General features: G+C 44.1%; 1 protein-coding gene across 1 annotated transcript; it reads left to right on the forward strand.

Moving 5' to 3' along the window:
* The first annotated feature begins 205 nt into the window (after positions 1 to 205).
* On the forward strand, positions 206 to 106,959 carry TTC39C (tetratricopeptide repeat domain 39C). The gene is made up of 14 exons (XM_055129620.1): positions 206 to 603; positions 43,303 to 43,351; positions 45,551 to 45,679; positions 49,197 to 49,311; positions 59,732 to 60,086; positions 61,720 to 61,888; positions 87,172 to 87,265; positions 90,486 to 90,593; positions 96,257 to 96,366; positions 97,382 to 97,505; positions 101,921 to 102,018; positions 104,142 to 104,246; positions 105,247 to 105,285; positions 106,800 to 106,959. The coding sequence occupies exons 1-14, from the start codon at positions 446 to 448 to the stop codon at positions 106,887 to 106,889; spliced, it is 1,743 nt and encodes a 580-aa protein (XP_054985595.1). The 5' UTR covers positions 206 to 445; the 3' UTR covers positions 106,890 to 106,959.
* Positions 106,960 to 108,800: the final 1,841 nt, after the last annotated feature.

A 108,800-nucleotide genomic window follows, 5' to 3' on the forward strand; every position in this document is an offset into this window, starting at 1 on the left:
TGGGGGGTCGCGGGCACCCGGCGTGCTCTCGCCACGGCCTCGTTCCTGCCTGCGCCCCGCGGCGCCCCCTGCACCCGGCGGCGGGCGCGCGGCTGGCCGGGCCCGGAGGGTCCGGGGGCGGCTGGAGGGCGCGGCGGGCGCTGCCCGGAGGGTCCGGAGGAGGCGGGAGGCGGGAGGGCGCGGCGGGCGCGGCCCGGAGGGTCGGGGGGGCGGTGGGAGGCGGGGCGGCGCGGGCTGTGCGCGCCGAGGGACCCCCCGGAGCGGACAGGGCCTGGGAGCGGCGCGGGCGGGCGGGCGGCTGCTGAGTAATCCCCGCGCCGCAGCCGGCCGGGCTCCTCCTCCCGGCCCGCCCCGGCCCGCCCGCCGCCGCCGCCGCGCTCGGGCAGGTAGCGCCGGGCCCCGCAGCCGCGTCCCCGCCCGGCCCCGCGCACAGCTCGGCGCGCCCATGGCCGGCTCGGAGCAGCAGCGGCCGCGGCGGCGGGACGACGGAGACTCGGCCGCGGCCGCGGCGCCGCTGCAGGACGCCGAGCTGGCCCTGGCCGGCATCAACATGCTGCTCAACAACGGCTTCAGGGAGTCGGACCAGCTTTTCAAACAATACAGGTGACGGAGGCGCCCTGCGCCCGGGCCGCGCGCTCCCCGGGGCTGCTGAGCCCACCCCTGCACCCGCGCCCCTCGGCAGCAGCCCCCCCCCCCCTTCCCGGCTTCCCACCCGCGTCGGCCCTCGCCGCCGAGCTGCAGCCAGCCTCCTGCACCTTGCCCCCGGTCACCCCCAGCCGGCCCCTCGCAGTCCTGCGCGTTCCCCGGAACGCGCCGCGTTCGGTCTTTGCTCCTGCTGCCTCGCCCTCCTGGAGAGGGACCCCGGGTCCGTCTGCTGCCCTCCTGGGGGTCGCCTTCCCGGGTCACGCCGGGCGCCCAGACCGTTGGCGCCGGGACGGGGCATCGGGAGGCGATTTGACGCTCGCAGAGAGCCCGGGACTTGGCAAGGCTGTGACACGGACTCGCGTGCTTACCCGCCCGAGCAGCCTTTGTGACCCGGAGCTCACGGCTGCATCGTGCCCCGTCCTGCTGCCTCGCATTACTTTGCATCACCGTGCATTCCAAACGCTCACGTTGTTACTTTGCAACGTCGTGCGTTCCCGATGCTCTTATTGTTTGAAAACTGATATGGACGATTGCTTTGCCGGAATTAATAACGCCCGCCCCCCCTCCCCCCCAAATCAGCCTAACTCTGCAGGTTTATCTCTGCCTGTCTCGCAAAACTCAGCCCTCCAAAGGAGAACGCTTCAGTATTAGTAATGTCTTTTTTTTTTAACTTGCAAAAGAAGAAAATGGAGGGATTTGAAATATGTAAGCGTGAAAGGACAAACAAGCATGTTCAATTAATATTTTTTATTGGTCTTTTAAAAATATGAAAACAAATACCCAGGAACCTGGTAGCTGTTTTGTGGGTGTGTGGGAGGAGCCTTCAGTTTCGTTGGGGACTAGCAACCTCTGCTTTCTGGTTTCAAAGCAAGTTTGGGATTTGCCCACTGAGTGTTGCCAAGGCTCAGGGGTGCTGAGGAGCGGCCTGGCTGGAGGGTGTGAGGCCCTGAGCTGCAGCTTGTTAGACGCGGTGGTTTGGGAAGTAATTGAGGGTTGCTGCCTGTTAGAAAATGAGATGGCTCGAAGCTCTCACATTTTTAATGGCAAAGCAAATATCTCTCTCCACAGCAAACTTTTCACTAAAGATATTTTGAAACTCGTGTTCCAGATCTGAAAAGGAAACCGCTTTACTTTGAACATTTTACTTATAAAAGCATCTACCTCTGACTGCAAGACAGATCTTGAACACAGAGCTGTTGACTGGGAAGAAGGGGATTTATGGTTCCCTCCTCCCTTAAGTGGCAGTTTAGCCTTTTACCAATGCACTTTGTGAAGAAGATAAAAATGTTTTATTTAGGACACTACATACAAGCTTTTTCAAACCGCCAGTTTGTGTTGGAGAGAGGGATGCAGATAAAAGGCTTCTGTCAGGTTTTGCCACTTTAGGTACTCAGGGAGGTGTGATGTGAGCATGTTTGGGGGCTCTTGGGGGGAACTAGCCTGTGTCACTTATTATTATTATTGTTATTTTTTTTTTGCTTTTTGGGTCACACCTGGCTCTGCACTCAGGAATTACCCCTGGTGGTGCTCAGGGGACCATATGGGATCCTGGGAATCGAACCCAGCAAGGCAGACGCCCTACCCGCTGTGCTATTGCTCCAGCCCCATGTGTCACTTATTTTTAATCTTTTCGCCTTCTTAGCTGCTTAGTGTACTGAAATACTACCTCACGCTTCCTAGATATAGAACACATGAAATAACAGTATTTTTGCTGATCCAGAAAGTTATGCGCTGTTACCAGAGGGTAGCTTATCAGTAATTGTGAAACTTGTTTTCTTGTCTGCAGTAGCGACCAAGAGAGATGTGCCTTGAAATGAGTTTCTCAGTAATTGAGTGTATTGAGAGGGAAGGAGGGGGAAGATGTCTGGGGAGGGTCAGTATTGTCTAGATAAGGAGCTCTTTTATTGTCTTGTATTTTGAAATGTGAACTGAATATAAAGAAAAACAGTAAATTATTTTTCCTAAGCACATTGCCAGGCATATTCCTGATAGTCTCATTATTCTGGTGGTAATAAAAGAGGAGTTGGATTTTATAGTGACAGTTTTATGAGATTAATTTGTACAGAGCTTCCGTACTTAATGTGGATCAGGGTACAGAACACCTTTTTATGATATTATGCCTAATGAGTGATAGCACAGCGGGTAGGGTGTTTGCCTTGCACGTGGCCGACCCGGGTTCGATTCCTCCGTCCCTCTCGGAGAGCCCGGCAAGCTACTGAGAGATTCCTGCCCGTATGGCAGAGCCTGGCAAGCTCCCCATGGCGTATTCAATATGCCAAAAAACAGTAACAAGTCTCACAATAGAGACATTACTGGTGCCCACTTGAGTGAAATGATGAACAACGGGATGACAGTGCTACAGTGCCATATTTAAAAATTTGCTCTTTTGACCTTGTTTTCTAGTGAAATTTCAAATCTTTATGAGGTTGAATGGCAGTAGCATTATCAGACCTGCTTCCACTTGCCCCATCTGATTTATTTGTAGTCCAGGCAGGCATTGCATTCTTTCTGCCTTCCAAACTGTGCCTCTGATTCACGTATTTTTGGAGAGCACAATTGCTTAGTGTGTGGGCCTGGACGAGAATCCTCAGTCTTCCCTTTGCTACTTTTATAACTGATTTAGGGAGTAGCACCCATCAGCGGATGATAATTAGAATGAAAAGAAATAATTCATGAAAGGTAGCACAATGTAAGCATTCATGAGGACTAGCTAGATTTTATATTTGATGCCTTGCCCTTATATTGTGCCTCTTTTTTGATATATATAACTGGGGTGGGGGTGGAAATCCAGCATGTGTGAGTAGCTTTTATATTTAAGGCTATTCACACATATACCGCAAAAGATGCACAGGGAAACATCTTTTTCTGTTTCAAGGTGTAGTGACTTACCAGAAAACTTAGTAGGATTTGAGGCCCGCCTCTACCTCAACGAAACTACTGAGAAAAATGCCAGAGGAGCTCTGGTGCTTTGCATATCGTTATTGGGATAGTCCCCTATTAATGAGCCTTTTAGAATCTTTAATACAGTGTAACAGTAGAAACATTTTATATTGTAATAGTGACATTTGGTAGCTAGGTTTCTACTTTCAGAACGCTTCCTAACAAAAGATGCTTGCTTCCTACAAACAGATGATGATCATGAAGGTGATTCCGGATTGGTGGGAAGTCTGGGCCTTATAATTCAGAGATCATGCCTTTGCGAGTGATCAACATATATGGCTGTACACACTTCCTAGAGATAAAAGATTTCTACTTCAAAATGTACTTAGCTTACTATTGCAACTATTGTAACTATACTATTCTACAAGACAACTAAGGTGAACTTGTAGTGGCTGTATAATTACTTGTGTTGTGGAAATGAGTGCCTAGCATTCAGGTTAGTACTGCTTGGTACTGCAAAGCAACTGGTCAGTACTGCTTTGGGACCTTTCTATCATGAGCCCATGGTTAAAGGCATAATTTCATAATATTGACCAAAGGAAAGAAGATTCTTCTCTTGGCTCCGGGCCTCAGTCCTCCCTACTCTCACTACTTTCTTAGCTGACTGGCCAGTGCGACACATGCTCAGACCTTTGGGTCTTTGAGTATTGGGGCATGTGCACAGGACAGGCACTATATTGGGGAACAGGGGGTGGAGACTGGGAGACTTGTGAGTGGAGAGGCTTCTTGTCCCACTGGTGGGTCGACTGTGGCGGGAATGACACGCCATCATTGTCAACGTGATGGACTTGGAGATCTTGCCTGGAGAAGGGGTTGGGAAGAGCAGAGATGGGGAGGCGGAGAAGGAAAATGTGAGAGCGGTGGAGTGGAACTGGAGACCTCGGCGGGGATGCCCGAGGAGAAAGTGCCATGAGTCACAGCTGCTCAGTATTACTAGGTCATCACCCTTCGGGACTCACTCTGCGCTGGTTATTTATTCCTTACAGATGTCCTGGCAGGTCTAGCTTCCTGTGAATCAATGCTGCTTTGCAGGGTCCCTTTGCTGCTAAATGTCTCTTTGCCTGTTTTTTTTGTTGTTGTTTACTAAGACAGCTCCTTTCTTTCCATCCATTTTCTTTTTTTTTTTCTTTTTCTTTTTTTGCTTTTTGGGTCACACCTGGTGATGCACAGGGGTTACTCCTAGCGGTGCTCAGGGGACCATATGGGATGCTGGGATTCGAACCCGGGTCGGCCGTGTACAAGGCAAATGCCCTACCCAATGTGCTATCACTCTAGCCCTCCATCCATTTTCTTAACTCTTGATGTGGGCTCAGCCTCCCCAGGTCACCATCTTTTTCATTGGCTTTGATGTGCCACTTTAGGTCCGGGGGCTAGCAGGAGAGGCAGTGACGGGAGATGCTCAGAGCTCCAGGCCTCCCAGAACTGAGCAGCTCTCGTTTCCACAGGCCTGCCATGGGTCCCCTCTTCGGCCTGTCCCATCTCCAGCCTTAGCTGCTGGCATTTTTTCTGACCTTCACTCAGCTCAGTCCTTGCCAGCACGATTAGGGATTTCTGGCTGTTGATGTTAGAAAGCTGTATTTAGTGCTGTAAGAAGCAGTGGTTATAAGGAATGTTCGTTGTTACAAAGCTGTAAGCAGAAACCAAGATTTGCTATGTAATTGCTAAGATGGCCAAAATGTATTAAAACCTCAAAGAAAGGAAAAGTCATGCTAAGGAAGGCATGTGTGTGGATGAGTAAAATGAACATGTGGAGCTGAAAGTCAGTTTATGGCACGTGGTACAGCTTGTGGTACAACTGGCCTGGTTGCGAGGCTATTGATAGGATATGGAGCCCCATTGCCATGGAGATGGCTCAGAATAGTTCAGGAGTTGTGGACAGTGGCCTGTCATGTGTTTTTGCAAATAAAGCTTTATTAGGACACAGCCACGCTAGTTTGATTATGTACTTTCTGTGGCTGCTTGTGGAGTGAAGGTGGAGAAAGAACAGCTGTGGCAGAGACCCAGTGGTCGGCAAAGCCTAAAATATTCTGGTCCCTTCACCAGAACTTTGTTGCCTCCTGCCACCAACCATGGTGCTCCCTGGAGAAACTCAGAAGACGGCATGTCTGAAACTTGGGCTGGAGGAGTTTGAGCCTCGGCCATGTCCCCAGACTCAGCATGTGCTCAGCATCTTGTCGGGCCATGCCAGCTGCCTCTGCTTGGTGTGATTTGGGGTTTCCCAGATAGTCCGAATCTGTGTCTTGCTGCCGGAGTGTGTGCAGGGGCCTGACTGCAGACAGACGGAGAGCAGAAATGGTAGAGGGGAACCATGAGGGAAGACAGGACACTCCTCCTTGGCTTTCTCCATCCCCTGTAACTTCAGGGTTTGTAAGGATCTCTTCAGAATTTCTAAAATTTATCTTTATGGTGCTTTAAGTAATGTTGGCTGCAAGAATACTAGTATTTGTGGCTTTGAAATGCAAAGTTCTGCACCTTTACCAACACCAAGGTAAGTGCTCATGATACCATTGTCTTTTTATTTTTTTTAAAAAAAGAAAAACTTGATTCCTAAGACACCATGCCCACCACCAGAGTTTATGACACCCATCCACACTGGCACCCTCAGGCCCCCGTTCTGTTGATTAGACCACAGTCTCCCCTCCCGAGGCACTTCCCGCAGCAGAGAGAGCAATGTACAGGAAGCCAGGACAAGGGAGAGTAGGAAGGAAGTGCAGGCAGCTGGTGTCTGGAGCAAAGATGAATTTCTGTTATTTCAAAATCCTGCCTGGTGTCAGCTCTTGTCTGCAGCTGAGGTGTCCACGAGGTTGATTGGGAGAGAACTTACCGCTTTTGTGCCTTTTCTCTCACTTATTCTTTCCAATACACCACCTGGTATGCTGCTTGCTCTGTAGCAAGGGTTCAAATAGGGATGGAGTAGACTTTTGTGAGCTAACAGGGGTGGAGGGATGAGGTAGGAGCCAGTTTCCACTTAACACTTTTTAATTAGGGGGTCGAAATGCATTCTATGTTCTTAGGTGACTTTGCATATTTTTACATCAAAACATGTAAGAAGTCATAGTTTCCTGAAGCCTGACATAAAGGTAAGACCAGGGACTCTGCTTGTGTAACTGTCTGGGGTTTTGTGGGCTCTCTCCTGTTCTGCATATTAAGCGGCATTCTCCCCTTCTTGGGCAAGACTTTCTCTTCATTTTTTGGTGCCACACCTAGTGGTGTTCAGGGCCTATTCCTGACTCTGTGCTCCAGAATGACCACTGGATGAGCTTGGGAAGAGGGCGTCAGTCCCCCAATTCTTTGTATGCGCCTGACCTAGCTTCAATTCCCATAAGTCACTAATTATTTGCTAACGATCCACCTATTATTTACTAATAGGAAAGAGATAAATAGCGGATCTACTTGAGGGTCAGCCACATTCAAGGCAACTCCCTGTAGTTCTCTCCCTTAGCTCCAGAGAAGAATTTCCAAATACAAAAAGTATATGTATACACAAAGGAGAGAAGGAAATCTTCACCAGTATCCCTGACATCTACCTCACAGTGTTACTCGTATGTTTAGTCTTGTCCCCCCACAGCCATGATTGTTTTGGAGTTTTGGGGCCATACCGGGCAGTGCTCAGAGCTTACTCCTGGCTGTGCACTCACCGGGAAGCACTCAAGGAACCATTGGTGTTGCTGGAGATTGAACTCAGGTCACTGCATGTGAGTCAGGTGCAAGCGCCTTGCCCACTGTGCTCTCTCTCCAGCGCCCCAGGATATCTCTGAAATTGCTGGCTTGCGTGGTGCATTTTTCCTAATACACATCCTTATCAATGCTCTTTCTTCCAGGCCACATGCAGCCCCTTCTGTCAGCCCTCGCTTCGTCCCACCTCCTCTCTGCTCTGTGAGGGTGACACCTGCCGTGCCGGTCATGAGAACAGCAGTGGTGCCCAGTAGTGGTGTTCTGTGAGGTCTGAGGGGTCACGGTATCAGTGGGGACCATGTTGAACCCAAGTAATGGTCTCCAGCTCCTGTGTTTAACTCTGCTCCCTCCCTCTTGCCCCTTTGACAGTGTGACACTTCCTGTGTGCTGCGGCTGTCATTTGAGGACACCCAGGGAGAGGCCTGCCTCAGAGGATGGCCCTCACAGGAGCTCCCGGACCTGGTGTGGAGCCGCGCGCCCCCCACTAGGCCTGGCGGCCCCTTCTTCCTCCTGCCTCTCCCTCGGCCCTTCCCAACCCTGTGCTGTCACAGGGTCTCACTCGTTGCTACCTGTCACTGCTCAGGACTGTTTAACAGGGTGGTACCTTGCGCCCCCTGAACATCCCTCCAGGCCTCTGTGCAGCATTGGGGATGCTGGATGTTCACACATCTGTCTGCGAGGGCCCCTAGAAACAGGTGATAACTGCACTTCCTCTCCAGATGTGGGGTTTCAGAGGCTTTCCAGCGGTGGAGGAGGCTCCACCTGGGGCCCTTTGGATGTTTATAAAACCGTTTGTAGAATACAGGCTGACGCGCTGGGGCAGCCCGCGAGAGGCGGCCGTGTCCGTCCTGGCGTGGTCCAGGGCTGCACCATGAGATTTCTCGGGCCTTACGTGGACATTCCACATGTCTGATGTAACAGGCATGCCCCCTCCCCCTTGGCTGCCAGGCCACACGTGCAGCTCGGGTGCAGTGTGCTCCACAGACCTGGAGTCCTCCCTCGGCCCTTCCCTCGCCCCAGGTGGAGGTGCTCTGGAGAACCCGTAAATGGTTTCTTCTCATAAGCACCGACTGAACCCCTGACCGGCCTTCAGCTCTTTCCTCTCTGCGCACTGTGCTGCTCCATGCTTGCGGGGGCTGCAGGGGGCAGAGCTTGATGAGCAGCTCTGGTCTCAGGGTCCTCGGGAAGGCAGAGCTGTGTTGGCATGGGTGGGGGGGATGGCAGAGCTCTGCTCTGGGGCAGGGGGGATGGCAGAGCTGCGCTGGGCGGTGTGGGCGGCTAGAGCCGTGCTCAGGAGGGCTCCTGCTGGCCTGGCCTCGGCACCTGCAGTGCCAGGGCCTGGCCATTGGCACTGTGCCCAGTGTTCTGCCTGCCCAGACAGGCCTTGCTTCACGCACTCCTTTCACTTCTCAGCTACCTGAAGGGCTTGGGGCTGCCCCCAGTGGCGGCAGCAGGTCTTGCTAAGGGCGCATTGCCCCTCCGGCCTGAGAAATCCAGGTCTAGGTCCTCAGCCACAAGATTCTCATCCTCAGTTCCAGGACAAACTGGTGTCTGGAAGGACCTGCTAACTAATTGAAGGGCTTATTAAAAAAAAAGTCCAAAGAAATCACAGGTACACTAAACTACAGTTCCAACATGGAGACGCGTATCACACCTTCATTGGAAGAAAGATGAAGATGTTAGATACCTGCACCTGTGCTTAATGCTTAAATTGAAGTTAAGTGCAGATCATTTAATAGAATTAGAGAATCAAAGCACTTTTCCTGAAAGACATAGATCACTCCGTGTGTGTGTGTGTGCGCGCGCGCGCACGCACGTGTGTAAGAGAATGCAGAAATCACCTCCACTGAATTGGGTCAGGTGTCAAGGCAAAAGACTGCCTGCTGAAGTGGAGGGAATGAGGAACCTGCAGTGGGCAAGGATGGCTGTATCAGAGCGATGTCAGGAAGTGGATTCCCTGGTTAGGATGAGGGCGTGAACTTACACTGTCGTAGGAAACAGACCCCTCATCTTTAAGTTCCTTCATGCACCAAGTGTTTGAGACTAAATCCTTTAGTAGTGTCAGGATTAGCAGACTAGTCGAGAAAGCGATGTTTGTAAGGGTCGGCTTGGGAAGGTGCAGGCAGACAACCCTCGAGGGCAGTGGCAGAGAAAGGGAGAACGTAGGAATTCATGCTCACATTTGTGTGTAGGGGGGAGGGGTGTGGTGGAACCTGGCACTGCCAGGTGGAAGGGGTGATAGTGCAGTACTGGGGGTTGGGCCTATGGTTCCAGTCCATTGATCCAAGACTCCATCCCCAAATTTCTATGTGCAGTATTTGTGACAGATTACATTTTGCTACTAATTCTCTCCTCTCTCCTCCTCTGTCCTCTCTCCTCTCTCTATCCTCTCTCTATCCTCTCTCTCTCCTCTCTCTCTCCTCTCTCTCTCTCCTCTCTCTCTCCTTTCTCTCTCTCCTCTCTCTCTCCTCTCTCCTCTCTCTCTCCTCTCTCTCTCCTCTCTCTCCTCTCTCCTCTTTTCCCCCTCTCTCTCTCTTCCCTTATGCAAGGCAAGTGCCCCACCCACTGTACTATCACTCTTGCCCCATGCTACAAATTCTACAGAATTTTGGATAGCAAACAGGAGACAAATGTGTTAATGGAGACTTCTGACAATCAGTGTTTTATGGACCTTTAATCACTTAATTGGCTTTTAAGTACATGAAATATTTAAAAATTTTTCTTAAATATTTTTAAATATTTAAAAATTTTTAAGTTTCCAGCCTCACTGACAAATGCTGGCCCGTGAGTGCTCCGAACACAGGCTAGTGGCAGCTCCCAGGCCGTAGCACCACGGTTGCTGATGGCACTTTCTGAATCTGTGATTCTCTCTGGGCAGACGGTCTGAACAGTGCAGGATGGTCCGGAGCGTCTCTCTATTGAGGGCGACACGTTTTGGAATGAAGTCTCTGTAAACGGGTTTCAGCCGGTGTCCTGCAGGGCTTTCCCATCTCACCAGCGGTCTTGTGGCCCCCCAGCCCCACCTTCTCCAGAGCACGTCCTTGGAGAGTTGCTAGACTGGGGCCATGACATGAAGCTGTGGATAAAATTGACCCTTTCACCTGAAATCCCGGGGCCTGGGGAACAGCCCAGGGGGCTCCTGTGGCTCGGCTTCGGCCCAGGCTTGGGGGAGCATGAAGTGAAGGCACCTCCATGGCCCCTGTGCCCCGTGTTAAGCTGGAGACTCGAGTCCTTCAGTGGAGGCTCCAGACACCAGCCTTCTCTGCTGCTGCCATCCTTCTCCCGCTCCTTGCACAGATACCTGTAGGATCGCTCTCCACTCCTGCCCCCATATTTTCTCTTTATCCCCCTTCCTTCTCCTCTTGGCTCTGCCATGCAAGACTGTTTCTCTCTAGCTTCACGGGTAATCTGTTTCGCATGGTGGTTCCCCTGCTCTGTGTCTTCACCTAGGTCTTCCTAAGTTGGTATCTTAGACTGCAGACTGATCCCCAAGAAGGGAGCAGACTCTTCGCTAAGTGGCGGGGAGGGGGAGAAGAGGGAGGGGGGAAGGGAGAGGGGGAGAGAGGGAGATTGGAAGATTGGAATTGGTCTGGCAGTACCACAGCCAAGTAGACCACAGGCAGCAGAGTGTGTCAGCATTCTCTTCTGTTCTGTTGCACTGAGATCTGTCTCTAACCGCACATACAAGCGCATATCTGTAGGTGCCTCAGATACACAGATACGTGAAGGAGCCGCTGCTGCCTCACCCTCTGTGCTAGCAGCTGCATCATCTTGAGCCCACCTGTCCCTGCCCGTGGGTCACTGCCCCTTATTCCCTTTCTGGACAGGGCCTTGCTGGGGAAGTGAGTCTCTCTCTGAGGCCCTGAGTTAAGGAGATTGGCTTCTGCTCTTCCCCGTTTGGCATTATTTCGGTAAATGCCCTTTGTGCTGGATTGCATGAATTACCCTTTCTTGCCTCATCTCCGCTGTCGTCCACCAGCTTTTATTCAGGTAAATCATTCATCCTTAACATAACCGACACCGGATACAGAGATTTTTTTTTTTAATGTTTCTGGAATTTTCTCTCACCAGTAAAATGTTGGGTACTGTTGTAACGGGATGAAAAATGACTGAGTTGAATTTCCTAAATGACAGATTCAGGTTTTGAGAAGCAATTGCATGAAACTGAAGTGCATGTTGCCTGGCAGCTTTTGATTGCTCCCGGCTTAATGAGTCACTGTCACGGCTTTCAGACTCCTCATTTTGGACAGTGAGTTACAAAACCTGCAGCTACATATTGTTAGCTAATCTTTGGAATGCGAAGAAGAATTTGATAGCTCTGTGTCTCGTAAATCATTCTCACATTTCTTTAGGTCTAAAATAATGCTGAATTCATCAGCTGCATACTTGTCTGGTGGTGTCACTTTTGAGATCTCTAAGGTAAATAATGGGCTGCTCTTCTAGCCTGCTGGAGTAATTGATTGGCCTTGCACATTATTGCCATGTTTGCATCAATTTAGTTGCTTAGGCAAGAATTTTGTTTGTATGTTTCAGCTAACAACCATGTGGACAATTTTTTAAAATTTCTGTAGTAATTGCTGACACATTCATTACTTTGAATTACCCAAATTACAGAGTGAGTTGAAAATTATTCCAGTTGAAGCAGGGCAGATTAAAAACAAAAGCGGGGGTGGGGGGGGCTGTGTGGGTAGCCAGGAGTGCAGCATTTTAGCTAAAAGTTGAGAACCACAATAGGATTCTTAGAGATTCTTGTTTGGAGAAATTGCCAAATTTCTTTATTAATGATGAAGTAAAGAAGAATAATTTTTTTTTTCACCTGTCCTTCACTAAAAGCAAAAGGAACATGCAGCATCCTTGGTGAGAGACACATTTCCCTGAATGAAGTTCAGTGTTATTTACCAAGAACTAGGTTACTAAGATTTATGAGGACTATGTCAGTAATTTGAAATCTCTTAACTGAATAATGAGAAAAACCTAAAAATTCTGAATGGTTATACATATATCTTTTCAAATGATAATTTTTTTTAAACATGTTTATCCTTTATTTGCCTCCCATCTTCTCACTCCTTTTTTTTTTTTCTTTTTAACACCTGGCAATGCACAGGGGTTACTCCTGCTCTGCACTCAGGAATTATCCCTGGCAATGCTCAGGGGACCATATGGGATGCTGGGAATCGAACCTGGGTTGGCCGCATGCAAGGCAAATACCCTACCCGCTGTGCTATTGCTCCAGACACTCAAATGATAATTTAAAAAATTGTTTATTTTTATAAGGTCTTAAAATTTTTTGTTGTTGTTAATTGGACTGGAGCCCGGCAAACTACCGAGATATTCCGCCCGCATGGCAGATCCTGGCAAGCTACCGGTGGTGTATTTGACATGCCGAAAACAGTAACAAGTCTCACAATGGAGACATTACTGGTGCCCGCTCGAGCAAATTGCTGAACAATGGGACAACAGTGCTACAGTGCTATCTAAAATAGTCTAACCTGCTGCACGTATTTAATCCTTAGGAATTCTGAGGTTGGTGCATTATCCGCACACACAATAAGGGGAGGTAAATATAACATAAAGGTGAGGAAATAATGGAAACCTGTTGATCCATTTTGGTACATAAGAAGAACCCTTGTGGTAGGATTGGGTAGACAGGCTCTCCCGCGAGTTGGTCAAGTGGGGGTTTGCACAATCTCTTTGTAGGCTGTTCATTAGTGCTGTCTCCACCTGCTCTCTGCACGAGGTGGAGATTCTGGAATTGCTTTCTCTTTGTTTGACTTTATACAGAGAAGGAACAAATACTGACTCAGGAAGAAATGTAATGTTCTTGACACTTGATCCAGTCACGAAAATTGTAAAATATAGTTACTTTGAGAATATGTCTGTATCTAAGAGAGCATCAGGCCTCAGCAATAAGTGAATGTAAGTTAGCAGAGCTAGAGAGGAATCAGCCAACTAGACATCTTCCAGTCTGGTAATCATGCAACAGTCTTTTGGTCTTTGCTTTCCGTCACAGAGAGTGGCAGTGAGCAGCGGTACTTCTGACTGTAACAAGCGGCAGCTCCTGTATCTCTCAGCCTCAGTCCAATTTCTCAACTGCCTTGAGGCTAAGTATTGTTTGACTCAGGTTGCATGTGACAAAGGGCTTAGTGAGCCCAAGTTCTACAGTTTGTGAGTGGTAGCTCTGACCCTCCCCCTAGAGGAGTGTAAGCCCTTGCCCCGCGTCCTCAGAAAGCATCCTGTTAGAGCACTATGTTGCCCGCCAGCAGTATTGCAGGACAGATATTTAGCTGTCTTCTGAACATCTGGTCTCCCAACGTTCCTACAGTGACTAGATCGCCACCTTGAAATGAGGTTATGTGAAAAGGAAGTCCAGAAGCTCCCTCTCACTCTCTGTATCTGTCAGTTTGCTCTCGTGAACAGATCTGGATTTAGCTCTGTTTACTTCTCTTCACCATCACCGTAGTCTGAGCAACCTCTTACTTGGAAGGTGCAGAAACCCAGCTGACTTCCTCACATCCTCTCTGCCCCTCCTCCACCGCAGGTGACTAGAATTTTACTGCTTCTCTGCTATAAAGTATCTCATGACCTCTGTGGTTGGCTGCAAAATGGTACTTCAAAACATACCCATTTCTCATTTACTTTAACCTCTGAGCTTTGAAGATGTGATCAAGTTAAAGATTTGAAATGCAAAGATTGTCATGGACGATTTGGATGGATAGCCAATCCACATGGCTCGAGTAAATGCAGTCACATATACCGTCTAGGAAAGAAGCAGAGGGAGATTTTTATGTGCAGGAGAAGAGTGCATAAAAGTGGAAATGAGAGGGGTTTGTGGGTGTTGGCCGTGAGAACTGGAGCAGTGGTGAGTGCAGGTTCTGGAACCAGGCAGCCACTGGAAGCTGGACTGATCCAGGATGCCATTTCCCCCCAAAACCCCAGAGATTGTGGCGTTACCAGTTCCTTGATTTCAGCTCAGCAAAATCGACTGCAAACTTCTGGCCTCTGGTATAGAATAAAAAAATGTTAAACTACCATCTTTGGTGGAAATTCATCGCAGCAGCCACAGGAAACTCTGCAGGTTCTTTCTGATCTCAGAATTGAGGCCAGAGCTTTTGATAGGGTTGCTGTGATGTGACGTGGCCTTGCATGGTTTGCCCTTGACCCTCTATTTGTTATCTTTTTCCTTTGTATTTTAAAATCCTACTGCTCCTTCTGGGCAGTAGCTTTAAAGAGCTACTGTTTTAAAATCATGTTTTAAAATATGCTTATCAGTCTTCTTTTCATATGGTGGCCCGCATAAAAATAGAAAAGTGAAATAGCTTTAAACACGCAGTGGTTTTGGTTTTAATGAACTTTAGAATGCTTGTTACCTGTCACTTCATCTGTCAGCACCTTGGCCTGTCCTGTTCCTTGGTAGCCTTGCACTGCTCGTTCTTCCCTGCCTCTCCGCCTCTAGCCTCCCGTGGGCTTGAAGATCCTTTAAGACCCACATTTTTTCCCCTCTGAATTTCTACTTGTTTGTAATTATACAGATTTCACGTGATTTGCTTGGCTTTAATACCACAGATTTCAGTGACCAGAGGTTAAATAACACCCTTCCTACTCCCACAAGCAGTTTGAGCTTCATTGATACATGTTTATGAATTGTAACTATACAAGCTAGAACTCAGTAGCCCACAAATCACAGGAGATGTAACAGGTGTATGCTATTCTCAGGGACCAATCACATCCCTTCTTTCTGAGTCTTTTTGTGATCCTCCTACACTGGTGGCTAAGTATTGCCTCCTTGTCTTCAGGTAGCTGATCCCCATGACGTGTGCTCTGTTTTAATTTGGTGCTGAATATTGAACCCAGGACCTCATGCATATGAATCCATATTCTTGGCAACCATGCAACATTTTACACAGTTTGATAATTGAAAGGGAGTTGGCCAACAAAGCTAAAAGTGCACAAAGGTGTTGGTGCTGGAAGTGAAATTTGAATATAGCATAGATGTAATTCTAGATGGAATTGTTGGCCTGGGAGCCAGGGCCCAGCCCCATCTGAGAGACTGCCGGTGCCAAAGCGTGCCTGGTGACTGGGAGCGCTACAGGAGCTGGTGAACAAGAGAGAGATGGGCTGAAACTGGCAGAATGGATGCTGTTAGAGAAACTCTGGGAGGCATTTCAGAGCCACGCAGCGCAAGACTGAAATATTGGAAGCTATTCTAAGCTTAGCAAAGAACAGAACAATTCACCAAGGAATAGAAAAAAAATCTTATGTTGCCTCATAAGTTAGGATAAGAAGAAAGCCAGCTTTACACAGCAGGTTTTTAACAGGCAAAGCATTTTGTTGTCTATGTGTCTTGAATTATAGCCTACTGAGTAATTTTTACTGCTTTTACTTACCTAAACATTTATAACTGACAACTTTTAATGTTTTTTATGTAGACAAAAGAAATTTATTCAAAGACATAGGAGCTCACAAAAATTTTTAAATGTTATTTTACCATTTTGTATTGAATCACAGTGAGATAGACCTTTGCAAAGCTATGCATGATCAGGTTTCAGGCATATATTGTTCCAGCTCCCTCTCCCAGTGCACATTTCCCAGCACCAGTGTCCCCAGGTTCCTTCCTACCTCCCCCCATGCCCCAACCTGCCTCTATGCCGGGCGCTTTTCTTTCTCCCTGTCTCTCTCTCTGTCCCGATCCTTCTTTCTCACACTCTCCTTTTGGGCATTGTGGTTTGCAGTATTGATACTAAAAGGTTATCAGGGATATCCCTTTAACTGCTTAATTTTAACTCTCAGTTCTTGTCCAGTGTGATCATTCCCAGCTATCATTGTCACACTGCTCTCTTCTCTAACTACTTTTTAATGGCTTAAAAAGTATGTTAGTCTTGCAAAATATACATAAGAAAATTTCATCATTTTAATTATTCAGTTCAGTGGTGTTACAGTTACGATTGTTTAATCACCACACCGTCCATTTTGCCAGTTCTTTTTCTTGTTGTTAACTGAAACTTGCACCCCTTATATACTTTTCATAGTTCACTCCCTTGGTAACCTCCATCCTGCTACCTTTCTCCCTAAATGGGGCTATTCTAGATACCTCGTTATAAGCATAGTCATACAGTATTTGTCCTTTGTGACTGACTAATTTCACATAGTATCATGTCTTGTTGTAGAATGGTTCATCCTTGTAGAATGTGCCAGAATTTACTTCCTTTGACTGTTAAATAATATTCTGTTAAATGTATATGTCATGTTATGTAGTCCATACATTGGCCAGTAGACACTGGGTTGGTTTCACCTGTGAGTAATGCTTCTAGAATACGGTGTTTACATAGCTCCTTTGAATTCATGATTCAGACTTCAGTGTATATGCCCAGAAGTGGAATTCTGAGTTGTGTGATCATTCTGAATCTAGTCATTTGTTTGAGGAACTGCCTTATGTTTCGTAGCTTTGGGATCGTTTATCATTCCCACTACCAAGCACACCAGCTCCATTTTCTCCACATTCTTGTGAGCTTATCTCCTCCTTCCTTTTTTTTTAATACTAAACTTCTTCATGGGACCAACCTGTTCTTTCATGATTTTGATTTGAATTTTTCTTTTTGATTAATACTGAACATCTTTTCATGGCCTTGTTTGCTGTTTAACTTTGGAGAAATATTTAATCCTTTATCCATTTTAAATCTGGTGGGCTTTGTTAAGTTGCTGGACCACTTTGAATAGTTTGGATATTATCAAATATTTTGACTTAATTTATTTTTGGGACTGGAACGATAGCACAGTGGGTAGGATGTTTTCCTTGCATGCGACCAACCCCGGTTTGATTCCTCTGCCCCTCTTGGAGAACCTGGCAAGCTACCAAGAGTATCCCGCCCACACTGCAGAGCCTGGCAAGCTACCCGTGGCGTATTGGATATGCTAAAAACAGTAACAAGTCTCACAATAGGGACGTTACTGGTGCCCACCTGCGCAAATAAATGAACAACTGGATGACTACTACAGTGACAGGGCGACAAATTATTTTCTCATTCCATTGGTTATCATTTCACTCTGCTGATTTTGTCCTTTGATGCAGTTTAAATTTTGTCAAAGCTTGATTCAACTGCTTTTGTTGTTTGTGCTTTTGGCATTCTAAGAAATCATCACCAAAGCTAGTGATTGCAAAGATTTTCCCTGATGTTTCTTTCTGTGAGTTTTATAGTTTTACCTCTTTTTTAAGTACAAAAGTGTTTGATTCATTTGTAGTTTTTTTTTCTGTGACTGGTATTAGGTAAGGATCCCATTTTACACTTCAGCCTGTAAATCTTTTGTTCAGCACTGTTGAAATGACCATCCTTCAAGGTGAATTGTCTTGGCATTCTTGTCGAAATCACTCGACTCATATATTCAGAAGTTTACTTGTGTATTCTGGCCCATGACATTGTTCTTTGCCTGTCTTCATGCCATTTCTGCACCATGTTGTTGGTTGTAGTTTTATAGGAAGTTTTGAAACCAGGACATGTGAGACCATTAAACTTTGTTCTTTTAAAGTTCAGGGTCCACCAAGTCTGTAAGGACTGTTTCTTTGGAAATGTTAATTGTATTTTTGTAGGGATTGGATTAAATCTGTATTAGTTTTGAAAATATGGATGTCTTAACAATGTTAACTCTTCTAATCCATGAACAGGGGTTGCCTTTTAAATTTGTTGGTGTGTTTAATTTATTTTAGCACTATGTTGCTGCTTTCAGTATAAAGTAGGTCCTTTGTTAAATTTTGTTCAAAATTTATTTTTGATAACTTTCTCATGTTATTGTAAATAAAATTGTTTTCTTAATTTTTGTTTTGCATTGTTAGTTGTTGGTACAGGGAAATGAGAATGCTTTTGTATTCTGTAACTGTAATTTAGTAGTCTTAACAGTTTTCCTGTGACATTTTTAGGATTTTCTCCATCTAAATTTGATGGCATCTGTGAATAGAGATAATTTTACTACCTTCCTATCTTGGATGTCTTGCATTAGTATGTTGAATGGAAGTGGTTCTGAGTTGCTGTCCAACTTTTGTTCCCAACCTTAGAACTTTCAGCCTTTGCCCATTGAGTGTCCTGTTTGTTGTGGGCTTCATGCTTCTGATAACAATTTTTAAAGGTCATTGGACAAAGGTAATTTCCTCCTTTTATTATTAAGATCGCTTTGCTTAGTTTTTGCTCGAATGGCTCTTTTTAGGAGCCTGCACTGCCGTATAAAATAAGCACTCTTTACATCTCTTATATCCTACTTCTCTCCACCAGACAGCGCTCCTGGGGATGAAAGAACATTGGTTTGCTCCCTGCTGTGTCCCCCAAACCTAGACTAATACTCGGTACATAGTAGATGCTCAATCAATAAATGATAACTGAAGGAACTTTTCCATAAAGCATGTATTTTCTTCAAACATGCAGTTCCCTTTTGATAGGTTTGCCTGGCATATTAGTAAGTGGTGTAGCAAGGTCTCTGATAGTCTCATTCACAGCATTCAGTAAGCCTATGGTACCTCTTCCTGCTCCCGCCACCCCCTCACCCCTGCTTTCCTTTCTTTGTAGTTGCTGTGTTTCCACACTTTAATTTTTTTCACTTGCAGCATGCACTGGGGGCTGGGGCGGGGGCACACACTTGGCTGTGATGCTCATACAGTTATTTCCCATGTGCAGACAGCTTGCATTTGCTGTGATGCTGGGAATCACAGTGGCAGTGCCAGGGGTCCAACTCAGCCTTGTGCTGCAAGGCAGATGTCTTCCCCCGAGACCCTTGCCTGGGCCCTTATCATAAGACTCACACATGTTAGACACTCTGTGTAGTGTGGTTGGATACTGGAACACCTGCATGGCCCTGTTGCTCTGAGACTTGCTAGGAATTCCTTTGAAATGCAGAATCCAGCATCAGTGTCTGATGGCAATAGAGTTAGAGGCAGGGCTGCTACTGCGAACCCAGTGCTTCAAGGAGACCCCAGTGAGACTGAGGCTTTTTGCTTTGACGTGTGGCGATGTCAAATAGCAGGTGCCACAGGTAAGGTCAAGGAAAAAGACGTTTCCTTTTTCATTTTTAAGGCTGCATGTGGAGATTTCTCTGCAGGTGGGACCTTAGCCGGGAGTCAGTGAAAACACAGCAGAAGTGATGCTTGCTCGGCCACCTGTGTTCTCTGAAGAGTCCAGTGACGGACACTTACTATTTCCAGCACCAGGATGGGTTGAGTGATATTTGCGTACCATTGAATCCTCCTTGTTCTGATTTGTGAGCTCTGCACTGACCACCTGCTGGCCAGTACTCCCGATGCTCCAATCGCCATAGTGTATTTTCAGGAGATGAAAACAAAGACCTGCTCCCTGCCCTCGATGTGGAGTCAGGGTGGTGAGGAGGCTTTCCCCACGATTTAATCTCAGCGGGGCCACATCTTGAGAAATAGAAGCAAGCAAGGGACAGTTCGCTCGGGCTGCCCTCATGAAGGATCACAGACAGGCTGCTCCAGCCACAGGACGTTTTGATTGCCCAGTCCTGGGGCTGAAAGTCTGAGATGAAAGCGCCTGTGGTCAGGGCCTGGTGGTGCTTCCTGGCCTGGGGCCCTGCCCCCCTTGGTAGCCCACACAGCCTGTGCCCTGGGCACTCTAAGAAGGCCCTCACCTGGCCTCTTCTTACAGGGCCACTATTCTCCTGACCTCACAGTCCCTTCACTCTCAAGCCCCAAAAAGCCCAGCTCCAAGTACAGTCCCACTTGGTGAGGGCTTTATGAATGGGAGGAGAGGGTACAGTTGCGGCCACCGCCTGGCATGGATGTCAAGCCTTATTGAGGATCACTGTGTGCCAAGCACTGGCTCTGTGTTCTTCTTCCGCCCCCAGGCCTGTGAGGTGGGTCATACCATATTCTCCGACTTACAGATGAAGAAGCCAAGACTTGACCGAATGGTCATTCAGGCCCACTGACTTGGCAGAGACTCCGCACCCTTACACTCGGGGCTCTGGGAATTGGGGAGTGTTAGAAGAGGTCCCTGGGAGTAGTGCGGGGAGGTGTAGCATTCTGGGGCATGCTGCTTCTCGTTGTGTTTAAAAGCCAAGACAGAATGGGGGAGAGATTGCTCAAATAGTGCTTTGCATGCACGAGGTCTTGAGTTCAGTTTCTGGCACTGCTCGGCTCTCTGGGCATCGTTTCACCAACTGGAAGGCGTCATCACGCTCAGCCTGCACTGCTGGGCAGGGGCCCCAAGCCTCCTTGCACCATTCAGGAGCCCCCTTATGGGCTGATCGAACAACAGGATCTCTTGTTGGCTAATAAAACAACAGAGTAGCTTGTTGGTGGATTTTCTCCTGATACTCAGGCTTGAGCTTCCCCATCCCCAAAGTGAAAGCAAGGATGGGGACTTGATGCTGGTCCCCTACGTGTGTCCACTTGGAGAGTATCCAGCTAAGTGAAATGAGCCAGAAAGAGAGGGACAGACATAGAAGGATCGCACTCATTTGTGGAATATCAAGTAACATAATATGAGACTAATACCCAAGGACAGTAGCGATAAGGGCCAGGAAGATTGATCCACAGTTGGAAGCCTGCCTCATGAGTTGGAGAAGGCAGCTGGGATAGAGAAGGGATCACTTGGTCAATGATGGCTAGAGGGATCGCTCGGAATGGGAGATGTGTGCTGAAAGTAAAGGATCAAACATGATAGCCTCTCAGTAGCAGTATTGCAAACCATAATGCCCCAAAGTAGAGAGAGAGTAAGAGGGAATTGTCTGCCATAGAGTCAGGGAGAGGGGTGGGATGGGGAGGAACACTAGGGATATTGGTGTTGGAAATTATACACTGGTGGAGGGATGAGTGTTTGATCATTGTATGACTGAAACTAAATCAGGAAAGCTTTGTAACTATCTCATGGTGATTCAATTTAAGAAAAAATGTGTCCACACAGAAACATAGACTTTTCCAGTGCCTTGTGGGCAGTTGTCAGCATTTGAGAAGAGAAATGACGTAAGGCTTTTAGGAGCTAATTCTGGGGCTTTCATATGCGTTGTAACTCTGGGGGCAGAAAACAGGTAGTTGCTGTCCTGAGGTGGTAACTGTCAGGCTCGTACGAGGCTTTTGGCAAGTAGACTGAGCGGGGCAGTTCGGGCCTGGTTTGTGCTCTGTCATTGCGGGAGGACGTGAGGAGGCTGTGGGTCACTGGCTCCAGAGGGAAGGAAGACACGAAGATAAATACACTGAAGAGAAATGGTTTCTCTGCGGAGTTGCCAGCAATCAGGAAAGAGGACCATGGATTTGAATTCTCCGGGGAAAGCTGCCTGGGCTTGTGTGAATAATGAAAAAGAATTGTGAGGAGCTATCGGGCATATTGGAGGCCTCCTGTCACTGTGCTCAGACCCCCGCTGATTATTTAACTTGGGGTATCAAAAGGAAAGAACAGCTCAGAAGCCCATGTTCTGACTCGGTGTGGAGACAGTGCCTTTCCTTTGTGAGTTTGCCGATGGATTTTTGGTTGGCTTTCTTGCCCGAACCACACCTAGAATACATGTTGTGATTTTCAGTACCAGGAGCCTTGAAGGCAGAACCCAAGAATGAAGTTCCTGGCCAAGCAGTCTTGGGGCAAGCTCGTTGGCTTTCCCATTCAGTAACCCTCCCTCAACTCCTCAGACTTTACAAATCTTTGTGGGGCATCAAACTCATTTACATCATTGTTCTCTTATCCTAATTGTATTTGTAGAATAAATGATGAACTACATAATCATACTCTTGGAGTCACCTGGCACAAACATGTTTGGCAACAAGGTCAGGGACTCCAGTACACACAGGAGAATGTCTGTGGCGGAGTGTCCCATGGGCGGAGAGCACATATCTTCCTCCCTCTGGTGCAGGTTAGCCCGCAGACTTGGAAAAGTGCATATTAGTTGAGTTTCTACCTTGGATATTGTGTATGTATATGCGTATAAAACAAGGACAATTTTCGCCGTAGGTTGGAGATGGTGGTACCCTTTTTTTCTGGGCTGCTTCGTTTCTGATTATGTTTTGCATAGTTGTACCAAGAAAATGTGATTTTAAGAAGCATTGTGGGCTGGAGTGATAGTACAGTGGGAAGGGTGTTTGTCTTGCACGCGGTCGACCCAGGTTCAATTCCTCCGCCCCTCTCAGAGAGCCCCCAGCAAGCTACCGAGAGTATCTCGCCTGCACAGCAGAGCGTGGCAAGCTACCTGTGGCATATTCGATATGCCAAAAACAGTAACAACAAGTCTTACAATGGAGATGTTACTGGTGCCTGCTTGAGCAAATCAATGAGCAATGGGATGACAGTGACAGTGATACAGTGAAGAAGCATTGTGAGGTATCTAACACGAGGTACTAGTAGACTTTCTCCTTATTATGGAATGAAACAGATGGATGCAAGGTGGGAGAGTGAGGGCAGTTAAAGGAATAGTATTATTGGCATGCTCGAGAGAGATAGGAAGTATTTGCTTTCATAGAGACTTATTTATGTCATTTCTTAATTTATGACTTCTTAGATTCCTAATGCCAAGTGTTAAAATGATCATTGCTTCAAAAATGAGCCACCTACTTTGTAGAAATGTTAAGAACAGGCTAATTGTAGCTTCTAAAACAGCCTGCAAGTATAGTGCTTCGGAGCAGAAAGTCAGTTCTTTTCCCTTGACAGCGGGATTTGCATTGATTAGCTGGTGCAGGAAGAGAATATTATTGGGTTTTGAGAATACCCAGCTTCCCCTTGCTAAGTGTGTGTGTGATGGAGTGTTCAAGGGTATCTGGGTAGGAAAGAAAGGACCATCCACTGCTCTGTGAACAGTGCAGAAAGTCAAGGGGTGCTGTTTGCCAGCTTAAACAAAACTAAAAACGTGTAAGATGCAGCAAATTCTGGTCCAAGGTTTTTCCTTTTATGTGGACACAGAATTATTTCTTCACCCCATTTTTAAAATCTTAAATTTTCCTCTTATGTTGGCATATATAAACAAATCTGTTGTAATTATTTGAACCGTTTCATTATAGTGAATCCTATACATGTGTATGATATACACCAATGACATCATTTCATGAACATTTTTTCTTCACAATTAAAAAATTGAGTACATAGATACAAAGCTTCATGAACATGTCTTACACATATGTGCAAAATGTCAGCTGTGTGTCTATTCGCACATGGAATTATTGGGTCACTGGATCAGTATTTACTCTGTGTTCCTCGCTTGCAGGAGATAGCTCCCTCTTACTAGGGCTTACGGATTTCTTATTTTATTCTTTCTTATGCTATTATAAAAGATTGAGTTTTAAGATATAAGATGGGGCTGAAGAGAGCGTACAGGTATTGATTAAAATGCTTGCTTTGCATGTGGCTGATGCTAGTTCAATGTACAGCCTCACATGGTCCCTGAAGCATTGCCAGAAGTAGCCATGAAGGCCTTTGAGCTTCAGGGGTGTCCTGAGCAACACCCTGCATAGCAGAGTCCCAGCAGCACTCTGTCCATAAGGCCCTTGCAATGAATCTGGCGTGGTTTGCCCGAGAATTGCCATGGCCACCTAACCATCCTGGGCAGCACGGGAAGACCTTCCCAGAAAAGACGATGCCCTAAAGTAGAAGTAATTCCACACTGCATTCCTACTAGAGTATCAACAAGGAGCATTTGGGGGTCTCAGGATTTCTTGGTTCTCCAGTCTCTGTCAGACACCATGCAGCCTCTGAGACATGGTGGGCACCTCTGGGAGCAGTATGTGGTCAGGGACCATGCATGCAGCGCTTCATAGCTCCTGTGTGATCAGATTAGTAAAATGAGACCTAGCAGCGCCAGGTGCAGGCTCTGTTCACAAGAAGCTCGGAGTCTGGCTGCTCCTACAGACTGGCCTGTGAAAGCAACGTGTATGAGGCAAACTATCACTGGAGCACTGTCATTCCGTTGCTCATCGATTTGCTCGAGTGGGCACCAGTAACGTCTCCATTGTGAGACTTGTTACAGTTTTTGGCATATCAGATACATCATGGGTAGCTTTCCAGGCTCTCCCATGCAGGCGGGATACTCTCAGTAGCTTGCTGGACTCTGTGAGAGGGGCAGAGGAATCGAACCCGGTCGGCCATGTGCAAGGCAAACGTCCTATCCTCTGTGCTATAGCTTCAACCCAGAGGCAAACTAAGTAGTAGAAGATACAGTTTGCAGAAGTCACTTACAATAAAAATGGTTTGTTGGGGGAAAAAATGAAATGAAGAATGACTCTGCGGTGCCATTCTTTTAAAACTTCTTTTCCCATCTTAGACTGTAACACCGGAGAAGCAGATTACAAGAACACTTACAGAGCACATGGCAAAATCAGGGCAGAGAGAAACCAGAAGCTCTGGGTTGGGCAGGAGAGGTCACGGCCCGCTCCCTGCGGGGCCTCTGTGTTCCACACAAAGCCACACACAGGAGCTTCTCCTGTGCCAGACTCAGCGTCTCCACGCACAGTCCATGCCGCCCATGTGTTGAGCCTCGAACACTGGAACGTGGTCCCGTAGCTGTATGCGTGGACAAGTGCAGCTGTGAGCCTGGGCACACCTCAGCGGGGAGACACATCTGAATTGTGAGACATTCAGAGTGATCACAGCAGACTCGGGAGGAAAAAGTGGTTTCACAGCCACAAAGTGTTTGAAGGAGTCCTCCAGGCTCCCAGTTACCTCAACGTTTGGCACCTCATGAGTCAGGACGGTGTGTGAACATCTTGCTGGCAGTCTCTTTACCGCCCGCCAGCTGTTGGATTTTGTACATATGGGAGTGAAACTTAGGTTCTATACTGGAAATTAACAGAATAGTGTGTGTGTTTGAAACTTGCATTTTTAAAATGGAGATTAACAATCTTGTGTGTGTGTAACTTCACTTTTAAATGGAGGTTGACAGAATGGTGGTGTGTGTATGTGTACACACCACTTGCATTCTGTAATAGAAGTTGACAGAATGGTGCGTGTGTTTAATGAAATATGCATTTTTAAATAGAGGTTGACAGAATAGTGTTGTGTGTATGAAACATGCATTCAGTAATAATAGTTGACAGGATGGTGTTTGTGTGCATGCGCGCGTGTTTGTGTGTTTATGAGACTTGCATTTTTTATGAAGATTGACAGAATGGTGTGTGTATGAAATTTGCATTCTGTAACAGAAGTTGACAGAGTGGTGTATGCGTGCTCGCATGGACACGACATCACAAAGGCGCATTATGGGAAAAGTTGGCTCAGTTTCAGGATTTGACAGATTGTGGAAGGGAAGGGGAGACTGGGAAAGCTGACCGGAAAGATGGGGGTGCGGGGTGGTTGGGCGCGGTTGAACTTGCGGAGTTGAAGCAGAGCACCTGCTTGGGAAGGAGCCATAAAGCTGGAGGGGCCTTTGGGTGACTTTCACTGGCTTGGTTCCTGCTTCTTTGACACTTGGCTTCGGGCCCTACAGTGCTGGCTCTGGTTGGTTTTGGAGCACCCAGGGGAGAGGCGGCTGGCCCTGGACACGGGCACTCTGGAAAGGGTGTCCAAGGAACACTGCCTTTCCGTGATGAGCATCCACAGGGGTTGGCCAGTCAGAAGAAATGAGGCCTTAGCTGGAGACTGTTGTGAAGAGGGCAGAGAAGGGCAAAGAAAGGATGTCGGCTTCCAAAAACCTCGGAATGTGATGAGAAGACGGAAGACTTTGGTGTGTAGGATTTTATTCTTGAGTCTGCAAGACCAGCATCACGAGATATAATTATTTTAGGTAGGAAAAATTAGCGGAGTCTTGGCTTGGTTTCTCTTTCGCTGGCATTTCCGTAAACAGTGCTCAGTACTGCTCTCTGGGAAGTGGGACCCCTGTGAGGATCCGGCAGCTGCAGTAGGAGCCTTGGTGCAATTGTAGATTGGTGCAACAGTAAATTTTGGGGCAAGGTGGGCAGTGTTATTCTTTTTCTGAAAGGGGCCGGTAGATCAAATAAGTTTTGGAACCTCTGCACAGAGAGTAACAAAACTGCTGGCCAGTATATCTAGCTTCTTTAAAGAACCATCCTAAACTGCCTCTAAGATTTGCTACTCAGCATGTGGTTTGGGGCTCAGCTGTGAGCAGTCATTCAGATCTTCCTGCAGACCACCCACATGTCAGTCTGCATTTTAGCCAGCAGGGAGAAGGGTGCAGAGGAGAAAGACTTGAGAGGTGCTGCCTCAGCACCCCATCTTCTTGTAGCCACAAAATAAATTTCACAGTTTGAGAAAGGAGTGGGTTTTTTGGTTTTGCTATTTTTTTTTTAATGATATGTGCAGTAGTGTAAGAAATGCCAGGAGTGCAACTTCACAGTGCTTACAGGATCAGTTCTAGAACTTGCGGTGCAGTGAGAAATCTGCGCTTGCTCACTACTGTCAGTCTTCCAGGCTAGACCTGAGGTTCTGCAAGATGCTGCTTTTTGTTGCCTGCAGCTGTGGGTGGCGCTGACAGATGCTCCAGAGCTTGTGCAATTTGGTTCAATGAATGAAAATTGAGTTTTATTTTTTTGTGTGCAAGTTATTTATTTGGGCTTGGGTCCACATTCCAAAGTGCTCAGGGGCTATTCCTGGCTCTGGACTCAGGAGTCACCCCTGGTCCTATTCCAGAGACTGCATGAGGTGCTAGGAATTCCAAGTGGGATTGGTGAGATGCAAAGCTGGTGCCTTAGCCTCAGGACTGTTGTAAATTGATTCCTTATGTTGATTAAGTTTATAGAAATGCTGTGAAGAAAATATAGAAGATAAATGCTTACCTATAGAAAAGAAGATAAATGCTTATCTATTGAAAACAGAAGAATTGGAAGAGACAATGACCTTTAATCCCTCTCCTCCTTGTAAATAACCCTTTAGGCTATCTCCCTCTCTTGTTTTTCCATAATTGACCACTTTGCTCTCTTTAGTCTTTGCTCGTGCAGGTCAGCCACGTGCAAGGTAAACACCCTACCCCGTGCTATCACTCTGGCCCCATCCAGAAGCGGTCTTAAGAATTTATCCATAACAGGAACCAGTTGGAATGGTAGATAATGGACCAAACATGATGACCTCTCAGTGTCTGAGTTGCAAGCTATAATGCCCAAAAGTAGAGAGAGAGAGTTTGGGGAGTATTGTCTGCTTTAGAGGTAGGGGGAGGGTGGGAAAGGGGGGTATACCCAGGATATTGGTGGTGGGGAATGTGCACTGGTGGAGGGATGGGTGTTTGATCATTGTGAGATTGTAACCCAAACATGAAAGCTTGTAACTATCTCACGGTGATTCAATAAAATTTAGAAAATTTTTTAAAAAAATTTTTCCATAAGTTGTAAACTTTTGTGATTATACAACTTGAATGTGTATTTAATATCATTTATTCAAAACGCAATGGCATGTGTCATTTTAGAGTATGACATAATCCTTCTTTTCCTTTCCTTTTCCCCCTTCCATTGTTCCTCTCTTCTCCTTTCTTCTCCTCCCTTCTTTTGTTTAAAAATATTTTAATTGTAGTTTAGTAACATGTTTATTATTATAGTGTTACCATTTATGATTTTGATGTACAAAGTACCCTCCCCTTCTCCACCAGCAAAGTGTCTAAGACCCTCTCGACTGCCCTTCTGTAGCTTCTCGGCCACCTTGTCCTGGCACCTTCCCTCTGTCTTCTTCCTTTTGTGACAGGAAGGCAGATGGCTTACCAGGAAGGAATGCTTGTGTGTTTTAATAGCAGTAGCAGCAACAAGCAAACAAAACCTTACTTATATGTTGCTTTATTTAATACTTTTAACAAAACTATTACAGAAGAAAGTGTCTCCTGCTGTTAATATTTGGAATCATAACAGATCTTTATAAAGCATAACAGCTCTGTTTTGGAACTAAGACCAGCAGAGAAAGATAAAGAAATAATATGAGAGTAGAACATATTTAGAGGGACCATATTTATTTGCTACATTGTCAATGCATTTTTGTTTATCTTGGGACCACAATGGCAATGCTCAGGGCGTTCTCTTTGCTCTGTGCTCAGGGATCACTCCTGGTAGGGCTCAGGAGACCATATGTGGTACCAAGTTGGCTATTGCAAACCCACTGTGCTATCTCTCTGGCAAAAGTCTTTTCATTCTGTTATTAAACAGAATTTCTTGCAGTTAGGTTTTATCTATTATGTGTGTGATTTTTTTTTTTTTTTTTTTTTTTTTTTTTTTTTTTGCTTTTTGGATCACACCCAGTGATGCTCAGGGGTTACTCCTGGCTTTGCACTCAGGAATTACTCCTGGCGGTGCTTGGGGGACCATATGGGATGCCGGGGATCGAACCCGGGTCAGCCGTGTGCAAGGCAAATGCCCTACCTGCTTTGCTATCACTCCGGCCCCTGTGATTTTTTTTTTTGGTGGTTTGATCACTCCTCTTTCTAGAACAGAAAATTTTAAATGTAACATCCATAATTGAATAATTTGCATAAGAATAATAAACCAGTGATGTTGAAAAACAATTGCCTACATGTAGTTTCCAGCATTGCAAAGTCTTGGAGTGTCAGAATTCTTGGTAATCATTCAGTACAACACCAGAGTAAGTTGACTTTGTTAAATTTAGTACCCCATTGCTGACTTCCTTCATAAATGAAGTGTTTTACTTGCTGCCCTTCTCTTTAAAATTTTTTAAAAAGTTAAATTAGTTAAGGAACTGTGATTTACAAAGTTATTGAGTTTTAGGCAAACAATATTTCAACACCCAGCAGCTTCCCTCCGTCAGTGTTGCATGCTCCTCTCCCTGCCCACACCTTCACAGGCACTTTCCGAACTTCGTGATTGCCCGAGACCTCAGTTTCTTGCTGCCCTTCCTCCCTGGCTAAGCAGTGTGCACCAGAAGCTGGGCCAGGGTAAATAGGGACTTAAAGACTCTCACATTTTCTGCTATGAATTACTTAGTATTTTAAAAAGAATGAAATGCTAAGGATTAGAAATAAACAACATTTTAGTTAAAATTATAACTTTTCTACCTCTGCTCTTGAATAGGAATTGGTCTCAATGTGACTTTTGAAGAGATTGTGCCCCCTGCCACCCCACAGACCACCATCACAAATCCTGTTACATCTTAACACTCTCCTGCTCTGTGTATGTGGGGAGAGGGGCTTCTTCCAGAGATCTTGGCTTGTTTGTGCAGCCTGATGGGTCAGTGCTGGGGTGGGGCATCGGTGTCTGGGTCAGACTTGGGCCCTTTGGTTGCTCTCCCTGGCTCCTGATGAAACATGGAGGATGTTTCATGAGTTCCATGAGTACTCTCAGAAATTGCTTTTTGAGTCCCTCCCTCCCTCCCTCCCTCCCTCCCTCCCTCCCTCCCTCCCTCCCTCCCTCCCCCCCTCCCTCCCTTCCTTCCTCCCTTCCTCCCTTCCTCCCTTCCTCCCTTCCTCCCTTCCTCCCTTCCTCCCTTCCTCCCTTCCTCCCTTCCTCCTTCCCTCCGTTCCTTCCTCCCTTCCTTCCCTCCCTCTCTTCTGCTCAGGGATCACTCCTGAGAGTGCTCAGAAGACCATATGCTAGAGATTGAACCTGGGTAAGCCGTGTGTAAGGTGAGCACCCTTGCCACTGAACCATCACTCCAGCCCCTATATTGATCATTGTAGGCAGCAGTGGGATATGAGAGACTTTACCCAACATTGCCAGAACAGTTCATGTTCTTTCTTTCTTTCTTTCTTTCTTTCTTTCTTTCTTTCTTTCTTTCTTTCTTTCTTTCTTTCTTTCTTTCTTTCTTTCTTTCTTTCTTTCTTTCTTTCTTTCTTTCTTTCTCTCTTTCTTTCTCTTTCTTTCTCTTTCTTTCTCTTTCTTTCTCTTTCTTTCTCTCTTTCTCTCTTTCTCTCTTTCTCTCTTTCTCTCTTTCTCTCTTTCTCTCTTTCTCTCTTTCTCTCTTCCTCTCTTCCTTTCTTTTCTTTCTTTTCTTTCTGTTTTTTGGTTTCTTTTTGGTTTTGGGGGCACACCTGGCTGTACTCACGGCTTACTCCTGCCTTCTGGCTCTGTGCTCCGGGATCACTTCTGTTTACGGTTCAGGGGACCATATGAGGTACTCGGTATTAAGCCTGGAACAGCCACATACAAGGCAAGCACCCAGTTCGTTGTACTTTCTGGTCTCACTTTTTTTTTTTTAAATCTTAAAGATGCATGATTTTCTAAATGAAATAACACACTTTACAAGTCAATCAATGTCATTTAATCTCTTGTTTAAAATTTTGTTTTTCAGTTTGATTATTTTCAACTTTTATTTAAGCATTATGATTCATAGTACTGTTACTATTAGAGTTAGGCAAAGGACGTTCCAACACCACGCCCACCGCCTGAGTTACTTTTGGTTTTCATTGGAGTACAGTTGACTCGACCATTTTGAAATGTGTGACTCACTGGCATTAAGTGTATTCACAGTGTGACGCAATCTTCCCTTAAGTTGGAAAACGTTTTCACCACCCCAGCATATATTCATCAATGAATCTCCCTCAGTCCTCTGATCTCATCTAATCTGTTTATTATCGCTATGAACTTACTTATTCCAGATATTCCATCTAGAAGGAATCATACATTATGTGTTTTATTGTGACTAATCACTATTTAGCATAATATTTTCAAGGTCCGTCAGTGTTATAGAATATAAAAAAATGGCATCCATTTTTATGAATATTTTTATGTGTATCTACTATTATCTTTTCATCAACTAATGAACATTTGGGTTGTTTCCCAATGTCCATCTTTCAGTTCTTATAAAGTGTAATTTTATTTTTTTGCAAAGGGTTCATTTTAGGCTGTGTTGATATAGGACTATATATAGGTTAAAGATTTATTTTATGTTGTTGGAAATATCCATTGTGCAAGTCTGATGTAATTGAATTTTTACTTGTTAAAGTTCAAAAATAGTTATGAAATGAACACAGCAGCTTATGATCATGTAGTTCTTCAGAAGTTTGCCAACTTGAAAAAATTTTATAGTTACATCATAAAAGGAGTCCTAGTTTGAGAAACTGTTATATACATTATAATAAATCTCCGAGTCCTATGAGGGCAATTCAAGAAATGTATTTAAAGGTAATGTTATCAAGAGAGCTGGCAGAGGCAGGAGATCATTGTAAGTACTTGGTATGCTGTATTAATCTTGTTTTTAGGAGTAGGTTCTTAGGCATGGAAATGATTTCTTTTAAGGACTAATTATTTTTTTAGTTTTATTAAATATTTGCATCTTACCTGCTCGATGTATGACACTAGTTTCTTCAGTCACCAAAATAACTAGAAATAGTTTCTCTTCTTTATCATTCACCCCCTCCATATTCAGTCACTCCCTCACTCTCCCTCACACATTACTCCCTTCCTGCCTCCCACATTGCTTACTCACTCCCCCACTGACTCAGCTGTGCACCTTTGGGGGTCCTCTCTGGACTCCTTCCTGGTGGGAAAGGCAGGACAGGTGCCTGGCACGCTGAGGCGTGAGCGCCCGGAGTAGTGCAAGCTCCGAGTCAAGCTCCAGCCTGACCTAAGGCCCAGAAACTGGTAAAGAAAGGGAGGAAGGAGGCCAGTGACCCTGAGAGGTGAACCCTGTGTGCCAGAGCAAAGGGCGGAGAGCGGGGCTGGCCCTGTCTAGGGTATCTCAATCTGGAAATTTTACAGGATTCAGATTCCAGTGGCAAAGCAAGTAAAATGGAACCATTTTCTGCTTCCCCTGTTCCTGTCTCCAAACAAAGCTCATTTTTGTGAAGATACTTTTGCTTCCTAAACATCCAGGTTCTAGTCTGGCCTATGACTTAGACCATTTCATTCTAACTCAAGAAATCATTTCAAAGCTGAAAGGTAGGGGCCCAGGGCTACACTGCTTCCACTTCGCTCTTCCCATCTCGGGAGTGAGACCACAATTTGGATGCTTACAGGGCTGCTGCTCCTTGGCTGCCGTTCGCCATTCCTCTTCCTTCCCCCCAACCTCCCTCCACCCTGAGTCCCAGGGCACACCCCCCAGTCTGCTAGTTTTTTTTTTTTTTTTTTGCAGATACTAGAGACAAACTCCAAAAGCAAGGCTAGGTTTGGGTCATGCATTTGGCAGACAAGTCTGTCTTTTCGTTGACCTTGGTGACTGGGCGAGCAGGATCTTGCCAGATCCAGGCCTGCATTCTCTCTTCCTTCAGAGCGAGGGAGTTCAGGCACACCTGGCGCTTAGGGGCTACTCCTGGCTCAGTGCTGAGGAGGGGCCATGTGCAGGCCATGTGCAGTGATGCCATTTGAACAGGTTCGGCTAGATGCAAGCAATTGCCCTACGGCTATACTAGCTCTCTGGCTCCAGGGGTGCCTTCCTAATGTAGCCTTTTTGATGCATGGTCATCAGAACAGTCTGCCGTAGGAAGTAAGGGTCAAAAGACTTGGGGTTTTGTTTTGTAGAACATCTCATTAGCTATCTCTGTCTGCTGACTGTACATTTGAAGCTGTAGGAACAGACCATCCAAATTCCTGGATGGGAGGGGGAGGGGGAGAGGGGAGGGGGGAGGGGAGAGAGATTCAAGAGAACAAGAGCTGGAGCCCCTACACAAATCCTAGCATTAGACATGAAAGTATACATCTCAAGGGGGGAGGTGCGGGCGACATGTGTACTCAGGCACCACATGTGCTCGGCCATGTGGGTGCAAGCAGCACATGGGCTCGGGCAGCTTATGTGTGCCCTTACTTTGTTCAAGGTGTCTTTTGTAGGCTCTTCTCTGGTTGTCTTGATCAGAAGTTCTGGAGTCTTCTTGGGGCTGGATCACATTTTAATCAGAGTGAGGGAAGGGTCTGAGGGTTTGAGGAACTTCATGGGGAGGGGTCCCACCTCATCAGAGTCAGCTGAAGTTCTTATCAGGTCTGTTTTCTGTATCCACAGGGTGGATCAGTCTTAGGATTTTTCCTCCCAGAAGTTCTATTGACCTAAGTTCCATTGCCGTTGCCGTTGCTGAGGGCCTTTCCCTTAACCTGCCTACATCACTTCTACCGGGAGATTAGTATTGCAGAGTTTGGAGATATCGCTCCAGAAATTCCAAAACAGTTAACTAGGCAGTGAGTTTACATAGGTGGTGGTGGTGGTGGCAGCGGCAGGGGGTCATCGGTGTGGCTGCTGGGGCTTCCGGAAATATGGGAGGTTCAGGAAAGTCACCCATCCTGACTCTAAGAAGACCCAGAGTCTTCAGCCAAAACAGCTGGTATACCTGAAATTTTCAGCAGTTTGGCATCTCTGTGGCGTCTGGCCCTGGGCATGGCGGCAGCTGTTGGGGTGTGAGTGCCGCTGCTGGGATTTGGGGAGGCGAGAACTTGGCTCACCCCCTTCCCAAAATCACCCCGGAAGTCTCAGCTAGAACCTGTGTGTCTGAGAAATTTTTTTGCAGCTAGATGATCTCTTTTGAGATTTAATTACAAGTCTCTGAAACAGGGCTGGGAGATGAGCTTCTATGGCGGTGGCAGTGGGACGTGGGTGTCTGATAGATAACTTTGATATCCATGATTGCCTAGCCTCTAGGGAAGAAGTAACGTCGGTAGCTCTCCATTATTTCTTTGACTCAATAGTAAATTATATTACCTTTTGTTGAGCCTGTGTTCTTAATTACCCTTCTAGTCATTTGGCTTGGATAGAGTTGACATTTAATTTTAATTTAATTTAATTTTTTTTTTTTTAGAGTTGACATTTTAATCCTTCATTGAGCAGGTTGAGTCAACTGTGAACTATGGGAAGTCACTTCAGAGTTGGAAACTAATTATAGAGATTTGGAAGTGCCGATCAGTGGGGTGTACAAACTGGGAACTTAGTTCTCAGATCTGCTATAAGGATAGTACTCAGTGAACAGAGACATCCATTGGTTTTCTTATGAAAGCTATTTCACTTCCTGGGAAAACTGTGGAGAATGGTATTTTATAATCTGATGATGACAAACTTCAAAAGGGAAAACATTTTATAGCTGCTCTCCAATCTCACGAGGCACTCTGTATAACACAGGAAGGAAGCATTTGTCATTTTCTAGTTATCCTGGGTGTGCCTATTGGTTCTTGGGAGAAACTCCATGCTGGGACTCAGATTCGGGACCTCAGACGTGCTACATGCTTGTTGAACCACACGCTGGGCCTACATTTTTAACTAAGATGCTTTGAAAATAATTTGGTTTTCCTTTCAAAAAAAATTCCAGAGGGCAGTGTGAAGGGAGATAACTCTAAGGGCTGGGGCACAGGCCAAGCATGTATGAGGTTTCGTGTTCAGCCTTGGCACTGCATGATCCCCCCAACCCCCAACGTGTCACCCTGGTCACCCCTGAGTACTACAGGGATCGCCCCTACCTCCAAATAGAACAATAAACTCCCACGAATAGCTAAGGTAATCCTTAGAGAAAAGAAGATGGGTGGCATCACCTTCCCCAACTTCAAGCTGTACTACAAAGCAGTAATTGTATAGTATAATAAAACAGTAATATTGGAATAAAGACAGACCAGCAGATCAGTGTAAAAAGCTGACTATTCTGATACATCATCATCATCCTGTTGATTGTCAAATTTCTTGAGTGGTCTCAGTAATGTCTCCATTCTTCCTAGCCCTGAGCTTTTAGAAGCCTCTCTTTACTCATCCTTCCCAATGGTGCCGCATTGGAGGCTCTTTCAGGGTCAAGGGAATGAGACCCATTATTGTTACTGGTTTTGGCATATGAATACATCATGGGGAGTTTGCGAGGCTCTTCCATGGGGGCAGGAATCTCTTGGTAGCTTGCCAAGTTCTCCCACAGGGAGAACTAGACTATAAGATGTCTAGGAGCTTGATTTTATAGTCTGTGGATGTTGGCCAATGGTGGGATTACACAGCGCTGGGGGCATCCTTGGGTGTGACCGCCTAGCTACTAGAAAATAGGAAATCTGGGTGGAAGAGGTCCAGTCCCAATCCGAGCAGCTTGGAGGTCTCAGCCCCGGGTCCCACACACCTGGGTTTCTCTGCCAGTTCCTTCATGCGTGAGGCTCATCCGAACATGTGGAGAGGGGCCTTGAGCATGACTGTGGCTAGGCTCTGGAGGTCTTAGGCCATGGGAGCTCTGCTCGGGACGGGGAGGGAAACTGAAGCCCACACCCACCTCCCCAAGGGGCCCCGGGGAAGACAGCCAGGCGCGGGGGCAAGAGACTCTTCTGACACACACCCTCAAATATATAATCATTTAATCTTTGATATAGAAGAATTATGAAGTGGAGCAAGGAGCACCTCTTCAGTAAGGTGGTGCTGGGAAAACTGGACAAGCTACATGCAAAAAGAATAAAAGAACTGTTTTCTAATGCCAGGCACAAAAGTCAGATCAAAATGGACTAAAGACTTCTATATCAGACTTGAATCCATAAGGTACATGAAGGAAAATGTAGACAGAACCCTCCATGACACTGAAGCTAAAGGCATCTTTAAAGATGAAACACCACTGACCAATCAAATGGAAGCAAAGATAAGCAAATTGGTCTACATTAAGCTAATAATCTTTTGCACCTCAAATGAAATGGTGATCAAAATACAGTGACAGACCATGGAATAGAAAAAATTAATTACTCAATACTTAAGGCCCAGTCCCCAATCCGAGCAGTTAAGGGGTTACCATCCAAGATGTATAAGGCACTGGTAGAACTTTATAAGAAAAAAGAAACCCTCCAGATTTCAGGGGACAGAGACTACCTAAAACATAAGCCTCACTGGACTTCTGGACTATTTAAACTAGCTTAAAATTAAACTAGCTTAATTTTTACTGTCGCTTGTTCCAAGTTCTCAAAGTTTTAATTCACTATTACCAATCAGCAGACAGGATTCACATTATCCTTCTGCAACAGCCTGTCACCCCAACATACTGACGTTCCTTAGAGTACCATGCAGAGACAGGAAGCTACTACAGTGAGCTGTGCAGGGCCTCAATCTTAATTTGAAGATGTGGCAGCAATAATAAATGTCTGGTCTGGTAGCATTTGTGAACACCAAAGTTTATCACACATCAAAGAACAAAATTTAACACCATGAAAAGAATTCCTCTCCATAGTTGAGAGTAAGGAAACTCAGAACCTTTGTCGGTACCTTATTCCTATAGTCTTCATCCAACAAACTTTTACAAAGAGAGTATCAATATCATTTTTATCCTCTTAATTTTATGGAGGTATGTTTTGTGGCCCAGCATGTGGCCCATTTTAGGGAATGTTCATGTGCACTGGAGAAGAACGTGTGCTCACCTTTTGGGGATGTCCTATATATACCTGCTAAACCTCTCTCTTCCATTTCTTCTCTCAATATGTGTCCTTGCTGAGCTTTAGTGTGGTTCATCTATCAAGAGGTGGAAATCTCTATTATTAGGTTGCTATCAATGTCTTTTTTCAAGTCTTTGAGTAGTTGTTTTAACTATTTCGCTGGTTTCTCATTAGGTGCATGTACATTTAGAAGCGTGAGTTCTTCCTGAGTGTACAGATCCCTTGATCATTAAGAAATGTCTCTTACAACCTTCTTCAATCTGAAGTCTATGTGTTCTAATACTGGATGGCCACCCAGCTTCTCTGAGGGAATTGTTTGCTTGTAGAATTGTTTTCCAACCTTAGACTTTGATTCTGTGTTTGCCCTGACTGTTCAGATGTGTTTCTTGCAGCAGCAGGCGGTTGGGTTCAATTTTCTGATCTGTGCTCCCACTCTGTGTTTCTTAGTTGGTGTGTTTAACCCATTCATGTTCTGAGAGATTATTGTTATGAGGGTTGTCCCATTTGCTGCAGGAGTTTTTGTGTGTTTGAGGGGTTTTTCTTGTCTTAAAGTAGCCCATTTAGTTTTTCCTATGACCATGATTTTGAGTCTATGAAGTTCCTGAGTTGTTTTTCTGGAAAGCTATGCATTGTTCCTTCAAGTGTGAATAAGAGTATAACTGGGTAAAGTATTCTTGGTGAGGCATTAATTTCATTTAGTTTTTCACTATATTCTCTCACTGTTTTTGGGCCCAGAGAATTTTTGTCAGATAAGTCTGCTGTAAATCTTAAGGATGCTCCTTTATAAGCAGTTTCCTTCTTGCTGCTTTCAGTATTCTATCTCTATCTGTGGTTTTCATCATTCCGATTAGGATGTGTCTTGGAGTATTTTTATTTGGATTTATTTTATCTGGTACCCTTGAGGCCTTCTGAATCTTGGTGAATGCGTTTCTTAGCTCTGGAAACATCTTAATGATGATTTTGACAGTTGCTTCTTCATCAGGGTTTTCTGACTGTCCCTCTGGGACTCCAATGATTCCAATGTAATTCCTCTTGACTTCATCCCAGTTTTCTCTTAACATCTGTTGGTTTATTTTGAGGCTCCTCTTCTACTGTTGTCTGGAGATTCTCTGCACTTCATCTTGGATTGGAGCCCACTGATTCTGTCCTCAACAGTTGTTACTCTGCTGCTGAGACCTTCCAGTTTTCCATTTCTTTTTTTTTTTTTTTTTTTTAAATAATTTTATTGAATCACCATGTGGAGGGTTACATAGTTCTCAGGATTATGTCGGTTATACAATTCTCAAACACCCTTCCCTTCACCAGTGCCCATCTCCCATCACCAACCCCCCCAGTATACCTGCCACCCCCTCCCACCTCCCCAGTCCCCACCCTTGTACATGATAAGTTCCACTTCGTTTATGCCTTATCTCGATTACATTCCATGTTTCAACACACAACTCACTACCGTTGTTGGGGTTTCCCCCAAAAAAGGAAAGCAGTCCTATTGCCAAGGAGGCATTTGATAGTTCTCCACTGCTAAGAATATAGAGATATTAAGTCCCGCTGTTTGTTACATAACTTTTCTTTTTCCCCCTTGCCCCGCGCCACCGAGTTCACGCCTGTTTGGTAATCACCACGCTGCCTGACAAGGGAAAAAAAACCGAAAAGGATGGTTATTTCCCGTCATCGGCAGGCGTGGGGCTCTGGCTTAGTTGATAGACTAGTAGAGTTCATAATTTTTCCCCTTATATCCCATTCCCACGCCACCAGGTCTGTTTGCTTAATGGACGTCACACTATGTTTGACACCACGCCGCGTTTCTTCCCGAGAAAGAAGGATATTTCTTCTCAGCCGGCGTGGGGATATAGCTTAGTTCAGTCTAGAGAGATGGCTACCACTTTGATTGCCTTCAATATTTCAGCAACAGACTTACTATTCTTGTTAGGATCTCCCACAAAAGTCCAACCCATTAAAAAGGGACATATTACATATTGCTGATGCTAAGATGACATTAGGTCGCGTGGCCGCTGCCGCGGCCGCGCGGTTTTGGGTTTCTGTATAAAGTCCAGGGAAAGTACAACCAGAAATAACATCACTACAAACTTTTACCCTTTTATGGTGCTCATAAGATGGAGAAGCCTAGAGAGAGGCTCGGCGTCTCCATTTTGCGCTCAGGAAAACTGCGGATCCTGCGCTGTGCTCAGGGGGGAGGTGTGGAGAGAGAGAGAGGTTAAAAGAATTGGGGGATGCCCGGCTCCCACTGTTTCAGCGCACCGTGGGGTCTCTGGTCCCATGCCGGAGCTAGTTCAGTGGGCTGTTTGGAGTCCAAGAGCGCTTCCTTGGGCTCTTCCATCATGCTCGCTCCGCAGCAGGGTCCAAAAGGGCCAGTTTTCCATTTCATCTGCTAAGGTTTTCAGGTCTGTCATTTCTGCTTATGTTGTTGTGTGGTGACCTACCTGCAGTTAGGATGTCTTTGTATATTACAGTGAGTTATGGAGAGGTGAAGAAATGTGAGACTGGGTTCACTGGTACCTCTAATATAGGATTTAGATGAAGTAACCTTGCGCGGACATGCTAGCATCCGCGTGGTTTTGGGGCTAGAGATTTTAGAGGGATTCCATGAGGGTAGTCCTGGGGGTGACAGGCTGAGGCTCCAGGCTTCACTTTGTGTAGGGGCCAAACTTCAGGCAGAGAATGGGGGTGAAAAGCCCACCATGGTCCATACACCTGAGTTTAAGAAATTAGATCAATGGGTTGGGGTCGGTGCCTGGCAGAGGAGGCAAATCTGGGGTGAAATGCTGAGGGGGCCAGGCTTCCCTTTGAGTGGGGGCTGGACTTCAGGCTGGGAGAAGGTGAAGAGCCCCTGTGTCCCCTAAAATTTGGATATGTGATGGGATTATTAGGTACTGGCATTACATATTTTAGTTTTTAACTCCTTAACTAAAGGAGTTTATTTTCATTTACTACTTTTTCTTGACAGAGTGGAGAGAAAGAAAGATGATTTCATTACCTATGAAGAATACAGGGGCTGGAGAGAGAGAGTACAATGGATAAGGCACTTGTCATGCATATGGCGAACACGAGTTCAATCCCTGGTACCCCATGTGGCCCCCCCAAACCTCACCAAGAGTGATCCTGAGCACAGAGCCAGAAGTCGGCCCTAAACGCTGTTGGGTGTGGCCCCCAAACACAAAACAAAAAAAAAGAGAACAAATGTCACTCAAATAGGAAGAACATGTGTGGTTCTATTTTGTCCTACTCCTTTTTCTTTTATTTTAGAGGTGATGCATTTAAAATCTCAAACTACCTCTAGAGATAATATAAAAGACAGGGCCTAGATCATTTGCATTTGGTTTGGGAACACAGATTGGGCGAGTAGTCTTCTAAAGCATCTTTCTTCACTTTGGTGGCTGGTTCTTTCCCCGCCTTGTGCTGACAGTGCCCTGGGCACAGCTGGGCACAGCTCGGCCTCAGCCTGTCACTTAGTGAGTAACTCACTCCCACATAAGCTGGCTCTGGCTGGCTCTGCGTTGAATTGCCCTATTATTCTGTTTGGTTGGCTGGGTGATGTATTCTCTTGAGAAATTGTATCAAGGCAACAACTGAATCACAGGGAGTATTTAGAACAAGTAAATTGACTTAAATATGGCATTTTTTCTTTAAAAGGTATCTAAACGTAGGGAGAATGTACAATATTGAAACAAAAATGATGATTAGAGCAGTTTTTGTTCTGACAGTTTCTCTCTCCAATATTCGTCACTGGAAAAAAAAATCCCCTTCAGATTGCCCCTCGGAATAAATAGTTGCCCATTTTAATTCTTCATATATATTGAAACATAGCACATAGCACTTTTGTTTTTATGTTAAAATTGATCATTTTCAGGGATTTTTTAGGTCATAATATTCCATCTAGTTATGAGGTATATTATCCTCATGTAGATGCCTTTTCAGATTTCAAAAAAGTTTTGATTCATGACACAAAATTTGTCATCTAATGCATTTATGAGTATTACTTATGTTTTGGACATTCAGAACCACTTCAAGACTTTTTTTCTTGCAACATTGCACTCTGTGCCCACTAAGCAACTCGGCTTACAGCAGCCTCACACAGCCCTTCCCTGGTGCTTTGGTCCTTGTTCCTTGGATCCTGTGAGTCTGTGAAGTGACCAGAGTGTCCTCCTTTCCTCTTCCAGCATTGGTTTTGAGATTTCATCCTTATGCTCCTTGGGAACATTTCTAATTCCCCAATTAAGTAGGCTTTCTGATTAAGCAGGTATCAGAAAGTACATTCAGTTGATTGCCTGGCAGGGGAGATACCATGGTTATACCAACTAAGCAGCCTGAATTGGATTAAGAATATGCTAGGCTGGAGGGAGAGTCCAGGGATTAAGGCCTTTGCCATGCATGTGATGGACCCCATGTAGACCCCAGGATCATGTGGTTCCCCAAGCATCATTGAATGCAGCTTTGAAGGCCCCTAATCATCTTTGGGGGCGATGGTCAGCCCCAGCACCAAGGGCGCAAGCAGCACTGCTCTGGCATGCTTTCCCATGGAGCCATCCGGCTTAGTGGGCTGAGAATCACCTAGAGGTGCTCTTGAAATCCCTGAGCATTGTTTGGAGGGTCCCCCGCCCCCCCCAACACACACACAAACACGAAAGGGTGAGAAAAGGATCAATTAAAGTATGTTCTTTTGATTACCTGGCAGGAGAGTTACCATGGTCATAAAGTATGTTGGGTTGGAAACCCCAGGTGAAGTTTACAAATGCAAGTTTACTGAGTACCAGGTCCCATGTAGCAGGAGGCGGCGGCGGCTGCTTCTGGATCAGGGACCCCAGGGGAGGGGGCCTACAGAGAGGCCTGCACGGAAGAAACAAGTTTCCATCAGGCTGCTTTTTCACTTCAATTGCAAGATGGGATGTGAAGTACCCTGGGTGCCATGAATAATTGATAGTTGTGGCTCTCAGAAGCCTAATTTTAGTCAAGTCCAAGAAGCCGATGTAGCAGCACCAGCCCTAGTTTCAGCTTCTTCCATTTCTCAAATGACAAAGTGGTTAGTATGTGAGGAGGAAAGGGGGGAAAGGGAGATGCCATGGTGATCAGTGCTCGGCTGGACTGTGTTGCCGGGAGGCAGAGGTCTGTCGTTCCCTCACTCACTCACGTTTCTGGGAACCTGCTGTTTCTGAGGGACGAGGAGGGATGGGGTCCAAACCGCATCACGGACACCTGCTGAGGCACAGTGTACTGATGTAGTACTCCGGCCCTGAGCACCCTAGGGTGGGGGCCGACAGTGTGTCCACATGGAGTGGAAAAGTCACCTGTGTGCCACCAGGGGAGGGATGGCAGTGACTGCATGAGGTGGCCTTGGGGAGAAGTGCTGCGAGCTCGTCACAGGGATGCGTGTGAGGTTTGAATGTCCTCCTAGGGGTGTGTGGGGGGTTGGGGGGCAGGCAGCTGGTATTGCTGTAGAGTTGGAGGACACACGGACCAAGCGGATGGGAAAACATGTAGTAGCATCACGTCCAAATAAGTTTAGCTCCTGATCCCTCCCTGTCTCTCCCCCTCTCCCATCCTCTATCACCCCCTTCTTTTCTCTTTCTCACGCCCCTCTTCCCATTCCTTGTTCCCCTGTCCCCACTTGCTCTGAGGAAAATGGATGTGACTAGGCAATATTACCATTACCTTTACCAGTTTATCCCAGAATATGCTTATATGCATGAACATTCCTGCTATATATATAGAATATAATCTCCTGGAAAAACAAAATAAGGAAACATTTCCATGAATCCATGTGTGTTCTCCTTCCCTTAATTGTTGCCTCCTATCTCAAAATATATGTCCATATACATATGTATATATATGTTTCTCATATTGAGTCTGAGTATATGAACATTTATAGGTCTGCATAGTGCAGTGAATAGGGCACTTGCCTTACATAAAACAGACCCAGATTTGATCCCCAGTACCACATGTGCTCCCTGAGCTGTGTCAGGAATAAGTTCTGCCTGAGCACATAAGGTATGCCTGCCTCAAAAGAAAAAAAAAACAAAATAGGAAATATTTACATTAATCCATGTGTATTCTCCTTCCCATACTCATTGCCTCCTATGTCCAAATACATGCCCACATAAACAAGAAAGCTTTGGGCACATCTTAAATTTCCAATGAGGCATTGATGACATGCATTGTACTGGCTTTTGAAAGATAATGACCATGTATTATTGAAACTTAAAAAATCCTGGAACATACTTTAGGGGATGGTAAGCCCACGGAGTGAAACCAAAAACTCATATGAAATAGCTTTATGCCAACAAGCTCCATTCCCAGTGGCTAAATCCATAAAAAAAACAAAAGCAAAACCATTTTCGGAAGATGATTAATACTTGCTTTACCTTTTTAGCACAAGTTAGCGGTTTAAATTTGTACCAATTGTGAATCTCAAAAAGCCTAATTCTTTAAATTGAATAGTTATGATTTGGCTTATACATAAATCGAATAATCATATTAATATGTGGGAATGGCTAAGGTCTGTGGATGGGATAAGTGAGTTTTTTAAGTCAGCAGTAAAACCCTTTCACTACTTTTATAAATTCTTTGTGTGAAGTTTTGAAAATGTTTTGCATTTTAGAATATAAATTATCTACTTTGGACCATATGTTTGCAGTTATCAGATTGGTTTACTAAGATTGTCTCTGTTACAATTGACTATAATTTTTGCCTTGCTTTTAAGTCAGGCACATTCTATCTCTGCACACAAATCTGTGAACTGCTTCATCTCTTAACTTTTTTCTTCAGTTAATTTACTTAAAGAAGTTAATCAAACTTCTTTGTATTAAGAACACCGAGTAATTGTGATCTATGAAAGGAATTTAATACAGAAATTTGCAATAAAAATAATTAAATTTTTTTTTTCACAGAAATCACAGTCCACTAATGAGTTTTGGAGCCAGCTTTGTCAGCTTTTTGGTAAGTTGATATGGGGAGTGATATTGGCATGAAGGATACATGATAAAATGTTTTTCAGTGGTTACTGGCTGTTAAATATGCATCTGCAGAAATCCCTTAGAGTTTAGAACTGGAATTAAGTGTTTGCCTGCTAACATGCCACTTTTTTTAAAAAAGCCTCTACCTCCTGGAATAATATATTTTTACATTCAAAATATTTTCAGAATAGTGCAATTGAAAGATCTTTCCCAAATGAAACTGCATTGAAGAAAAAAAAATTAAAACAAACAGGTCAGACTGAATAATAGAAATTTGCTTTAAAAATAAATTAGCAGAGATAGTTTATTAGCATTACATTTTCAAATATTGATAGTTAGAAATTGAGGAAAGAGATTGCAGTTAGATTTTAAAGTAAATTGGGCCCTGTAGAAAATGGATGCTTTCATTTTTTTCAGAAATAAAATTTTTTCAGGGCTGGAATGACAGTACAGCAGGTAGGGAGCTTGCTTTGCATGCGGCTGACCTGGGTTCAATCCCTGGCATCCTATAGCGTCCCCCAAGCCTAACAGGAGTGATCTCTGAGAACAGAGCCAGGAGTAAGCCTTCAGCACCTCGGAGTGTTGCCCCCAAACAGAAAAAGCACTTCACAAACTCCTTTCAAGCTTACAAATTAAACAACAACAACTAAAACAACTACCAGAAGAAAAAAATCCTAGGTGCCACGGGTTGAACCCCAGGCCTGGCACATTGAAGGAAGGCACTTTGCCACAGGGCCATAACCATGACCCTATCAGAGAAATATTGGCAACAACAAATGTTCTGAATAGGACTTGAGAGTGTCGAGTTCCGAGGCTGATAGCGAGTGGTGGGGCTGTGGTGTGCTGCGTGCAGCCTGGCAGAGCCCCTCCCAAGCTCCATAGCAGCTCCTGTGACATAGATTTTCCCTGAGTTAATTATTTCCTCTTACTGCCAGGTAATAAAACAAGAGTTTTATGTGAGGAACGTGGTCCTGGGTGGGGCCATCAGCGGGTGGTTGGCTGGATGCGGGCGTCAGGGGGAGGAAGCTGTGGTGGGGCTGGGATTTGGGTGCGAGGACCCAGGCAAGGTAGACTGGCCTGTTTGGCTAGAATGAAAAGTAGGTTCCAAATCCCTTAGAGCTCAGAACTAGAATTAAGTTGAGGTGGCCCAGATGCCCTGTAGCGGGTGGCAGTTTGGTCCCGTGAGCTCTGGGCCTGGAGTCCTTTTCGCTCGGAAACCTGAGGCGTAGAAGTAGGTTGGCAGATTGTCTTACCCTGACGGATGTAGCCTCCCAAGAGCTACTAAGGCACCCTCAAGGCACTCCCAAGGTGCCTGAAAATAAGTTGATCGTGGATTTTTTATTTTTCACTTTGGAAAAGATAAAATTAATTTCCTGTAAGTGACCCTTTGGGATGTTCATTGGTCCCTGAAAAAGACCAGTGCCTTTTTGGTGGCAGAGTGGCAGTGCCCAGGGCTTCCTGCTGGCTCTGTGCTTGCTCCTGGTTGGGCTCTGGGGTTCCTGTTCCATGCCTGGAATCAAACCAGCTGAGCACAAAGCCAGCACCTTGTCCACTGCACTGTCTGTTGGCCTTGAGCAGGATGCTTTTTATAGAGATACTGGAAACTGTTGCTTCACTAGTGCTTCTGGGCAGCACTTGATAGATTCACTCATCAATTTGGATAGGATATACCTTTTTTTTTTTTTTGTCATAATCCAGCCATGTTCAGGGCTTACTCCTGGCTCTGTGCTCAAGGTTAACTCCTGGCAGGGCTCAGGGGACCGTATGGAATGCTGGGGACTGCCACATGCAAGGCAGGAGCCCCACTCGCTGTCTTAACTTTTCCAGCACCCAGAACACTTCAGTGAGACTCTTATACAAACTGCACAAAGGGGACCATTTAAATTGTACAGGGCTTTTGTTACTGTATGTAATCACATACCAAAAAACATCACAGAACAGTAATCCCAGGGACATTTACTAACAATATATTTATTTTCATGCTGGTGTATTAGAGATACATTCTTATTTCATATTGAAATTATAGGGTATTTTTTTATAAAATGATATGGGTATGCTGTAACATTTTGAAATGTTTACTTGCAACAAATATTTTTTTCTACTTTGCAGACTTACTGTATTAAATTGGCTTGAATTCTTAAGTTCTCATGGATTCATTCATTCTTTTTTTTTTTCTTGCAAGAATGCCATGATGACATTTGAAGAAGAAAAAATGCAGCTGGCATGTGATGATTTAAAAACGACAGAAAAGCTGTGTGAAAGTGAAGAGGCAGGAGTAATTGAAACAATCAAGAATAAAATTAAGAAGAATGTGAGTATTGTGTCTTTAGGATGCGAATTGTGTGCCACTTAACATCCTTAGAACTTTTCTCCTGTCCTTGGATCTCCTTATTTATTTTTGTTTGGGGGCCACACCCAGCTGTGTTCAGGCCTTACCTCTGGCTTTGTTCTCAGGGATCATGCCTGGAGGGGCTTGGGGGATCATATGGGGTGTAAGAGAATGAAGCCAGGTCAGTCACTTAGAAGACAAGTGCCCAAACCTCTATACTATTGCTTCAGCCCCAGTTTTCACAGTTAGAATATGATGGAAAACACTAAATATTTCACACATTTTTTTTGAGCATCTGAAACATGTATTAAAACAGCTCTCCCACGCCCAACCAGCACACACATTTTCTCTCTTGTCTCTCTATTTCTCTCTCTGTGTCTCTCTTTCTCTCTGTCTTGATCTCTGTCTCTCTCTGTCTCTCTCTCCAACCCCCCACCTCTTTTGTCTTTAGAGATATTTAGAATAAAGGGAGTAGGGGGAAAAGGGTTGGTAACTGAGAATTATCTTCCAGGATGGAATTTGACATGGAATGTGACTTTTTTCATGACACCCTCCTCTGAAATTCAGTATATTGTTTTTTGGTCATAATTCAGGAATTTGGATATTTTTCTTTTTCTTTTTTTTTTTGCTTTTTGGGTCACACCTGGCAATGCACAGGGGTTACTCCTGGCTCTGCACTCAGGAATCACCCCTGGCGGTGCTCAGAGGACCATATGGGATGCTGGGAATCGAACCCAGGTCAGCTGCGTGCAAGGCAAGTGCCCTACCCGCTGTGCTATCGCTCTAGCCCCTGGCTGTTATTTTTCTCTAGCTCCCACCAGCCTTTGGATTTCAAATTAAGTATAAAGAACGTCATAATTTGATTTTTCTGATCTTTGTTTTCACTTCAAAAGTCTAGGATTCAGAGAAGCATCCTCCTCCTGATTTTCCTGATATCACATGCTTTAACTAATGACCAGATCATGCCAGTTTATCGACATCAAAACTGTGCCCTCTTTTCATAGATTCCCTCAGGCCTGCCCAGGTTGCTTCCCCTCAGCCATTGCTTAGTGTCCACCTTGTGGAAGCCGGTGATAGGCCAACAACACTGTTCTCTGATGCTCCCTGATTATACTCTCTAAGCCATCCATTTAAGTAGTGACTAAGTCCTCCTGATTCTTTAATCAGTCCTGCTGCTTCCTGAGTCCAGCAGTTTCTTTCCATCCTCATTGCTATTCCCGAGATCAGCCACCATCTGTATTTGCCCAGGACAGCCTCGTGACACTTCTGTCTCTGGCCTCACTAGTGTCGTAATTTCTTCTCTGTAATGTAGCCACCAAGATAAGGCAGTAAGTTATTCCCTTCCTGTTCAGTTCCCCACCCCCAATCATTGCCGTAAAACCCAAATTATTTCATGAGGCTGAGTTGGCAGTTGTCTTTTTTTTTACCTAAGATATTCTTTCTCCTCCTGACCTGATTCCAGTTCATTCTTGAGTTCTTTCTAGATGTGATCTCTGCAGACTCCTGCTTGAACCCCCAGCCTATGTTGGGTATGTCCTCTAGGTTCTTGGAATTTTGGGTACTTTATCCTTCAGAAAACTTAATAATCACGTGGTAATAATATCAGCATCCCTCACCCAGACTATAAGCTTGTTTGCATGTCTCCCCTCCATATTTAGTACCCTATCTAGCATACATGTTAATAATTCACATTCACAATGGTTCCTTGCTGTTTAAAAAGCATTTTCACATATAATATGTCATTAGTCCTTCTAACCACCTGGCCTAGGTATTATTATAAAGAAACACAAACATCAGTAGATATTTGCCTAAGCCAACAGAATAATGGCTCCTAGAGATTAGCTCAGGAACAACAGCAACCGTATTGATTTATGCAGATCTAGAGACATGAATCCAGTCATTCTGTCCTGTATACTACTGTCCTGTTTGCAGAAATTCTGCTACTCTTTACATTGTTGGGAGAACATGGGGGAAGTTGTTTAGCCTATTTTGTTTGGGTTTATTTTGTATTAGGAATTCATACTGGTTTTTATTGATTTAGAATCATTCATTGCAATAAAATTCAACATTTCCTAAAAGGTGTTTTGGCTTTTTTTGGGGGGGCTCGGGGATCATACCCAGCAGTGCTCAGGGCTTCTGGCAGTTCTCGGGGGACTCTGTGGGGTACCAGGTGTTGAACCCAGGTTAGCCAGGTGCAAGGCAAGTGCCTTAGCTGCTGTACTATCTCTCTAGCTCCTGATTTTGCTTACTTTATAGAGACTGTCACCATAGAAGTTATAAATTAAATTTCAGACTTAAATTGTGATTCATTCAAATCAAATTTTAAGTCCCAAGGTGTTTTTCTCCTTAATTTAACTGGTTTCCAACCTTCATGTCTCAATTGTGCAGCAAAGGATTAGTCTTATCAGGAAGAGATGGCTGCAAATGACTTCTGAGAATATCTACTTGGAAGGTGGGGTGTATATTTGACTTTAGCAGTTTTGTTTTGTGTAAGAAAGGCAGCAAATGTCTATAAAGTTTATTTTTTTATTTTATAAGTTCGTGATTTTGATTACATTTAATATTCTAATACCAATCCCACCACCATTACACCTTTCCACCACCAAATTCGGGATGTTTCCATCCCAAGCTCCAATCCCTGTCCTAAAACACAAATAATATATTTTGTTTTGTCTGTTATGAAGAACTGCTGAACATGCTTACAAAAAAGTGTTCATATAGGAAACAGTGTGAAGATAGTTCTATTTTGGCAGGAGCCATTAAGACATTCTATTGGGATATCACTAACATGTTAAAAGTTTGGGTGATATGAGCTTTGATGTATATATGTACATATATCTGAAAATATGTATATATGCATATATATATTTCCCTCTATGATTTGTTGCCTACTATCTGAACCCCATCAAATGTGTGGTAATTATGGAGAATGGGTAGGGAGTGTCTTATGATGTGTCACACGGCCGTTTTGCGGCCACGCGGTCCAGAAATATGTTCACTCATGCGTGAGTCTCAGTCCAAGCATGTGGGGAGTGGCCTTGAGCATGGTGGCGGTTGGGTTGTAGAGTTTTTCAGCTGCTGGGGCTGGGTCATTTGGGGGCAGGGAGGGCTCTCACCTGCCCTGCTCTGGCGCGCCCTGAGTGAAACAGCCTGGCGCAGAGCCCTGTGGCATGTCTACGGGGCCTCATGTTATGCTCCCTTCCCGGAGAAGTAGCCGTGTAATCTGGGTGGTGGCCGATGACAAGATTATCTCAAGTTTTGTGTTGGCTTTCATGTTCCTCTTGCATCTGGTTTCTGTAAAGTATTTGCCTTTGAACTGCAGTGTTCAACATTGTATTAGTAACAGAGCAAAGGGAATCTGGATCTACCTGGTCTGGAGCATCACCTTGGTCTTAGCTTTCAGTAGCTGCCACCCTTGACAATTTCTCTGTTAAATTTTTCTACACACTAAAGTGTTTTGGGTGTGACTTACTGGTGTGCACCTTCTTCCCACACACAGGTGGATGTCCGAAAGTCTGCCCCTTCTACTGTGGACCGGCTTCAGAGGCAGATCATCATAGCTGACTGTCAGGTTTACTTGGCTGTGCTCTCGTTTGTGAAACAAGAACTGTCAGGTATGCCGAGAGTCCTTTCATCGACTGTCCCTGTGCTGTGAGCACGGTTGGTAAAGCTCCTGCAAGAATGTGCCTTCTTTCAGGCTTTGAAAACACAGGGGACATTTTAGGATTTATTATTTGTAACACTGTAATTACAAATGCTTTGCGTGTGTTTAGGGGAGTAGCATTAGCCCGAAAGTCTATGCTTTGTCCTCTTATCTCCTAATAATTCTGTCTTAGTGAAATTATCAATGACTTAGATATTAAATTATCAATAGCTATCTATATATTTAATACATTTTCCTTGTGGGAATCAAGTTTTGCTAGCAGTATTTAAATAAGATATAAATATGACTGGTTTAACTTTGTTTTGCAGAAAATATCATTGAAGTCCTGAGAATATACTAAAGATTCTCTTGTATTCTTGAGTGAACTACATTTTAACAACTTCTTGTGAGGGATATATGCTAATTTTTTTTTACCACATTTAGAATGTAAAGTTACAGGATTTTGTAACCTTATTATCTGAATGATAAACACTCAAAAGGAGTCTCTGGTAGGTTACTGTAGGACCCTTAATATGACACGTGTTGTGCGATAATCACTGTTATCACATATCGCTGTCATCCTGTTGCTCATTGATTTGCTCAAACGGGTACCAGTAACGTCTGTGAGACTTGTTGTTACTGTTTTTGGCATATTTAATATGCCACGGGAAGCTTGCCAGGCTCTGCCGTGTGGGCGAGATACTATTGGTAGCTTGCCAGGCTCTCCGAGAGGGATGGAGGAATCGAACCCAGGTCGGTCTCATGCAAGGCAAATGCCCTACCTGCTGTGCTATCACTCCAGCCCATTCGATAATAGACATGTGTATATATGTATACATATGTATAGACATATGTCACAGTTGCTCTGATACTGTGAGAAGAGCAACTTAATTTTTTGTAAAAAGAAAATTCCAAAAGGAAATCAACTAGAATTCAGTCAGGAAAACATTTTCTTCAAACTGGAATTGAAGAAGGGTATGTTGCCATTAAGTCATAACAGATTTTCTTTGTACACTTCGAGATATTTTTTTTTCTTCTTGCCCTTCTCCCTTCCCATCTTATACTTGAGAATGCTTTTTTCCTATATGACACAAGGCAACAGCGGAATTGAATTTTGACCTCCAATTTGGGGCTTCCTAAAACATTTTATTCTTTTCAATTAAGTTCTAAGATTGTATATTGACCTTTTGCTTGTTGTTGTTCATTCTTTTAATCCTAGTCTTGGGAGTCTTGTAATTTTTATGTGGTTGAGGGCTCATGGCTCAAGTGAGTCTAGTGCAGTAATAACCAGTCCTCCATTAAGCAACCATACTGACAAGTATTAAAGAGCGTTGAACTCTCAGAACCTTTGTTCAAGACCCATGTTCTGCTATTTGTGGTGCTCTTGTACTTCTTTTTTCTTGACATTCAGGAACTTTTAAGGCACTAATTTAAAAAAAAATTTTTTTTTTGCTTTTTGGGTCACACCTGGCGCTGCACAGCGGTTACTCCTGGCTTTGCACTCAGGAATTACTCCTGGCAGCGCTCAAGGGACCATATGGGATGCTGGGGATCAAACCCAGGTTGGCCACGTGCAAGGCAAACGCCCTACCCTCTGTGCTATCACTCCAGTCTCCACTAATTTTTGAGAACCTTTTAAGGCACTAACTCTTAATGCTTGTTGAAAGAACAGAATGATTCAAATGTAGTAAAATACTTGGGTAATCTGGGGAAAAATATCTGGGAATTTGTTATACTAGTATTGAACTGTTCTACAAGCCTGGAAAAGTAAGTCTGTTCTTCATTTGTTTAATTATTCAGAGAATAATTATTGGGCACTTCAGTTTGCTTAGTGCCATGTATGTGAGCAAACATGGGCCATGGTCCCTGTCCTTGTAAAATTTAGAATCATCAGTTAATGTGATTCCTTTTTAAAATTACTAACATCGTTAAATTACTAAATATTTTAGATAATTGGGAAATATAGAAAAGTGAAAAAGGCAATCTCTGATTTCCCACTTGGAGAAAATTCTGTTTGGTATTGTTTCTCCATATTTCTTCAAAAATTTGAATCTGTTAGTTTATTTTTTTTACGTACTTTACCCTTAGTTTATTCTAGCATATTTTCCCTCTAACTCAAAATTTCAAAATGTAACTTTACATAATAGTGTATTTGTTTTTCATATGCATGAATGTGCCCTAATATTTAGTTCCTTCTTGGTCATTGAAATGTGATTTGGTTTACTGGTTTTTCTTTTGAGTACTGAAGCTGAACTTTTTAATTTGTCCACATGTTTTAACAAGTTATCTTCACAGTTTTTATCCATTCTCCTAACCTACTACTACAAATTATTTAATGTGTTTATCAGATTGTTTAGTATTATGTCAGATTATTGGACTGGAGTGATAGCACAGCAAGTAGGGCATTTGGCTGGGTTCAATTCCTCTGTCTCTCTCAGAGAGCCCGGAAGCTACCAAGAGTATCCCGCCTTCATGGCAGAGCCTGGCAAGCTCCTCGTGGCATATTCAATATGCCAAAAACAGTAAGAAGTCTCATAATGGAGACATTACTGATGCCCACTGGAGCAAATTGATGAACAATGGAGCTACAGTGCTATCAGATTGTTAGCAATAATCTTGATTCTTCCTGAAGTTATAAAATTTATTGAACACGACACTAATACTGATGAATATGAAAGCTGCAGGGTCTAATCGATATGGGTAGTTTTCATTTGCTTTATGAATAGTTTACTATTTCAAACAAATGTGACACAAAGTGTGCTTCATTTCTGTCTCAGCAATCCGCTAGGTTATTAAACTACAGAAAATTTACATTTTTTAGTGGGTTTTAGAAAACTTGAAAAGAATATATTTTTTCTTAACCCAACACTACCAAATGCATAGGACCCGAACTACAGTAATTAAACTTAAAATGTATCTGCTGGAAAGTCAAGAAGGAACCTTAGATGATTGGCGGAGGGACGGGGTGGTGGGATTGGAAGTGGGAACATTGAATACCTGAAATGTTATTGTAAACACTTTATAAATTACCGTGGCTAACAATTTAAAAATAAACAAAATGCTTTTGCACAGTAAAAAGAAAAAGGGGAGACTATTCCCCCCAAATTTGTGGGTTTTAAGAAAAAAAAAAATTATGAGTAGTTACCTTGGGTAGAATGAGCTCCATTTGCCACATTTTGTGGAGCTGACACAGGAAGTTGAGGGAGCAACACACATTCTCCCAGACTGGGGGGGGGGGTTCCTGGGTGACATTTTAAGCCCACCTTTCTCGCTGCTGTCTGAGCTTTCACTGCAGAGGGTCATGTTGGGGTTGAGGAGTGGCGAAGGGAGGAGCTAGCTCTGCGTTGGCCTCAGGGCTCTCCCTTTGACCGGAAGCGAAGTAGCTCACTCTGTTGTCCGTGTGACTGCTGTGCTGATGGAACCATTGTCTGGGGACTTGGCATAGCTGTGAGGCTCTGCTGAAGTCTGTGCTTAGTCTTTGGGATCCAGTAGTTACCTTCAGGTGAGAGGAGGAAAGAAATGCCTCCCGTGTGAGGTAGTGAGTTAGGATTTTCCTATTCCCATTGAGGACCAAGTGTATTAAACCAGTGGTTAATCACTCTAGTGCCTTCTGATTTGGATTCAAATCTTGCGTGTTTCTGGCTTCACACGGAGATTCTAGTGCAGTGTTTCCCAAAGTGGATGGTACTCCTCTACAGGACAAGTGGGGTGGGGGTTGTGTAAAGGTGGTGGTAGCCAGGGGTGCAGTTGGGAGGTGCTTTCTGTTGGCTTAAAGAATGTAGATTTTTGGATGAGGTACTGATTTTTTTTTCTCTAAAAAGGAGGCAGTGGGTTAGTTAAGTTTGGGCATCTTTATTTTAGCCCTTAGTAGGTCTATAAATGGCATGCAAATCACCTGGTATCACAGAGGTTCTCTTGTCTATAACACAGTACTATTTATCATTTTTTTTTCCCTGTAAGAGCATTTGCCTTGCATGTGGCTAACCTGGGTTCGATTCCTCTGTCCTTCTTAGAGAACCCGGCAAGCTACCGAGAGTATCCCACCTGCACGGCAGAGCCTGGCAAGCTACCCGTGGCGTATTCATATGCTAAAAACAGTAACAAGTCTCACAATGGAGACATTACTGGTGCCCGCTCAACAAATCGATGAACAACGGGATGACAGTGCTACAGTGCTGCACATTTTCCTGTGCTTCTTTTCACTTGAACTTTTTTGCTTTTTGGGTCACACCTGGTGATGGACATGGGTAATACTTCTGACTCTGCACTCAGGAATTACTCCTGGCAGTGCTCAGGGGACCATATGGGATTCTGGGATTCGAACCGGGTCGGCCGTGTGCAAGGCAAACGCCCTACCTGCTGTACTATTGCTCCAGCCCCTCACTTGAACTTTTAACTAATGAATTATCCTATAATTTCCCATGTTACATTCAGAGTGTCTTTTAGATTTATTAGCTAAGGGCTTTTTATTTTTCTAACAGTGGGTATATTTTACATTCATAATAAAAGGTTGTTTTTAAAACCTACTTGATGACATTGCCACTTAATTTTATTATGTTCATTATTTATTTATTTTTTATTTGATGGTAGGGTCCTGGCTTTACTATTCTTGGCATATACTGTGCTTGGTAAATTTCCCCCATGTGTGATTGTAGCCTTAGTTTATAGGTAAGGCCATGGGAGCCTAAGAATTGGCTTCAGTGAAGCCTATTTACATGACGGTCATTAAAGATTTGGTCAAAGTTGAACAGTTTATGGAGCTTGTTAGTGATGTTAGAAACTGGAACTGAACCTTGGGTTTCTTATTTCATACCTAAATTTTTAGTATTCTTAACATTTTTTTCATCATCTTTGGTGGCTTGAGCCAGGTTTTTCGGGCCTCTTCCTCACCACGTACCCTTCCTCAGCCCCTACCCTTCATACTGTGTCACTAACCCAGGCAGAGCAGAACAATCTGCTCATGCCTCACGTCTACAGGCTGCCTCCTTCTGTATGTTACCATCGGGGCCATCTTGCTAAAACAGGTACCCGTGCTTCAAATATTGACCTCTTCTCCGTCCACCCACAATCTAGACAGGTTGGATGGCCAGCTGGAATGCTCCTGCCCTCTTTGTCCTATCGTGAGTTGCCAGATGCAGTTCATTGCTTCTTTCTATACTCCTGTCTCATTCCCTTCATCTGTGTTTTTTTGTTTTCTTCGGCTCTAGATATACCCTACACATGCAGGCTCAAGGAGCCAGAGAAATTGTACAGGGCTGGTAAGGCATCGTCCTTGCGTGTGACTGTCCCCAGTTCTATTCCCAGCACCCTATATGGTCTTCTGGGCACTTTCAGGAGCGACCCTTGAGCACAGAACTAGGAGTAAGCCCTGAGCACCACTGGGTTTGGTCTCCAAACCTAAAGCCACCACCGTGGCTGGTTTGAACACAGCAGCACACATTTTTATTCACATGTCTGCCTGTAGTATTAAGGTATAAACCCCGGAGGGCAGAGGCTCTGTCTGCATCTTTTGTGCATGTGCTGTTTGTCAGTCACTGTGAGAGCAGAATTCAAAGGGGCCGGAGGGGGAGGGGATGGAGCTCCTGCCTGGACGGAAAGAGAGGAGGAGGGAACAATTCTCAGTCTGGTGGTACTTTGTACCTGTCGGCCTCTGTAAGTTGCAGCGGCTGTGTGGGAGTTAGGGGCCCCGCCCTGCCTGAGCAGAGTGGGGCTCGCGCATCCTGTGCCTGAGCACTGAGCAGGTTATCAGAACAGAAGTCCGTTCCTTCTCCCGGCCCCCGCACCTGATCACCTGTATTTGCCTGGCTCAGAGGTGATGGTGTGATGTGGAAATTAGAGGAGAGGGATGGAGGAAAGGGGAGGCCACTCAGAAAGGAGATTCATAACATCAAGCCCCAAAGATGCCCCAAGAATCGTTGGGTTTAATGGGTCTGCAGGCTAGGGGAGAGCTAAGGCTAAGGAGGTATGCTAAGCAGTGAAAACAAAGTCATCATTTTCCCTGCTGTTAATGTGGGTCGCAGGGAATTTACCCTCCCTTGTCGGCTTAGTCAGCCTCTTCTGGAACAAGCAGACAGACAGGATGCTGTAGCGGAAACCTGGCTGAGAAACCTTCGAAAAGGATCCATGGTCGGTTTAGCACGACTTGATCATTGATCCCAGATGTGGAAGGGATGCGCGCGGGGTCTCCTGCCCCCCGTCTCACAGCTGACAGCTGTTGCCCCAGGAGGGAGGCCGGAGGCACTTCACTTCTCTGCTCGCTGTGCCCTTCTCTGCGGGCAGGAAGCAGGAGCTGAATGATTTATAGCTGACCTTTCAGAGGAGCTGGGTGGGAGGCAGCGCAGGCCACGCACTGTTGACTCCGGCTTTCTCTGGGTGCAGGAAGCGGTGGCTGCCTGTTGTCATCCGTCACCATCCTAACTTGCTTGGCCATGGCTCCTCCAGCTGGAGGGCGCGTGTGCCCAGACACTTTGTTCCCAGTGTTTGGGACAGAGGAAGGAGGGTGAACCCTTGAGAATCTGTTTCGGTGCTAAATTAAACTTAGTAAAATTTCAGAAGAAGACAGTGTCTCTCTCCACTTGCATTAACTGCTTTGCACATAGTCATCATCTGAGAACTTAGCATTTGGGGTTCTTTTTGCCCTGACTCAAAGGGTGTGAACGCTTGTTATGCTGCATGCCAGCCTTGGCACTCAGGTCCTCTTGAGGCAAGAAATTGATCATAAGGTAAATCAATTTCATATTCTACAAAAAGAGGTTGTACCTTTTAACTTTGGTTTTACTCACTAAGCTTCACACAATTGGCATTGTCAGATTTTTATGTTTGGTTTGACGATTTTGTTTTGGGGTGGCAAGGGGTGCTTCCAAGAAGTGCTCCTGGGGTCTCAGGGGTACTCCTGGTGATACTCCTGCTGAACTGGTGATTCCGGGATGGTTCAATGCTGAGGCAGGGTAGGGCCACATCACCGGGCCTTAGCATTGAACCACCCCGAGTTAGACCCCCATGACTGTTCATGGTGCTCAGGGACCTCTAGGGCTCTGCCTGGCAGCGTTCAGGGGCCAAGAGGTGCTGGGGGTCTAACTCGGGGGCTTGCTTGTGTCCCAGGCCACCTGAGCACTCTCTGACACCTCCACTATTGGGGCTTGCTCTGTTTCTCTTGCTGCCCTCCCTAGTTCTAACATTTCACCCAAGTTTGGGATGCTCTAATCTGCCTGCCTAATGCTTCTTCCTTCAGCCCTGTGTCAGAGATGTCCTGCATCCCTGCTGAGGGTCTGCCCGGAGCTGGTCCCCGTGCATAGCTTCGCAACCCCACGCTTCCCCGACCCTTTAGCCCCAGGGCGGGCCCTTTATTCCCTGAAAAGCTTGTCCGTCTGAACTGACATGCTAGCAGCCCGGCTCCTCCGAAATGGAAGCTCCACTTCCTTCATAAGTTAACATAGCAGAAAACCCAAGATAGATGGAACAGAAGCTTTCCTTCCACATTTCCAGAGGCCGAGAGGAAGTCACGAGCTACCAACACTCTGCAAAACTTTTATTGTGCTTTGTAGTTTATATATTTAGAACATAGGTAATTAATGAGAAAGGAAATTTGTTCTCTTACTTTCATTTACTTTCTGGCTTAGCAGTACTCAGAGGACTCTGGAGTGCTAGGGAATGAACCCGGGTTGGCAACGGGCAAAGCAGTGCTTTGTCCACTGTACTATTCTCTGGCCCGATAAATGAAATTTAAAAGAATATTTTCTCCAATCTCAACATTATTTTTATATATATGATTCAATGTGGTCATGCTGTCATTGATTTCATTTGCCACTTTCTGATTATGGAGGGCTGGTAATTATGTATTATAGTTCATTGGTGAATCTCATGTTATGCCTAGACAGACATCAACACACAACAGACTGGTTAACATTTTTAGGATATTGCTTTCTTTAAAAATTTAATCCAGGGGCTGGAGCAACAGTCAGCAGATAGGGCACTTGCCTTGCATGTGGCTGGCCTAGGTTTGATGCTCATGACCCTGTATGGCCCCCCTAGCACCACCTGGAGTGATCCCTAGAAGTTCCATGCATTGCTGGGTATGACCCATAAATTTAAAAAAATCCATAATTGTTATTCTTTCAACAAATTTCTTAAATGTTCTCAAGATTATATAGTTTGCTTTTTTTCTCCTTTTTTGTTCAGCCTTTTTAGATCATAACTGAAAGTCATCCTTGTTTGTAGAAATATTGAATCAACCTTAACACTTTGCTAGCAAGCCCAGAAGTTTCAGGGTTTATACATCTTTCCCCTCCAATATGCCTTTGTAGAAGCAAAGAGTGATTGTGTCTCTGGAAGTTAGGATCTATATCTTATCTTTCTTTGATTATTTTAGAAAATCAAAATGTTTGAAATGCAGTGCTTGAAATGTAGTATTTGTTTAATTTGTACTAGTTGGAATGGATAGTTTTTTCAAAGTATGATAAAGCTAAAAAATAGTTACATTTTTTTTCTTTTTTAAAATATTTCATTCTTTTATAGGGGCCAAGTCTTGTGATGCCCAAGATCAACTTTGGGGCCTAATACACCTGACCCAGTATAAGTGTGGCTGTGCCAGATGTGGACTCCATTTTAAAAAAATTAGGGAATAATGAAAATGAAGGGTAGCAGTTTGTCACCCTTAGGATGTGAAGTAGTTTCTTTGCCAGATTCCTTTATTGGAATATTCTAGACTGAGATAGTGGCTGAAGATTAAGGTTATAGATCAAATTAGGCCATGCTAATAAGATGTAGGTAAGTCATTTAACAGTGACCTTTTTGAGGTACATGAACAAATGCTCTGCATCACCAATCATCAGGGAGATGCAGATCAAAACTACCATAAAATAGTACCTCACACCACAGAAAATGGCACACATCCAAAAGAGCAAAAGCAATCGCTGTTGGAGAGGATGTGGAGAGAAAGGGACCCTTCTACACTGCTGGTGGGAATGCCGACTGGTCCAGCCCCTTTGGAAAACAATATGGACGATTCTCAAAATTAGAAATTGAGCTTCCGTTTGATCCAGCAATACCACTTATGGGAATATATCCTGGAGAAACAAAAAAGTATAGTCGAAATGACATCTGCACTTATATGTTCATCGCGGCACTGTTTACAATACCCAGAATCTGGAAAAAACCTGAGTGCCCGAGAACAGATGACTGGTTAAAGAAACTTTGATACATCTATACAATGGAATACTATGCAGCTGTTAGAAAAAATGAAGTCATGAACTTTGCATATAAGTGGATCAACATGGAAAGTATCATGCTAAGTGAAATGAGCCAGAAAGAGAGGGACAGACATAGAAAGATTGCACTCATCTGTGGAATATAAAGTAACAGAGTAGGAGACTTGCACCCAAGAATAGTAGTATATAATGTCAGGAGGTTGGCTCCATAGCTTGGAAGCGGGCCTCACATGTTGGTACAAAGTCATCCCAGATAGAGAAGGGAACACCAAGTAATATGTGATTGGAGATCCTGCGCAGGGAGGGAGATGCGTGCTGAAAGTAGACTAGAGACTGAACACGATGGTCACTTAATGCCCCTGTTGCAAACCACAACACCCAAAAGGAGAGAGAGAGAACAAATTGGAATGCCCTGCCACAGAGGCGGGTCGGGGTGGGGTGGGGGGGGGCTGGGATCGGGGGGTGGGAGGGATACTGGGTTCATTGGTGGTGGAGAATGGACACTGGTAGAGGGATGGGCTCTCAAACATTGCATGAGGGAAAAACAAGCAAGAATAGGTGTGAATCTGTAACTGTACCCTCACTGTGACTCACTAAAAAAATAAAAACAAACAAAAAACCCAGTGATCTTTTTGGTTAATAAACTGACCTTTTATATCCAAATAATCCTTTTTGATTATTTCGGGAGAAATTTGCCATGTTTGGTATTTGAGTATAAATTTAGGATTTATTCTTGAAGAGGAACGCAACATAAAGCAGATAAATTCAAAGACTTATGTAAGAGCGAAGTGCAGGTCATACAGGAGCTAACTAGTTTGGAGTCATATTAGAAAGGTTCACAGAACACATGGGGAAAAGTTGGATTTAAGTGATTCTTGTGTATTGACTTTTTTTTCAGTAAAATATCGAAGCTATATCCTAGTTACTGTACAGAGAGTTTGACTCAGTAATAAATTACATGTCTTTTGCTAAGTGGGCATTCAAGGTAGTAAAGGGAAACAAGCAAATACGACATTTAAGCTCTAGGAAGAACAGATGCAATGTTCGTTTGTTCACAAAACAAATTAATCATTTGTTTAATGTTGCTTGCGTTTCAGGCCGTTCTTCAACATTCTTGACTGCTAATACACGAAAACTGTTTTTGAATGCTTCGTTTCTCATGCTTTTCTCCCTTTCTCTTTATAGCCTATATAAAAGGTGGGTGGATCCTTAGGAAAGCCTGGAAGATTTATAATAAATGCTATCTGGACATCAATGCCCTCCAGGAGCTGTATCAGAAGAAGCTAACTGAAGAGCCCTTGACATCTGACGCTGCAAATGATAATCACATTGTGGCTGAAGGGGTGTCCGAGGAGTCTCTAAACAGACTGAAAGGTGCTGTTAGCTTTGGATATGGCCTTTTTCACCTTTGCATATCCATGGTGCCCCCAAACCTGCTCAAAATCATCAACCTGCTGGGTTTTCCTGGAGACCGCCTACAGGGGCTTTCTTCACTGATGTATGCAAGCGAAAGTAAGGACATGAAGGCCCCTTTAGCTACGTGAGTAGCTATATTGCAATGCTTTGCTAGATATTATAGTGTTGAAAGTAAGTAAACGGCAGTCAAAACCTGCAGGTAAAATGCGTGTTGGTTGATAGATGCTTTGTGTCTTTCCAAGTGGCTTTGGTGATATTTATAAGCTGATGTTGGAGAACAGGGCACTATTCTTAAGCCTCAGAGTCCTGAGTTTTAAACAGGCAAATTGCTTATGTTTTTCTATCTCATAAATTTACATAAGCAGTTTTTATGACTATAGTCACTAGGATTCATGATCCTGATTTGGGGACTTAAGGGATACAAATAGGATAAGCTATTTTGTTGACTCTGAAATTGTTTTTCTTAGAGAGATTACTCATTTGATGACCAATTTTCTTAGTCTTATTGGTCTGTTGGTTTCTCTCTTTTTTTTTTTTGTGGCTTGGATGTCTAGTGCCATTCAACTACATTGGGTCATGTCTTGTTCAGTCAAAAAGTAAATGATAATTATTTCAACAGGAGAGTTTGGAAAAGCTGATGTAACTATCCAGAGTAATAATTTACTCATCTCTTCAGTTAAAAATGATGTAATTTTTCTTTCAATCTGTTAATTGCAATTTGAGTTATTTTACCAGACACAAATGTCCTTTGATATTATACCATTTGTCAAATTCATTTTTAATGTTGACTAGCAACCATAACGAGCTCAGTTGCTGTTAATGTCAGTACTGAGGAATCTGGATATTAACTCTTAATAGGTTGGTAACTTTAAAATATTAATTTTTCATTAAAATATTTGTACCTATCCAAACTCATTAAGTGATACAAAGAGTGGTTCATTAATTCAAGTTAACAGATTTGTGGTTTGTGGTAATTCATCTGTTTATAGCAATATTATTTCCTGAGAAAGGAGTTAATTGAATTAATGATGTAGATTTGTCTGCTGTCCAGAAGAGAATCAATTTTGTGAGCATGATAGAAGTACACTGTGCCTAGAGATATTTGATGTATTAAACTTTTCTACTCATTAAAGGCAGGTCTCAGTAAACTTGTTTTGTTTACCTAGCTTAAAATGCCATTTTTTTCTTAAAAGGGATCAATTTGAAGTAAGGAAATTTTAAGTATTTACATATTTATTTTAAAAATAGAACATCTTCAAAGAACAAAGAAAGGTCCTCTTTACCTGTGGTGCCTATATTTGATTGGATTTTGCAGCTATGTCTTAACTTTGTAGACACGAAAGAGTAACATTTTCCGTTTGCAAAAAAAAGTTTTAATTGTGAGGCAGCAGTAACTTCTTGGCAATTAGTCACTGTTTTGATTTGCACTCTGAGGAAGGTGCAAAATTCAAGGTTTTCAACAGACGTACCCTCCGTCTAGAAGCTTCAGAAGAGTTAAATATTTCCATTACCTTATTCTCCTCTCACCAGATGAGAGCCTGCAGATTTCTATGTTGTGCAAGCTTGCAGTTTTCCAAATATTGATAAAATGAAAATGGGGACAGATAGTCTGATTTGTCTTCAGACATTGCATAGCATAGTTTGGAAAGTAGGATGTATTGCAACAGCAAATATTATTTTTTTTAAAAGAATAGGAACAGTATAAGAAAAGTTTTCTGGTTAATGTTGGGTCAATATTTCTCTCCTCTCTTCTGTAGATTAGCTCTGCTCTGGTACCACACTGTGGTCCGCCCGTTTTTTGCCTTGGATGGTAGTGACAACAAAGCAGGCTTGGACGAAGCGAAGGAAATTCTCCTCAAAAAAGAAGCTGCTTATCCAAATTCTTCCCTCTTTATGTTTTTCAAGGGACGCATACAACGATTAGAGGTATTGTGCCTTCCCTTCCTTACAGATGAAGCCTTCTGTTGATTAGGTCTATGATTTCCCCCCCGGCCCCCCCGCCCCCCGGGAGGAACTAGTATCAGAATGAGCCAAAATGTCACAGGGCTACAGAACATCTTGTTCTCCTGCCTTCCATCTCTTCATTGCTAGAGAAGATTTTCCCAGGAGCCTGGAATGTTACTCAGTTACCTTCTGTTCTAGAGCCGTGGGCGAAGCAGCAGGGAGATTCCTTTTGGGTAATAAGGCAAGACTGGGGCACTCTAAGCCGGAGACATGGGAGCATTATTAAGTCTCTCAGTTGAAGAAAATGAAAATATTTATTTTTTTGCTCTGGAGTTAATAATCTATTTCTTAAGTTTCCTCTGGGCTAACAAATGGCTTACACATGCACGTTATCTGAAACGTCAAAGACAGTATCAGCTTTGAAATGGTAGTCACTTTTAGTACTTTCTAATGTGTTTCCTTTGGCCTGGTACTGTGCCGGTTGCTTTCTTCTCAGAACAACCCCGTGACACAGAAACGGATCTGGGAGGGTTCACCCAGCGAGCGGGGCCAGGCGGCCTTGTTCTAGAAAGAACATGTGTGGCATTTGGGGAATTGCTGCTGCTTTGTAGTCTTGTTTTCTCTGCTTGTTTGAAAGCATAAGTATTTGATGAAAAATGAAAACATAAGAAACAAAGCATGCCTGTGAAAGAGGGAATGTTATGCCAGGAGCGCAGGCCAGTTCTTACCAACAACTCCTGCGAGTTTCCGTGCATGATGCTAACAGCTCCAGTCCTTTGTTCCCTATGTGACACCCTCAGCCTGGTGCTGGGTCTAAGCTGGCTGACTCTAGGCTTTGCAAGTATTTCCTCTTGGCCTTTTCAAAAGCATGGGGATGTATTTATTTTGTGTCAGTATGGAGGACTGGAGCGATAGCACAGCAGGTAGAGCATTTGCCTTTACGCGGCCAACCTGGGTTCGATTCCTCTGTCCCTCTCAGAGAGCCTGGCAAGCTACTGAGAGTATCCCTCCCGCACAGCAGAGCCTAGCAGGCTACCCGTGGCATATTCGATATGCCAAAAACCGTAACAAGTCTCACAATAGAGATGTTACTGATGCCTGCTCGAGCAAACCAGTGAGCAGTGGGATGACAGTGATACAGTAATATAGTGATGGAGGCAATACTGCTTTCTCCATAATTCCTTCCCTGCTTGGTGTGTCTTTATTTTTTTTTATTTTTTAATTTTTTTTTTCTTTTTGGGTCACACCCAGCAATGCTCAGGGGTTACTCCTGGTTTTGCACTCAGAAATTACTCCTGGCAGTGCTTGGGGGACCATATGGGATGCCGGGGATCGAACCCAGGTTGGCCGTGTGCAAGGCAAACGCCCTACTCGCTATGCTATCGCTCCGGCCCCTTGGTGTGTCTTTAAATGTGAGAATTCTTTACCTTTATAGAGGTGAAACTGGCGGATTGTACTAGTCGGTTATTGCAGTGCAGCTCGCCAGGATCTGAATTGTATAAACCTGCCTGTGATTTTTCTTATCTGGAAACTGTTTTTGTTCACACTCGTTCTCATAAGTCTTCAGCTAAATTTTGCTCCTTTATATTTTCTTATAAACACTGACTCTGATCAGTTTCTTATGCAATCAGTATTCTCACGCAGGGTTTTAATCCTACATATAGTGAGGGATGATCAAGCTGTTTCTTTATGCGCTTGGATTTGCGCAAAAGAAAATAGTGAAAAAGCAAATTGATAATGCTGTGTTTGGTGATTTTTCTATTCCAGTGCCGAGGCCCTTCCCATTTGGTGCTCAAGAAGGTCACTGCTTGTGGTTCTTGACTAACCAGGCTGGTGGTTTGATGCTCGGACCCAAGCATGCAGCACTGCTCTGACTGTGAGAGACCAGGGTCAGCCCAGCAGTGATCAGAGGCCTCCTGGCCATTCTGGCCAATCCTTGGGGGCTTTTATGGCTGCATCCAGCAATTCTTGGGGAGCCATGCAGGGCGAAGGGTCAAACCAGGTGTGGCCACATAGAAAGCATGAACCCTAATCTACATACTATCTCTCTGATCTCAGTCATCGCTTCTGAAATGAAAGTTTGGTACAGAAAAAGGAGGGTTTTTTGGTTTTTATGTCAACCCCTTAATTTGGGCAAGTATTAGATGCGTTGAGCAAGTCTGAACATGCTAAGCAGGCTACAGTAAACAGGTTCACCAGCCAGAAGAGGCTGAGTGCAGCCTGGCAGGGAGTGCTTGTGCTGCTGGCTCTGATCAGAATTCTCCCTGCTCTCCGCTGAGAACTGGGGCCGCTCAGTTTGGGTACAAGTCTGGGCTTATGTTTTATTATGCTTGCTGTCTTCAATTCACTTTTTAATACCAAAAGTGCGTAACCTTTAGCTAGAGTAATAACTTTCTCCCAAAAAGTGACACAAATTTTGAGTTTGTGCCACAGTTTGTTCCTATTAGAGACTGAGTGTTCAAAGGAGGTGGTCATTCTTTGATGTTGAGATGATTCTAGAAGTAAAGAAGCCATAGCTCCATCAAAAGGCTCTTACAAATATGGTTGGGGCATTCAGCATCATAGCTCTTGGCAGGCACCCAGTTCCTTTCATGGTAGAAAGTCAAGATCTGAAGTGGGTTGCGGATGACGGGGAGGTGGTGGTGTTGATGCTGTTGTTTGGGGACTTGAGCTCTTTACCAGGAAGCTGATTCTGGGTTGAAGTGATCAAAGACCTAAAAGTTTCTCTCACTGTTCTTTTTAGTGAGCAGTTGGCTCAGGGCCTCTCGGACTGTGGTGTGTTTCTGTTTGACTCTTCCCAAAGCTCCCAAGGATGAAAAGATTTTAGAACTAACTTGAGATAGTGTTAGGCAACAGCATCTCGTTAATATTCTCAAGTAACTTTGTAGGAAGTTATTGATGGTGGCATCCTTCACTTTAAATCAGGAACTCTGGCTGGAGACATATGTGGGTCTTATCAAAACTAGGAAAAGCCTCAAAAGTGACGCCACACAGAGCCTCAGATTTTTTTCTATGTTTGAACCATACCTGGCTACACTCCTGGTAGTGCTCAGAGGACCATCTGTGGTGCTGATTTTGGACCTGGGCTCACCCATGTGCAACACAAAGCAAACTTTAACCTTTATACTATCTTTCTGACCCCTGATTTTATTTCTTAAAATTTTTTAATTTAGTTTATTATTAATGAGTCATCGTGAGGTACAGTTAGACTTACAAACTTTCATGTTTGTGTTTCAGTCATACAATGCTCGAGTACCCATCCCTCCACCAGTGCCCATTCTCCACCTCTGACGATCCCAGTATCCCTCCCACACCCCCACCCCACCTCAGTGGCAGGGCATTTCCCTTTTCTTCTCTCCTTTTGGGCGTTGCGGTTTGCAATAGAGGTATTGAGTGGCCATCGTGTTTGATCTATAATCTCTTTTCAGTGTGCATCTCCCATCCAAGCAGGTCCTCCCACCACACTTTACCTGGTGTTCCCTTCTCTATCTAAGCTGCCATTTCCTCCAGCATGTGAGGCCAGCTCTCAAGCCGGGGAGCTAACCTCCTGGTCCTTATACCTACTATTCTTGGGTACTAGTCTCCCATTCTCTTACTTTATATTCCACAGATTAGTGCAATCTTTCTATCTCTCTCTCTCTTTTTGACTCATCTCACTTAGCATAATACTTTCCATGTTGATCCACTTATATGCAAAGGTCATGACTTCATCTTTTCTAACAGCTGCATAGTATTCCATTGTGTAGATGTACCAAAGTTTCTTTAACCAGTCATCTGTTCTCAGGCACTTGGGTTTTTTTCCAGATTCTGGCTATTGTAAACAGTGCTGCAATGAACATATAAGTGCAGATGTCATTTCGACTATACTTTTTTGCTTCTCCGGGATATATTCCCAGGAGTGGTATCACTGAGGTTATTTCTTAAAATTTTTTTGAGTATAGGGGACAGATCTACAATTTAATAATGGATTTTGATTTCTCTTTAATCCGTTTTTTCTTTTAATCTTTTTTTATTCACCTATTTGTCTCTGTGCTTGAGTTGAAGTTGATAAACATTTCATCGAAGTTGCTATTATGCAAGGATTTTATGGGAACTGTCTTTTTTTTTTTTTTTAATTTTATTGAATCACCATGTGGAGGGTTACATAGTTCTCAGGATTATGTCGGTTATACAGTTCTCAAACACCCTTCACTTCACCAGTGCCCATCTTCCATCACCAACCCCCCCAGTATACCTGCCGCCCCCTCCCACCTCCCCAGTCCCAACCCTTGCACATGATATGTTTCACTTCGTTTACGCCTTATTTCGATTACATTCCATGTTTCAACACACAACTCACTACCGTTGTTGGGGTTTCCCCCCAAAAAGAAAAGCAGTCCTATTGCCAAGGAGGCATTTGATAGTTCTCCATTGCTAAGAATATAGAGATATTAAGTCCCGCTGTTTGTTACATAGTTTTTCTTTTTCCCCCTTGCCCCGCACCACCGAGTTCACGCCTGTTTTAGTAATCGCCACGCTGCCTGACAAGGGAAAAAAAAACCGAAAAGGATGGTTATTTCCCGTCATCAGCAGGCGTGGGGCTCTGGCTTAGTTGATAGACTTGTAGAGTATCTGCAAGCAGTCTCTGGAACCGAAGGTCTTGCGCTGGTATCGGCTCCGGCTCGAGATTCCACCAGCGTCCCGCTGTTCCTTGTACATAATTTTTCCCCTTATATCCCATTCCCACGCCACCAGGTCTGTTTGCTTAATGGACATCACACTGTAGTTGATGACACACCGCGTTTCTTCCCGAGAAAGAAGAAAATTTCTTCTCAGCCGGCGTGGGGATATAGCTTAGTTCAGTCTAGTGAGATGGCTACCACTTTGATTGCCTTCAATATTTCAGCATCAGACTTACTATTCTTGTTAGGATCTCCCACAAAAGTCCGACCCATTAAGAAGGAACCATTACATATTGCTGATGCTAAGATGGTTTTGGGTTTCTGTATAAAGTCCAGGGAAAGTACAACCAGAAATAACATCACTACAAACTTTTACCCTTTTATGGTGCTCATAAGATGGAGAAACCTAGAGAGAGGCTCGGCGTCTCCGTTTTGCGCTCAGGAAAACCGCGGCCCCTGCGCTGTGCTCAGGAGGGAGGAGTTGAGAGAGAGACAGGTTAAAAGAATTGGGGGATGCCCGGGTCCCACAGCTTCAGCACGCCGTGGGGTCTCTGGTCCCATGCCGGAATTAGTTCAGTGGGCTGCTTGGAGTCCGAGGGCGCTCCCTCGGGCCCCTCCATCATGCTCCTTCCACAGCCGGGTCCAAAAGCTGGGAACTGTCTTTTAAGCTTCAAGTCATACTTTTGAACATCCTGTCTCAGAATTTAATTCTTGGGTTTATTTACTTTTATTGTTTCTTTTTGGGCCACAGTTAGGTGAGTGCTTGGAAGTCTCTCCTGGTCTTTCTTGGGAAACTGCAATGTGGGGATCGAACTCAGGCCTCTCATGTTCTAAGCATGCTTTTCATTCCTTTGCACTCCCTCTCAAGCCTTTGGTTTTGGCTTTTGAGACTAGAAGTCTAAGACATGACCAAACCTTCCCATATATCTGATTAATGAATACATGAATCTGTTGGATAATCTTTGAATCATGACAGTGATGTCTTTCCCTCATTAAGAGAGGAAAATGCTTATCCAGGGTTCTGTTTTACCAAAGCTAGTTCCAACAACAACAACAACAAAAACAGAAACAGAAATTGTCTTAGAGGTTTAAATGAAGGGACAGCGTCTTAAGGAGGGCTCCAAATCAAGTCTTTAAATTCTGATGTGCTGGCTAAATACATTCAATTTTTTTATATTAGTGAAATACCATGAGGGTACAGTTAGAGTTACATATTTTCGTGCTTGTGTTTCTGTCATACAATGCTCGAGAACTCATCCTGTACCAGTGCCGGTTCTCCACCACTGATGATCCCAGTATCAGTCCCACCTCCCAATCCCATCCCCTCCACCCCACCCCGCCTCTGTGGCAGGGCATTCCCTTTTGTTCTCACTCTCCTTTTGGGTGTTGTGGTTTGCAATAGGGGTATTGAGTGGCCATTGTGTTCTGGGAAAAAACCCGAGTGCTGGAGAACAGATGACTGGTTAAAGAAACTTTGGTACATCTACACAACAAAATAATACATTCAATTTAAATGAAACAGGAAGTGAAAAAACCTGTTGGGCTGAAAGGAAATCTGTGCTTGTTGGGCAGAGGAGCAGACTGCCCCGGCTCATCCTGGGAGACGCTTCAGTAATGTGCTGTGATGCTCTCTTGGGACCCCAGCAACCCTAGTGCTGACTCCTGAGCACTGTCAAGAAGCTTGAGCTGGCCCTTGGGAACCGCTGAAGAGGTGCCAGTGAACTTAGGATGCATGTGCACAACCTCATGCCACCGTCTTATTTGATTGAAAAAAAAAAATGGAGAAACTGTCTTAGAGGTTGAAATGAAGGGACAGCCTCTTCAGAAGGGACAGCCTTCTTCATTCTTTCTGAGGAACCCAGCCTCCTCTCTCTGAGCCTCTTCTCTCACGCTTCCCTTCCTGGCTGGGCTCTGCTTCTTCCTCCCAGCTGCAGCCTCTGCAGAGAGGACTTTGATGGGGAGAACTTTACTTTCTGGCAGTGTGTTTCTCCTCTCTCCTCTGTCCAGACAGGGCTTCTGCTTGTTTCCTGCTTCCATTCACATTCTGAGTGGAAGACCTTCAACCTGCTCGTGTGTGTGTGTGTGTGTGTGTGTGTGTGTGTGTGTGTGTGTGTGTGTGTTTTCTGTTTGTTCATCCATCCATGTATCTTATTTGCCTTTTGAAAAATAGGCTATAATGCTTTTCCTCTGTATGCTTTTGTTAAGGAAAGATTTCGGGGCTGGAGCAATAGTACAGCGGGTAGGATGTTGGCCTGGCACGCCGCTGACCCGGGTTTGATTCCCAGCATCCCTATGATCCCCTGAGCACCGCCAGGAAGTAATTCCTGAGTGTAAAAGTATCCCCTGTGCATTGCCCGGTGTGACCCAAAAAGAAAAAAAAGGGGGGGGGAGAAAGATTACTTTTCATTGGTGCTTCCCCGGGTAAGTGGCATGTCTGTGTTGGGATTTGAGCCCACCTGTTCATATTTGTGGTAGGGAAGAAACGTGGAGGTTGATCCCTTTTCTGATTCATTGATCTGGAAGTCTTGGCGGGTGTTCATGGAGAGTTGGGGGCTGGTGCCTAAGCACTAAACCCGAAGAGGGCCCCCACCCCTGCTGTCTTCTCTGCTGTGCCGACACTCCGGGCATCTCTGCCTCTGCTGATGGGCAAGCCTGCCTCCTGCCCTGTCAGCATGACGTCATGTTGTTATTTATAGGAGCAGGAAGGAGCCGGTGCCAGAGGAGAATTCATTCCCTGAAGTTCTGTTAATTGTAGTCTTCTCTTCCTCCACTCTGCAAGCTTCTTTCTTACATAGGCTCCATAAAAGAATATTTCCTTTCATTCTACAAGCACATAAAATAAGAGATTGGCTTTGTCTGTGTGGGAGAGGTGGAGGAAATATTTTTACTGTGTGACTTAATGAGGTGAAATAAGATGATGATAGTCCTTCCATTTGTTAAAAAATTAAATACGTGGCTCTTCTGCCCTTCTTTGACCATCTTTACAGGCTGTGGGGCTGAAAAGCAGCTTATTGATTTCTGTCTCTGAGCTCTCTAAATGTACCTAAGAGGATGAGCTTCCCCTAGCCTACATTAGCCCTTGCCCTAGGGCAGGGCTCAGCTGAGACTCCAGCCAGTCAGATGTCCTTGCCGGCAACCCTGCAGCACTAATGCTGAGTCACGTGTTGGGGCTATCACGTGTCCTCCTGTGTGCTATAGGTGATGAGAGAACCTCTCCGTTTCCAACACTTGCTGAGAGCCTGAGAGCTTGCTCTCCGGGTCGGGTGCATTCGTGGACGGTGCACACGCTGGCATGATGGAGGCCTGTGTTCAGTCCCTAACTCACATGGTCCCTGGTGCCAGAGCCAGGATTAGCCCTTCACCACCTCTGCATGTGGCCCCACAATAAGCAAAAATATCGCAGAGCTGTTTGAAAGCTACACTATTTTATTTCAGATTATTTTGTGATCTTTAATACGTGTAGGCAGTTTTGTTTGCAAATGCAATTTTTCAAGTCTTAAAAGTTTGTATTAGTAACTGGTATGCAGTCTATTTAGCTTTCACTTGTATTAATCATTTGATAGTTCCCTGTTGTTGGGAACTTGCTGCGATATTTGACTATTGTTGTTTCTCTGATTTCTCAAAGCTTCACAATGATTGTAAGTAATGCAATAAATATATTAGCAGTTTTGGCCTTTTTGGGGGGTGGGAGGTATTTCTTAGAGTTATTAACACCAGTGGTTCTATTATTAGAATCAGAATATGAACAAATGGTACCTTTTATTAAATGATGAAAGGTTTGGGGCCAAAGAGATAGAACAGTGGGCAGGGGGCTTGGTTTGCATGCAGACCACCCAAGATTGGTCCCCAGCACCTCATATGGTCCACTGAGTACTGCCACAAGTGATCCTGATCATAGCCTGGTGTGGCCTCAGAACAGACAAGAAACACTAAAAGTAAATGATGAGATTATACTTTAAAATAGTGGATGTGCAGCAGAGAGGACGTAAAGAGGGTAAGACACTTGCCTTGCACGTGTTTGATCCTCTGGATCCCATATAGTTTCTGAATACAGAGCCTGAGCACCTCTAGGTGTAACACCAAAACAAAAAAAAGAAAATGGTGGGTGAGAATAGAATCTTTATAGGTGAAGTAGAACCAGACTATAATCATTATTTTATGCATGTTATCATCAGTAGTGTTCCACTCCTTTTTTTCCCTAAAATGATGCAAATTGAAGTAACCTAAGTAAGGTCCATAAAGTATTGTCCCCTGTTCTTGTATCAGACTCAGGATTGTTAAAATGGCAGAATTCCCTGAAATGAGCTGCAGGATCAGTGGAATCCCTGGAGAGTCACAGCTTGCATTTTTGCAGAAACTGACAAACCAATAGTATTATTTTCAGAGAACCAAGAATAAATGAAACAGACTTGAAAAAAAAAAGACCTAACTTGGAAAACTGGATTTTCTAATCTCAAAACTTCACTACAAAGTAATCGATGCATGTGTCACTGGAGTAGAATAAACCTTTATATTTATGAACAATTGATTTCTAACAAAGGTCAGCAAGACAGATCAGCAGGCAAATAATAGTGTCTTCAGTAAATGGTCCATGGACACCTGTGAAGGAATGGAATTTGACCTTTATCTGATACTATGCATAAGATTTAACTCAAAATGGATATTAGACTTAAATAGCGTGATCTAAAACTATGAACTTTTGGATTAGACAATGGTTTCATGACATCACAATATACAACTACAAGAGGAAAGATCAGTAAGTTGAAATATATCAAAATTAAATGTTAGAGTTGCAAAGAATACCACCAAGAGTAAAAAAAATAAAACCACTGAATGAGAGAAAATGTCTATAGAATATCAATCTGGTCACTGTCACTGTCATCCCGTTGCTCATCGATTTTCTTGAGCGGGCACCAATAACATCTCCATTGTGAGACTTGTTACTGTTTTTGGCATATCGAATACACCACGGGGAGCTTGCCAGGCTCTGCCGTGCGGGCAGGATACTCTCGGTAGCTTGCCGGGCTCTCTAAGAGGGACAGAAGAATCAAATCCCAGACAGCCATGTGCAAGGCAATCTGGTAAAAGACAAAATATGTAAAAACCCTTAACCTACTTGGCAAGTATTGGGGAATTTCCTCCCAACCAGTGCTCAGCTCAGGAGTCCTGGGGGACCCTTCCCAGTGATTCCCAGCAACCAGCTCAGCAGTTTAATGTGAGGGTCTGAAGCTGTGGTGCTGCTAAGACCCTGTGGTGCTAGGGAGACCTAGGTCAGCCCAGGCTGCTGGCTGGGGGCTCTTCAGGGGCATGTCATGTACTTTGGCCCCTGAGCCCTGTTTTTAATTATTAAAAGATAAAAATTAGTTAGAAAGCAGGTGGCGGGGGGAGGGGGTGGAGAGATCGAATGTTGGATAAGGAGCTTGCCGTGCACACAGCCAACTGGGGTTCAATCCCCATCATCCCATATGGTTCCCCAAGTGCTCTAGGAGTGACCCCTGAGGGCAGAGCCAGGAGTAAGCCCTAAGTATTGCCAGACCCAAAAATCAAACCATGAACAGTCAGACCTGAAGAGTCATTTTTCTAAGAACATCTACAAAGGACCGATGAGCACGTGAAAATCCATGACCTGTGGTGATAGCTCAAAGGGATGGCACATATGCCTTGAAAGCTTAAGACCCTGAGTTTGATCCCTGGTGTACCCTACCTACCTCAGCACCATTAGGGTGGCTCTGGTGACCCCTTTCACTGGGACACCAGGTCCACTGTACCCAGTATCACATACGATGTTCTTTGAGCTACCCAGAAGTATCACAGGAAGGATACAAAAGGTGATTATTACTCAGCACAAGTCCTTGTTAAGACATGCAACTCAAACCCAAATCTTGGTGGTATTTCATACCTGCTTGGCTAGTTATAATAAAAATGATAGCCAATAACTAGTGTTGGCAAGCATGGAGAAATTGGAATCCACACTTGTTACTGATGGGAATGTAAAATTGTATAGCCACTTTAGAAAAATTTGGCAGTTACTCAAAATGATAGAGATTTACTATATGATGAAACAATTTTGCTCCTATATCTAAGAGAAAGAACATGTTCATATTCATAATAGCAAAGAGGTAGAAACAGTTCATCTGCCCATTAGCTGATGAATTGATAAAATGTGATATACCCATACAGGGAAAGCATATTCAACAATAAAAGAAGGAACTAGTACTTTTACATTATGGATGAACCTTAAAAACATTACACGAAGTGGAAAAACCTAGTCCAAAGAAGGATACGATAGTATATGATTCTTTTTACGTGAAATCCCCAGAAAAGACAGTTCTAAAGAGGTGGAATACGGCTTGGAAACTGGCCTCACATGCTGGAGGAAAAGGCAGCTGAGATAGAGAAGGGAACACCAAGTCAAGGATGTTGGAAGGACCCGTTCGGGTAGAAAGATGTGTGCCAAAAGTAGACTAGAGACCGAACACGATGGCCACTCAATACCTCTATTGCAAACCACAACACTCAAAAAAAGAGAGAACAAAAGTGAATGCCCTGCCGAAGAGGCAGGGTGGGGTGGTGGGGGATGGGGTGGGTGTGGTGGGAAGGACACTGAGAACATTGGTGGAAGAGAATGGGCACTGGTGGAGGGATGGGTAAACGATCATTGTATAACTGAAATGCAAACACGAAAGTTTGTAAGTTTGTAACTGTGCCGCATGGTGATTCACTATTAGTAAATAAACAAGTAAAAGTAAAGAGGTGGAACAGATCTTGCTTCCTGGGGGGTGGATATGGATGAGGGTGAGAATGAGTCTGTAGATCAAGGATTTATTTTTAGGGTCATGGAGACGCGGTACACTTAGGCAGTAGTAATGGTTGTGCAATTGTGTTAGAACACAGTTAGTGGTACATCGCAGGTGAATTTTATAGTCTCTGAATTTATGTCAGTAGTGCTGTTTCCAAAAGTGTTAGTCTTTATTTTCTGTGTACACACACACACACACACACACACACACACACACACAGAGTCTTTTGTTATAAAATGTTCAAACAATAAAGGTTGATGAATTTGAGTAATATTTTCCTCATACGTTCAACAGAGTTATAGCTATGTAATCTAATCATTAGAGATGTTTCTCAGGAATTTCCCCTTTTCTTGTTTTTATTTTGAGAATTAACATTACAGAATATTGTGGAAAATTTGAACATTCAGACTATACACATTGTCTTAGTGTCTTAATTTCTTCAGAAAATTTTCTTCTGCCCAAACTCAAATACATTTTCTTCTAGATCATAAGTTGATGTTTAAAAATGGCTTTATATTCTCGTGCCTCTTTGCATATATGAAATTTTGGCCTAGTTTTATTGTGGTCCTTTTTTTTTTGCTTCATGTCTTTATTTTGATGGTTTGGGGTACATTCTCAGCTATGTTCAGGGCTTACTCCTGGATCTGTGTTCAGAAATCACTTCTGGTATGTTCAGGGGACCATTTGGGATATTGGGAACCAAACTTGGGTGAGCTGTGTGCAAGGCAAGTGCCTTACTCGCTGTACTGTCTCTCCAACCCCACGGTGCCCATCTGATGCAGGACTGTGAACACTTGATTTAAGAACGCTTCTCATTCTGAGTTAAATCTTCTAGGTAGAATCTATTTTGAAATGTCTTTATAGTTTATTTTTAGTAAGTCTTTTAAAGATGATTGTTATATTAACAACATTTTGATTTACTATTCTCTCATATATATATTTAATGACCAATTTGACAGGTTTTACATGTTATAAATAAGTATTAATTGATAGCATGGGCTGGAGCGATAGCACAGTGGTAGGGTGTTCGCCTTTCATTCGGCCGACCCATGTTCGATTCCTCTGCCCCTCTCAGAGAGCCTGACAAGCTACTGAGAGTATCTTGCCCGCACGGCAGAGCCTGGCAAGCTACCTGTGGCGTATTCGATATGCCAAAAACAGTAACAATAAGTCTCACAATGAGAAACGTTACTGGTGCCTGCTCGAGCAAATCGATGAGCAACGGGATGGCAGTAGTGAAAATTGATAGCATATTAATAGTATTTCTTGTTACCCAGGGTTTATCTTCATCTAGTCTTGTGATCGTTTAAGTCTTTTTCAGTGGTTGGGGGGGGGACACCCCAGCGGTGCTCAGCAAACTCAGGGGGCCTCCCAGTGATTCTCAGCTAACCAGGCCAGTAGTTCAGTGCAAGGGTCCGAGGATGCAGTGCTGCCCAGACTGGTCTCTCCCTGCAAGCCAGGCATTACCTGGGCCACCCTTCCAGTGTTGAGACCTGTAAGACTGCACTTTGGAATGCTGGAGGCCAGGGATCAAATCTGTGCCAGTCACCTGCAAGGCATGCCCTGTACTGTGTCTCAGGCCAAGTCCTGCCATCATTTATCTGTTATTTGATTTGTAATTTTTGACATGCATCTGTCCTGTTATACATGCCAATCATGAGTTCAGATAAGATAGGTATGTAGCAATATACATAGTTGTTATGGGATAAAGGAGGAACTAGGAAGAGGGAATGTCTCAATCCAGTTTCTGGTATGACCTATGGCTTCATTTACTAATAAACCACATACATATATAGCTGAATGACAGAAGTAGTTTCTTAATGAGAGATGTTGAAGTAAAATATTAATGCAAATATGTGAGGATATTATAGGGCCTTAGGAATCTAAGTTTTAGGAATACAGTTTTAAATACAAATAAAATACAAGAAGCTACTTAAAATAATTCAACTATCATTGTATAATTTTAAGAATGTTTCATCCTGTTCACTGTTGCAAATTTTGTTTTACTTTTTTCTATTTCTTAATATTTTTTAAATACTATTTTCAGATACATAAAATAGAATATTTTAAGTCATTTTGTGATAGTTTTATAAAACTTTTAGATTGTTAAAATTTTATAGATCATTTTATCAATGCATTTTTTGCTTCCTTTCACTTTTAGTTTTTCTTAATTTAGCTTGTTCATTTTGCTAATAGCATATCATAACAGTTGTTTTGCTAGATATTTACTTGTATTCTTGAAATTAGCTTACATTTTGTTTTACTGGAGTGAAGAAAGTACAGCGTTAAAGTGCTTGCCTTGTTCACCTCAGTGTTTCTGTTTCCACCTATGATCCCTTAAGCACTGTCAGAAGTGAGCCTGAGCATAGAGCTGGGAGGAAGCCCTGAGCACCACTGGCTATGGCCCACCCTTCTCCCTACTGTAGACCCAAAAAAGAATAGGGAACAGTGACTGTGACCCTATGATATAACATGATTGTAGGGCCAGAGATAACTCAATAGGATGAGTGCATTGATGTTTTGCATGCAGAAAGCCTCCATCCTTAGTACTATTTGATCCTTTAAGCAGGGAACCGAGACTATCCCCTGAGATCTTAAGGTGTTGGTTGAAAAACAAAACAGATGAGCAAGATAGATATTTGGAATTTGTCCATAGTTCCTAGTAGAGACCATTTTAGGTATATTCTGGGTGGCAGAGGTCAGACAGGAGCATCTTTGTGACTGCAAACAAGACCCTCTGCACCTTCCTGAGTGTCAATGAGATGGCTGGTGACTGGAACCTTCCCCTGGGTAGCATCAGGGTGGGGACTGGCTACCAGAGCCAGCTCTGTGGTTAGAGGATTGGTGTTTCCCTGCATCAACCCCAGCTCTGGGGACAGCAAGGAGCAAGTGTTTGAATTTATTCATCAGTGTCAAATTGTTGAATCAGTCCTACCCATGGTCATGACCTTCATGAAAACCATAAACAATGGGGGCTCAGTGAGCTTCCAGTTTGGTGAAGGCTTCTGTGTGCCAGGAAAGCATGTTTGTTGCTCCTAAATCTTAAGAGATGGGGTCCATTATGCTCCAGTCCTCAGCCTCTGTGCCCCTTTTTTTGGACACTCTTGTAATAAATGCGTAAGAGCAAAGTTTTTTAGCCCAGTTTTGTGAATCATTATGGAATATTATTGAACCTAAGGTGAGGGGTGGTCAGAAGTCCTCATTTGTCTTATCAGACAGAGTTTAGAGATCTGGGGGACCACGACTGCTGTGTGGAGTCTAAATTGGGGTTCTCTTGTTGGGGTCTGAAGCGTGGTCTTTATTTAATGAGCTAATTCTTGCCTCTATTTCTAGTTCTTTGGCAGCATCTTTTACATGTTTAGCTCATGTCTTTGGAATTTGCTATTTTTCATAAAATTTCTTTTTCTCTGGGGTAGCTGAGTAGCATTGGGCTCAACTCTGAGCAGGCTCTTCCTCCACTTCCTAGCCAGCTGACTTGCTGAGCCTTTGTTCTCCTCTGTGGTAGAGGGCAGCCTCTCATGTCAGCCTTAAATAATAGAACATGGGCTCAGTAAGGCACTAAGTACAGGGTGCTTGCTTGGGTGTTTTTTTTCCTATTTATACAGAATAATGTCTGCATTGTACATCCCAATATAAAGCACTTTCTATACATTTAGTCAGAATCGTATGCATAATAGTTGCAAGACTAAGAGTAACTTGTAACTGGTGCATTATTCTGTTCTTCTCCCATCACTGGTGGGACTGCTGTCCATTTATGCGGAGGTGCTGTATGCATAAATGCTGCATCCCACTATTTGTTGCCCATGATATGAATAGTCTCTGAGGGAGGGGTTGCTAAGAGAAACAGAAAACACCCCTGCCCTACTTTACTCTGAAGATAACCTTATACATGTGTAAGAAGGTTATTTCTTTAAATGACATGAAGAAGGTGGAATGGGTGGGGATGACCAGAAGTGGGCAGGAGGAGGTGGCGCTTGAGGGAGGAGCGGTATCAGTAGGTTGAGGAGGCCGTGGGATGGAGAGGTGCAGTACTGGCTCTAGGGAATGAGCAGGTGCACATTTCACAACTCCAGCTCAAAGGCTGTGTGACCTTCAGCCAAATATGCACATTGTCCCATTGAGCTATAACGTGTCGGCCAGCTTGGCAGATCCTTGATTTAAAATACCATGTTGTTAGGAGTTAGGATGAAGATAATGAGAGCAGAGTGCTCCTTGAAAGGACTCAGCAAAATAATGTGCTTTTTCAACTACCTTTTAATATCTAAATCTTGCATATTTATTTGAGACCTCGTTGGTCCCAGACATCATGAGGAACATCATGAAGCAGGTAAAAGTGTTGTGATTCAGAAATAACTATCTTTTTGTTTGCTTTTGTGGCCATACTCAGCAGTTCTCAGAGTTTACTCCTGACTCAGGGATCATAGAGGGTCCATGTTGAATCCAGAATTGAACGTATACAAGGCAAATGCCTTACCTGCTGTACTATCACTCCAGCCCCTTATTTACCTTCCTCTAAGATATCAGAGTATTAACTACAGTGACCAGGTAGAGATCTATTACCTTCTAATATTCATTCATCATAGACTCAGAAGAATTCTTCTTCTTCTTTTTTTTTTTTTTTGGTTTTGCTTTTTGGGTCACACCCAGCAATGCTCAAGGGTTACTCCTGGTTTTGCACTCAGGAATCACTCCTGGCGGTGCTCTGGAACCATATGGGATGCTGGGGATCGAACCTGGGTCAGTCATGTACAAGGCAAACACCCTACCCGCTATGCTATTGCTCCAGCCCCTCAGAAGAGTTCTTATTGTAGACAGTTGAAAGAACAAATGGAGATCCACAGAACATCCTTGTGAGATGTATGTATATGTGTATATACATATATGTATATGTATGTGTATATACATATATGTATTTTTACAAATCCTGTAATTTATTAATTTTTTTGTAAGTTTGTGTAATCAACAGTAGTAGAAAGTAGTAATCACTGTAATCCAATTTTTAGGGACTTACTGAATGAAATCCTTTGCCACATTTTGTTAATTTGCAGAGTCTCCTGTCTCCTGGTGCTCACATTGGATAATCCCTTTGCTCTATGGTTAATTAATTAGGAACCTCAGAAGTCTCTCAAGTCTTTAGCGGTTCTTTAAGTTCAATTCACAGCCACCATTTTCCTCGGGAGGTTCGTTGCCCACCACGTGTTTCCATTGGTGGGGCCCATTTCCCCTTCCTGTCTTCCACCCCGGATCTGACAAGCACGGCTCCTCCCCCTTCTCTGCCCAACCCCTCATCGGACCCAACCCTGGTCTTGGACTTTCTCTTTATCACCCTCCCTGTTTCTTTTTCTTTCATTTTTCAGGGATTGGGGAAGCTTGGGCCATAGATCCCTTATGTCATCCAGCCTCATGGTGGCTCCCAGATCCTAGTGACCCCAAGATTTATCCTCTAGCTCAGTATCCTCTGACTCCCCAAATGTTCTCCTCTGCCTTTGTTGCAGCCTCAGCTGCCACAGGGCTGAGCTCCCTGTACCCCTGCTGCTGGCCTGCTTCTCACTCTGCCTTCTATGCCAGAACCCTCGGGCTTATTCTTTTCTGACTTTTCTGTTTTTCGTGTCTCATGTTGAATCTCTTAGTCAAGCCTGTCTACTCTTCCAGATACAACTAGAATCTGATTGCTCCCTTCTGCTTTCTCTGGCCTCCTGTTCCCCGGCTCACTCACCGTCATTTGCCTCCTGGACGGTGTGGGGTTCTCCTCATTCTGCTTTTGGCCTTCCTGCCCTGGAGTCTGTTCTCTGTATGGCCAAAGCAACTGGTCAGATTTAAGTCAGATCACATATGCCAGTGAGAGGACTGGAGCGATAGCACAGCGGGTAGGGCGTTTGCCTTGCATGCGGCCAACCTGGGTTTGATTCCTCCGCCCCTCTCAGAGAGCCCGGCAAGCTACCAAGAGTATCCCGCCCGCACAGCAGAACCTGGCAAGCTCCCCGTGGCGTATTCAATATGCCTAAAACAGTAACAAGTTTCACAATGGAGACATTACTGGTGCCCTCTTGAGCAAATCGATGAATAACGGGATGACAGTGCTACAGTGCATATGCCAGTATGCAAAGTCCTTCAAATGACTCTCCTCATTCAGTGCAGTGTCTCAAATCTCATGACATCCCTATACAGGCCTGTGATGCCCGCAGTAACCTCATTGTCCAGGCCCTTGTCTTGCTCCACTGTCCTCCCCCTTGTATGGAGAGAGCATGCTCCACCTCAGGGTTTTTCCATCTCTGGTGCCAGCCTGAAAGTGCTCTTACCCCTGTTCCTGCTTCGCCAACCATCTCTGCTCCTTTGACTTATTTTCTCAGGAAAACCCTCCCTGATCATGGTTTTCCTTCCACAAGTCAGCCCTCCTCACTAGGAGCCTCTCTCCATCTCCTGCTTGAGATGCATTCCCACTGGACACAAGGCCCGGAACATTGCCCTTACATGCTCCTGATCTGTCTCTACCCTTTCTATGGGATGTAACTCTTTGAGGGTGGGATTTTGTTTGCATCACTGCTTGATCCCAGATGCCTTCCACAACATCCAACTCCCAGGAAGTAGGGCTTCAGAGTGTGTGTGTGTGATGAATGAATTAATGTACACCCTAGACTTTTGCCCTTTTCCTAGAAATTGTACTGCATTAGATTTCTTTAGCCCCTGGATATCAGAGCAGTCATATTTGACATTTTGAAAAGTTGTGCAAACTACACCAAATTCATACATCCCATTTGTAGCTTCTGGTTTATGTATGGAATACTAAAAGCTTCATAATCTTTCCCAAAGACTTGAGAGCATAATTCTAAAATCAAAACATTAAGCAGAAGATTGAGGAACTAGAGAGCTAGTACAGGAGTTACAGCGCTAGTCTTGCACGCAGCCAACCCTGGTTGGGTCCCCATCACTGCATGTGGTCCCACGAGCACTTCCAGGAGTGAGCCTGGAGCACAGCCAGGTGTCTCCCAAAGGAGGAAAAAAAATCTATCAAATTGATCATATATTGACCAAAATTGTTTAAGTTTGATGTTGTCACTTCTATCATATTATAAAAATAGCAGTTAAAAATGAAAAAAAAGGAAGCAAATAATTAAGGATTAACATCTCTTGATATCAAAAGGGCTCCTATAAAATTAATGAAGGAATATAAACATTCAAAAAGAAAAATAACAGAAACACCTCCACAAAACATAAGATGTACAAATGGCAAATGAAACGTGTCTCACAGTATTATCAAGTAGATGCAAATTAAAACATGTGAAGAAAAGGTATTGACTGATAGTTAAAGCATTCTGTTTTGGAAAAATGATTGACTGATAGTTAAAGCATTCTGTTTTGGAAAGGTGTAAGGGAAGTTGGCTTCTTGGAAACAGATGATCCCTATGTAAATTGGAGCTGGTGGGCTCACATTTGCACAAGTTACTGTACAATGTGCTCACCTACGGGATGATAACTTGATGTACCATGTGTGTGCAGACACAAGGAACTCTCCACACATTTTTTTAATTCACCATTATTTCCTTATGTTGATGAGAACAAAATAATACGGCCCAGTGAAAGAACCTTTGTCCTGAGTCAGAGGGGAAGAGTGGGAGTGTCATATCACCCCTGTCACAGAACCCTTTGCTGGGTTGCTGAATTTAATGAATCCTTTTAGCTTGTATTGCGATTGGAAATCTTTCAGAATAACAGAGCATAACAATAACAGACCCCAGTTTTAATGTGTTGGCTCTGAAAATTCTTCATTTTGTGCCTTTATGATTATACTTTACTTTTGAAGGGGCTAAAAAACTTAATGTAGAAGCATCTTCAGAATAACTCATTTTGGGGGCTGGAGTGATAGTACAGTGGGTAGGGTATTTGCGTTGCACACAGCTGACCCAGGTTCGATCACCAGCATCTCATATAGTCCCCCTTGTGCTGCCAGGATTAATTTCTGAGTGCAGAGCCAGGAGTAACCCCTGAGTATCATCAGGTGTGACGCAAAAATTTAAAAAAGTAACTCATTTTTTAAATTAAGTAAAAACTGTTGCCGATGGTCCTCATTTCCTTCATAGTATATGTTCCTTTTCTTTCTAGTTGTGGGACTAAGGGTTTTAAAGCACTGTAACTTTCCATCATGACAAATGTCTATTTCATACCATACCATTTACCAATGGTCTAGTTTTCAGTCATTGACCCCGCTCCCCCGATTCATTCTATCTTTTACCTCTGGTAGCCATAGGTCTACTGCCAGGGTCCCAGTACTTTTTAAAAATTATCCGCATTGTTCCTTTTTCTTTGGGGTATAAGTAAAAACAGATGGTGTCTGTCCTTTTTCACTTAACTTATTTTACTTAGCATAATGTTCTCATGTAACCAATGACAAAAACTCATACATTTAAAAACAATTGTAGCTGAATATTCCATTGAGTATGTATCTTCTTACTCCAGTTTTTCACAGATGTACTTTAAGGTGGTTTTCACATCTCTCCTGTTGTGGATAATGCTGTAAAAATTTTATTTTTCATTATTCTCTTTCCAGGAATGTTTTATTTAAACAAGGTATATACTTATATGTGTGTGCACAAATAAGTATGTATGTGTATATGTACTTACCTATCATAAAAAGAATATTACATAGCTGGTAGGTAGGACCTGGAGTTTTGCCAGATGGCTTGAAGTAATTTTTTAGAAGCTAAATTGTCATTTACTTTGGTTTGGGCCTAAATGTTGGAAAACAATATCATGATTTATTCCCCTTCACTATTAACTATGTGCACCTATTTTTAAAGGATAGTGTATATTTTTAAGTTCTTTCTATTTGCATAAATTCACTTATTTCAACATCACCCAAGAGCAAAAGCAAATTATTTTTAAATTATTTTCTAAGGCTTAAAATTTGTTTTAGAATTAGCACTGAAATCTGATATCATTGACCAAAATTTATTATTCTCTTTAATAATTCATGCCCATTAAAAGAAAAATTAATTGTGGCAATTTGCACATTTCAAATGAATAATTAAATCAAAAGATATAACTTCATAGTAAATTACTTGTTCACATATTTCCAGAATTTTTTCTGTAAGTCTGCAATTTCCAACATTATTCTGATATAAATTTGATTTGAGATCAAATTTGAGATCTCAAATTGATCAATTTAATAGAACTTCTAAATAAATATTAGTAAATTTAATTTAGCAATATATTTTTAGGGGTTTTTTTTTTTTTTTTGATCACACCTGGCAGTGTTCAGGGATTATTCCTGGCTCTGCAATAAGAAATCACTCCTGGTAGTGCTCAGGGGACCATGTTGGATGCTGGGGATCAAACCAGGATTGGCTGCAAGCAAAGCAAGTGCCTTACCAGCGGTCCTATGTTTCTAGCCCCAGACAACATTTAAAATATTCCATATTGTGAAATTTTTTTAAGGAAAAATTCTATATTGTAACTCCACTTTTAGGAGTTACTCCTAAAAGTTAAGCCTGGTTCTGCCACAGGAAATATATTTCTGACTTTTTTTTATATTAAGGGAGCAATTGATAAGAGTGTGCAAACTATCAATAAAAGCCCAACTATCACTTAGTGATTATCCAAGCATATTTTTAAAAAGTCAAGAAAGCTAAGGGGACCTTGGAACATTGGTGGAAGAATGCTGTCACTGGTACGAAAATAGAATAATATATGCCTGAAATTCTCATATGAGAAGCATTATAAATCAAGGTGCCCAAATTGAAATTTAGAAAGGGGAAATAAAAAGCGAGGCAAAGAATTGGCACAATTGATATAGAAAGGAAATTTCTTTTGTTTAAAAATGGCATGTATTAAAAATATACATGTATTAAAAATACAGATATTTAATGTTGCAACATTAGAGCATCCTGATAAAAGGCAGTAAGATAGGGCTTGAGAGATACCACAGAGGTTAAAGTGCCGGCCTTGTGCATGGCTGACCCTGATGCAGTCCCTGACTTGGATGCGTGACACTGCCCCCCCACCCCCAGCCCCTCACATTCCCCCTCTTCTCCCAGCACTGCTGGAGTAGCCAAGTGCCTCCTCTCCAAAACAAAACAAAACACAATATACTAATGGCATGCTGTGTTTGCTAATATCCAGTATTTTAGCTGGTGATCCAGGCAAATTATTTGTCTATTAAAAAGAGAAAAGAACTGTTGTTATTTTCAAATGATTTGTATTTCAAATGATTTGTATTTCATTTGGAAATGTTATTTTCAAATGAAATTTGTCTCTAGAGATTTCAAGAAAACTCTAAAACTTTGAGAATTCATGAGAGTAATGTCACTTGTGCACACACTGCAAAAATCCACATATTTTCTTATACGTCAGCAGGATAAAGTTGAGAGCCAAATCCCTCCTGTCACACAAGTTAATGCCTATCAAGTTCTGAAGTAGAATGTATGCCAAGTCCCTGCAGTAACAATGCAGACGCTGTTATTAATGTTGATTCTAATTTCACAACAAACATTCTCCATTTAACTTGGCAAGGGCCTGTGCGTGTGTTTCATGGCTTCTTCTGGGTGTAGATAAAGCTAGTGAGACTTCAAGTGGCTTCTGTGACATGCCAGGTCAGCGTGTAATTAACAAGACAAAGCTTATAGAGTACTGTCTAATTCTTGCCTTCATGGTTTATTTTATAAACCCTAATTTTCTGGATTCTCTTCTGCCAGGACAGCTGTGTGTCTTAAAAACAAAAACAAAAACAAAAAAAAAGCACAAACTATGAATTGAGTACCAAACTGAGGCTAATTCTCCTCTCTCTGCTGGACTGTGCATTTTAATCTGTGATCATAAAAATGCCCTATCTGTCACTTGCAATTTAGATCATTTTGGTGAAAAGTAAGAAGAAATATATTTCCACAACATTAGTGGCCATTCATTGCAATTTCTGACTGGATTATAAGGCATAGCTAGAATTAATTTTGTACTTTAGCCTGCTCCTGGGACAGTGTCATTAAGCTCTGTGAGTGGTTTTAGTACTTTTACACTTTAACTAGAATACTTGTAACAGAATTAGTAGGGTACTTCTTAATATTTAATTTATAAATAAATATATAGCAGTAGTGTCCTGATGGCCTGGAATAAATTGTCACAAACTTGATGTCTTGTTATTCTCACATCCGCTAGGAGATCGAAAGTTCAGAATCTGAAATCAGGGTGTTGACAAGGAAGCAGCACTTCCTGCCGAATCTCTCAGAAGTCTGACCGCTCCTGGCCCAAGGTCATTTCTTTGCTATGGCCACATCATTTCATCTCTGTATCTGTGGTCACACTGTCCCTCTTCTGTGTCATTCTGTTTCCCTCTCAATGTGATAGTTGAGGGGCTAGAGAGTTCGTACAGAGGCTTGGGCACTTGTCTTACATGTGACCAACCTAGGTTTGATTCCCAGCACCCCATGGTGTCCCCTGAACAGGAAATGATCCCTGAGCACAAAACCAGGAGTCAGCCCTGAGCACCACTAGAAATGAGGAACAAACAAGATATTGAGATTGCTTTGGGGACTGCCTGGCTAATCCAGGATACTCTTCACCTCGAAATCTTTAACCACACCTGCACACACACTTCCTGAGGAAGGACTGTCTTGGAGATACTCAGAATATTGGCTAGTAACTAATTAACCATTTCGTGGGGAGGGTTTCTGGGTCACATTCATCAATGCTCAGGGGGAATTCCCCCAGTTCTGTGCTGAGAGGCGGCAGTGCCTCTGAGAATCAAATCTACTCCATGCAAAGCAGTATGCTTAACCTCCATGCTAGCACTCTAGTCTCTAGCTTTTAAGTTTGACCACGCTACATAGCAGCTCTTTGAACTTCAGTATTTTTCCATCTGAAAATCTAATGGATATTTGACTTGTCTCCGCGAGGATCTGAAAGGGTTAAAAGAATATCAATTCAGTTATTGCTTGGTTTTGTATTTCGTTTACTTCACTTTACTATAATGAAAGCTTTATTTTGATTCATCTTTGTAGCCCCAGAGCCTAGGACCTTCCTGGGGAAATAAGTAGTTGCTCAGTAAATGTTAACCAAGTCCTCTGAAGGGCACTAGGGCATTGCAGTGCAAACCAGGATCTCTGACCTGTGGTTTCTTTGTGAATTTGCTAAACTGAGTACATGTGTGATGCAGAGAAAGCGCTTTGATGTAGAAAGGGAAGAGGTTAAGAGGTGGCCGTGATGCATAGCCAATCCTGTCTGCAAGTACGGATCATCACACGTGCTCACACATGCACATGAGTAGGCCCATGTTTTGCTGCTTTGCTATTTTTACTGAAAGCTTGAAGTCAGTGTGGCTCTGTGACTGTCGCACTGTAGGCCTGTCTCACCATCCTGCAAGGTTCCCTGTGAGGCTGTTTAGGAACAAGAATCAGGCAGCGGTTCACTCACGCTGAAAGGGGTCGCGCTACAGTCTGAATGTCTGGACGGCGGAACGGCCTGTTACTTTGTGGCTTGAACACTTCCTGCTGCAGCTATGGCCTTGGTTAGTGCATTTTGGCTTCTAGTGTCCCTGAGTCAGTGTCCTGACATGTTCCAGCAGACTCATCGCTGAGGTGTGGTGTGTCTCCAAAGTCTCCTCAGTGACTGAGTCGCAAAGAGCCAGGGAAGAGGGCAGGAGCCCCTCTCACCCTTCAAGCCCCTGAGGGAGGAAAGAGGCTGTCTGTGTCTAGTACACAGGCCAGACACGGAACACCCCTCATTACTGGGTTTAGGATTTAATCTAACCCTTATCATACTGGTGATGCCGTCTAGGTGTCTCTGGCAAGTGCTTACAGTCTCCGACTTTGAAAGAACTTCAGTGGGAAGTTCAGTGTATTTAACCAGGAAGTAGTAGAACAGACATGTGAAGGGGTCGGATGGGTTGGAGACTGTGCTGGGTGAATGCAAATGTTGGCGATGTAACCTGGATCCTCGGAGGCTTGCTAAGGGCTTGGGAGGGCAGAGAACGTTCAGGGTGTGGAACTGAGCCATGACTTGGGTGGTAGAGAGGGAGCCAGCGGGAGGGGCCACTCAAGCTGGACCAGTGGCACCGTGTCACGCATGCACTCAACACTGAGGGAGACTTTCCAGACCAGAGACGAGCATACCCAGGAAGATGGGATATTGTCCCTAACAAAGGAGCAGTTAGATCAGTTCTTATTTTTTTCTTTTTAATTTTATTGAATCACTATAAGATAGTTACAAGCTTCCATGTTTGGGTTACAATCACACAGTGACCAAGCACCCATCCCTCCACCAGTGCACATTTCCCACCACCACAATCATCGGTATATCCCCCCTTCCTACCCTCCCCCTGCCTCCATGGCAGACAATATTCCCCATATTCTCTCTCTACTTATGGGCATCATGGCTTGCAACTGAGAGGTCATCATATTTGGTCCATTATCTACTTTTGGCACACATCTCCCATCCCGACTGATTCTTCCAGCCATCATTTTCTTAGTGATCCCTTCTCTATTCCATCTGCCTTCTCCCCTCCACTCATGAAGCAGGCTTCTAGCTATGGAGAAATCCTCCTGGCCCTTGTATCTACTGTCCTTGGGTGTCAGTCTCATGTGATGTTATTCTGTACTCCACAAATGAGTGCAGTAGATCAGGCATCTGGGCCACATCTGAAGAGAGGCAGGAGCCAGGGGTGAGCTGAGCCCTTCAGTGGGATCACCTGTGTAGGGCCATGTCACAGCTCAGAAGCACGTGGGAGTCTCCTCCTCTCCTCTGCCTTTTAGCCTGTTTGACCATTAAGGGACAAGGTGACAGGTTTTATCCAGTAACTCTTTGCATTTTTTTCCTTTAGTGTCAAATCAACAGTGCCTTGACTTCCTTCCACACTGCTCTGGAACTGGCTGTAGATCAGAGAGAAATCCAGCATGTCTGTCTGTATGAAATCGGTAAGTGTGGGATGTGTGGGGCTCAGTGGGAAGGTGATGGCTGGCATGCGTAGGGCTGGGCTCCTGCGCTGGCTCTGCAGTGTGTACGCACACACACACACACACACACACACACACACACACACACACACCACACCACCCCTCAACGTCTTGCTGTGGACTCGGGCTGGTACAGGTTCTACCTCTGCTTGAGGCTGGGGTGACGCCGTGCTAATATCCCTTCGTTCGTGTACCTTTTCATCATGAGTGCTCTTCACGGTACATCTTGAGGTGCTTGCAGCCTTAGAGTGCTGTTGTGTAGCACAAGGGCTAGTGCTTATCTCTGCCTTTCTCATTCTTTCGAATTTATTCCTTAGACATTTAAATGTTAGGATTTGTGAATTGATTGAAGGCCATTTTTAAATACCTCATTGGATAGCATGTTAGAATTCAGACAGGATCCTTCCCCTCCTTTCCACACCTGTGTTCCCCTGAGGAGATGAGCAGAGCTTCTGAGAGAGCTGGCTGTGTGGCCTCCCACAGAGGCCACTGGAGAGAAGAGGCCTCCTTTGTGGCAGGTGGGAGCTTTATATGAGGCAAAGGGACGACACCTACTGATAGGCTCTGGGTGCACACATTAGCAACTTCCCCTTCTGCAGATAAATTTGCAGACTTTTTTTGCTGTTACTTTGGGTCATAGCTTTTCTGTTAGGCCAAGAAGCATGGGCACAACCTTAGACTTGAAACAACCATTTATTATTATTTTTTTACTTTTTAAAATTTTATTGAATCACTGTGAGATAGTTACAAGCTTTCAAGTTTGGGTTACAATCTCACAATGATCAAACACCCATCCCTCCACCAGTGCACATTCCCCACCACCAATATCCCCAGTATAACCCCCCTTTCCCACCCTCCCCCTGCCTCCATGGCAGACAATATTCCCCATCCTCTCTCTCTACTTTTGAAACAACCATTTTTTAATGCAGGGTTTATACATCATCAGGTTTCAGCCTCTGACTCCTAAGTCCCCTCATAGAGCACACAGAGAAGGAATGAAGTTGCCGAGAAAGGAGAGATGAAGAGGGATGATAGGAAGCAGAAGGGAAGTTGGGACAGAAAAGCAGCCTGCAGAAAGAGGAAAGAACTCCCTGGCAAGGCAGTTGTCACCCCGTGGGCAAGTTGGGACCATAAGAGGCTGCCACGTGCTCCTCCTGCTGTGGATGTAATTGTCTTCCGGAGCCTCTTCAAAGCCGAGTGTAAATTAAACAAATTAAAAGCTGCCCCATAAGCTGAGCTGTGCTTTTCAATGCCTGAAGTGTAATCCGATGGGAGTGTATTTCTGTGTCTAAATCTGCTGGACCTCTGTGATCCAGTGTAGAATGGAAAGTGTTCCAAAGGACTTGAATTCGAAGATCTCCTTACGTGACTTCCACCCCCCACCCACCACACACACACATTTTTCTTTCGTTTATTTTTTTCTTTTTTATTTTTTAATTAGTGAGTGACAGGGTACAGTTACAGATTCAAACATTTCGTGCTTATTTTTCCCTCATGCAGTGTCCGGGAGCCCATCCCTCCACCAGTGTCCATTCGCCATCACCAATGAACCCAGTATCCCTCCCACCCCCCAATCACATCCCCCCCCTCCCCTCCCCACCTCTGTGGCAGGGCATTCCAATCTGTTCTCTCTCTCTCCTTTTGGGTGTTGTGGTCTGCAATAGGGGTATTGAGTGGCCATCATGTTCGGACACTAGTCCACTTTCAGCGCACATTTCCCTTATCACGTGGGATCTCCACTCACAATTTACTTGGCGTTCCCTTCTCCATTTGGTATGACTTTCCCCCAGCAGCTACACACACATTTTAAAGACACTTATTTTTTTCCTCGTTTTATTTAAATAGTTTTAACATACATTACATTGTTTTGTGTACGATATAGTGATTTGGGGGAAGTTATCAAAAGTATAATTTTGGAGATAAGTTTTGTAAATGGTTTCATACACGGGAGTTATATGTCAGTGCTCATCTTTGAAATATTAGAGATGAGAATTGGGGAACCTCTTGAAAATTTTGGGTTGTTAATTGGATCTTTTTTTTTTTTTTAATCTCTTTCAGCTGGGCTTAGCCCACACAGTGATTTGAAGTGTGTAAGATAATGGCAGTCTCATTTTTTGTCCTGTTTCCAAGTCTTGTAGTGTAGCACATCAGAAGGAAGCCTCATGATCATTATCTTCAATTTTACTCTAAAAGCTATCAGCTAAAGAACAGGACGTGGAGTCTTTCAAAAGTGCTACTCCTCGTCCCCCCCCACACACTGTTCATGCGCCCTTCCCAGGTCACACCGGGCCTGTGTGAAGCACAAGATACCAGGATCTCCTTTTGTTTTTTATGTTTTGATCTTTGAGCCACATTGGGTGGTGCTCAGGGCTTGCTCTGTGCTCAGTGATCACTCCTCCTGGTGCTCAGGGGAACCATACAGGGTACCAGGGGTGCAGCCCAGGTCATCTGTGTACAAGGCCAAGTGCCTTTACCCGCTGCACTGTCTCCCGCCACCAGAATTTCCTTTTGATGGTGCGCTAACCTCAGTGCCTCAGTTCTTCCCTCTTAGTCACTGAGCTAAGTGACTAAAAACAAAAAAACCTCATGCCTTAGGCGTTCTCATTGGTAAAGTGAGCACATCCTCAGCCTGCGCAGGGCTTTGAGAGAATTATGTCATGTTCTTAGCCCAGGAAGAGGCTCAGAGGGACTCTACGTGGGCGATACGGTTTATAACCACGGGCATCCAGTTCTTTCCTTTTGACTGCTGCTGTTCTTCACAGGATGCCTGTCTCAGTGTTCTGACCCTGGGGTGATGGGGTTCACTGCCAACTTGCAGAGGGAGGTCGGGGTGAGGGGTTGACAGTTGTTAGCGATCACTGAGGAGCAGGTGAGTGTTTGAAGGGTCTCGTGGCTGGCTGGGGTCCTCTCACACATGACGGAGGCAAACCTTGCTATCTTTTTCCACGAATCTTGACATCAGGCTTAGCACAGCTTCCTCACTTATGAAATCGGCCGTGCCTTGTCTTCCTTAAAACATCACACTGAGAGCATTCAAGAGTCAAGGATGAGTTTTCAGAATTTTTGCATAGTGTTCCCCTAATGCTCACAGAGTGAGAAGCGGTTATTGGCCTCACAGCTTACAAACAGGACAGAACCCTTTCTGCCATGGGGTCCTAATCTGAGAACGTGTCTCTCATAGGTTGGTGCAGCATGATCGAGCTGAATTTCAAGGATGCCTTTGATTCCTTTGAGAGGCTGAAAAACGAGTCGAGGTGGTCTCAGTGCTATTACGCCTATCTCACTGCAGGTCAGTAGATCTCTTCTGTTTCTCAGCCACAGCTCTTGGCAGATGAGGCAAGCTGATGGGCGATGCACAAGTGGTGGTGCTCCCCCAGGCACGTCTGTGCTTCTCGGGCAGTACCCGTGGAGTACAGCATCAACAGTGCAGCCGAATACCCGCCCCTGGACTCCTCCCCAGCCAGCCTCTTGCCCAGGCCCTCATGGGGTGGCTTGGTCACGTGGCTTGGAAATGCTTTTGAGGGTTTCTCCATCCATGTGCGTTTTTGCATTAAACAGCTCATCCTACCCTTACCCCGCTCCTTGCTTTATTTTCCATTCCTTAGGAATGAATGTGGAATATCTTAGGGTGTAGTGAATCTTTCCAGTTGCGTTAATTGTTCATGTCCTGATTACTCAAAAATTTTGAATAACTTTCTTTTCCCTCTTCACTGTTAATTTACAATGTGATTTTGCAGAGCCCCAAAGTATTTTACCACAGCGTGTCATTATAACAGAAATACCTGTAACTTCTGATGTGACTATTGCTTGCCTGGTTGTTCTGTTTGCTTGTTTGAGGGTTTGGGTTTGGGTTTTGTTTTTTTTTTTTTTGCGCTGGTGTGAGGTGATAGTTAAAGGCATGCTGCCCCCTGGTGGAAAAGGGGTTTTCTGTGCCTTGAGATATCTCAAAGGTGTGAGAAAGGAGGGAAGTGAAGAAACCCATGTGGTTGTGCATTTCCTGGCTTTAACAGTGAACTCTTCCTGTTCAACCAGATTAGTAACTCTTATTTAAAAATCAAGTCTCCCCCATCATTATTTTAAATATCGATTTATTGTGTATTAGTGTAATGACGCATCTTTTGTCATTCCACCCCCATAACCGGTCTCTTCAACATCAGAACTAAATAGTGGTCAGTATGTATATCCTAGGTGCGCCCCAGCTTCGTCCATCAACAGTTCATGTGCAGTCCCCTCGCCCCCAAGCCTCACTGCAGTTCCCACATGGCATCGCTTTTCACTGGCTCTGCAGCTGAGGCTTGAATTGGATTCCATGTTCCATTGGCTGGTTAGTGCACTGCCGGCCACAGTTAGAGTTGCTCCACAGAATTCCCATGTAATATTCTCTGGTTAAGGGGGCCGCTGTTTGTTCAGCAGCCTTGGGGGGCATGGGGGGAGGAGGGCCCTACACATTGAAGAGAGCATGTTCCAAACAGAGGCCTCCAGTAAGGACCCTGTGGTTATTACGGTGTACCCAAGTCCCAGAGTTAGTGGCAGGCAGCTGCTTCTTTTCCATCTTTGGTGAGCACAGGACCATGAAAGGCGTGTTCGGTATGACTAACAAAGGAACATTGATTTATCCTCCAAATCGTGGAAACCCCGGGGGTTCTACCAGACGAGGTAGATAGAGGATGAAAGAGCCTTACTTTTGCTTTGCCTGGGGATTTTGTGCAGCTGATGAGGCGTCTGAATCTCTCCTGCGTGAAGCGTCCTCAGGCCAGTCAGGAATCGCTTTCGCAAGCTTTCAGAAAAGGCATCTTGAACTGGCTGTGAAGCCAGGTAAATGCCAATGGGCACAGCTAGAGAGGATAGGCACTTGGCAAACAAGCACTGCCATGAAGGTTTAGTTCCTGTGGCAGCTTTAATTTATTTGGGGTTTGGCCATGCCCACTGATGCTGAGGCCTTCCTCCTGGCTCTGCACTCAGGAATCACTCCTGGAGGTACTCAAGGGATCATATGGGGTGCTAAGATCAAATCCGGGTCGGCCATGGGCAAGGCAAGCACCCTACCTGTTGTACTGTTGCTCTGGCCCCTATGATAGCTTTTAGATCAGGAAATATAGATATAAATATAGATATGGGGTAACTTTTAGATAATTAAGTATACCATTTCGACCATTTTTAAACTATTTTTATTTTTTGCTTTTTTTTTTTTTTAAAACCAGTGGTGCTCAGGGGTTACTCCTGGCTCTGCACTCAGGAAATACTCCTGGGGAACCAAATGGGATGCCAGGTATTGAATCCGGCTCCGCTATATGCAAATGAAATGTCTTCCCCACTGTACTATTGCTCTGGCCACTTTAAACCATTTTTCAGTGTAAAAAACAGTCCTTTGTCAGTATGTAGATACATATTGTTATACCACCATCAGTACTGACTATTCCCAGAAGGCCATTGTTCCTGGCTGAAACTCCATCCCCTTCAACACACTCTCCCCCACCCAAGGCCCACCCTGCCCACCAGTCCCAGAATGGTTACCGACATTTCACTTCCTGCCTCTTCAAACTTCACTACTCCTATAGCTGGTAATATTCATAATCAGTGTCAGTCTATTATGAATGGTTTATTTCATTTAGAGTAATATCTTCTAGGTTTGTGTTCAAAACCTGTTGTCACTATCTATGTTGTACCTACCAGGTTTTGTGGGTGTTTCATGCCTCTAGCATAGTATGAGTCAGAATCACATTTTTTAACATGTAGACATTAAACACTGTATATATATGCACATATTTATTCATCTATCAATGGGCATCTGAGTTATAGCCACCTTTTGAGTATTGTGAGTAATGCTTATTGTGAATGTGGGGTCTCTGAGACCTTACTTTTGATTCCTTTATATTAGAAGTAGAATTGCTGAAGCATAGCCCTGTATTATTTGATCTTTTCTATAGGTGTTAAATTGTATACAAAGTAAAAATTACCTGGAAGCCTGGAAATCACTCAGGAAGTCATATAAATTCAGTCTTAATGTTAGAGCCAAGTATCTAGCTTTTGTTTGGTTGGTGGGGTTTTCTTTTCTTTGGCCTTAAGGTCACAACTAGTGATGCTTATGGGTCATTCCTGGCTCTGCATTCAGGGGTCACTCCTGGCAGGGCTTGGGGGGACCATGTGGGACACCAGGGATCAAGCCCATTACCCACTCCCCGAGCATCTTGGTTCTGTCTCAGGGTTAGAATACAAACATGGAGCCATAGGGATAGTACAGTAGGTAGGACACCTGCCTTGCGTGCAGCTGACCCAGGTTCAATCCCTAGTATCGATGGTCCCCTGAGCATCGCCACCTATGACCCCCAAAGGCAAAAAAAATCAAAAAATTAAAAAATATAAGTTCTGTTTTTCTCCATAGGGAACTTTATTTCCTGTCCAGAAAGGGGCAGCGGGGCCAGCCCTGTGGGTGAGGTGGCTGGCAGTGGCGGGGGTCACAGGTTATGGCTGCTGCTGTTCAGGCTGTTCACTTGGTCCTTCAGGGGCCCAGGCTGAGTGTGGGGCCTGCAGGGATGGTGGAGCCGAGTCTGGGGACAGAGGTGGTAGGGCTGGTGCAACCAGACACACAACACTGACCAGCCAGGCACTGATCACAGGCACCAGGGGACAAGTAAGGCTCGGCCTCTGGCCTGGTCCACCCAGGTTGCTGTGGGGGGTGGACGGGGGGCGGGTTGGGGCAGGGGCACCGTGATGACAAGGCTGGGGTCCCAGGACACCTAACCTCTCACTGGGACTGGAGGCAGTTGGGGTTTGGCTGTTGCACTGTCCCCAAGCCCCAGGAGCAGCAGACTCTGTCCCCAGGACCAGGCAGTGGATGGTGGGGAACTCCTCATGCAGACAGGGAGAGTGGCGGCCAGACCCACACGCTCCACGTTAAGCCATCATGGTCCGATGGTCGCTGAAAGCGATGACGACTGCCCAGGAGAGCTGGACCCTGCCTGGCCCTGCAGCCCACTGCCCCACCCCCGCCTTGGCCTTTCTTCTCCAGTAGCTGCGGCGTTTTCAGGGTGGTGCTTCAGCCGTCACTGTGGTGGTTCTGCTAAGACATGGGCCCAGTGCCCTAGAAAGTCAACTATGGCCTCATCACTAACAAATGGCTAGGACACCAGGCGGCCTGTGCCCTGTGAGGGACCTGGAGGGAGACACAAGGAGGTGGAGGTGGAGCCCCCCACCGCACAGATGGAAGCAGACTCAAGACCACCGAGGCAGCAGGGGCTTGCGGGCGGGGGATTTTAAGCGTCTGTACCAAAGTTTACTGAGGGAAGGAATTTTCCAAAAATGAATGAGAGTGAGAGCACAGGCCATCCTCTGTAGGGTTTAACACAGTTCTCTGAGGCGGGGGTGTGTTCCGTGCCCCTTGCTTGGAAGGCCCTGGGTTCAACCCTTATCACTACGAAAAATAAAGCTGTGGCTGTACCCCAAGAGGAAGAAGTGGCCTTTCTTCTCCAGTAGCTGCGGCATTTCAGGGTGGTGCTTCAGCTGTCACTGTGGTGGTTCTGCTAGCTCACGGCTCTGGTTTTGAAAATAGCACTAGGAAAGGTTTTACCAAAACATTGTCAGTTATGCGGGGAAAGCTCTGAGCAAGGGGCAGCAGAGGAACTTCCTTGGCATGGAGTTACTGCAAATCCTTAGGCAAGCCCTTTACTTCCTCGGGTTTCCTAAGCCTCTGCTCTCTCTAACTGGGCCTTGTTTGTGCAGCCTGGAGCTTCCTTCTAGTTTTGAGAAGTTTAGCTGATAGGGCCTTGGGCTGGAATCCAGACCCCCATACCCACACCGAGGCTGCCCCATCACGGGCAGTGAGTGCTCCTTCCTTTCTGAGTTCTGCCTAAGCCCTCTTGTGGAAACCTGTTTCCTACCAGCTTGTTGTGCAGCTCTGTCCAGGCCTTGCAGCTTCTACTGCTTTGCCTCTCCTCCACCCCCGCTGCCTACCCTCTACTTCCATGGTTCCATGCTCTGCCTGTCCGAGCCCCAAAATGTGAGGACTAGGCCCTTTAGTTCTAGGGGTGTGCAAATAAAGAGGGAGGAGCTCGCAAGCCCAGGGGCAGTCCAGCTAGGGGCTGAGAAACAGCCTGGGACCGAGGCTGCATTGAAGGATGCAGAGTGGGGTCGAGGCGGTTGGTGGAGTTCCTCTGAGGAGCTGGGACCCCAGCCCCGTGTGAGACTTGGGGAGGGGAGAGGACAGAGGAAGCAAAGGGAGCAGGATGATGAAATGTCTCGCTGGGGTTGGGGTGGAGTGAAGGTGTTTGACAACTGTCAGCATCCCACCGGTTGCCAAGGCGTAGCCTGATTGAGGACATGCACCTCAGAACTTCCCTGATACCTCCAGAGAGTTCTTCATGTTTCTCTGAATTTCTCCAGCAGTGCTGTCTGCTCTGAAGGCCTGTAACCGCTATCTATGTCGTACCTATCAGATGTTCCAGGTGTCTTATGCCTCCAGCTGCGATTTGGGTTTCTTCAGCGTGCAAACCAGAGCTTTTCACCACACCCCTGCTGACAGGTGGCAGATGGCTGGTGCACGTGTGTGGGACCAACTCATTTTCTCCAGGACACAGGGATGGCCCCTTCCCTCCCAGGAGACCTGTAGTGTCCCCTCACTGTTCTTTCCTGGTTGTTATTTTTTATTCCCATTTCTGGGTGTGTGGACTCCAGTGAGTGTAGACCATGACAGAACCAGGGGGCATAGGAGATTGTATTCTCAGCCAGAGAACTGAACCTGCATCTTTTTCACAGTCCTCCAAAACCTTTAGAAACTCAGTCCCCAGGAAGTAGTCGCTGAGTGAATGGAATGAGTGCTGTCCTTTGTGAAACTGTTCTTAAAAATACTGGCTCCCCGTTTTCCTTTGGTAACATTTTCCGAGTATCATAAACCTAGATATGGCTTGGAGAGCCGCCTTGTGTCTAATAGTTAAAAATACCAATGCTTTCTTACAGTTTGCCAGGGAGCCACTGGTGATGTGGAGGGGGCGCAGCTCGTCTTTAAAGAAGTTCAGAAACTCTTCAAAAGGAAAAACAACCAGATTGAGCAGTTCTCGGTGAAAAAGGTACGGAGCCTCTTGAGCACGAGTATTGTTTGTGACGAGCATTTGTGACCAGTGCCACGAGGAAGAAGTCTTATTGGGAATTGACAGTTGGCTTGCCCTGGACGGTGCTAATTACTGCTGCAGGGAGGTTTTTCCGCACAGAATGGAACGTGACTGCAAATGATGCGAGTCGCTGTGTATGTTGGAGGGAGTGGGCGGAGATGACAGACTCTGAACAGCAGAGGGTCCTGTGCAGAGGGGCAAAGCGTCTGTCTTCAGAGTCTGGCCACTTCTGAAGATGACACACTGGCAGAACCTGGACAAGAGATGTGGACCCTTGGTTGTGCTCATGTCACGTGTATAAGTCCACCCACACCTGCAGAAGCCTCGTACTTAGGAAATAGCTACTGAATAAATGAAATGACCAACTGTGTCCCATTTTGACCTAAAACACAAAAGTGGGTGTTTTACTAGCGGAAGGGCACAGGACAGGAGCAATGCTTCTAGTTTATTCAGCAGTTTTAAGCATGAATTTCCTGAATTACTATGGATCATGGCATGGCCACTTGTATCCTGATTTTTTTTGCATGAATTTACTTTTATTAGTTTCTCTTACATGGGCGCATCATCAGAGTCTTGAGTCTAAGCTAGATCACAGTGGGCAGTGCCACTGAGCCACACAGAAAGTGGGAAGGTCTGCAAAACCATCATCTGGAACGAGCCTTCTCTGACCCCACTGAATTGTGTGCCAGCCAGAGTGACTTAATGAAATGAATCCCTTTTTCAGAGTAGGCCCAGGATCTTGATGGTAGACTGAGTTGAATAAAGAAAAAACCATCCTGTGTACAAATGGGAAGGCTAACATGTTTAGAGAGAAAGAATTTTATTTTCAGCCCTGCTGGAGTGGGTCAGTCAGGTGGAATTCATATTCTTCTAAACATCTCCAAAGTGGCCTCATTTAAGTTTGCGTTTGAAAAATGAAAGGAAAAGAGAAGACGGGCACGTCCCAGGGCCTCACCACTGTGACTCCTTGCAGGCGGAGAGGTTTCGGAAACAAGCCCCCAGCAAGGCGCTGTGCGTGCTGGCCGCGGTGGAGGTGCTGTACCTGTGGAAAGCCCTGCCCAACTGCTCCTTCCCCAACCTCCAGAGGATGAGTCAAGGTAAGACGAAAGATGCCTTTCCACGCAGCTGGCGCCAGCTCTTCAGGGATAGTGTCCGACTCGGAGAGGGAGAACGGAGCGGGCCTGGCCTTCTGGCACAATTGCTGCAGGTGACGGGTGGACGCTGCTCCGAGGGCGATGTGGGTGCTGTCCACAGCATTAGTCTGAACCCACAGGAGTTGTGGGGTACACTTAGAGATGTGGAGGTAACTATATAATTAATACATTTTAAATATTAGATATTTTTCATTTGCAGCACTTTGATTTACAATATCGTTAATGATAGGTTTCGTACATACCCTGTTCCTGCACCACACCTGCCTCCAGAGTGTCCAGGTCCTCCCACCACTGTCCCAATTAGCGCCTGTTGCCCACCCTTGGTAAGCTGTCTTCTACAGGCCAGTTTCAGGTTCTGTTGTGTTGGACCAGTTTGGAAGTACACGTTCTCTCGGAGAGCCTTCTGTTCCAGGGGATCTGTTTCACCACAAAATGTACAGATAGTGGGTGCAGGTCAGTGAGTTTTGATGAGCATCTACTACACCTTAGCATTTGTTAGCATCCGCGACTCAAACACAAGGCACCCGTGAGGAGTTCAAAGATTTTATTAAAGAGATTTGTTACAGAGAGAGTTCCAGAAAGACAGTGCATATATTATACATAGAGAGAGTGTTACAGAGAGGGAGAGAGTTACAGACTGACCGGCCAGGGCCGTACGCCATACAGAAAGAGTTGGGGTATGACCCCCAGCAACCGCGGGGAAGGGTTTTAGTACCCTAAAGCCACATTGTTCTTTCTCCCTAACTCACCTGTAAGCTGATTGGTCAGTCCCACCTGTGGTGCCTCTCTGTTCTATTCTTCCCATGCCTGGCCGACCACTAGATTTCATCTTTTTACTGATTGGCTGGCACTCTTTGCAAACACTGTAAATTTTGTTCATTCTGTTCCCTTTCCCAGGATGTGGTCTCGGGTTCATGCTCAGTTCAGCTGTCAGTTGCATAATCGTACAGAATAGCAAAATGGCCACTAACCACTCAAGTGGCTGCACTTTGGTCCTAACACATTCACCATCACAGTCAAGTTACAGAGTGATTTCTGTCACCCCTCAAATTTCCCTTGTCAGCGAGTCTTCTGATGGTCTCCATCAACTAATCACACGTGTCCTTGAAAAGATCCGAGGAATCCTATGGCTGTTTCTCTGGGCTTGGCTTCATACGTGTGTGACTGACCCCCGTTGGATCCTGGATCCATCCGTTGTGTGTTCCTTTCACTTGCTGAGCGGTGATGGTGTGTGCTCACAGCTTCAGTTTGCCGATCCCTTCTCCCGTGGGAGAACATTTCGTTGGTTCCTGGTGGGCTCTTTCCTAGCATGAGTGAAGTTGCTGCGGATGGACCACAGAAGTGCACAAGTCTTTCGTGTGGGACGTACATGCTCATGTCTCAAGTTAATATAGAGGCATGTAATTGGAAGCCAACATATTTATTCATGTATTAAAAGACCATAAGCCCCAAGTTATGATAATGATAATATGCCCTCCACAAAGTCATTTTTATTATGGATTTAGGAGAAACTAAATTTTTAAGTAAAATAGCCTTTGTTTGTAAAAATAAATACCTTGACATTTCTTCTAAAGGATTAGTGTCAGGCATTTGAGGAACTTGACTCAAGCAAATTATTTCATTTGCTCTCACTGCCACATGGGGAAATGTGAAAGGCAGACAGTATTGTCAGACCCTGTTTATAGGGAGGAAACCAAGGCTCCAAGCAGTGAGGGGACGGACACAGCTCCTGCGGGAACAGTCATGGGTGCTCAGAGCTGATTGAGCACCAGTGACTGAGCATCCAGTAGCAGTGGGGACATTGAAGTCGTGCTACCCGTACCAGGTGCCTGCTCTGTTAAAACAAAGAAACGTGCGTCCAGGAGCTGGGCTGAGCTCAGTGGGTATAGCACATGTCCAGCATAGATGAGGCTCTGAGCCTATCGCTGGCACTGCAGGACCCCCTGAGCATGGCCAGGGATTACGGACCCTCTACCCCCATAAAAGCCCTATCATCCAAAAGGATGGAGGTGCAGAATTGTGTTCTTTTACACATATAGTATTTTAAAACTGCCTTTACATATTCTCATGTAAATTATCTTTTTCCCCCTCTCCAAAAAGGTTTAGTATGTATGCTTTGAAATTATTTTAAAAATAATTTGGTAGCCATTATAAAATACTTCTCAGATTTCTTGACATTCTTACTAGATTTGGGCCTATATATAGTATTTATCCATTGAATCATACATTATCATACTTCCCTACAGATACCTGTTGCTTGTTTTTTTTAAAAAAAAAAACTGTTTCATGTACTTCAAAGATCAAAAGCTTTGTCATCTTTAATCTTTCAGAGAACAAAGGAACACAGCTGCAGAGGAAGTTGTGTTGAGAGATCCATGGTTAGAGTAGGTGCAGGGCCTTAGGGTCCTGCTTAAATGGACATTTCCTGGGATTCTTTAGTTGTGCTGTTTGTTTAAAAGGATGCACTAAATTTAAAACCCATCTCCTGTTTTAAACTTTCAATGTAATTCTAAGCTGTCTTCCAGGACCAGAGAGGTAGATCAGGGGTTAAGTGCTTGCCTTGCTTGTGTCAACTCTGGTTTGGTCCCCAGCACCTCGTACCATCCTCCCAAGTCCTACCAAGGAGTGATATCAGAGCACAGAGCTAGGATTCACCCCTGAGTGCTGCTCATTGTGACCCAGGGTCCCTGCCCATCCCCTCTTCAAAAGGGAAAACGAAACTGTCTACCAATATCTCACTCAGAGAAATAATGAGGAATTTTGAGTATTCTTTTACATGCAGGCTCATGTACTTAGAATTGAAACACACATGCAACTTTAAAAATAGGCAGTAATTAGGGTAGGAAAGATAGTAGAGCAGGTAGGGTGTTTGCATGTCCTGCGTTCAATTCTCAACTCCCCATTTGGTACCTGAGTTCTGTCATGAGTGATCCCTGAGCACAGAGCCACGAGGGAAGCATGGAGGTAGCAGAGTGCTGCCACAGAAGCATGCTGGGCCCAGAACCCAGGAGGAAACCCAGCCAGATGTGGCCCCAAACCCAAAACAAAACAAAAAATAGGAAGTAACTGGCAGACACATGAACTTCCCACTTGCGGTAACTATTCTCTGGACTTCTTTCCGTGTATCCAAATAAACTAACAACAAATGTGTCATCATGGAGAAGGAACAGGTTCTGAAATGAGCGTGAAATAATTCTTCAGTGTGGTTATTAAAAATTCACTCTGTTCTGAACTGGGAGATGGCTCACAGGGCCGGCACACTGGCTTTGCATGCACGAGCCTCCGTTCAATCCCTAACAACATAGGGGCCTTAAAGTGCAGCTGGGAGTGTCTGGCCCCAACCACTAAGTCAGAAGGAAGAACCACCCCACACCACCCGGCATGCCCCTCTGAAAGAACAAAGGAAAAAATATATCCCAGTTTTGAAACTTATTATTGTACTATTTAATCAGTAAAGATGTTAAATAATTATTCAAATGCATCTAGCAGCATCTAGCAGTATACAATACAGTAAACTTTTTGTAGAGAAGGAGCTACATTTCAGAAAGAACTGGTAGGCAGTGGCTGGAGCAATAGCACAGTGGGTAGGGCGTTTGCCTTGCACGCGGCTGACTCGGGTTCAATTCCCAGCATTCTATATGGACCCCTGAGTAATTCTGGAGTGCAGAGCCAGGAATAACCCCTGTGTATCACCAGATGTGACCCAAAAAGGGAAAAAATAATAACAAAACTGGTAGGCAGTGATTTTGGTCAGCTGTATTTATAAAATGCTTTTCATCTGGATACCGTAGGCCTTGTATATTCAGTTTATCAGGGTCATCTTAGCACTGCAAGTATGATCTTGTTACTAAATGCCATCACGTTCTTCCTGTGCTTAGAACCCTCTGTCATCTCATAGCAAGAGCCCACAGTGCCCTACATTTTTTCCACCCTGATTTTTAGGGGACAGATCATGAACTGAGTAAGTCTCCAACCAGTGAAATCCTTAAATTGCTGATGAGTTTTAAAGGATTAACTTTCCTTTCTCCTGTTCTCACCTCTCCTTTTAATTAATTTTTTTAATTGAATCACACAGAGACACACAGTTACAAAGCTGCTTATGGTTGGGTTTCAGTCATACAATATTCAAACACCCATCTCCCATCCCTCCAGTAGGGTACATTTCCCACCACCAGTGTCCCAGTTTCTCTCCACTATCCCTAGCTTATCTGTGGCTTTTCTTCTCTCCCTCTCCCTCTCCCTCCCTCCTCTCCTCTTCTCTTCTACCCCCCCCCTTTTGGGCATTAAGGTTTTCAATACAGGTACTGAGAGGTTATGTTTATTCCTTTACCAACTTTCTGTTCTCACTTCTCTTCAAGCTTGCCATGAAGTGGACGATTCATCCGTTGCTGGATTAAAGTATTTGCTTCTTGGTGCCATACACAAATGTTTAGGGAACTCGGAAGATGCTGTTCAGGTAAACTGTTACTGTTGTCACAACTAAGAAAAACAGGAAATGTTTTCACATCTGGGCATGGGTTATTAATCAAATTTGACAAAGATATGTAACTTTGAAGGAGTAGCGCCAACGTCACAGTTAGAAAATACAAAAATGACCAGGCTACCAGGTCTGTCTGTGCATGTCCACTTCCCCGCTCTCTGGAGGCACAGGTCATCGTCATGGTCCTGGAGCTAAGGCGGAGAAAACTGCTAGTTGGGTGGTCTGTGTATATATCATATGGAAAGGCGTCATGACAGTTGAATGGGTTATCTTGAGGGGGGTTGTTTTTGTAATTAGATGCTCGTGTTATTTGGAATACTCTTGAAGGAGTTTATATACAGTAATCGGTCTTTTAAGTCCAAGGATATTGATGTGCTTATAATTTCAAGGTGGGGTTATGGAAATTACTAAATAGTTCTGTTTAGCATTCTTTTGAAAATTCTGTTACTGTGAAATTACAAGGTTATTTATGATTGGGTCTCAGGCAAACAGTGTTTCAGCGCTGATATCCCTTCACTAGTGTCCACTTTCTCAGCCAGTTGTCCCCCTCTTTGCCTCCCACTCACCAGTCTGCCTCTGAGAGGTGCTTTTTCTATAAGTTTCTGCACTGTGGTTTGCAGCATTATTTCAGTAGGGTTTCATCCATAACACTTTACCAACTTTCAGCACCACCTCCTCCGCCCAGTTAAACCCTTTTTTCCCCGTAGACATAGTCCCCTCCCTGTCCTGTCCCTCAAGTGGCATGTTTCTTACTGAAGACCGGTTCTTTGCTTCCATTGTCTTTGAGCATTCACTATCCCCCCATTACACTTCTTTATACCCTGCATATGAGAGACCATTCCGTGCCTCTCTCCCTCTGACGAACTTCACTCAGCACTATTCTCTCCAGATCCATCAGTGTAGCAGCGCATGGTTTTATCTTATAGCCAAGTAATATACCACTGTATATATGCATCATGATTTTTTTACCCAGTAATCTATTCTTGAACATTTTGTTTTCAGATTTTGGCTATTGGGGATAGTGCTGCAGCAACCCTAGGGGTGCATGTATCTTTTGTCCATTTTGATTTGGGGCTCTTTGGATATACTACCAAAAGTGGAGTGGCTAGGTCAAATGGAAGCTCAATTACTAGGTTTTTTCCCCAGACATGTTGGATGAGTCAGAATTCCCACCAACAATGGATAAGAGTCCCCTGCATCTATGCCAGCACTGGTTGTTCTTGTTCTTTTTTTTTTTAAAGTAAAAAATAGGTTTTATTTGTAAGTTTTGAGGAAGGAGAGAGGGAGAGAGGGAGGAAGGGGGGAGAGAGTGACAGTGAGAAAAATGAGAGAGAGGGAAGGAGAGAGAGAGACGGAGAGAGAGAGACAGGGGAGAGAGACAGGAGAAAGAGAGGAGAGAGACTCTCATGTAGGCTTCTTCAGAGTGGAGAGGGAGCCCCAGTACACATGTCAGAAAGGGAGCACATGCGAGTGACACATGCTGGGACGCCATGTGTATTCGGCAGCAACACTTGCACCTGGGCAGCATATGTGTGCCTGTTATGTTCTTGTTGATGTGTGCCAGTGTCTGCACAGTAACATCTCATTGTTTTGATTTGCATCTCCCTGACTATGAGTGATGCAGAGCAGTTTTTCCTGAGCCTTTGGCCATTTGTGTTTTCTTCTTTGAGGAAGTTTCTATTCGTCTCTTCTCCCCAAGCTTTAGATACTACACTCTAGTGCCAGCAAGGTAAGAGTAGAAACACATACCAAGCGATGATACTTGCCTTGCGTACTTTCAGTTTTCACTGTTAAACTCAGATTTTCAAACTTGGAGATGCAAAGATACCCTCGGCAACAAATCATTAGAAACTGGTGTGGAAAAATAACATCAATTTTGGGTGACTGCAGAGTGCCATATACTGCAAAAAACTCACCTTGAGAAGCATGCAGAGGATTTCTAAGATGTGAATAATGAAGAATAAAAATGCAAAACAAAAAAATTGCAAAACAAAACCTAACATAAAATACATAAATACAACTCCTTTCTCACCTACTGAAGATGTAATGAACCTTAAGTAGGAAAGTAATTAATTCTAGTGATATTTGTATTATTTCAGTACTTTCAACGAGCTCTTAAAGATGAGGTGTGCCGTCAGAATAACTTATATGTTCAGCCCTATTCTTGCTATGAACTTGGCTGTCTTCTCTTAGACAAACCAGAGGTAAGATTTTATGTATTTTCTCCACTAATTTTTAGTAGCAGATATGCACAAATAAGCAGGCAAAGAGAAAATAAATTTCACTGTGTATTGTGGATCCTTGGATATGAGTGAGAGAGAGAAAACATAGTGCTGTATTTTTTCTGTTTTTCCCCCATGAATCCAAGAAGTTACTAATATCCTCTTTACTTAAGGAGGTGATTTCTTTCCCAAAATTAGAATTACAAGTATAAGCTTGTAATTAAAAGTTATTTAAGGGACCAGAGAGATCCTCATACTAGCCTGATACTTAAATATGTATACCCACTCTTACCAGAGACAGTAAGAGTGTTTTAACCAGTGCTTTATTTAAAATCCTAATTTTACCAAAATAGAAAATGCAAATTTTAATGAATTTTGATAGAAACTATTAATATTACATCTTCTCAGGAAATGTTTACTCTTAAGGTAGCATATGTTTATGTGGTTATACATATTGCAGGGGCTTTTAATAAGATCTTAACCTAAATAATTATTTTGGGGAATATTGACCTAAGGGGTTCTCTGGGGGCATCTTGCAGTGATTATCAGATAGCCAGGCCAGAGGTTCAGCGTGGGAGCTCAGGATACAGTGCTCTCTGCCACTGCAACCCCTGGGCCACCCTGGAAGTGCTTCAGAGCCTCCAGGGTCACACTTGCAAGGCTTGGGAGACAGTGCCATACTGGGGGTCAAACTGGGCATGTGCCTTAACCCTTATGATACTTCTCTGGTCCCCTACCCTAAGTTTTTAGAACTCATTTAAGATTTATTTTATAAAATACTAGTAAATATTGTGAAATCACTTTTCAGGTAATGCTTTGGTGAAAACTTATAGCCATATATTAGACAGAATGAGTTATAATGAAATGAATATTCATTATGGTTGAACTCAGCTCTTCATTTACCATATCCTGTTAAAAAATCTGCTTGAATTCTTATAATTGCAGCTATTAAGAGATCATATATTTTTCTTGATATTCACAGACTGTAGCAAGAGGCAGAACTCTACTTCTTCAAGCAAAGGTAAGTGATGAATGAAGATCTTCCTGGTGGCCCTTTACTTCCTCCAAAATGTATGCTGGAATTGAAATTCAAGAAATTTTGTTTGGGGCCATTTCCAGAAGTGCTCATGGTTTACTCCTGCCACAGTCCTTACAATACTTGGGGTGCCACTGGTGCCAGGGATTGGACCTAGGCCTCCCTCATACAAAGCAGGTGCTCTGGCCCATTGAGCTATCTCCCCAGACCTGAATTCAAGAAATTTTATGAAATAATTGTTCAGTTGATTATATTTCTGGAAGAGAACAGTGATAAGTAATTGAACCAGTGGGCTGTTTGTTTTTAAATGAGATTACCAAGATCATTACAAAAATGTTTGAAACTATTCATACTAATATTTTGGGGGGAGCAGGGGCAGGAGGTGGCAGGCCACACCCAGAGGTGTTCAGGGTTTATTCCTTGGCTCTGAGCTCAGGGATTACTCCTGGTGGATTTGTGGGACCATATGGGGTGCTGGGAGTTCAATCTGGGTTGGCCACATGCAAGGCGAATTCCCTACCTGCTGTACTATCCAGTCCCTCACAGACATTGTATAGCTTTAAGTTTTTAAATGTTTCATGGAGGCACTGTAATTTACAAAGTTATTCCCGAGTTTCAGGCATGCTCTGTTCTAACAGCAATACCTTCCGCTTCCCTTTACCAATGTCCCCAGTTTCCCTCCCACTTCTATGACAGGCACTTTGTTGTTGTTGAGCCACTCCTGGTGATGCTTAGGAGTAACTCCTGGCTCTGCACTCAGGAATTTCTCCTGGGAGGACTTGGGGGACATAGGGATACTGGGGATTGAACCTGAGTCAGTTGTGTGCAAGACAAGTAACTTACCCTCTGTAGTATTTTTCCCCTTCCACAGATGCATTTTTATTTGCCATTTGGGTCACACCTGGCAAAGCACAGGGGTAACTCCTGGCTCTTTATTCAGGAATTACTTCGGGGAACCATATGGGATGCTGGGAATCAAACCCAGGTCGGCCACATGCAAGGCAAACACCCTACCCCCTGTGCTATTACTCCAGCCCCCACAGACACTTTTTAAAAAAAAGTCTGCACTGAGGCTTTTAGCACTGTTACTGATAGGTTTCATGCATGACACTACACTGCCTTCCAGCACCACCTCCTCCACCACTTCCCTCCACCCACACTCCCTGTTTGAACATGTTTTGAATTATTTGAACTTGATCTCTTAACTATGTTGTTAAGAATTTCTATCAGCAGCTTACTATTCTCACTGCATACAACATAAGACTGTTGGAGGAATAATATGGGGAAAGTGTTGCAGGGATAGCACTAGAAACCTACAATTGACATTTTAGAAGTGAACACCAAGTTCGAGATTAGGAGAACAAAGCCAAGCGCATGTGAAGCCTATAGAAGTCTAGAGGATTCTCCCTTGGAGGAGTACAAAACCTAGGGTGGGTGGCACTGCAGTGTTACCAAAAGCAGAGCCAACAGGGGTCATAAATCTCTCTCTTCATTTGCAGGAGGATTTCTCTGGCTATGACTTTGAAAACAGACTGCATGTTCGCATCCATGCTGCTCTGGCCTCTCTGAGGGAACTGGTTCCTCAGTGACAGACCTGGAGTCCCCTCGGTCCCTCCCCGCCCAGGTTCTGCACTTTAAAATAAAAGCAGAGGACACGGATCTTGTGAAGATCGACTCTTCCTCCACAAACCGCCTGTGCCAGGGACGCATTCCCCGCGTTAGGCCGATATGTTAAAGATTGTCTCTTTTCAACATATAGCTCAAAATAATAATGAGAAAATAAATGGATTCCCTGGGGAGAAGGCTAAGTGACCTTGTGCAAACATTTTAGTTTTGTGCTTTTATTATTTTTAAAATAAAATTGACATCAGTGTTCAACCTGGGGTCTCGTAGGAACGCCTGCCATCAGCATGTGGGGGGGCGCCAAGGGGCACCTGTGTATTAACAGTTTCATGACAGAGCATTTCTATTGTTTCCTAAAGGATAAAAGTGCTCCCTAGTGATTCACTTTGACCCACTAACTACTCTTGTTAGTAACGTAGCACAGATACTCTCACTCCTCTTTCCTGGACAGTGAAACTCGGACACAGAAATGCTAATTCACCTCTTTCAATGACTCTCCCATTATCAGTACAACAAATGAAGAGAGTATAGGGCCATGATGACAGAATGAATATTCTTCTACTGTAAAAAATGATAATCATGGTCAAGAATTCCATGTTTTCCTTATTTAAAAAGTGCTTTTTAGCTGAAATTGTATCAGAATATTTATATCAGGTTATCTACTGAACATTTCAAAATGATAAATACCTTTTTTCCCTTTGACAGCCAACAAATAGAAGGAAATAGGAGATAGTTTTGTCACCCAAAGTGTAACCATTTATCATATCTATTAGGAAGCATAATACATAAACTAGATCAAATACCAACATTTTCAGAGTTTTTCTGATAAATTGTCTAATTACCAAGTGTTAGGAGGAATCTTTTAACAAATTACTTGAAAGTTTATTCTTGAATTAAGTTATTTTTTTGCCTCACAAATTTTGAAGACTAAGGCTATCTGGCAATGGGCTGCCAGACTTTAAGCATTCCTGTTTAGCTCAGGTTATTTGATATTATAATATGGATTGATTTTTTTCTAATTATTTATTAATAATTTTTACTGTCACTTAATTTTCAGTATTGCCCATGTGTGTTTGCAGCATATAAATACCTGTCACTTTCAAGAATTTCTCGAGTAATTAATACTAACTTAGAAACACAGCATTTTGTTAGATTTGGTCTACCAAGATAGATTTGATTATCTTCACAGCTAAAAATGGATGTGGCAAACTTCTCAGATTTGCGAAGCATTCTATATCTTAAGCTCAATCTTAAAATTGCCTCTTAAATAACTTTATGATAGTATATCAGGGTGTCATTTATTTATAGAACTTCAGAGTAGAAGCATGATCATACGCTGTGTCAACATTTCGATACATTTTTCAACTGGGGTCCCTAGGATATTTCAAGAGGGCCACAGGGGGAGATTGTATAAACAGGGGAACACGGAACAAGACAAGGCAGGCAAACTGGTAGGATAGACAGACCATAGGAAGGAAGCAAGGTCAGTGGGGACCACTGTCAGGAAAAGGTTGAGAAACATCATGTTGACATTTCTATTAAAAATCCACCCTGGGCAAAGAACCTAGAATGTTGGTAGGTTTAATTTCCACAGTCTGACTCTTCTGACAATCATCAGTTTTGGAATTGCTCATGCTTCTGGCTTTGGCCAACTGTCTCGATGTTTCCTCACTTCCAAGATAGTTATTAAAATTAACTTTCTGTTCTAATAGGAATTTTGTGTGAATTTTAAATACTAGCCAGAGAGTACCATGATACTACATTCAGGTAATAAGTAGATCCAGAAACGAAATCACTGCTTTCTCAAGAGAAGAGCATCTAAAATATTGACTACTTGATTTTGTCAAAACCAAGGGAAGAAAATAATGAATCTTAAA

Source organism: Sorex araneus, chromosome 2 (genome assembly GCF_027595985.1).
Source record: "Sorex araneus isolate mSorAra2 chromosome 2, mSorAra2.pri, whole genome shotgun sequence".
NCBI classification, from domain to species: domain Eukaryota; kingdom Metazoa; phylum Chordata; class Mammalia; order Eulipotyphla; family Soricidae; genus Sorex; species Sorex araneus.

Bases quoted from the DNA above. Each gene is read 5' to 3' on its own strand.
- TTC39C (XM_055129620.1), top strand. From the start codon at position 446: ATGGCCGGCTCGGAGCAGCAGCGGCCGCGGCGGCGGGACGACGGAGAC. The intron at 49,312-59,731 runs GTATGCCGAGAG...TTCTCTTTATAG, and splicing joins TGTGAAACAAGAACTGTCAG to CCTATATAAAAGGTGGGTGG. The intron at 61,889-87,171 runs GTATTGTGCCTT...TTTTTCCTTTAG, and splicing joins GACGCATACAACGATTAGAG to TGTCAAATCAACAGTGCCTT.